This window comes from Anser anser, assembly GCF_964211835.1.
Source record: "Anser anser genome assembly, chromosome: 11".
NCBI classification, from domain to species: domain Eukaryota; kingdom Metazoa; phylum Chordata; class Aves; order Anseriformes; family Anatidae; genus Anser; species Anser anser.
This window is the reverse complement of record NC_139732.1, coordinates 471,793-614,329: the sequence shown is the minus strand read 5'-3', so window position 1 is coordinate 614,329 and position 142,537 is coordinate 471,793. Positions and strand designations below refer to the sequence as shown.

The window sequence follows — 142,537 nt, the reverse complement described above, 5'->3', positions numbered from 1 at the left end:
CTTTTTCCGTTGCACAAATGGACTGTCAGAACAGAGCCAGCAAACCCGCGTTTTCATTTTCTTAAAATTCCTTTTGATTTATCGATAAAAGTCACTTTCATTTAAATACATTCCTACCAAACCTGATTTGACTTTCCTTTTCGATTCAGCTCTAGCTAATCAGAGTTGTCAGCAGTTTTTATTTGCTATTTCCAAGAACACTTGGGGGCAAATAACTCTCTCCAAGAACTATATGAATCGTTCAAAACAGAAAGCATGTTACTGCTTATCTTGGGACTGCATTTAGTCCTGCATGCCTCTGTGTACCAGAAGAACAAAGGATCAGCAAAGTTGATTTTAGATATTTTCAAAGACTGCAGGTTTATACAACATATCCATAGCATGAATGTAGGCATGCTTGGAAAAGAAGATCCACAGATAAATATTAGCCAGGTTTGACTACTACATTTGACTACTAATACTACACTACTTTTGTCATACCCGATAAGGTTCCGTTCTTCGCTGCCTTGATCTTACAGCTGCACCACCATAGGCCGTCTTTCCGGGGTAAAATGGAGAAAACCCAAGCTGGTTTTGCTTAAAAACAGATGTGCTTCCACGTGCCTACGGAAACACAGTACGATAGGTGGATAGAAAAACAGGTACACATTCAAACTGATTAAAAGAAATACTGTGCAGTACTTACAGGACACAGTCCTCCAAAAGCAGATAAACCGAATGCGGGTTTCTTAGAGCTAGCTGCAGAATGCTGCGAGAGGGAATGAGTTCTTTCAGCTCCTGCGGGCAAGAGCAGTGATGATGAAGTATTTTTTAAAACTGCAACATCTGCCAAAATGACGTATGCTAGATGTAAATGCCTCTCGTACGTACAGAACTTTAACAATAAAGATCACACTAATTCAAGTTCTTCAATACAGAAAAATAAGCATGACTTCAGCTTCCTTAAATAGATCAACTTCACGTACAGACTGAAAACCAAGTATCACCTACAAACTTGAAAACTGTTCACAGAGCTGCAAGTAGTTTTCAGCAATCTTACCAAGTTAATACTGTGCTTCCAATGCAGATATTTTTTTCCTTCAGGCTAAGATAAAAGAGGACCGCATAAACATCAGTGCATTTGTACGGACAAAGCTTTTTTCTGTGTTGGTAAAAGGCTGGAGGCCAGCACAGATCATAATCGCACAGGTTTTAAACCTGGAAGATTCCCCAAAGGCTGCTCTAAGAGTTAACGATCTTCTGCCCATGTATGTTTTACGAAGACACACCAGAAAGTTCTAGTGCACTCAGGTTATATTGCTAAAGCCCAGCAACTCTACTCTACTACTCAGCTGTACAAAAGTTCTCTGCAAAACCTGCTGAGCACACGTCAGTCCCTGTCTATATGGGGGACTAGAAAAAGCTGCAAACCTGCTGTTCGCCCTTTCAGCGAGAAGACCTACGTACCAACCTACATCGACACGATGCTTATTTTTTATTTTAAAATGGTGTGCTTTCCTCAATGAATTTGGCAAAAGACATGAAAAGTATTGACAGCTGAAGCCTTCTACCAAGAAAGGTCAAAAAACAGCCTATAGCTTATGACAGAGTAGTTTCTTTATCTTCTCTTGCTGAAACACAGGAAAACATCTCGTGTTCCTATTTGTCACCTGCACTTATTCACATTTAACCAGCTGTCTGTTAGATATTCTGAGTCACTCTTCCTTCTAGACAATCAGCCTAGTTGTCAAGTTACGGCAAGTCAGCCTGATTTCCTACCGTCCCAGTTCAAAATTTACATATAACCTAGCTGAATGTGTATATTTCAGCATTGACTCTTTCTAACATCAGGGTATCATAAACGTATTCCAAAGCACGCTTCTATTAAAAAGGTGATAGGATTATATACTTCTAAAACACTAAAAATTCAATTTAATTCTCGCATCCAAAGTTGACATTCACCTATTTTATTTACTAAGGTGATGTGGAATATTAAAGAACGCAAGGTACTTCACATTAAAAAAAAAGTCAATTAAACAGAGAACACAAAAATCACCTTCATCAGATGCTCTAGAGGAGGAATCACTGGTTGTTGAGATGTTATCATCGTCTTGTTGAGAGGTAGAATCTTCTATTTCTTTTATGAAGGACAGCCTAGGACTGCCAATGCCAAATACAGAAGATGTCGAGGGCTGACAAGGTGGGACAGGAGAATCCAGCGTGGTATAATTCAGACGGCTCCGATGAAGAGAGGGCCTTGTTAACACAACTGGGAAGTTCAGTGCTGATCTACTTGTGGATGGTTCTAGACAAGAACAGGGAGATAATTAGCTTTGCTATAGACAAGCTCACAGAAGCCAAAACCTGTTTCCTATCGACAGCCATGCTATTGCCAAGTTCTAAGCGCAAAAAGAGAGAAGCCAAATTTAACTTCTTCCTCACCCAGATACGGTTGCATCTAACTGTCTGGCTACAACAACAACACTGCTTGCGATACACAGTATTAATGTTGCATCCAGAAGTAGTTAACTATGAGGTTTTACAACACCACATTCTGACCCCGTGCTCAAATGCTCTAACGCTGACTTGGCCGTTCACTAAATCAAACATATATACTCCTTCTCCCATGTACAGCTTGCAATAAGCTTTACAAAATTTGAGATTACACGGTAAATTACAGATAACACTGCAGCTTCCATAATATTGGAACAAAGGTTACATTAATCTGAATACACAACATGAAAATGAACGTTTGCAGTACTTTTTTCCCAAGTTCTTCCATATCAGCTCACGTTAGAGGCAAAACATCATCTCCTACCCATTAACTATTGGGATTTTGACCCAAGGGACAAGGATGTTGACCCAAGTAACCAGATGAGCATTTTTCCCTCTTGAAGCAAAGGGTCTGCAAACAATGCCAGTGGCCTGGAATAGGTGGCCTTGAAGTCTATCTTGCTAAATGAATGGAACTATTCATGGGTATTTTGCCTGATGAAAGCCTACTGTCTCTCCCAGGAATCTGGGCAATTCAAATGACTTTGAGCCACTATCCTCTTGATACTTGAACTGAAGCTTAAACTAGTTAGTTCAATCTTCATAACCACTGCAGTACCACTAATTAGCTCTCCAAACCATGAGCAGATTTTTAGGACAGCACCGTTTGAGATACAGAAAGTTCTTCAGGCGGAAGGCCACCCAATATAGGCTCCAGCACACTGATACCTCAGAACTGAAGAAACACATTGGTTTCAAAATGTAGTAATAATTAAAAAAAATAATCTTATTCTTAAGCATAGTAAGCAACACCCACGGACAGCAACATAAGCTGCAAAAGGTTCCAGGGTGTCCACCTGCTCCTGATCTCCTGGAGTTAGCAAGCTTGCAGTGCAGCTGTTCTTAATGAAAGCTCCTTTCACGCAGTTACATAGGAAAGCCAACATGTGTTCCTCAGTCACGAAGACCTTCTCTATTCTTTTCTCCAAACTCATTCCCAAGCTACAGCTACACAGAAAGCCATCAATCTCCTTGTTTACAATTAGATGAGATTGGAGGCAAAGATATTTCCTCCTTATTTTTTGATTCTGCCAACAACAGAAGCAACTGACTTTCCACATTATCTATGGTTACCTACGCACGCTCAGACAAAACTTCTTTACTTATTAAAAGCTGACTTCCCCAAAACAGCTAATTTAAGAGAAACTCAAATAAGAATAGATGCAAATTTATACAACAGGACTACAGGAACAGTGAGAGGCACTGGATATAAGACAAATTAATCTTTCATGAGGTAAAGGAGTTGCAAACCTCGTTGCCAACGGTCCAAATACCTTTTCAAAGACACCCCCTCCCCCCGCGTAGACCTTAAAGTTATTGAATATTTTAAGGATAATAATCTCATAAACCGCATGCGTGCACAAGTTCCCCAGTTCACCATCAAGTTAACGAGGAACTTTACTAAATTGATCAAAGCCCAAAACAAAAACAAAACAAAACAAAACAAACAAAGTCGGGACACGAGACGGAATTTTCCTCTGCCATTCTAGCATCTAGTCTTTTGTTTCGAAGACTGCAAAACAAATTAATTTTTTTAATTGCCTTAGGCAATTAGACAGATTTTCATTCCATATCTTTTAAAAGATGGAAAATGCAACCCAGCACACTTGCAAATGACTTATTTTCAGCATTTAGCACCTGGCTAATAGAGTACCTAAAGTTAACTGATGCCTTCCAAGAGCATAAGATGTATGCTTCGTAACTGTGTATACAGTTTAAAGCTAAGACGGTTTCACAAACAGTTGTTTTGACTTTTTTTGGGTTTTTTTCATTCTGTCAAAACCCTCATTCCAATTTCCTTTTGAAATTCAGATTCAAAACTAGAAATCTGTGAATAAATACAGATGGCCAGAATTCCAAATGATTTTTCACATACCTCGTCTACTAATTCCTGCTGGTTCAGGCGTGAATCTCTCATCGATTATGGTATCTTCATCTGAATAATCGTGGTGATAGTTTACCGGAGTCTCCTCCTGGTTTGCAGATTCATTTCTGTCTACACACTCCTCCTCACGCTTATTGAAATACTTCTGCAGCCAGGCCGGTACAATATTTTTCACAGTTTCTGTCATTCTGCTAATTAATCCCTGCTTGAAAGAAAAAACACTTGTTTAATTACAGAAACGCAGTCAACAGCATATGCTGGGATACCACCTTCCACGGACCTTGAAGACAGATATTATACAGCAAATATTCAGAAGACGACGACGAGGTTGATCCCTGGCATAGGATCGCTACACTTCTGGTAAACCTAAATTCACCTAAGATTGATTTACAACTACCTATCACTTTCTGCACTTCCAAGTGACCTTGGCAAGGTTCAAAGTTTTGAAACCTCTGCCAAAATTCACCAGCAGGTCGTCAATCTGCAAGGCTATCAGGAAACTCTACGCCTGAACAGCTCCTGACCTACAGACTTGTTCCAGGACTCTTCCTCTTCGCACCCTCCCGTGAAAACCAACTAAACCAGAAGTTCAGCAATTATCTACTGCGACAGTCAGGACCATACTACCCATTAAAATCAGTGAATCTAAATATTTTCAATTTTAGTAATGCTGAATTGCAGTGACTATACGCACAAAAACCAGTTCTGCTCTCAACAGTCAGGCTAACCCAGAAGATGTCCTGGAAGAAACACAGCTATAGCTATAGCACCAGCACCTCCTCTTGCAAGAGCCTTCTAAAGCTGTTGCTGTATTTTGTAGAAGACTGACTCTGCGGCATACATCGGGTACGATCGGAGAATTCCCACCTGACCAAAAGCCCCAGGAACTACGGTTAAATAAAAGATAAATTAATATAAATGAATATAATTAATAATAAAAATTAATAATAAAAATTAATATCCAGAAAGCTGACAATCATGAGCTAGGCATCCTGCTAATCATCCCTCCTGCAGGCAGGGGGAAAAAAAAAAGGTAAATTAGATCCAGGACTAGTTCCCAGGAACTTTGAAGCTGCTAACTATACTGCCTACAGTGCCCAGGCACCTTCAGAGCTTAATGGTAAGAGACAGAGGGTTTGGTGGGCTGTAATTATGATCACAAGCACACAAAACACATCTATTTAAGTATTTCTAAGAATCGACTTATCGACTAAAGTTGTAGGGGGAAGGATGAGAAAAACAGCGGGGTAGGGATCAGAACCAGAGGTATAACCTCACAAAATCGCATCGGTCGCTTTCGTGCCTCCCCAACTGCATCACTGAGAGACAATTAACATTAAGCCACAGAACCTTCTGCAGAGTGGACATGATATTGAAAATAAACTGAAATTAATTGACAAATGCTCTAAGCAAGCTATCTGCTCAAAGCTCGTCCTTTTACGTTATGAACATTTGCACGATTCGTCTGGTTACAAAGCTAACTGCTATAATAAATGCACACATGTAACACCTATCAGTTTGTCTATTTATCAAATCATTAAAACTCTTCCCCGATAAGTTACTGTTAATTTGATCTGCGCTGGATGTGCAGCAGCCATTCTCTGTGCAGAATCCCCCAGATATCCCCACGCACGTGTTTGCTCTGGCACACTCTTTAAATAAACCTACTGGAAAACACGCAGAGATAACAGACAATGGAAAAGTTAGAAAACCATCTCCACTGATTATTTTCAATCCACGTGTAAGGTTTATCAGTTAGCTACACAGTGTCGGCACACGCAAGCTATGGCACTTTCAACATTAATGCACTGTTCAAGCCAGAGGTTTCAACGGTTGCTCTGTAAGCGTGGGGAATGTTTGCATTGCCCTTCCAGGCCAGCTTTAGATGGACAAGATTGATTGTCAATATGTGGTATAAGGGACTTGGCATTTCTGCAAGTGATAAAAACCTAAATGAGCAGCTATCCATGCGTAGCGCTCCCTTGGTTTTGCATATGATAATCAATCCCCTCAGCTACGTTGCTCATTTAATAGCGGAGAGGTTTTGGCTGAACAAACATGTGCAGAGGGCATCTCCAGAGCATCTCTCTGGGCGTCCTGACATTTCTTAGCAAAGAGCTGCTGGGAGGGATCTCGGCGCGTCCCCCCTCCAGCACGGGGATTTTCACACCCCGAATTGACGGACCGCTTTCACCATCAACCTGCTGTACCCTACAGCACAAACGAGAAGCAAAGCCTGGCAGGTAACGTTCAGAGAATTGATGATGGGCTGAGGAGGGGTGCAGGGAGCGGGGAAAGCCCTGGGGGTGGCACTGGGGGTCCTGAGGGCAGCGGGCTGGGGGTGAAGGGGAGGGGGAGGAGGGGGGTAATGGGCTGGGTAGAGGGGTAAGGGGGTAAGTAAGGGGCTGAGGGGGTAACTGAGGGGGTTAGGAAGGGGCTGAGGGGGTAACTGAGGGGGTTAGGAAGGGGCTGAGGGGGTAACTAAGGGGGTAACTAAGCGGTCGAGGGGGTAACTAAGGGGGTAAGGAGGTGGGTAGGGGGTAACTAAGGGGATAAAGGGGCGGGTAAGGTAAGGGGGTAAGTAAGGGGGTAACTGGTGGGCTGAGGGGGAAGGGCCCGCTGTGGGGGGGCCGCTCCTCACCCGCTTGCTCCTGGCACAGGGGGGCTTCGCGGCGCCCAAACGGTGGCGCCGCCTCTTCACCTTGCCGCCGGCCGCTCCTCCTCCTCCTCCTCCTCCTCCTGCTCCTCCTCCTCCTGATCGGGCTCCTGGGCTGCCGCCCGGCGCCCCGCCGCCACCGGCCCTGCCACCGCCGGCCATGCCGCTGCCGGTCGCGCCGCTACCGGTCGCGCCGCCCGAGGCCATACCGCCCCCCCCCCGCGTTCGGTGCCGTCACGGGGCCCCCCCGCCCCCCGCCGCCACGCGCCGCGGGGCCTGCCCTGCCCCTCGTGGGAATAAAAATGTTGTTTTTGCAGAGTTACGTTGTTTAAAGGTAAGGAATGGGGTATCGAGGTGTGCTTGCAGCGATAAGAACGCTTAGCAGGCGACCTTGTAAAATGCAGACAACCAGACTCCGTAGAACAATTCGGGGAAAATCACGGTGTTGAGTCAAGTCAGGTAAGTGAAGAACCATTACCGCTTCAACCAGTAAAAAAGTCGAAAGAAATTCGAAATTTAACAGGCCGGCAACTGAAGGCCATGCATTGTCTGGGAAGCATCAGACAGATTGTGAGCCTGGATCACCCCCTCAGTGGGGAAACAGGGGAGGGTCCCGTCATCAAAAAGTATATAAACTGGGTTTTGGAACCAGCAGGGGCGCTCCTGCTCGTGGGACGCCCGCCACTGCGATCGCGAATAAATTCCTGCTTCGCTGAGCTCCTCGCCTGAGCCCAAGTTATTGGCTACGGAGTGTTTCTCACAATTTGGGGGCTCGTCCGGGAGCCAGTCGCCTACTGGGGAGCCCCACCGCCGCAGCAGCAGGAAGGCATGCCCCGCTGATTTCAGCGGTCCTGTGCATCGACGGCGGCGGTTCTGCGGAGAGCTGACAGAGGGCCCGAGACTGATGAAAGAGGCAGGATCCGTGAAGGAGTGGGGAAGGGAAGAAGGCAGGCACTCCGGCTTTGAGAATTGATCCGGTAACTCTGTGCACAGACCAAGGTAAGAAATAGGAAGTATTGCCTTGGGGGTCGGGTGAGACTCTGTGTGCCGTGTGATTGAGACGTACTTTTGTACGGAGCGAGTGTGGAGTCCTGATCCGCGGTTCCGCAGCTCCGCGAGGGGCGCGGCCGGAGACGGACGAAGCGTGAGATAAGGGAGAGAAAGGAAGAGTCTCGGGAAATGTGGTGTATGGTAAGCCCTTGCACGGGGAAGTGCTTGGCAATACACCAGGGAAATTTGGTGTGCGGTAGTCCTCGCACGGACGGGACGCCCGCCACTGCGATCGCGAATAAATTCCTGCTTCGCCGAGCTCCTCGCCTGAGCCCAAGTTATTGGCTACGGAGTGTTTCTCACACCCTCCCCCTCCCTCCCTCGCGCGCCCCCTCCCCTCACGGGAACGCGCGCCCCCCCCTCCCGCTGCCGCTCCCGTTCCTCGCCCCGCCCCGGTCCCGTCCCGGTCCCGCCGCCCTCCCGCTCCCGCCCTCAGGACCCGGCCGCCATAATGAACCCCGGCCCGGCCACCGTAAGCACGGGGCTAGGAGTCACCTCCAGAGCCTCCCCGCGCCGTGGCGCCGACCGCTGGTGTGCCGCAGCACCGCGCCGGGCGTGGGACGGCGCCCCGAGCCCACAGTGCTCGTCAGAAAAGCCCCGCACCGACAACCGATACCCCCGCACCGACAACCAACAGCCCCCACGCCGACAACCAACGCACAAGCAGTGTTTTAGGCCGGATTCGTGGCCCCGTTGGTCCGGGAGGCAGTCGTCACGCTAAATTCTACCCCACGGCAGGGGAACGATGGGCATCGTGACAGATCGCCGCCCCAGAAAATAAACACATAAATAAAGAATAAAAACGATAACGGGACATGAATCGTGCCCTTAATAACAGACATTGGGCAGTGAAATCACCGACTTCTGCAACAATACGTGCTCAGGGAACTGACTAAAACCCCTCCTGCATCGGCCATGTAATAGCTAGGCAAACATCACATAATACTTCCCTCCCTCATGTACACCAAACCTATTAAGGCAACCATAGTAGTGTGATAACGTGATTTTTCTCCTCCAGATCAGCGTCAAAGGCAGCTACGCTAGGTTTGCTCATAAGTTCAAACGCTGCTTTATTTATTTATTTGAATTCCATTTTTCTTATTTAGAAGGATTTCCATAGGGTGACAGGCCTTTAATGACACTCACGACTCAGAAACATTTGCCGATGCAGTCAAACAGTGTCTATTAACGCGAGGCACTGAAGTTAATTGGTATTAAAAATGAGCCAAAACGAAAGGCAAGTATCTGCGTGTCCAGCAGAATGACAGCGATCATCACCATTTGATCAATCTTCCCCCCACTCTCTGTTGCAGCTAGGTACAACGAAAAGAGTTTATGAAATCATTACGGGACATTCTTGTAGAAAACTTCCTCAAGCTTGGAAGAAAAAAAAACATTTCAGCTAAGTAAAACAGAAAATAACTGGAAGAAGTGAAGTATGGCGGTGTTGGAAAAGTTGCTTCAAAGACTTGTTTAATTAAAAAGAAGGAAGAAAGCAAGTTCCTACTGCAATCCCATCTTTGTCAAACTGATGGCGGGCACCAGTACGATGTGTTCAGCTAACACAGGCTGGAAGTTGTAACTGCAGCTGTGAAGTTTACCCAGTAAAAAGACTCCGCAAAGCATTCTAGCAGTTCCGATGCAATCACTGCTTCCTGAATTTGTGACTCACGGTTAACACGGCAGTACAGGAAGAAGTCTGGCATTCACTGCGCTCTTACGGTAAAGAATCTGCCCTGCGCACACCATCCCAAGCCAGGTATGCGCTCCTAACAGGAAAGGACGATAGGCTGATAAGTCTCAGCAGAGGGAAAAAGACATCAGAGAACTACTTTATAACAGCAGCACGCGGGCTGCAACCAACGTTCTCTTCCTCTCATCATTTTCATTTCTGTGGACTCCAAGAGAATACACTCCCAACATTTTTCAGCTCTGGAGAACAAACAGCCCAACCAATCTCATTCACTGAACTACAAAACTGGTATTTTCGCTATCTAGTCCAGAAAAGGAGGCGCACGTCTCTAACGTACAGTGTAGAGACCTTGTTAATAGGCAAAGTCTGCATAAAATAGGTGGCCACAGCCTGATTTTCTGACGTTCAGGGCCTTGGGTCACACACCACCACAGTATCAGACTTAATGAAGTCACCAATCTATGTGGGCCTCTCGTTACACAGGTCACATGTTATGGACCAACCTCTCAAAGGCCAAAAACCAGCACTGATACTGCCGGGCCAATACATATCTGTAGCATCCCATTTCTGGGTGACAACACAATGAATGTTTCCACAAAGTACTCGATGCAACCTAACTACTGTGTTTGGTGATGCAAAGCAAGCCGTGTCAAAGCAGCGTAGCACCCAGGCACATTCCTGGAAGATGTTTTGCTGCTCACGTTGAAGAAAATAGATAAAAAAATCCTGTGCAGTTTGCACTTCTGAGCTCAAGTACCACAGCTATGCACTGCAATTGAAGTGGCATCAAACCTTGTAAGGTTTTGAAGCTTCAGCACTGCCATCCAAATTCAAGGAGGCTGCATCTATTATCTTGAATTTGCCCCAGCTCAGTCCCCTGAAACAATTCCATAGACACGTACAAGCAACCCTTTTCCCACCCAGATTCTTTGCTTCATCTATTGCACCTCTACCTTGTGTCATATTCTTATTAATCTGCCCCTCAAAAGACTCCCTGGCTCACACAAAGAAGCAACCCAACAAATCCCTGTTCCCAGCCACGTTGCTTTCATGCTTTGGGAAGAGTTAACTGCAACAGCTCTAACTGTGATGCCACCTCACCCCCTCCACCTATGTGAGGTTCTTTGCCTTCTGTCTCCTCCTACGTGTACACCTGCACTAGAACCAGGAAGAATGTGCTTCCTACAATACTCCAAGAGCCTCTTCTGTTTCAGGATGTCATCATTTCAATTCAGGACTGAAAGTATTCCTAGCAAAAACCCAACAGCTAATAGCTAACAGAAGCAGTTGCTGGTGATCAGCTACAAGTAACCTGGAAGTACTGAGGAGTCACAAAAGAGAATTTGCATTACATTTAAGAACAGCATGCAGCTTAGGACCACTGCTTTCGCTGACTACACTAAGCCATAAAAAAGAATTGGATTCTTACCTGCCATCACAGCAATTATGGTTTATGTTGCCCCCAAAACACACACGGCAGTACCAGAACTGTGTCAACTAGCTTTAACAGCTTCCCCAGCTATTAAGTACAGTAATTTCTGCTTCCTTTTTTTTCTTGGAGGAATATTCTTTTGTTTCCAGCCTCACTTACTTATTATACACACTGTTAATTAGCAACTATTTCTCCATACTCATAGGGTTATGGAGTCCCTATGACTGGAAAAGACTCTGTACCCTTCAAGATAAGAACAGCATAAAGGCAGCAACTCGCAAGACTGCTCTAGCTTAAAGCAAAGCTTTCCTCATGGCTCTCATCTCCTTTGACTTGAGTACTGTCATCCTTCTACCAGAGCTTTAAAAACTTCATTACCACGAATGAAGGAAGACCAGAGCAATCAGAGAGGGTAGCAGAGGGTATAACTTAAGGAGCTGTTACTAGGATTTTTTTGTTGTTCCTGGTGGACTATTTTTCTCCTTGCCAGCAAGGAGGGAAAACCAGCAAGTTGTTTTCTCCAAGATTTTTTTTTTTTAGGTTTAAGAACACGGATTATGTTGTAGCAATTTCTTCGCTGTAAAGCGTCAGCTGAGAAGTCTAACAGTAAGAAGGGCAAGGGAAAACTGAATGCTGATGCAGAGAGTGCCAGCAGACATCATCCTCATTCCACGGGATGTTTGTAGCTATGGCAGTTGAAGTCTACACTTCCATATGCTTAACATACCCTATTTATAAGCCAATTTTAGCTGACCTAGCATGTATCAGTAGTACAGTTAGAGCCAGCAGCCTGCAGGAAAAAGTGGGCACAGGTGTTTCCATAGCAAGGCCTGTGAGTGTCTCCCATACATACTTCCAGTCTAAGCAAGCACATGAAAGGCTTGGCTTGTCGCTTACCTAAGGAACCAGGAAAACAAGGGGAAGCTAGATTTTGCTTGTGTCCTAATGCCCATATAAAAATAAAGACAGATGAAATACCCTTACTACCTTGTTAAATTCCATAAGCCGGAAGAGAACGTGCTGCACACAGGTACAAGTAAAATCCCTTGCTGGCAGGTTTGCAGAAACAAATCTTTTATTTACACAGGCAAGTCTATCTTTAGACCCCATTTACCTCTTTACATTTCTCGAATATTTACATGACTTCATGATGCTCCAAGAAGGGAGTGATGAACAAAAAGATTACAGAAACTGTCAAAAGCATAGCAAAAAAAACCCAACCTATCATTGTGCTTTAAAACTTATGAGCTAGAATAATGTAGAAGAAATGTAGTTTTAGCACTTTGGTCCTAACGGTCATGCTCTAGAAGACACTTAAATAGCAGAGGGGATTTCAGAAGTGACCGTATCCAGAGGTTGCCAGTGACAATTCATGAGTGAATCGTAGAGTTCTTCGCTTGTCTCCGTGAATTGTCTGTTCATTTCATCAACATCCAAGTAGAGCTGTGGATCTGAAAATAAAAGCCTGGTAAGTCCAAGTATCAAATCTGAGGCATGCGCACAAAAAAACTTCACGTGAAATGGCTAATAAAATGTATTTTAAGCTAAGTGTAATAAGCTATTAGATCTACTAATTTTAGTGAGGTATTTAGTCCTCTAAAATTTTGAGCCTCACAGCTCCAACTTTTGGGAATTTTTATATTAGAAGGCTGGGACTAGAACTGTCTTTCAAGATAAAGACAAAGACAATGTTTAAGATAGTAAAGATAACGTTTACGGATAATCAGCCATGAAACCCTCCCAAGAGTCATTTAATTCACTTCTACGGCAATACACGTTACATAGGATAGTTTCTAAACACTAACACAAAATGCCTCCACGTGAGGAACTTTGCAAACCTTCCAGGACACAAATATGTTTTGTACTGTATTTGTAAGTGCAAGCTGAATCCTCCTTTTGGAATCTGCAACATAAGCTTTTACCTCAGGGTGGAGAACAAAGCTTTTGCATATTACTGAGTTTCTAATATAAAATCTGTTTAGCGGAACCAATACAAAGAACAAAATTCTGTCTTAGACCATTTTCAAATGGGAATGAAGGCACAGGTACAAGAAACCTGCTGCGAAGCATTGACAGTGTCCCGTTTTACTTGATGCGGTCAGTGTATGCTGTATCAGCTTTAAAACCCCAGCTGATTGCAGATCAACCCCACAGAGGTTTGACCTCAGCTGAATTTTCAAGATGTTCTTCATCCAGTAGAGGTTGGCTTGTATTGTTAAAAGGCACAAGTATGGCTAAACTCAAGTGACAATGACAGAACCCTTATTACCGTCAGTAATTAGGTCATCACCGATTGCAGTCATAACTGAAGATTCCTGAAAGACAGAAAAGGCTAAGTTTAATCATAACTCATTTCAGAAAGCATCACAGATTCAAAGTGCTGCAGTCTCAACCCATTCCTTCTTCCTACAACTACAAGGATAGATGGCATTTTATCTACTTATTTTTAGAAGAAAGCCAATATTACAGTACAGGTTGGAAGGGACCTCCGGAGGTCACAACTAATACATTGACCACGATAAGACCACTTACAACAACTGTTTAATTTGCTTTAAGCAAAGCAAATCAGAAGAACAGGAACAGAAGAAGCGTACGCAATTATGCTGTCAAAACCATTCTTTGGTATGCGTGAACAAATAATGGTGTATAAATCACTAATTCTATGGATTTACTATTTAAGCACTTAAATACAAACACCTCTGAATGGAATCTGCTCTTTTAACTTCACACTAAGCAGAAAGCATGTTTTCAACTTCGGATTCTTTTTGCTGATTCACACAAATCTGTACAACGTATTATCTGTGAAATATTTTCTTTACAGCAAGCGTGCACTATCTTTACCTCAAAAACAGCTGGAGCCATTAAAGAATCTCCTAAAGAGCAGTCTCCAACAGCTTGCATGCTGTCATAGGGAGCATAGGAGCTGTAGTTGTAGTCAGCGTAAGCATCGTAACTCCTCTGCGAGTGGTAGTTCTGGTAATCTTGGCAATAAGCATTATAGTTGTATGACTGGTACCGCTGCAATTCTGCTTTCAGTCTGAAACATGAGAAGTTGCATACAGTCAGAGAACAGAAACTGTAAACCCAGTTCTGAACTTAAACAATTTGTCAGCTTACATACTTCAAAACTTAAAAGGAAGCTTTCCTAAACAGTCACCTAAGTGACAGCTTAAGTCACAGCTCAAAACCTCATTTCTATAGAAGCAAGCATCCTCACCTTTGCCAATACCAGAAGGAATTGTTCTCATGGATTAACTCCAGAGCCTTGACATGGTTACCTGTACACATCAAGTATTTTTAGCGTTGGCATAAGCAAGCTGCTGCTAAGTCTCTGTGCTTTGCTAAAGATTGATTTAAGACCAGAGACATTTATCAAGCACAGCTGCTTTAAAGATGCAGTCTTAACCCTTCTATCTTTTGTTTGGTTAATTACTAGATCTTATTTCCAGAAAGAAGTGAATGGAGTCAGATTATCCATTTCAAAGAAGCATCTGACGCTGCCTGTCAGTTTGCCATGTCTACCTCCACCTGCTCAGTTTTTTTGTTTGTTTAAAGTCCATTAAACATTCAACAGCTGCCAACTATACCGCTCAGGTGAAGTCAGTCTTGCTTAACAACACAATCGCGATTCTCCAGCGTGACGCCTTATTATTAGTGGGAGAATTACAAAATACACTGGTTCTTAAGAAGAAAGGGCCAGCTGATTAGCTTTCACTACTTTCCCTTTCAAGATTTTCTCAGGGGCAGCTTCAGACTAATGACAAGAACCAAGACAAGTGCTATCTGTACTAAAACTGAGGTACACTGCATAAAGAACATTCAGATAACCCAGCTGCATATTCAAAAAAATCCGCTGTTTAGACTTGTCTTCACTGATTCTGTACAGGCAGACCTCCTGTGTTTGCAGTGCCCAGTTTCTCTGACTTGAATTGGGGATGCAGAGAAGTGAGTTCTATGCTTTTGGGGAAGAATACAAGCTGAAGGCATTCTGAAATAGCTTCCAAACTAAGCAAACATGAGGGACAAACTAATCCAATGGCTGGGTATTTCAATGCTAAGAGAGCACGGTACTCAGCCATTCAGAAACGTATTACTGATGTGTATTTTAATACCTACATTTGTTTCAATACTGCAAAGCTACACAAGTTCTAATAAAGAGGTAATCCATTGTCTTGTTACTGTAGTAAACAAACAGAAGATACATCATCTTAGGTCTTCTGCTTCCAACTGCACTCTTCCTACATACAGTTGTGTAGGGAAGGAAAATCTGAAAATACTGTTGACGTTCTTCTGGATAGCCGAAGCAAGAAAACATGTTTGTGGCTTATTCTTGTTTTCAAAATAAAACAATATTAATTTAATCAAAAAATTTTGGCAAAGAAGTTTGGACAGTGCTCTCTTGGAGAAGAGCATTTCCATTCTAAAGCAGAAGGAGGCAACATTTGCAGAATTATGCTAGGTAAACAGAAACAGAAGTGTCATTTTTTACTATTTAACAGAACACACAAGCTAACCTCATGAACATACTGAAATTGTTTATATGAAGTCCTGTTTTGTCAGTATCCTGGATCAAAGTTCATCAAATTTGGTATCAATTCTTTAACCGTTCAGAGACCTGAATTGCCTTAAATAAGTGATAGAACTGAGCCGGTAGAGTAAGAAACCCTCTCAGGAAGTGCTAAGCTTTAAACTCCCCATTGCCCTAAGCTCATGAAAAGCAAAGAATAGCATTCTAAACCTGTTCTAGTAATAACGCCTTTGGCTTTCTCCCTGCGTTCCCATTTTTCCCCCCCACTTCTTTCCTGTCAACCCACTGTAAAACTAGTTATGTGCTTCTCTCAAACTAGAGGGAAAGCTCTAAGAACAAGAACTCCCTAGCACATAAAACCACTTGTTGTCCCTTCTACCTTATGCAGGCCCAAACCTGAAAATATTTACCAATGCATTCAGCTTTGCTACTGTTGAGAAACAAGGCTGGTTACAATGGCAGCTAAGCCCAAGTTGCGCTGTCTGGCTAGACTTAACAGTTGGATTCCCCCAGCCATCCTGAAGCAGGTTGATGAATCCAGGGAGTCAAAACATAGGACTTCTGCATTTCTGGTTTTGTAGACTGCATCCTGTGTGCAGCCACTACAGCAAGGGCCACAGACTTTCCAAAGGCAGAGCTACAAGAATCTGATTATTTAGAATAACTGTATCAATGCACAACTCCTTGGTTACCTTTTAGAAATTCCTATGCTCAGCCGGATTCCTTTTCCCCCCAGACCTGGTGCGTTCTGGCAGTCTTGCAGTGCCCTCATCTGATCACCTTGCTCACCAAATCTGTCATAGGCATACCCTCTACTATTTTCAAAAGGGAGAAAACCAATTCTGGTATGCATAACAGTTACAAAGCTAACGAATTCAGTTTCTGTCTTCTACAAAAAACAGAAGATAGCAGCTACTATAGCTTCTATTACTTAAGCAACCTCTCTGGCATGTGCACGTGCACAGAAAAGGCTTTCACCAAATTAAAAAACTTGGGCCAGAAGCAAAAAGCTTATTCCTTGGTAGCATTAAGATGCAACTCACTGAGAGCCAGCAAAACAATACATTTTAAGTGCTCTCTGCGTAAGTAATCAGATTCCATATTTCTGCATATACAGCAGTTAATCAGTTAGCACTAACCCACTCCTTTTGGAGCCACAAACTTTATTGGTCACAAACACCAAGAGCTGGCTGTAATTATCTGAACCAGTATTAACCGGTACCTCTGAACTCTTCAAACAAAAATATCTTTCAGGTGCTCTTAGAAGAACAACATCAATTGCCTGCAACAATTTGATGGCTTTGCTAAACGGAGCACTGAAAAGCACAGTGGTACAGTTTCTTTTGTAGCCTGTTCAGAAATTATAGCCCCGTGCCTACAGCTTCAAATCAGGCCAAGCTTACCAGCCCAACTCTTACAGCTTAAGTTCACTGCACTCGAATGCCTTCAAGACGTGCTTTTAGGAGCCATGGAGAAGAACCCTCTGGTAAGACCACCATTATAAAGTACTGAGTGTTGTTTTACACTTAAAATAGAACTATCTGTTACAGTCATTCATCAGCTTTCCCTAGGCTGCTGCTCTCTCACTACTGAATGTGATCCTGCTCTCAGTTTCCCACTAACTTTTTCCCCCAGCGTTTATAGCCTCTTTTCATCTATGACACTTTTAAGGGACTACACCGTGTTGAAAAATGCTGGTTAACATTTCCTTTTACACAAGGTGCCTCATCGAATTTTCCTGACTAAACCAAACCCCAGAACCTTAACTAGAAGAGGAAGCACACAAACACACACGCCTCCCTGGCCACCATATCTCCCCAAAACATATCTGTTCAGTAACAGACCAACTGTAAGAATACTGCGATTAAAATCAGTATAGCTCTATACACTGCTTTTGTTCGGGATTACTAGCTAATGTCCTTTCCCTTACCCCTTCTGGAATTAATACTGAATTCTGTACTCCAAAACGTGGTTCTTAAGTCATACAAATGACATTTAACAATCAGAATTTTTCCACACAGTGATCCTCAATAAAAACTTCAATCCTCTACTGCAGTCTTTCAACAAATTAAAGGAATACAAAACTGGCTAATAACTGTTCAGTGATTTTTGGACCTTTGTAGCACTAGAGTAACAGCAGTACACTCTGCAGCATAGTTGCAAGTACGTGGGAATAAGATACTCTCTCTCATCTCTTTTTTTCTCTGAAAAGTGTGAGGCCTCTATTTCACCCTACTAAAGATTTTACCACCAACTGTACTGCTAGCATTGAGACACTGCAACTTCTGTGCTTGTATGAGATGCAGGACAGGTTCCTTAAGGTGTCGCAATTTTTTGTCTAAACCTAGTGTTGAGATCAAAAAAGGGATTGCTACTAATTGCGTACGTATCAATAACCAGGACAGAAGACATGCTGCATATAGGAATTAAACTTTTTCTAAAGCTCTAGTACATGAACATATCAAATCCCGCAGATTTTTTCTAGTATGGTTTCAGAGGTCTTACTTGATGGACATAAGCGCACAAGTGAAGACAAAAGATATTCTGTTTACCTGAAGTACTGGTTTGGACCCCAAATGAAAAAGCTGGCTTTGCTTGCTCAGGTTCCTTCTCTGATGGTTTAACGAAACTGAAGTTGAACATAGGTTTTGCTGTGCTCTCTTCTTTTGTACGCTCGGACTTCCCAACTGAAAAGATAGGCTGTGTCTTTGACTCTTCAGTGTCAGCTTTCTTTCCAAACACTAACGGAGCAGCAGTAGTGACAGAATCCTGCTTCTCTTCTGTCCTTCCCAAAATAAACTGTGAGGCAGCTGCAGACTCTGCACCTGAACACTCTGAGTGAACACCGAATGTAAATGATGGCAAGGCAGCATTTTGTGGACGCAGTCGCAGTACCAAAACCTGCAGAAATAAGTGAATGTCAAGTCCGTAACCCACGGTGTATCTGCAGTACATGAAGGTTTGAACTACATTCTAGTCCTGATCTTTCCAGTCAAAACTGTTTAACAAACAACCCACCAAACAGTAAAACAAACAAGAAAACCCCATGCTTCCTCTCTACATAAAACTTTTCACAATTGTGTTTTCTGCCCACCACCTGGCTTTAAAAAGTATACGAACTTCTTTGAAAGATCATGTTTTTAGTCTGAACTCCAAATGAACAACGTGTAGGGCATGTAAAGAACAAGCACGTCATTAATGAAAGCTTTTCTCTAAAAAGGATAAACTTATTCTTGGGGAAAAGTGTGGAAACAGATGTTATCTAGGCAATATTCCTACAGGAAAAACGAATAATTTTGCCACACCTCAAAGGAAAAAATAATTGTGCTTAACAGGTAAGAAAATAAAAAAAATCAGAGCAAACCAAAAAATAAATCACAGAATATGCATCCTCGTTTTAATCATTAAGGATTACCTTTGAGCTCTGCTTTGGTGCTTGGCTTTGCACTTTCACAGGCTACACACTTCGTGGCCTCTGCTTTGTTTTGAACCAAGCAGGTCTCCCAATCCCAGCTTCCTTCAGGCTTCTTGAATTTGTCTAAATCCAGAAATTCTCCAGAAGGAGCAGAAAATGCAGATGCACTGCTACTGGTCACAGGTGTTGGACCCTCTGTGAGACAAACAAGACAGTTAACCATCCTGTTTGAACATGAACTATAAAATGAGCATTAACTTTTAAATTTGATTTGTCAAATCCCACAGAAATGTTCAAAACTACTCCGCAACTCCCCCCCCCGCCCCTGAAGAAAATAAAAGCCACCAAAAACCCACAAAGAAACAAAGAAACAAACAAAAAAACCAGAGTGGAACTCAAAGCTTCCAAACAACACACAACTCTGTTCAGCACACAAGCTTCTGCTGCTGTTGACCACAGTGTAACCTCCATAAAGAGGCCTGACAGGTGCCTTTTAAAAAAAAGGTGCCTTTTAAGAGAGAAGCAGAAGATAACGCTTCAAATTCAAAACCGGAAAGACAAGAATGGCTCTTCCCTTCCACAGCACACGCAGAAAACTTTTATCCTAGTATTACTTGCATCGCTCTTCCTCCTGACAAGTGCAACGTAACCGTGCAATTCACTGCACCATGGTCACAGTAAACCCCTCATTTCCAAAATTCCTCCTTGCAATGGCAAGAGCCTCAGACAAAGATGCCGACTGACCGCTCAGAGGTTGGAAGTCCAAGAGAATCAACTCTGTCTGAAATCCATTATCTTACCTCATGAAATTTCAGTCTTACCGCACAGGATGATTACAAAAGCCCGGTCTAGTCCATCTTAATTTGTTTCTTCCAGGATATATTTGCACAGGTGTTTTTCGATGTAATGGCATGTTAAATGACATTTAGAGTCAAAGTTAGAATTAGAATCGTATTTTAAAAACAATACAACCACGCTCAAAATCAATTACGGTCACACACAATGGGAAACAACCCAGTACTGCCCTGAAGAAGTTATCCAGCGGGTCACTCGCTTTCTTGAAGCCTACCACTGACCTTCATAGGCATCTCTCTGCTTTAGCTTAAGACTAGTTAAGACTACACTGTCTTGAAATCTGGCTTCACATCTCCCCTCAATTACATACAAACGGTGAGTAGAGGCATTTTGGCCACATTCTGTAATTTTTTTTACTTATTTTTTGAAAGAGAAAAACGCAGTCATTTTTAACTCTTTCTATGGAGTTCTCATTTTCTCCAGTGAAAAATCACTATGTTGTTTTTAAATTAAGTCACCCACTTCAGCCATCTTCCCTCACCAGCTGCAAAGCCGGGGGTATCTGCATTGATCCAGCTCCGTACTAATACATTTCACAATCAGTTCAATTTATGCGACAGGCTGGAACCTGGGCTGAGACCTCTGAAGTGCCTGTAAACCAATCCTGCAGACAGCCGCTAACCCATCAACCGTACCTGGGAATCGTGTTGCTTAAAATATTCCATATATGCAACGTACTTTTATTCTGTACAAGATTCACAGAGGCTAGGATGGAAACAACAGGAAAAAAAGGACCATACCTGGTTTCTCAGACTGACAGGCTACACATTTGTTATCTTCCGTCTTATTTGGTACAAGGCATATTCCACAGTCCCAAGAGCCTTTCGCCTTCTTAAATTTGTCTCCAAAGCCCAGAGTGGCTGTTGTGTCAGTGCTGCTCGAGGAGGATGTCACTGTCACCGAGCTGTCTGTGACCACTGGTCATGTCAGAGCAGGCATTACTCCCGTTCCAGGTTTTGGTGTCTCACATGCTATACATTTTGTAGCTTCCGGTTTGTTTTGGACAAGACATGTATCACAATCCCACGTTCCAGGTACTGTTTTGAATTTGTCTCCAAAGCCCAGCATCCCTGCTGGGGGCGCTGCTGGCTTTGAGGTGTCGCATTGACTTGAACTTACTGTCTGTTTCATACTCTCAACTGTTGAGGCTTTAGTAGCTTGACAAGTTACACATTTGTCCTTTATGTCTTTGTTTTGCAGAAAAGGGTCACATGTATCAGATTGCCAGTACGATGCTTGTTTAGAAGTCTCTTTACCTGCAGAAAAAGTTGTTATTGCAGGCCTAGTATAAACCACTGTGCTTGTTGTAGGTTGTGCAGACGTAGAAGAGCGTGTTTTCAACAATCCAAAGTCTAGGAAGCAAGAAAAAAAAGTCTTCCTGTTAGCGCAGCACCTCACTACATGTAACTAAGTGACTTTACTAGAGGGCAAAAATTTCAACTCAGGTGCCAATGGTTACAACTAGACATTCAGACCGAGCGCAACAGGAAGTCCCCAGAAATCTTATCTAAACGGATGAAATTTCATCTGCTGCACTGGGTCACAACAGAACATTTCGTTAAAGCTTCATTTAACTCTTTGTTTCCAAGCAAGCTTTAAATCAACATTTTCACTGGTCGATACAAGTACAAACAGACAGTAGCTGACTGAAATCTGACAGTCCAACGTGGAATGGAAATAATACAATTTGATTAAGACGCGATGCCCAATCGAATCAAATTTCTAAAGCTCCTCCTTCCGTAGCAGATGACTCAAATCTACTCCAGTAACTGTACAGAAGTTTGTACTCGGAGCAGCAATCCGTACGGTATTTTCCCACAGATGCTGAATATTAATTAAATAATAAAAACTCAAGACAATTGAACAACTGTCTAATTTTCTATAATCTTTTTCAAAATGCATCGGACACAGGACAACTCCTTATTTAAAAGGTGGCAATTTTAACAGAAAAGACAAGCTACTAATACAGAAAGACTAAAGGAAATGCATCTTAAACAGCAGCTCAAGTTGCTTGTAAATCTACCTTGAACATAGTTGTTTTGTGGTTTGTTGGTTTTTTTTTAGTCAAAAATGAAGTCTTTGAACAATGTGGATTTAGATTCTGCTTCTTTTAAACCGATAAAGAAAGTGAATGTCACTTCACTCAGAGGTCTTCCCTTAAACAAAATGCACAATGTATTTTCTCTCACTTAGCTCTTTCCAGTAGAGAAATGTGCTGCCTTCTTAACAAGTATGTAAGTTAGAAGAAGACTTTTGGGAAAAGATCAAACTCAATAAAGCCCTTTTTCTTAAAAGATATCTTTTCCACAGACACACTTTATGAAACTGTTGAAAACAATTGCAATTGCTTAAAAACAAAATTCAGAAAAGGGTTTTTAACGTAAAACACTCCACTTCTGTTTGCAGTTTAAATTTTAATCCACAGGAGCCATTGTAAGCTAAGGCCCAAAGATTCGCAGCTTTCGCCATGTATTTGGAACTGAAGCTCTTTCCTATTCTTTCTTCACCTGGGCTGAAGGTGGGACAGGAGTGTTGAGCTTTACAAACATTTCCTTTTCAATTCCACAAATTGTATTTACTTAAAATGAAACACCGATTATCTGGCTAATTCTCTTAGTACCTCATTTACAATTACATCCTAACACGTAAAGGAGATGCAACCCATCTGCTTTTCATCTTGCAGTTTTACTTCCAGCAACAAACACCACTTAGAATAGAAGGGGGCAGATGCACCCTAACAAACGCAGCGCTTAATGTAATGCTCTCCTACATTCATATTTATAGCAGATACTCTATTAACCATAAGTCGTGTGTTGTTTTTTTTTTAATAAAAAATGCTAGCGTATTTTTTGCAGCATCTTTTTAAAAGGAGTTCATTATCTCACCAGGATTTTTTAGAACGTCTAAGACGCTTCCTTCCTTTAAGACGTGGGCAGTGGTGAAGGGACCACCAGCAAAATCTTTGACCTCCTCTTTCTGTGTGTTGATGTTGGTTGAGGTGGTGGTGTCTTTTGAAACAAAAGAAAACAAAACCAGCTTTCACAATGTGACCTAGTTAGAGCAGATTATACTCACTTTTGTTAGAAACAAGAATTTCCAGCTTCATGCTTCTCACATAAGAATCTTCACAAATTCTACTTACTTTGCAATGCTTTATGATTACAAGCAAAACAAAAAGCAACAAAACAAAACAAAAATTATAAAAGCAGATCTGTCACTGGAAAAATACTGCAGAAGTCCAACACTGCCTGGAATTGCTAGCATGCGCAGACAGGACAGATTGAAGATTTAATAAAGAAAAAAAGGAAAATCAGCACTTCAGATCTGAAGTGCTAAAGTTTCAGTTACCTAGGGTAAGAAAGGGCGTCACTGGAGTACCACTGGGTCCAGAAAGTTCTGCCGATTTTACAACGGGAACACTAAATGTAAACCCAATCTGCTATGAACAAGAGAGGTTTTTCAGATTCTCAAGCCACAGGAACTTCAATCGAATGCACACACAAAACCAAATCTGAAAGCTGCTCTTCACATTTGTAGCACGCATGCTGAATGACAAATTATAAGCCAGAAGCCTACATACTTTTCTCCATCAAGGCAGATTCTGCTTTAGTGTTCTGCAACAGCCTACTAAATGCCTAAGAAAAAAAGTCAAGCTCCTTTATTATTTTACTTACAGAAGACGTAGGTAGCACTTCTGCCTCAGTAGATTTCACAACTGGAGATGAAAACGCGAACTCAGGACTGCTAACAGTACTTGTTGGTTGTATCTGTATTTTCAAAAGAATTAAAGGTTTATATTTAAGAGCAACAACTACTTGAATTCACTACCCAACAGAAGTCCCGCAGTGACGTCGAAAAACCTGATGTTTGAGTTATTTTGCAGATAAAAGTAATAATAAAACACAGGGAAGTTTCCAAGTGGGTATAGGACAATATCTTCAAAACCAAATTCCAGAAACTGAGAGGAAAAGCTGGAGATGCTACTTAGGTCTAAATGCACGGAAAAGCAAGCCAGGAAGCTGAAGAACGGCAAACTCAGCCCAATGATACTCCAAGAACTTCAGCAAACACCTCAACATGTTAAAGCAGCTGTCTACTTCAAACCGTACAAAAAATATTTCAAGTACTCTGGAACAGATTAATGTTTATTTTATTGCAATAATATGCCAATTATTGCACCCTAGGCTCATTCTATGTGAGGCTTATATGACCACGTTACCTCTAATTAAATAACTTAAATAAAGTTGTGGTTTAACCATTGCAGGCAACTAAGCACCACACAGCCACTCGCTCACTCCCTCCAAGTGGAACAGGGAAAAGAACTGGAAATAAAGAAGTAAAGTTGTTAAATTTGAGGTAGCATTAATGACTCATCGCATGTAATGGCTACCTGGAAAGACAAATGCCATAACCCTGTACATACCCCCCACTCCTTCCCCTTCTTTCCCCCAGCATTTATTGCTGAGCACGATGCTAAATGGTGTGGAATATCCCTTCGGTCCTCTGGGCTCCGCTGTCCTGGCTGAGTGCCCTCCCAGCCTCTTGTGCATCCCCGACCTCCTCGCTGGCAGGGCAGCGTGAGACACAGAAAAGGACTTGTCACTGTGTAAGCACTGCTCAGCAACAGCTAAAACACCAGTGCCTTACCAACACTGTTTTGCTCACAAATCTGCAACACAGCATCATCTAGCATCATCTACTACGAAGAAAATTAACTCTACCCCTGCCAAAACCACTATAAATAACGTGGCATAAAGTCCACACCCCCCTTCCCCCGCAGACTTCCACAGCATTTGAAGCAGTTATACAATCACGTTAAATGGGAGTTGGCAGGCTCTAAGACTGAGAGAAGCAGAATCAAAACATTTATGCCTTTTTCCCCAAACTGGCATACAACCCCAATTCATTCAGCTGCGTAGAAACTAATATTTGTTAGTTTCATGAGCACCACAGAAAAAGTCAACTCACAATAAAGCAGTATACTCATTGTAAACATTATTTATAGCATAAAGATTTACCTTGCCCGCTGCCGTCGCTGCTGCATCTGCCATGCCTGCCGCCTCCGTTGAATTTGCCACGCTTGTCGTTGCCGCTGTTGACCTTGATATGTCCTTTCTCATCAGCAGGTATGGCATGCCCGCCGCCATTATTGGATATGTCAAGCCTGAGGGCACTGTTGAACATGTTATGCCCGACGTCGCTGTTGTATATATCATGTCCTCCACCTCCTCCTCTGATAGATCTGTCAAGTCCTCCACCTCCGATGGATCTGTCATGCCCTCCACCTCTGATGGATCTGTCATGCCCTCCGCCTCTGATGGATTTGCCATGCCCGTCGCAGCTGCTGGAGTTGCCGTGCTCATTGCTGCTGTTGAAACAGCGCTCGGTGACGCTGAGACAGCGCTACTACCAATGAAACTAGAATTGAACTGAGGCAGCGATGCAGCACTGATGGGTAGGGGTATTTTCGGTAGCACTGGTTCCTCCACTTCCTAAAGTTGCAAATTTTAATTTTTCTTATACAAGACATACTACTTTCTCACCCCATCCCACCCAATTTATTAACAAAATTAAATAGAACAAAAATCCATACAAATTAAGAGAAAGCAAGTTTCCAGAAGAAATCCCGATCTCCCCACCTCTGTCTACCACGTCATTTTAATTTATGGCAGGCCTGCTTCCACATTATACTCTATTCAACAACTGTACAGCAAGAACACTGAAAGTTAACTCAAAACCTGTGCAGAACAGAGACGCACAGATCACATTTTTTTTCTTTCTTTTCTATACTTTAGTCATCAAAGCTCTAGAGAAGCATCATCCTTTCTAACTACCCTCGCATGGCTTCAATTAAGAGTACACTCTCAAGACAAGTGAGAAAGTGTTCCTCTTGCAAAATTAGGCAGGATAGCTGCCAAAGTTTCTAAAGTCATTACAGCAGTGAACGTGGAAAAAGGTAATGTTTAAAGAAGCAGGTAGGTTCAACAACCAAACTAAACACAAAAAGCACCAAAGAAAGTCAGACTAGCAGCACTGAAGATTGTGTTCTGGTAAATACAGTCTATACCATGTATCAGGATGCAAATATAAAAATCAGAAGAGAGCCTCTTAACAACTTCAATTTTCATCCCTGCCACTTACTTTATTTGATTACTAAGATTGGATGAGTTATGTTTTAAATGGCATAGAAAATCTGACCGAAATTTGTACAGTACTATCATGATCTACTTAGAAATGACTAGGCAGGGATGTAAGTTGGTACTACTGATATTCAGTGCATCCTGTAGCTTACATCTGTTTCACAGTTTTGATTTGAAAAGTTTATGGAACTTTTGATATTTGGACCATTATTTTATTTGCGTTACAGGAATAAACAACAGTGTTTACGATTTCTTTATATTGCATCATCCAGAAGTCCCATTTAATGATTTGAAACTTAAATTAACTTAAATACTTAATATTAACTTAATATTAATTAAATACTTAATGTTAACGTAAATACTTAAATTAACTTACAGGCAGCTTATATAACATCCAATAAAAGAAAAAATAATCTGAATATTCATGGTCATAGTTTTATGGAATAGATTTTTCCTATTAAAATGAGAAAAAAACTCTCTCACAATGAGTTTGGTGAGTATCAAAAACTGAGTCATCGTTAGCAGACATGCAGAATGCTCTCTTCTACTACTCTTTTTCACACTCTTGGCCTGTATCTTTCTGTATGACTTAAATATGAAACCAAAAATTAAGCTTTTTTTTTCTTTTTATACTTGGCACTCGTTTCAAGTATCATTCCTGTAGAAAAACTATACAAACCTTCACCAAAACTTCTCTTCTTAGGACTCATTCATTCAATTGCTAACGAGAAATGTTATAGTTTGAAGAATCTCCAAGGTAAGAGAATTAAAAATTTCAAAATTACATAAGCAAAGTTCAGGTATTCAAACACAGGAAATCAATTGGAGCCTGCTCTGAAACCCACAAGAAAACAAAAACAATGCAAAAATAAAGCGGTATTGTTATAATTTACTATGATGCAATAAAACTGACACACTTAGCTAGTTACTTCAGTAAGCTCAGTGACAGCAATTAATTTAAGAGTCACTTACCTGTTCTTGTACAGCTCCTGATAAATAGTGTATTCCTCTTTCCCTTCTCATTCTGCCGCCTCCGCTACTCACTCCTGAAGACAGACCATTGGACGCAGCAGTACTGAATTTGTAGCTGGTCACATTGCTAGCACACGACAGTACAGAAGTTGGGGGAAAAAAGAGGAAAAGAAATTACCAGCCAAATTTTTTTTTCAAGATATTAGAGCTGTTATTAGTCCTAGAATTGAAACCTGCTGATCAGAAAAAAACTAAAGCTGTCTCACAAGTTGCTAAACGCTGGTAAATACTTGATGTTCTAAATAGGAAAAACTTTATTAACAGCAGCAATGAAAAGGACATACATAAGTGCACCGTTCACATGGGAACAATGACTAAGCCAGAAGACCTGAAATAGAAGAGCTGATTTAGATTGTTATTTTCCAGTGCTTCCTTTAAATAGGACTGGTTCTCTGATTCTGCGATGCACATGTATCTTTTGCAGGGATATAAAAGAACAGCTCACAAAAATACAGAAAGAGTGCACATATGCACACATACACATGGGAAACACTGCCAACAGCTCTGATAGAATAGGGACGCCTCAGACTTGTGTGGCAAGGTAATATGGCCTAAGCTTCAGAAGCAGCTCTGGCTTTCATGTGGCCATCAGCAGGAACAGCAGAGGTGTTTGGGTATGCCAACATTCCAGAAGTCTTTTCAGACATGAATACAGATCCCTTTTGTAAGGCATACAAAGGCATTTTTCTGGTACTTAAAAAAGCCTAGCACATAACCAGAAAGATATCCTAATCCAAGAGGAAATGGGGAAAAAATAACCCAAACCAGAAGTGGAATAGGGAATAACTCTAACAAAAGTACTATGGCAAGAAAATGAAGTATGCCTGGAAAAACCGTGACATCAAAGCTTATCTTGCAGCCAATCAGTCAGTCAGTACAAAAGTGCATTAGATCGCACTGGAAGACACCAGGTCAAACTCCCACAATACTGAGGAGGAGAACTGGTCTAAACTTGTCAAATACTTGACAACAGCCTGCTTAGCACTGTAACTGCATAGAGGAAGACAGATCCCTAAGGCATATGCTCAGACTTTTCTCTAATCCGAACTGTCAATCCATTAGAATTCTGAAAAAAGTCTTACATCAAAATAGATCTTCATTCAGACAACTATCGCTTGCCCATAACAGCCCATATTCCTCTTTCTGTTAACACCTGTGAGCTTCAAGGGGGCAAAGACAGTTGTCAGCCTTCAAGCAAGTCTAATCTACAATTGGACTCAGGATATAAAATATATATATATATACACACACACGCATAGATATATAGCATTGGTGGGCCAGAGATTTACTGAGTATTCCAACTCAACTGTCCAAAGGGACTCTTGCCAGCAGATCAGTGTGGTGCTCCTGCTCCAGAACATGGCACCCAACAGAGACCAGCATCACAAAAAACACTACCACCACTACCTACTCTACAAACAAAAGGTAGGGCACTGCAATAAACTTTGTGAACGAAATCAAAAGCAGTATGAGTTTGCTGTATCTCCTTCCTAAATGGAGAAGTAGAAAGGAGTTCTAACAGAGACAATTTAGAACAGTTTGAAAAAAACATAATTAAAACCCAGCACCTGATTGCACCTGTACCAGAACCTTAAAGCCAGTCGCTTCCACCCCTGAAAAGGTGGTTGTTGTGAAGTCCAACTTTTAGATGCCAAAACAAAGTGTTGAGTTCTTTCTGCAAGCCAAAGAATGCCCATGGTCACATAAGAATTGCTTGGCAGATGAGCATAGAGTCGACAAAATTCCCTGCTACTGTTCTTTGAAAAGAGCAACCCCCTAAAAACCGAGTGCAAAGTCCCTTAACTCAAGCATTATTACCCAAAACACCATTTGCCCAGAAGGAAAAGCCATCAATATTATCTGGAGGATAACTCATTTGACCTAAACCAAGAAAGCAGTATAACACAAAGCAGTCTCCTCAAGAAGAAATTCAATTAATTCTGCTGGATTTTTTTTATTTTAGAGATGAGTTAGCATTTGGCCTCAAATGATTCTAAAGAACACATGGTCTTCATGTGAACTCAAAGCAGACAATTAACTTCATCATGAAAGGAGTATTAAAAAAAAGAATAATAAATCATAAATCTTCCTCCATGTTTTTGCTTAAAAAATAAAGAAAAAAACACATCAATAAACATCCTCCTGAACTGTAACTCACTTCCCCTACTTCACCTTCTAAAGAATGCTTCAGAAAGAATCATCCCATTAGGACAGAGCTTTCAAACTGCAAGCAATTAAATAGCTAAAACTAATAGCTTTTCCCCTAGGGAACATTAGGAGGGACAAATTATTTTGTTATAAGTAAACTGAGTTATAAACCATGAAATATCTGTCAAAGCAAAATTTGTAACGCTACAGATTTAGTTAAACTACAAAATGAGCCATATTTCCTGTAGAAGGAAAAAATTAGGCCTCCAATAGCAAAGATCCTTTCTGTGGATACAGCATTATAACGTGCCTCGTTTCCCATCTTCGTATCCTACTCAGAAGATAAACTTGGGATAAAAAGTGGTGTATCAGTACTTTTATTCTTGCTCATCTTCCTTCCGTTCATAAAAACAACAATTTTCTCAAAGTTATATTGATCTTCAAACACAATCCAGACTTTGCAGCTCCCTCAAAATACAAAATTTTCATTGGATTTCCCATTCCTTTTACTGAGAACTGTCACCACCTTTCAGGTGCAGACCGTACTGAAAAAGGAGATTTCTTTCTTCCTTCAAGTAAGTTTTAAATTAATAGATGTCATACCTTTCAGATGGTTCTGCTCGCTGTTCTGCAGGCAAAGTCTTCTCTCTCATCCCCTGCAAGTTAAGTTTAGTTCAAGACTTAGCTGAATATGTACAGAATACACAAAGTACCAACAACCACTTCATGTGGTTTTTTGTGGTTTTTATTTTATTTATTTATTTTTAATTTTATAGCACTGAATACACCTCACCTACTTAACGTTGTTCCCTAATTCAGCATTGTGGGTACAGTTCAGTTAAATTTTGGGGCTAAAGTAAGCATCACTGCTTCACTCAGCATTGAGGACAAACTGATAGAACACTAAATCAAATTTGTCAAATCCTCTAACAAAGAAAGTAATTACTTTAAACAAAATGACAAAAATTGTGTGTGGGGGGGAGAGTTTTCATCAAAACTTGTGTTTGCCAACCCCGTAAAAGGGACATACTTTTCTGTTTTCTATCATTTATCAACAAACAAGAAAAAAAAAAAAAAACTCTACCCCCACAAAAAACTAAGCAGTTGCTGCTAGAAAGTTGCTGCAAAGCTTTTTGTTTCTGGCCCAAGTTTTTTAATTTGGTGAAAGCCTTTTCTGTGCACGTGCACATGCCAGAGAGGTTGCTTAAGTAATAGAAGCTATAGTAGCTGCTATCTTCTGTTTTTTGTAGAAGACAGAAATTGAATTCGTTAGCTTTGTAACTGTTATGCATACCAGAATTGGTTTTCTCCCTTTTGAAAATAGTAGAGGGTATGCCTATGTCAGATTTGGTGAGCAAGGTGATCAGATGAGGGCACTGCAAGACTGCCAGAACGCACCAGGTCTGGGGGGAAAAGGAATCCGGCTGAGCATAGGAATTTCTAAAAGGTAACCAAGGAGTTGTGCATTGATACAGTTATTCTAAATAATCAGATTCTTGTAGCTCTGCCTTTGGAAAGTCTGTGGCCCTTGCTGTAGTGGCTGCACACAGGATGCAGTCTACAAAACCAGAAATGCAGAAGTCCTATGTTTTGACTCCCTGGATTCATCAACCTGCTTCAGGATGGCTGGGGGAATCCAACTGTTAAGTCTAGCCAGACAGCGCAACTTGGGCTTAGCTGCCATTGTAACCAGCCTTGTTTCTCAACAGTAGCAAACCTGAATGCATTGGTAAATATTTTCAGGTTTGGGCCTGCATAAGGTAGAAGGGACAACAAGTGGTTTTATATGCTAGGGAGTTCTTGTTCTTAGAGCTTTCCCTCTAGTTTGAGAGAAGCACATAACTAGTTTTACAGTGGGTTGACAGGAAAGAAGTGGGGGGGAAAAATGGGAACGCAGGGGGAAAGCCAAAGGCGTTATTACTAGAACAGGTTTAGAATGCTATTCTTTGCTTTTCATGAGCTTAGGGCAATGGGGAGTTTAAAGCTTAGCACTTCCTGAGAGGGTTTCTTACTCTACCGGCTCAGTTCTATCACTTATTTAAGGCAATTCAGGTCTCTGAACGGTTAAAGAATTGATACCAAATTTGATGAACTTTGATCCAGGATACTGACAAAACAGGACTTCATATAAACAATTTCAGTATGTTCATGAGGTTAGCTTGTGTGTTCTGTTAAATAGTAAAAAATGACACTTCTGTTTCTGTTTACCTAGCATAATTCTGCAAATGTTGCCTCCTTCTGCTTTAGAATGGAAATGCTCTTCTCCAAGAGAGCACTGTCCAAACTTCTTTGCCAAAATTTTTTGATTAAATTAATATTGTTTTATTTTGAAAACAAGAATAAGCCACAAACATGTTTTCTTGCTTCGGCTATCCAGAAGAACGTCAACAGTATTTTCAGATTTTCCTTCCCTACACAACTGTATGTAGGAAGAGTGCAGTTGGAAGCAGAAGACCTAAGATGATGTATCTTCTGTTTGTTTACTACAGTAACAAGACAATGGATTACCTCTTTATTAGAACTTGTGTAGCTTTGCAGTATTGAAACAAATGTAGGTATTAAAATACACATCAGTAATACGTTTCTGAATGGCTGAGTACCGTGCTCTCTTAGCATTGAAATACCCAGCCATTGGATTAGTTTGTCCCTCATGTTTGCTGAGTTTGGAAGCTATTTCAGAATGCCTTCAGCTTGTATTCTTCCCCAAAAGCATAGAACTCACTTCTCTGCATCCCCAATTAAAGTCAGAGAAACTGGGCACTGCAGACACAGGAGGTCTGCCTGTACAGAATCAGTGAAGACAAGTCTAAACAGCGGATTTTTTTGAATATGCAGCTGGGTTATCTGAATGTTCTTTATGCAGTGTACCTCAGTTTTAGTACAGATAGCACTTGTCTTGGTTCTTGTCATTAGTCTGAAGCTGCCCCTGAGAAAATCTTGAAAGGGAAAGTAGTGAAAGCTAATCAGCTGGCCCTTTCTTCTTAAGAACCAGCGTATTTTGTAATTCTCCCACTAATAATAAGGCGTCATGCTGGAGAATCGCGATTGTGTTGTTAAGCAAGACTGACTTCACCTGAGCGGTATAGTTGGCAGCTGTTGAATGTTTAATGGACTTTAAACAAACAAAAAAACTGAGCAGGTGGAGGTAGACATGGCAAACTGACAGGCAGCGTCAGATGCTTCTTTGAAATGGATAATCTGACTCCATTCACTTCTTTCTGGAAATAAGATCTAGTAATTAACCAAACAAAAGATAGAAGGGTTAAGACTGCATCTTTAAAGCAGCTGTGCTTGATAAATGTCTCTGGTCTTAAATCAATCTTTAGCAAAGCACAGAGACATAGCAGCAGCTTGCTTATGCCAACGCTAAAAATACTTGATGTGTACAGGTAACCATGTCAAGGCTCTGGAGTTAATCCATGAGAACAATTCCTTCTGGTATTGGCAAAGGTGAGGATGCTTGCTTCTATAGAAATGAGGTTTTGAGCTGTGACTTAAGCTGTCACTTAGGTGACTGTTTAGGAAAGCTTCCTTTTAAGCTTTGAAGTATGTAAGCTGACAAATTGTTTAAGTTCAGAACTGGGTTTACAGTCTCTTGTTCTCTGACTGTATGCAACTTCTCATGTTTCAGACTGAAAGCAGAATTGCAGCGGTACCAGTCATGCAACTATAATGATTATTGCCAAGATTACCAGAACTACCACTCGCAGAGGAGTTACGATGCTTACGCTGACTACAACTACAGCTCCTATGCTCCCTATGACAGCATGCAAGCTGTTGGAGACTGCTCTTTAGGAGATTCTTTAATGGCTCCAGCTGTTTTTGAGGTAAAGATAGTGCACGCTTGCTGTAAAGAAAATATTTCACAGATAATACGTTGTACAGATTTGCTCTGATTCTTCTGATTTGCTTTGCTTAAAGCAAATTAAACAGTTGTTTTAAGTGGTCTTATCGTGGTCAATGTATTAGTTGTGACCTCCGGAAGTCCCTTCCAACCTGTACTGTAATATTGGCTTTCTTCTAAAAATAAATAGATAAAATGCCATCTATCCTTGTAGTTGTAGGAAGAAGGAATGGGTTGAGACTGCAGCACTTTGAATCTGTGATGCTTTCTGAAATGAGTTATGATTAAACTTAGCCTTTTCTGTCTTTCAGGAATCTTCAGTTATGACTGCAATCGGTGATGACCTAATTACTGACGGTAATAAGGGTTCTATCATTGTCACTTGAGTTTAGCCATCCTTGTGCCTTTTAACAATACAAGCCAACCTCTACTGGATGAAGAACATCTTGAAAATTCAGCTGAGGTCAAACCTCTGTGGGGTTGATCTGCAATCAGCTGGGGTTTTAAAGCTGATACAGCATACACTGACCGCATCAAGTAAAACGGGACACTGTCAATGCTTCGCAGCAGGTTTCTTGTACCTGTGCCTTCATTCCCATTTGAAAATGGTCTAAGACAGAATTTTGTTCTTTGTATTGGTTCCGCTAAACAGATTTTATATTAGAAACTCAGTAATATGCAAAAGCTTTGTTCTCCACCCTGAGGTAAAAGCTTATGTTGCAGATTCCAAAAGGAGGATTCAGCTTGCACTTACAAATACGGTACAAAACATATTTGTGTCCTGGAAGGTTTGCAAAGTTCCTCACGTGGAGGCATTTTGTGTTAGTGTTTAGAAACTATCCTATGTAACGTGTATTGCCGTAGAAGTGAATTAAATGACTCTTGGGAGGGTTTCATGGCTGATTATCCGTAAACGTTATCTTTACTATCTTAAACATTGTCTTTGTCTTTATCTTGAAAGACAGTTCTAGTCCCAGCCTTCTAATATACAAATTCCCAAAAGTTGGAGTTGTGAGGCTCAAAATTTTAGAGGACTAAATACCTCACTAAAATTAGTAGATCTAATAGCTTATTACACTTAGCTTAAAATACATTTTATTAGCCATTTCACGTGAAGTTTTTTTGTGCGCATGCCTCAGATTTGATACTTGGACTTACCAGGCTTTTATTTTCAGATCCACAGCTCTACTTGGATGTTGATGAAATGAACAGACAATTCACGGAGACAAGCGAAGAACTCTACGATTCACTCATGAATTGTCACTGGCAACCTCTGGATACGGTCACTTCTGAAATCCCCTCTGCTATTTAAGTGTCTTCTAGAGCATGACCGTTATGGCCAAAGTGCTAAAACTACATTTCTTCTACATTATTCTAGCTCATAAGTTTTAAAGCACAATGATAGGTTGGGTTTTTTTTGCTATGCTTTTGACAGTTTCTGTAATCTTTTTGTTCATCACTCCCTTCTTGGAGCATCATGAAGTCATGTAAATATTCAAGAAATGTAAAGAGGTAAATGGGGTCTAAAGATAGACTTGCCTGTGTAAATAAAAGATTTGTTTCTGCAAACCTGCCAGCAAGGGATTTTACTTGTACCTGTGTGCAGCACGTTCTCTTCCGGCTTATGGAATTTAACAAGGTAGTAAGGGTATTTCATCTGTCTTTATTTTTATATGGGCATTAGGACACAAGCAAAATCTAGCTTCCCCTTGTTTTCCTGGTTCCTTAGGTAAGCGACAAGCCAAGCCTTTCATGTGCTTGCTTAGACTGGAAGTATGTATGGGAGACACTCACAGGCCTTGCTATGGAAACACCTGTGCCCACTTTTTCCTGCAGGCTGCTGGCTCTAACTGTACTACTGATACATGCTAGGTCAGCTAAAATTGGCTTATAAATAGGGTATGTTAAGCATATGGAAGTGTAGACTTCAACTGCCATAGCTACAAACATCCCGTGGAATGAGGATGATGTCTGCTGGCACTCTCTGCATCAGCATTCAGTTTTCCCTTGCCCTTCTTACTGTTAGACTTCTCAGCTGACGCTTTACAGCGAAGAAATTGCTACAACATAATCCGTGTTCTTAAACCTAAAAAAAAAAAATCTTGGAGAAAACAACTTGCTGGTTTTCCCTCCTTGCTGGCAAGGAGAAAAATAGTCCACCAGGAACAACAAAAAAATCCTAGTAACAGCTCCTTAAGTTATACCCTCTGCTACCCTCTCTGATTGCTCTGGTCTTCCTTCATTCGTGGTAATGAAGTTTTTAAAGCTCTGGTAGAAGGATGACAGTACTCAAGTCAAAGGAGATGAGAGCCATGAGGAAAGCTTTGCTTTAAGCTAGAGCAGTCTTGCGAGTTGCTGCCTTTATGCTGTTCTTATCTTGAAGGGTACAGAGTCTTTTCCAGTCATAGGGACTCCATAACCCTATGAGTATGGAGAAATAGTTGCTAATTAACAGTGTGTATAATAAGTAAGTGAGGCTGGAAACAAAAGAATATTCCTCCAAGAAAAAAAAGGAAGCAGAAATTACTGTACTTAATAGCTGGGGAAGCTGTTAAAGCTAGTTGACACAGTTCTGGTACTGCCGTGTGTGTTTTGGGGGCAACATAAACCATAATTGCTGTGATGGCAGGTAAGAATCCAATTCTTTTTTATGGCTTAGTGTAGTCAGCGAAAGCAGTGGTCCTAAGCTGCATGCTGTTCTTAAATGTAATGCAAATTCTCTTTTGTGACTCCTCAGTACTTCCAGGTTACTTGTAGCTGATCACCAGCAACTGCTTCTGTTAGCTATTAGCTGTTGGGTTTTTGCTAGGAATACTTTCAGTCCTGAATTGAAATGATGACATCCTGAAACAGAAGAGGCTCTTGGAGTATTGTAGGAAGCACATTCTTCCTGGTTCTAGTGCAGGTGTACACGTAGGAGGAGACAGAAGGCAAAGAACCTCACATAGGTGGAGGGGGTGAGGTGGCATCACAGTTAGAGCTGTTGCAGTTAACTCTTCCCAAAGCATGAAAGCAACGTGGCTGGGAACAGGGATTTGTTGGGTTGCTTCTTTGTGTGAGCCAGGGAGTCTTTTGAGGGGCAGATTAATAAGAATATGACACAAGGTAGAGGTGCAATAGATGAAGCAAAGAATCTGGGTGGGAAAAGGGTTGCTTGTACGTGTCTATGGAATTGTTTCAGGGGACTGAGCTGGGGCAAATTCAAGATAATAGATGCAGCCTCCTTGAATTTGGATGGCAGTGCTGAAGCTTCAAAACCTTACAAGGTTTGATGCCACTTCAATTGCAGTGCATAGCTGTGGTACTTGAGCTCAGAAGTGCAAACTGCACAGGATTTTTTTATCTATTTTCTTCAACGTGAGCAGCAAAACATCTTCCAGGAATGTGCCTGGGTGCTACGCTGCTTTGACACGGCTTGCTTTGCATCACCAAACACAGTAGTTAGGTTGCATCGAGTACTTTGTGGAAACATTCATTGTGTTGTCACCCAGAAATGGGATGCTACAGATATGTATTGGCCCGGCAGTATCAGTGCTGGTTTTTGGCCTTTGAGAGGTTGGTCCATAACATGTGACCTGTGTAACGAGAGGCCCACATAGATTGGTGACTTCATTAAGTCTGATACTGTGGTGGTGTGTGACCCAAGGCCCTGAACGTCAGAAAATCAGGCTGTGGCCACCTATTTTATGCAGACTTTGCCTATTAACAAGGTCTCTACACTGTACGTTAGAGACGTGCGCCTCCTTTTCTGGACTAGATAGCGAAAATACCAGTTTTGTAGTTCAGTGAATGAGATTGGTTGGGCTGTTTGTTCTCCAGAGCTGAAAAATGTTGGGAGTGTATTCTCTTGGAGTCCACAGAAATGAAAATGATGAGAGGAAGAGAACGTTGGTTGCAGCCCGCGTGCTGCTGTTATAAAGTAGTTCTCTGATGTCTTTTTCCCTCTGCTGAGACTTATCAGCCTATCGTCCTTTCCTGTTAGGAGCGCATACCTGGCTTGGGATGGTGTGCGCAGGGCAGATTCTTTACCGTAAGAGCGCAGTGAATGCCAGACTTCTTCCTGTACTGCCGTGTTAACCGTGAGTCACAAATTCAGGAAGCAGTGATTGCATCGGAACTGCTAGAATGCTTTGCGGAGTCTTTTTACTGGGTAAACTTCACAGCTGCAGTTACAACTTCCAGCCTGTGTTAGCTGAACACATCGTACTGGTGCCCGCCATCAGTTTGACAAAGATGGGATTGCAGTAGGAACTTGCTTTCTTCCTTCTTTTTAATTAAACAAGTCTTTGAAGCAACTTTTCCAACACCGCCATACTTCACTTCTTCCAGTTATTTTCTGTTTTACTTAGCTGAAATGTTTTTTTTTCTTCCAAGCTTGAGGAAGTTTTCTACAAGAATGTCCCGTAATGATTTCATAAACTCTTTTCGTTGTACCTAGCTGCAACAGAGAGTGGGGGGAAGATTGATCAAATGGTGATGATCGCTGTCATTCTGCTGGACACGCAGATACTTGCCTTTCGTTTTGGCTCATTTTTAATACCAATTAACTTCAGTGCCTCGCGTTAATAGACACTGTTTGACTGCATCGGCAAATGTTTCTGAGTCGTGAGTGTCATTAAAGGCCTGTCACCCTATGGAAATCCTTCTAAATAAGAAAAATGGAATTCAAATAAATAAATAAAGCAGCGTTTGAACTTATGAGCAAACCTAGCGTAGCTGCCTTTGACGCTGATCTGGAGGAGAAAAATCACGTTATCACACTACTATGGTTGCCTTAATAGGTTTGGTGTACATGAGGGAGGGAAGTATTATGTGATGTTTGCCTAGCTATTACATGGCCGATGCAGGAGGGGTTTTAGTCAGTTCCCTGAGCACGTATTGTTGCAGAAGTCGGTGATTTCACTGCCCAATGTCTGTTATTAAGGGCACGATTCATGTCCCGTTATCGTTTTTATTCTTTATTTATGTGTTTATTTTCTGGGGCGGCGATCTGTCACGATGCCCATCGTTCCCCTGCCGTGGGGTAGAATTTAGCGTGACGACTGCCTCCCGGACCAACGGGGCCACGAATCCGGCCTAAAACACTGCTTGTGCGTTGGTTGTCGGCGTGGGGGCTGTTGGTTGTCGGTGCGGGGGTATCGGTTGTCGGTGCGGGGCTTTTCTGACGAGCACTGTGGGCTCGGGGCGCCGTCCCACGCCCGGCGCGGTGCTGCGGCACACCAGCGGTCGGCGCCACGGCGCGGGGAGGCTCTGGAGGTGACTCCTAGCCCCGTGCTTACGGTGGCCGGGCCGGGGTTCATTATGGCGGCCGGGTCCTGAGGGCGGGAGCGGGAGGGCGGCGGGACCGGGACGGGACCGGGGCGGGGCGAGGAACGGGAGCGGCAGCGGGAGGGGGGGGCGCGCGTTCCCGTGAGGGGAGGGGGCGCGCGAGGGAGGGAGGGGGAGGGTGTGAGAAACACTCCGTAGCCAATAACTTGGGCTCAGGCGAGGAGCTCGGCGAAGCAGGAATTTATTCGCGATCGCAGTGGCGGGCGTCCCGTCCGTGCGAGGACTACCGCACACCAAATTTCCCTGGTGTATTGCCAAGCACTTCCCCGTGCAAGGGCTTACCATACACCACATTTCCCGAGACTCTTCCTTTCTCTCCCTTATCTCACGCTTCGTCCGTCTCCGGCCGCGCCCCTCGCGGAGCTGCGGAACCGCGGATCAGGACTCCACACTCGCTCCGTACAAAAGTACGTCTCAATCACACGGCACACAGAGTCTCACCCGACCCCCAAGGCAATACTTCCTATTTCTTACCTTGGTCTGTGCACAGAGTTACCGGATCAATTCTCAAAGCCGGAGTGCCTGCCTTCTTCCCTTCCCCACTCCTTCACGGATCCTGCCTCTTTCATCAGTCTCGGGCCCTCTGTCAGCTCTCCGCAGAACCGCCGCCGTCGATGCACAGGACCGCTGAAATCAGCGGGGCATGCCTTCCTGCTGCTGCGGCGGTGGGGCTCCCCAGTAGGCGACTGGCTCCCGGACGAGCCCCCAAATTGTGAGAAACACTCCGTAGCCAATAACTTGGGCTCAGGCGAGGAGCTCAGCGAAGCAGGAATTTATTCGCGATCGCAGTGGCGGGCGTCCCACGAGCAGGAGCGCCCCTGCTGGTTCCAAAACCCAGTTTATATACTTTTTGATGACGGGACCCTCCCCTGTTTCCCCACTGAGGGGGTGATCCAGGCTCACAATCTGTCTGATGCTTCCCAGACAATGCATGGCCTTCAGTTGCCGGCCTGTTAAATTTCGAATTTCTTTCGACTTTTTTACTGGTTGAAGCGGTAATGGTTCTTCACTTACCTGACTTGACTCAACACCGTGATTTTCCCCGAATTGTTCTACGGAGTCTGGTTGTCTGCATTTTACAAGGTCGCCTGCTAAGCGTTCTTATCGCTGCAAGCACACCTCGATACCCCATTCCTTACCTTTAAACAACGTAACTCTGCAAAAACAACATTTTTATTCCCACGAGGGGCAGGGCAGGCCCCGCGGCGCGTGGCGGCGGGGGGCGGGGGGGCCCCGTGACGGCACCGAACGCGGGGGGGGGGCGGTATGGCCTCGGGCGGCGCGACCGGTAGCGGCGCGACCGGCAGCGGCATGGCCGGCGGTGGCAGGGCCGGTGGCGGCGGGGCGCCGGGCGGCAGCCCAGGAGCCCGATCAGGAGGAGGAGGAGCAGGAGGAGGAGGAGGAGGAGGAGGAGCGGCCGGCGGCAAGGTGAAGAGGCGGCGCCACCGTTTGGGCGCCGCGAAGCCCCCCTGTGCCAGGAGCAAGCGGGTGAGGAGCGGCCCCCCCACAGCGGGCCCTTCCCCCTCAGCCCACCAGTTACCCCCTTACTTACCCCCTTACCTTACCCGCCCCTTTATCCCCTTAGTTACCCCCTACCCACCTCCTTACCCCCTTAGTTACCCCCTCGACCGCTTAGTTACCCCCTTAGTTACCCCCTCAGCCCCTTCCTAACCCCCTCAGTTACCCCCTCAGCCCCTTCCTAACCCCCTCAGTTACCCCCTCAGCCCCTTACTTACCCCCTTACCCCTCTACCCAGCCCATTACCCCCCTCCTCCCCCTCCCCTTCACCCCCAGCCCGCTGCCCTCAGGACCCCCAGTGCCACCCCCAGGGCTTTCCCCGCTCCCTGCACCCCTCCTCAGCCCATCATCAATTCTCTGAACGTTACCTGCCAGGCTTTGCTTCTCGTTTGTGCTGTAGGGTACAGCAGGTTGATGGTGAAAGCGGTCCGTCAATTCGGGGTGTGAAAATCCCCGTGCTGGAGGGGGGACGCGCCGAGATCCCTCCCAGCAGCTCTTTGCTAAGAAATGTCAGGACGCCCAGAGAGATGCTCTGGAGATGCCCTCTGCACATGTTTGTTCAGCCAAAACCTCTCCGCTATTAAATGAGCAACGTAGCTGAGGGGATTGATTATCATATGCAAAACCAAGGGAGCGCTACGCATGGATAGCTGCTCATTTAGGTTTTTATCACTTGCAGAAATGCCAAGTCCCTTATACCACATATTGACAATCAATCTTGTCCATCTAAAGCTGGCCTGGAAGGGCAATGCAAACATTCCCCACGCTTACAGAGCAACCGTTGAAACCTCTGGCTTGAACAGTGCATTAATGTTGAAAGTGCCATAGCTTGCGTGTGCCGACACTGTGTAGCTAACTGATAAACCTTACACGTGGATTGAAAATAATCAGTGGAGATGGTTTTCTAACTTTTCCATTGTCTGTTATCTCTGCGTGTTTTCCAGTAGGTTTATTTAAAGAGTGTGCCAGAGCAAACACGTGCGTGGGGATATCTGGGGGATTCTGCACAGAGAATGGCTGCTGCACATCCAGCGCAGATCAAATTAACAGTAACTTATCGGGGAAGAGTTTTAATGATTTGATAAATAGACAAACTGATAGGTGTTACATGTGTGCATTTATTATAGCAGTTAGCTTTGTAACCAGACGAATCGTGCAAATGTTCATAACGTAAAAGGACGAGCTTTGAGCAGATAGCTTGCTTAGAGCATTTGTCAATTAATTTCAGTTTATTTTCAATATCATGTCCACTCTGCAGAAGGTTCTGTGGCTTAATGTTAATTGTCTCTCAGTGATGCAGTTGGGGAGGCACGAAAGCGACCGATGCGATTTTGTGAGGTTATACCTCTGGTTCTGATCCCTACCCCGCTGTTTTTCTCATCCTTCCCCCTACAACTTTAGTCGATAAGTCGATTCTTAGAAATACTTAAATAGATGTGTTTTGTGTGCTTGTGATCATAATTACAGCCCACCAAACCCTCTGTCTCTTACCATTAAGCTCTGAAGGTGCCTGGGCACTGTAGGCAGTATAGTTAGCAGCTTCAAAGTTCCTGGGAACTAGTCCTGGATCTAATTTACCTTTTTTTTTTCCCCCTGCCTGCAGGAGGGATGATTAGCAGGATGCCTAGCTCATGATTGTCAGCTTTCTGGATATTAATTTTTATTATTAATTTTTATTATTAATTATATTCATTTATATTAATTTATCTTTTATTTAACCGTAGTTCCTGGGGCTTTTGGTCAGGTGGGAATTCTCCGATCGTACCCGATGTATGCCGCAGAGTCAGTCTTCTACAAAATACAGCAACAGCTTTAGAAGGCTCTTGCAAGAGGAGGTGCTGGTGCTATAGCTATAGCTGTGTTTCTTCCAGGACATCTTCTGGGTTAGCCTGACTGTTGAGAGCAGAACTGGTTTTTGTGCGTATAGTCACTGCAATTCAGCATTACTAAAATTGAAAATATTTAGATTCACTGATTTTAATGGGTAGTATGGTCCTGACTGTCGCAGTAGATAATTGCTGAACTTCTGGTTTAGTTGGTTTTCACGGGAGGGTGCGAAGAGGAAGAGTCCTGGAACAAGTCTGTAGGTCAGGAGCTGTTCAGGCGTAGAGTTTCCTGATAGCCTTGCAGATTGACGACCTGCTGGTGAATTTTGGCAGAGGTTTCAAAACTTTGAACCTTGCCAAGGTCACTTGGAAGTGCAGAAAGTGATAGGTAGTTGTAAATCAATCTTAGGTGAATTTAGGTTTACCAGAAGTGTAGCGATCCTATGCCAGGGATCAACCTCGTCGTCGTCTTCTGAATATTTGCTGTATAATATCTGTCTTCAAGGTCCGTGGAAGGTGGTATCGCAGCATATGCTGTTGACTGCGTTTCTGTAATTAAACAAGTGTTTTTTCTTTCAAGCAGGGAATAATTAGCAGAATGACAGAAACGGTGAAAAATATTGTACCGGCCTGGCTGCAGAAGTATTTCAATAAGCGTGAGGAGGAGTGTGTAGACAGAAATGAATCTGCAAACCAGGAGGAGACTCCGGTAAACTATCATCACGATTATTCAGATGAAGATACCAAAATCGATGAGAGATTCACGCCTGAACCAGCAGGAATTAGTAGACGAGGTATGTGAAAAATCATTTGGAATTCTGGCCATCTGTATTTATTCACAGATTTCTAGTTTTGAATCTGAATTTCAAAAGGAAATTGGAATGAGGGTTTTGACAGAATGAAAAACAAAAACAAACAATCAAAAAAGTCGAAACAACTGTTTGTGAAACCGTCTTAGCTTTAAACTGTATACACAGTTACGAAGCATACATCTTATGCTCTTGGAAGGCATCAGTTAACTTTAGGTACTCTATTAGCCAGGTGCTAAATGCTGAAAATAAGTCATTTGCAAGTGTGCTGGGTTGCATTTTCCATCTTTTAAAAGATATGGAATGAAAATCTGTCTAATTGCCTAAGGCAATTAAAAAAATTAATTTGTTTTGCAGTCTTCGAAACAAAAGACTAGATGCTAGAATGGCAGAGGAAAATTCCGTCTCGTGTCCTGAGTTTGTTTGTTTTGTTTTGTTTTTTTTTGTTCTGGGCTTTGATCAATTTAGTAAAGTTCCTTGTTAACTTGATGGTGAACTGGGGAACTTGTGCACGGATGTGGTTTATGAGATTATTATCCTTAAAATATTCAATAATTTTAAGGTCTACGCGGGGGGAGGGGGTGTCTTTGAAAAGGTATTTGACCGTTGGCAACGAGGTTTGCAACTCCTTTACCTCATGAAAGATTAATTTGTCTTATATCCAGTGCCTCTCACTGTTCCTGTAGTCCTGTTGTATAAATTTGCATCTATTCTTATTTGAGTTTCTCTTAAATTAGCTGTTTTGGGGAAGTCAGCTTTTAATAAGTAAAGAAGTTTTGTCTGAGCGTGCGTAGGTAACCATAGATAATGTGGAAAGTCAGTTGCTTCTGTTGTTGGCAGAATCAAAAAATAAGGAGGAAATATCTTTGCCTCCAATCTCATCTAATTGTAAACGAGGAGATTGATGGCTTTCTGTGTAGCTGTAGCTTGGGAATGAGTTTGGAGAAAAGAATAGAGAAGGTCTTCGTGACTGAGGAACACATGTTGGCTTTCCTATGTAACTGCGTGAAAGGAGCTTTCATTAAGAACAGCTGCACTGCAAGCTTGCTAACTCCAGGAGATCAGGAGCAGGTGGACACCCTGGAACCTTTTGCAGCTTATGTTGCTGTCCGTGGGTGTCGAATACTATGCTTAAGAATAAGATTTTTTTTAGCAAGATAGACTTCAAGGCCACCTATTCCAGGCCACTGGCATTGTTTGCAGACCCTTTGCTTCAAGAGGGAAAAATGCTCATCTGGTTACTTGGGTCAACATCCTTGTCCCTTGGGTCAAATTCCCAATAGTTAATGGGTAGGAGATGATGTTTTGCCTCTAACGTGAGCTGATATGGAAGAACTTGGGAAAAAAGTACTGCAAACGTTCATTTTCATGTTGTGTATTCAGATTAATATAACCTTTGTTCCAATATTATGGAAGCTGCAGTGTTATCTGTAATTTACCGTGTAATCTCAAATTTTGTAAAGCTTATTGCAAGCTGTACATGGGAGAAGGAGTATATATGTTTGATTTAGTGAACGGCCAAGTCAGCGTTAGAGCATTTGAGCACGGGGTCAGAATGTGGTGTTGTAAAACCTCATAGTTAACTACTTCTGGATGCAACATTAATACTGTGTATCGCAAGCAGTGTTGTTGTTGTAGCCAGACAGTTAGATGCAACCGTATCTGGGTGAGGAAGAAGTTAAATTTGGCTTCTCTCTTTTTGCGCTTAGAACTTGGCAATAGCATGGCTGTCGATAGGAAACAGGTTTTGGCTTCTGTGAGCTTGTCTATAGCAAAGCTAATTATCTCCCTGTTCTTGTCTAGAACCATCCACAAGTAGATCAGCACTGAACTTCCCAGTTGTGTTAACAAGGCCCTCTCTTCATCGGAGCCGTCTGAATTATACCATGCTGGATTCTCCTGTCCCACCTTGTCAGCCCTCGACATCTTCTATATTTGGCATTGGCAGTCCTAGGCTGTCCTTGATAAAAGAAATAGAAGATTCTACCTCTCAACAAGACGATGATAACATCTCAACAACCAGTGATTCCTCCTCTAGAGCATCTGATGAAGGTGATTTTTGTGTTCTCTGTTTAATTGACTTTTTTTTTAATGTGAAGTACCTTGCGTTCTTTAATATTCCACATCACCTTAGTAAATAAAATAGGTGAATGTCAACTTTGGATGCGAGAATTAAATTGAATTTTTAGTGTTTTAGAAGTATATAATCCTATCACCTTTTTAATAGAAGCGTGCTTTGGAATACGTTTATGATACCCTGATGTTAGAAAGAGTCAATGCTGAAATATACACATTCAGCTAGGTTATATGTAAATTTTGAACTGGGACGGTAGGAAATCAGGCTGACTTGCCGTAACTTGACAACTAGGCTGATTGTCTAGAAGGAAGAGTGACTCAGAATATCTAACAGACAGCTGGTTAAATGTGAATAAGTGCAGGTGACAAATAGGAACACGAGATGTTTTCCTGTGTTTCAGCAAGAGAAGATAAAGAAACTACTCTGACATAAGCTATAGGCTGTTTTTTGACCTTTCTTGGTAGAAGGCTTCAGCTGTCAATACTTTCATGTCTTTTGCCAAATTCATTGAGGAAAGCACACCATTTTAAAATAAAAAATAAGCATCGTGTCGATGTAGGTTGGTACGTAGGTCTTCTCGCTGAAAGGGCGAACAGCAGGTTTGCAGCTTTTTCTAGTCCCCCATATAGACAGGGACTGACGTGTGCTCAGCAGGTTTTGCAGAGAACTTTTGTACAGCTGAGAGTAGAGTTGCTGGGCTTTAGCAATATAACCTGAGTGCACTAGAACTTTCTGGTGTGTCTTCGTAAAACATACATGGGCAGAAGATCGTTAACTCTTAGAGCAGCCTTTGGGGAATCTTCCAGGTTTAAAACCTGTGCGATTATGATCTGTGCTGGCCTCCAGCCTTTTACCAACACAGAAAAAAGCTTTGTCCGTACAAATGCACTGATGTTTATGCGGTCCTCTTTTATCTTAGCCTGAAGGAAAAAAATACCTGCATTGGAAGCACAGTATTAACTTGGTAAGATTGGTGAAAACTACTTGCAGCTCTGTGAACAGTTTTCAAGTTTGTAGGTGATACTTGGTTTTCAGTCTGTACGTGAAGTTGATCTATTTAAAGAAGCTGAAGTCATGCTTATTTTTCTGTATTGAAGAACTTGAATTAGTGTGATCTTTATTGTTAAAGTTCTGTACGTACGAGAGGCATTTACATCTAGCATACGTCATTTTGGCAGATGTTGCAGTTTTAAAAAATACTTCATCGTCACTGCTCTGGCCCACAGAAGCTGAAAGAACTCATTCCCTCTCGCAGCATTCTGCAGCTAGCTCTAAGAAACCTGCATTCAGTTTATTTGTTTTTGGAGGACTGTGTCCTGTAAGTACTGCACAGTATTTCTTTTAATCAGTTTGAATGTGTACCTGTTTTTCTATCCACTTCTCATACTGTGTTTCCGTAGGTACGTGGAAGCACGTCTGTTTTTAAGCAAAACCAGCTTGGGTTTTCTCCATTTTACCCCGGAAAGACGGCCTATGCCGGTGGTGCAGCTGTAAGATCAAGGCAGCCAAAGACGGAACCTTATCAGGTATGAGAAAAGTAGTGTAGTGGGAAATAGTGATGGAAATAAAAAAAGCAGCACTGCCAAAGGAGCTTTGAGCAGGGAGCTGAATATGTGGTAACAGTTGCTCTTCTGCCCTCTTGGTCTACAAAAATAGACGAGATTGATTTCTGTTTAAATTCTTTAATGACAGTTTTTACCACAGGTAATACTTGTCAGAAAGAACAAGAATGACAGTTTGGGCTAGTTGTTGGTAGTTGGGGTTTCCTCTGTTGTTAGGTCTTTCAAAAAATTCCATTCAAGTGCCATTGTCTGCCTCTGACTACATTACGTTAAAATAACTTGATGCAAAAAAACCAATGACAGCATAACTTTGAAAACTTGTGTTTATGATAGCAAAAGCTACAGTAGTCAAACCTGGCTAATATTTATCTGTGGATCTTCTTTTCCAAGCATGCCTACATTCATGCTATGGATATGTTGTATAAACCTGCAGTCTTTGAAAATATCTAAAATCAACTTTGCTGATCCTTTGTTCTTCTGTTACACAGAGGCATGCAGGACTAAATGCAGTCCCAAGATAAGCAGTAACATGCTTTCTGTTTTGAACGATTCATATAGTTCTTGGAGAGAGTTATTTGCCCCCAAGAGTTCTTGGAAATAGCAAATAAAAACTGCTGACAACTCTGATTAGCTAGAGCTGAATCGAAAAGGAAAGTCAAATCAGGTTTGGTAGGAATGTATTTAAATGAAAGTGACTTTTATCGATAAATCAAAAGGAATTTGAAGAAAATGAAAACGCGGGTTTGCTGGCTCTGTTCTGACAGTCCATTTGTGCAACGGAAAAAGGGCAGTACAAGTACCTCACTTACGGGAAACCTTGAAACCTTGTGGTGCAAAGCTGGGAACCCTCTTTGGTCGGCTATTTTTGTTTTTTACAATATTACTGCATTATGGTAAAAAGAGGAACCAAAATACTAGGCTTTTAAAGGAGAGAGTAGCTTGCTTCTTGCTGCTTGCTGTGAATGACAGCAAGGTACTAGAGAGTCCAGCGAAGGGCCACCAAGAAGATCAAGGGACTGGGAGCACCTCTCCTCTGAGGAGAGGCAGGGACTGCTGGGCCTGTTTAGTATGGAGGAGATGAGGTTCAGGGGGGATCTTATTGGTGTATATAAATACCTGAATGGATGGTGCAAAGAGCATAGAGAGCCATTGTGTTTTCAGCGGTGCCCAGTGCCAGGTCAAGAGGCAACAGGCACAAACTGAAACGTGAGGCTCTGTCTGAGCATCAGGAAATGCTTTTGCACTGTGCGGCTGATGGAGCCCTGGCACGGGTTGCCCGGAGAGGCTGTGGAGTCTCCCTCTTTGGAGGTCTTCAAGAGCTGACTTGACATGGTCCTGGGCAACCTGCTCGGGGTGGCCCTGCTTGAGCGGGGGGGTAGACCAGGCGATCTCTAGAGGTCACTTCCAACCTTAACCATTCTGTGGTTCTGTGAGTCTCACTTGTGTTTTTACATGCTGCGTGGTCTGCTTCCTGTCTTCACATCGTGTGATAAGCACAGTGTGGTTATATGAGGGGTTTAACCTGGGAAGAAAAAAAGTCACACCAAAGGAAGTTTTTGACTGATATTTGAAGTTGGGTGGTGCAAATAAACAGTTTACTTTTTCAGTGTAATGTTTAGATCTGTTACAGTTTAAATCAGATCTTTATCTTTTAAGACAAAGATTTGCAGCCAACTTTAATCTTGGGGGAAGGGAGGAAGCAAGAGAGAAGTAAAACTAGTTCCTGGTTATGATTGTATACACTGATTTTAAGATGGTACACTTAGACCATCGTGAAACTCTGAGGTCTGTGTTGTTACTGAAAATGCTTTCTGTACCACAAGCCTTTTCTTGAGTTCTGTTTCCCTGATTACTGCTTCGGAGGCCTTAGCAGTCCTGGCATCATCCGTCTTGACCTTTTACAAGTACGGAGTTCTTTTATTGCTCGTGCAACAAGCACGTGCAAGATGCACTGAGGCCCAAGGTAAACTTCATTAAACTCCGAATGTATTCTCTTCTTTATGGCTTGAACTCCCAGTGACTGCATGTTTCTCTGTCATCAGAATATATTGATTGTATCATCAGTGTAGCCTTGGGACATAAAATACATGCCTCCTTAGCTGAGAATTGACCATTGTAACACTTAAAATGCTAATTTTTCAGGCACAAAAGAGAGCGAAAGCTAGACAAGAAACTGTGTGGTCCCACGCTACCTTGAGTACCTCAGCGTGGTGCATCTTGGAGGCAGTGGAGAAGCTGTCAACTGCTTTGTTGGTAAATAGCACTTCTTTTAATCTGTTTTTGCTTCATGTGTTTATAAAACTTAGTAAATGTGCCATCAAAGGATAAAGATAAAACTATTCTTCCTTACGCTGTGGCCGGTTTAATTTATTGCGCTGTTTTTTCAACAGGATGCTAAAAGAATGACATCTCTTTTGCCGCTGTGTTGTGTAAGTTGACCATGAACCCCCACATTTTTGTTGCAGGGAACCCTCTCTCTCAGGAAAAAAAAATTGCCCTCTAATAGTTATGCTTTGTTTTTTCCCTTAGCCTCCGGACATAGATAAACCGGATATTACTGACTTCCAGTCCAAACGAAGAAAGGTAAGAACCAATAATGTCTTAAGCTGAGGTAGATAACTTTTTCAATGCTTTATCACTATTAGAAAAATTTTCTCAAACCTCAGTGACGACATAGACATCAAATCAAGTTAATATTGGCATGTATCCACAATAGATGATGGGCTGTGAAGATTACTCAGGTTAAGAATTATGTTATCTTTGTAAGTTGAGAGCAACAACTCTAGAACACACCAAGTCGTTTTATCTTGTCCCCCAACTTGGGGTGAAGCTGCATATTAAAATTCCTGTTGAGGCAAGTTTGCTCTTGAAGAAATGATCACAAATAGAAAAATACTGATTGAGTGGTCATATAGACTTTGTACAGACTTCCGTGTTCATTCGGGCACAGAAAACTAGTTTTTGTGCTTTTTATCACCATTCAAAGTAAAGAGGAGGAAAATTGTTAATTTCCGACGCTATAAATCTTACGCTCCTAAATTCCTATTTGGAGGTAGCACAGAACTGGTGATAATGCTGTGGTAAAGCATGATTTCCTTTCATTTTGTTTAAAAAATGAAAACTAGTCATCTTTTTTTGATGACTTTAGTTAGGGGTATCATTAAATTGCAAAACTGTACCAGGCAGAATAGCTCTTGGTGTATTAAATGCCTAACTGGGGGAATTAATATTTTTCATTTTTACCTTTAAAACCAGCGATGAACCATCGTTGGAGTCTGATAAATTTTCCATAAAATTAAATGGGCATCTCTTTCTGCGAAAACATCTGTGTTTCCAGTATCAGTCTGAGTGTACAAATGACCACTTGTTAAGTGTATGGGCTTCTTAGGCTGGAAATCAAAGTGGACAGTAATACTGGTTGCTTATTGCTTTTAACTCTTTCAATCTCTGTATTGTTTAGCCAGCACAATCTCCATTTGGTAAAGTTCTAAAATGAATGTAGCAGCAACTGCTTAGTTTTTAGGGGGGTAGAGGTTTTTTTTTTTCTTTTTCTTTTCTGACGCTATAAATCTTAACGCTCCTAAATTCCTATTTGGAGGTAGCACAGAACTGGTGATAATGCTGTGGTAAAGCATGATTTCCTTTCATTTTCTTTAAAAAATGAAAACTAGTCATCTTTTTTTGACGACTTTAGTTAGGGGTATCCTTGGGCTTATTAAATTGCAAAACCCTTAAATGACCACTTGAAGATCAGGTGACTGAAGGAAATAACAAGATGTGCAAACTTTTCATCTTCTGTTCTAATGAGAAAAGGGACAGTGTCTCAAGAAGTTTCTGTGCCAATTCCTTGATTGGATGGATGTATAATTAAGTTTACAATCACTTCAGAGTTTACAAACATCTCAGATTTCCTGGACCATCTTTTCACCATCTGCCAAATTACAAGGGCATGGAGAAGTGAAGTATATCATAAATATTATCCAAATAACTAAAACCAAATCTGGTGTGAATTCTCAGTTATATTATAGCAATACACCTGTGATAAGGCATTAAGAAAGATCTGCCAGATTTGCAACAGAGAGCCTGAAATTGTCAGCCACTAAATGAATGTTGCACGCAGCTGTCAGTGGGTGAAAGGAGATAGATTGTCTATTCATAATACTAGAATTCATAATGGTGGCGGGAGAAGGGTAGCCCGTGATGAGAAGCAATTATTTGCTGAGGAGACGATCGTGTGTTTTCCTGCTAAAGTGAACATGCGGTTGACGGAACACTTGTGCACTCAGGCTAAACTTCTGCAGTGGGTAGCAGTGATGTGGTATTTTTCTTATTTCAAGGAACTGTACCAGGCAGAATAGCTCTTGGTGTATTGAATGCCTAACTGGGGGAATTAATATTTTTCTTTTTTACCTTTAAAACCAGCAATGAACCGTCGTTCACTCGAAGTAGATTTGTGAACTTACATAAAACATGTCTTATTCAAGGTTTCAAACTGAATGTAATATTTTTTAGAAAGATGTATTTTTATATACTTTAGAGAGAGTGTGAATCCTATTACTAAGAGCTGGGAGATACTGTGAAATTAAAGCTGCAGCGTAAACAAAAATTTCCTGTTGGTATTGATTTGAACAATAGCATGCTTCCTAAGACTGTATTTTCTGATCCTTAAGACCGCAGGCGGAGCCATCGGTAAATCTTGTAGCCTTTAGGGTTTGTTTTCTGTCTGACAGTTCAGTTAAGTCAGTTTTGCAGAACACGCAGTGGTCTGTGTTAAAAATTAACTCTGGTCTGTGAAAATGCTTTGAAAAGGGAAGTCAAACCCACTACTTGAAGTGCATCTAATGCACATGTAAAGCATTGGATCATATTTTAATGAATGAGATTATTGTAAGACTGACAAGTTGGTTTTTTTGAGTGTGTTCTATTGTTTGTGTAACTTTGAAGAGGGAAAATGTAGGGGATGTGAAGCCCAGAAGCCTGTATAATTAGTTGCTTAACACTTCGAATGTTAAATTAATGAATTAAGCTACTGAAAAAAAAAAATCACAGTGTGGGCAGAGGAAAAGATAGGAGCATATTCTAGGAACATGGGTTATTTTAATTATGGTAGCATGAATTATTTTGTCTATGAAGCTAACTGCCAAATTTTGAAATGGAATTCAGTCAGACTTTGGCTACTTATATATAGCTTTATGGATTTCGTTACTGGTTTTCTGGTGATTTCCCTCTACAAGTTGAACGGTCTTCAGAATTTTCAAATCGTATTCACTGAGTGCCAAGACCGATGGGGGGAGGTTTATAGTTCTGTAATTTGTTTTCATCAATAAATATTGGAATTAATTTGGGTGGACGTAAGGATAAATTGATTGCTGTTTCCCTTTCAAAGCTGGAATCCCAGAATGCATTCCAGCCTCCACCTGTTAAGAGACTTGTGACACCAATGGTAAACCGTCAACCGATGCGTTATACGCGGTATTCTGAACCATCACCGACTTCAACTACTCAGTCCAGCAAAATTTGCCAGAGAGTAGACACAAAGTACCAAGTGAGTACATTTTTGAGTCCTTATGTGCCTGTTTTTTTTTTCCAGTCTTGGAATGTTTCTCAAACCAATTGTTATCCTATCTTTGCAAAAAGTACTGATAGTATGTTTGAGGCGAGCTTTAAGGCAGTGGGAACCATTGTGAAATAGATTGAGCTTTTATGGATTTAATTCTGTTTTTGGAACACTCAGTGTCTTGTGGTTGTTTTCACGATGTCATGATGTGCTATTGAGTCATCCTGTTCTCAGTGAAAGAATATTAAAAGACAGAAATGTTTTCCTTTTATATTCTCATGTACACAAAGCTGTCACTGATGAAACATGCTCGTGTTCTGTGTAAACTATTCCAGGTGAGCTATGTGCTCCAAGTGAGAGTTCTGACAATGTGCTGAGTTATCGGTTTTGATTGCTTTGGAGTAGATGGAGTCTGATAAATTTTCCATAAAATTAAATGGGCATCTCTTTCTGCGAAAACATCTGTGTTTCCAGTATCAGTCTGAGTGTACAAATGACCACGTGTTAAGTGTATGGGCTTTTTAGGCTGGAAATCAAAGTGGACAGTAATACTGGTTGCTTATTGCTTTTAACTCTTTCAATCTCTGTGTTGTTTAGCCAGCACAATCTCCATTTGGTAAAGTTCTAAAATGAATGTAGCAGCAACTGCTTAGTTTTTAGGGGGGTAGAGTTTTTTTTTTTCTTGTTTGTTGATAAATGATAGAAAACAGAAAAGTATGTCCCTTTTACGGGGTTGGCAAACACAAGTTTTGATGAAAACTCTCCCCCCCACACACACAATTTTTGTCATTTTGTTTAAAATAATTACTTTCTTTGTTAGAGGATTTGACAAATTTGATTTAGTGTTCTATCAGTTTGTCCTCAATGCTGAGTGAAGCAGTGATGCTTACTTTAGCCCCAAAATTTAACTGAACTGTACCCACAATGCTGAATTAGGGAACAACGTTAAGTAGGTGAGGTGTATTCAGGGCTATAAAATTAAAAATAAATAAATAAAATAAAAACCACAAAAAAACACATGAAGTGGTTGTTGGTACTTTGTGTATTCTGTACATATTCAGCTAAGTCTTGAACTAAACTTAACTTGCAGGGGATGAGAGAGAAGACTTTGCCTGCAGAACAGCGAGCAGAACCATCTGAAAGGTATGACATCTATTAATTTAAAACTTACTTGAAGAAAGAAAGAAATCTCCTTTTTCAGTACGGTCTGCACCTGAAAGGTGGTGACAGTTCTCAGTAAAAGGAATGGGAAATCCAATGAAAATTTTGTATTTTGAGGCAGCTGCAAAGTCTGGATTGTGTTTGAAGATCAATATAACTTTGAGAAAATTGTTGTTTTTATGAAAGGAAGGAAGATGAGCAAGAATAAAAGTACTGATACACCGCTTTTTATCCCAAGTTTATCTTCTGAGAAGGATACGAAGATGGGAAACGAAGCACGTTATAATGCTGTATCCACAGAAAGGATCTTTGCTATTGGAGGCCTTATTTTTTCCTTCTACAGGAAATATGGCTCATTTTGTAGTTTAACTAAATCTGTAGCGTTACAAATTTTGCTTTGACAGATATTTCATGGTTTATAACTCAGTTTACTTATAACAAAATAATTTGTCCCTCTTAATGTTCCCTAGGGGAAAAGCTATTAGTTTTAGCTATTTAATTGCTTGCAGTTTGAAAGCTCTGTCCTAATGGGATGATTCTTTCTGAAGCATTCTTTAGAAGGTGAAGTAGGCGAAGTGAGTTACAGTTCAGGAGGATGTTTATTGATGTGTTTTTTTCTTTATTTTTTAAGCAAAAACATGGAGGAAGATTTATGATTTATTATTCTTTTTTTTAATACTCCTTTCATGATGAAGTTAATTGTCTGCTTTGAGTTCACATGAAGACCATGTGTTCTTTAGAATCATTTGAGGCCAAATGCTAACTCATCTCTAAAATAAAAAAAATCCAGCAGAATTAATTGAATTTCTTCTTGAGGAGACTGCTTTGTGTTATACTGCTTTCTTGGTTTAGGTCAAATGAGTTATCCTCCAGATAATATTGATGGCTTTTCCTTCTGGGCAAATGGTGTTTTGGGTAATAATGCTTGAGTTAAGGGACTTTGCACTCGGTTTTTAGGGAGTCGCTCTTTTCAAAGAACAGTAGCAGGGAATTTTGTTGACTCTATGCTCATCTGCCAAGCAATTCTTAGGTGACCATGGGCATTCTTTGGCTTGCAGAAAGAACTCAACACTTTGTTTTGGCATCTAAAAGTTGGACTTCACAACAACCACCTTTTTAGGGGTGGAAGCGACTGGCTTTAAGGTTCTGGTACAGGTGCAATCAGGTGCTGGGTTTTAATTATGTTTTTTTCAAACTGTTCTAAATTGTCTTTGTTAGAACTCCTTTCTACTTCTCCATTTAGGAAGGAGATACAGAAAACTCACACTGCTTTTGATTTCGTTCACAAAGTTTATTGCAGTGCCCTACCTTTTGTTTGTAGAGTAGGTAGTGGTGGTAGTGTTTTTTGTGATGCTGGTCTCTGTTGGGTGCCATGTTCTGGAGCAGGAGCACCACACTGATCTGCTGGCAAGAGTCCCTTTGGACAGTTGAGTTGGAATACTCAGTAAATCTCTGGCCCACCAATGCTATATATCTATGCGTGTGTGTGTATATATATATATTTTATATCCTGAGTCCAATTGTAGATTAGACTTGCTTGAAGGCTGACAACTGTCTTTGCCCCCTTGAAGCTCACAGGTGTTAACAGAAAGAGGAATATGGGCTGTTATGGGCAAGCGATAGTTGTCTGAATGAAGATCTATTTTGATGTAAGACTTTTTTCAGAATTCTAATGGATTGACAGTTTGGATTAGAGAAAAGTCTGAGCATCTGCCTTAGGGATCTGTCTTCCTCTATGCAGTTACAGTGCTAAGCAGGCTGTTGTCAAGTATTTGACAAGTTTAGACCAGTTCTCCTCCTCAGTATTGTGGGAGTTTGACCTGGTGTCTTCCAGTGCGATCTAATGCACTTTTGTACTGACTGACTGATTGGCTGCAAGATAAGCTTTGAGGTCACAGTTTTTCCAGGCATACTTCATTTTCTTGCCATAGTACTTTTGTTAGAGTTATTCCCTATTCCACTTCTGGTTTGGGTTATTTTTTCCCCATTTCCTCTTGGATTAGGATATCTTTCTGGTTTTGAGCTAGGCTTTTTTAAGTACCAGAAAAACGCCTTTGTATGCCTTACAAAAGGGATCTGTATTCATGTCTGAAAAGACTTCTGGAATGTTGGCATACCCAAACACCTCTGCTGTTCCTGCTGATGGCCACATGAAAGCCAGAGCTGCTTCTGAAGCTTAGGCCATATTACCTTGCCACACAAGTCTAAGGCGTCCCTATTCTATCAGAGCTGTTGGCAGTGTTTCCCATGTGTATGTGTGCATATGTGCACTCTTTCTGTATTTTTGTGAGCTGTTCTTTTATATCCCTGCAAAAGATACACGTGCATCGCAGAATCAGAGAACCAGTCCTATTTAAAGGAAGCACTGGAAAATAACAATCTAAATCAGCTCTTCTATTTCAGGTCTTCTGGCTTAGTCATTGTTCCCATGTGAACGGTGCACTTATGTATGTCCTTTTCATTGCTGCTGTTAATAAAGTTTTTCCTATTTAGAACATCAAGTATTTACCAGCGTTTAGCAACTTGTGAGACAGCTTTAGTTTTTTTCTGATCAGCGGGTTTCAATTCTAGGACTAATAACAGCTCTAATATCTTGAAAAAAAATTTGGCTGGTGATTTTTTTTTCTCTTGTTTCCCCCAACTTCTGTACTGTCGTGTGCTAGCAATGTGACCAGCTACAAATTCAGTACTGCTGCGTCCAATGGTCTGTCTTCAGGAGTGAGTAGCGGAGGCGGCAAAATGAGAAGGGAAAGAGGAATACACTATTTATCAAGAGCTGTACAAGAACAGGTAAGTGACTCTTAAATTAATTGCTGTCACTGAGCTTACTGAAGTAACTAGCTAAGTGTGTCAGTTTTATTGCATCATAGTAAATTATAACAATACCGCTTTATTTTTGCATTGTTTTTGTTTTCTTGTGGGTTTCAGAGCAGGCTCCAATTGATTTCCTGTGTTTGAATACCTGAACTTTGCTTATGTAATTTTGAAATTTTTAATTCTCTTACCTTGGAGATTCTTCAAACTATAACATTTCTCGTTAGCAATTGAATGAATGAGTCCTAAGAAGAGAAGTAATGTTTTGGTGAAGGTTTGTATAGTTTTTCTACAGGAATGATACTTGAAACGAGTGCCAAGTATAAAAAGAAAAAAAAAAGCTTAATTTTTGGTTTCATATTTAAGTCATACAGAAAGATACAGGCCAAGAGTGTGAAAAAGAGTAGTAGAAGAGAGCATTCTGCATGTCTGCTAACGATGACTCAGTTTTTGATACTCACCAAACTCATTGTGAGAGAGTTTTTTTCTCATTTTAATAGGAAAAATCTATTCCATAAAACTATGACCATGAATATTCAGATTAATTTTTCTTTTATTGGATGTTATATAAGCTGCCTGTAAGTTAATTTAAGTATTTACGTTAATATTAAGTATTTAATTAATATTAAGTTAATATTAAGTATTTAAGTTAATTTAAGTTTCAAATCATTAAATGGGACTTCTGGATGATGCAATATAAAGAAATCGTAAACACTGTTGTTTATTCCTGTAACACAAATAAAATAATGGTCCAAATATCAAAAGTTCCATAAACTTTTCAAATCAAAACTGTGAAACAGATGTAAGCTACAGGATGCACTGAATATCAGTAGTACCAACTTACATCCCTGCCTAGTCATTTCTAAGTAGATCATGATAGTACTGTACAAATTTCGGTCAGATTTCCTATGCCATTTAAAACATAACTCATCCAATCTTAGTAATCAAATAAAGTAAGTGGCAGGGATGAAAATTGAAGTTGTTAAGAGGCTGTTTTCTGATTTTTATATTTGCATCCTGATACATGGTATAGACTGTATTTACCAGAACACAATCTTCAGTGCTGCTAGTCTGACTTTCTTTGGTGCTTTTTGTGTTTAGTTTGGTTTTTGAACCTACCTGCTTCTTTAAACATTACCTTTTTCCACGTTCACTGCTGTAGTGACTTTAGAAACTTTGGCAGCTATCCTGCCTAATTTTGCAAGAGGAACACTTTCTCACTTGTCTTGAGAGTGTACTCTTAATTGAAGCCATGCGAGGGTAGTTAGAAAGGATGATGCTTCTCTAGAGCTTTGATGACTAAAGTACAGAGAAGAAAGAAAAAAAATGTGATCTGTGCATCTCTGTTCCGCACAGGTTTTGAGTTAACTTTCAGTGTTCTTGCTGTACAGTTGTTGAATAGAGTATAATGTGGAAGCAGGCCTGCCATAAATTAAAATGACGTGGTAGACAGAGGTGGGGAGATCGGGATTTCTTCTGGAAACTTGCTTTCTCTTAATTTGTATGGATTTTTGTTCTATTTAATTTTGTTAATAAATTGGGTGGGATGGGGTGAGAAAGTAGTATGTCTTGTATAAGAAAAATTAAAATTTGCAACTTTAGGAAGTGGAGGAACCAGTGCTACCGAAAATACCCCTACCCATCAGTGCTGCATCGCTGCCTCAGTTCAATTCCAGTTTCGTTGGTAGTAGCGCTGTCTCAGCGTCACCGAGCGCTGTTTCAACAGCAGCAATGAGCACGGCAACTCCAGCAGCTGCGACGGGCATGGCAAATCCATCAGAGGTGGAGGGCATGACAGATCCATCGGAGGTGGAGGACTTGACAGATCTATCAGAGGAGGAGGTGGAGGACATGATATATACAACGGCGACGTCAGGCATAACGTGTTCAACAGTGCCCTCAGGCTTGACATATCCAATAATGGCGGCGGGCATGCCATACCTGCTGATGAGAAAGGACATATCAAGGTCAACAGCGGCAACGACAAGCGTGGCAAATTCAACGGAGGCGGCAGGCATGGCAGATGCAGCAGCGACGGCGGCGGGCAAGGTAAATCTTTATGCTATAAATAATGTTTACAATGAGTATACTGCTTTATTGCGAGTTGACTTTTTCTGTGGTGCTCATGAAACTAACAAATATTAGTTTCTACGCAGCTGAATGAATTGGGGTTGTATGCCAGTTTGGGGAAAAAGGCATAAATGTTTTGATTCTGCTTCTCTCAGTCTTAGAGCCTGCCAACTCCCATTTAACGTGATTGTATAACTGCTTCAAATGCTGTGGAAGTCTGCGGGGGAAGGGGGGTGTGGACTTTATGCCAAGTTATTTATAGTGGTTTTGGCAGGGGTAGAGTTAATTTTCTTCGTAGTAGATGATGCTGTGTTGCAGATTTGTGAGCAAAACAGTGTTGGTAAGGCACTGGTGTTTTAGCTGTTGCTGAGCAGTGCTTACACAGTGACAAGTCCTTTTCTGTTTCTCACGCTGCCCTGCCAGCGAGGAGGTCGGGGATGCACAAGAGGCTGGGAGGGCACTCAGCCAGGACAGCGGAGCCCAGAGGACCGAAGGGATATTCCACACCATTTAGCATCGTGCTCAGCAATAAATGCTGGGGGAAAGAAGGGGAAGGAGTGGGGAGTATGTACAGGGTTATGGCATTTGTCTTTCCAGGTAGCCATTACATGCGATGAGTCATTAATGCTACCTCAAATTTAACAACTTTACTTCTTTACTTCCGGTTCTTTTCCCTGTTCCACTTGGAGGGAGTGAGCGAGTGGCTGTGTGGTGCTTAGTTGCCTGCAATGGTTAAACCACAACTTTATTTAAGTTATTAAATTAGAGGTAACGTGGTCATATGAGCCTCACATAGAATGAGCCTAGGGTGCAATAATTGGCATATTATTGCAATAAAATAAACATTAATCTGTTCCAGAGTACTTGAAATATTTTTTGTACGGTTTGAAGTAGACAGCTGCTTTAACATGTTGAGGTGTTTGCTGAAGTTCTTGGAGTATCATTGGGCTGAGTTTGCCGTTCTTCAGCTTCCTGGCTTGCTTTTCCGTGCATTTAGACCTAAGTAGCATCTCCAGCTTTTCCTCTCAGTTTCTGGAATTTGGTTTTGAAGATATTGTCCTATACCCACTTGGAAACTTCCCTGTGTTTTATTATTACTTTTATCTGCAAAATAACTCAAACATCAGGTTTTTCGACGTCACTGCGGGACTTCTGTTGGATAGTGAATTCAGGTAGTTGTTGCTCTTAAATATAAACCTTTAATTCTTTTGAAAATACAGATACAACCAACAAGTACTGTTAGCAGTCCTGAGTTTGCGTTTTCATCTCCAGTTGTGAAATCTACTGAGGCAGAAGTGCTACCTACGTCTTCTGTAAGTAAAATAATAAAGGAGCTTGACTTTTTTTCTTAGGCATTTAGTAGGCTGTTGCAGAACACTAAAGCAGAATCTGCCTTGATGGAGAAAAGTATGTAGGCTTCTGGCTTATAATTTGTCATTCAGCATGCGTGCTACAAATGTGAAGAGCAGCTTTCAGATTTGGTTTTGTGTGTGCATTCGATTGGAGTTCCTGTGGCTTGAGAATCTGAAAAACCTCTCTTGTTCATAGCAGATTGGGTTTACATTTAGTGTTCCCGTTGTAAAATCGGCAGAACTTTCTGGACCCAGTGGTACTCCAGTGACGCCCTTTCTTACCCTAGGTAACTGAAACTTTAGCACTTCAGATCTGAAGTGCTGATTTTCCTTTTTTTCTTTATTAAATCTTCAATCTGTCCTGTCTGCGCATGCTAGCAATTCCAGGCAGTGTTGGACTTCTGCAGTATTTTTCCAGTGACAGATCTGCTTTTATAATTTTTGTTTTGTTTTGTTGCTTTTTGTTTTGCTTGTAATCATAAAGCATTGCAAAGTAAGTAGAATTTGTGAAGATTCTTATGTGAGAAGCATGAAGCTGGAAATTCTTGTTTCTAACAAAAGTGAGTATAATCTGCTCTAACTAGGTCACATTGTGAAAGCTGTTTTTGTTTTCTTTTGTTTCAAAAGACACCACCACCTCAACCAACATCAACACACAGAAAGAGGAGGTCAAAGATTTTGCTGGTGGTCCCTTCACCACTGCCCACGTATTAAAGGAAGGAAGCGTCTTAGACGTTCTAAAAAATCCTGGTGAGATAATGAACTCCTTTTAAAAAGATGCTGCAAAAAATACGCTAGCATTTTTTATTAAAAAAAAAACAACACACGACTTATGGTTAATAGAGTATCTGCTATAAATATGAATGTAGGAGAGCATTACATTAAGCGCTGCGTTTGTTAGGGTGCATCTGCCCCCTTCTATTCTAAGTGGTGTTTGTTGCTGGAAGTAAAACTGCAAGATGAAAAGCAGATGGGTTGCATCTCCTTTACGTGTTAGGATGTAATTGTAAATGAGGTACTAAGAGAATTAGCCAGATAATCGGTGTTTCATTTTAAGTAAATACAATTTGTGGAATTGAAAAGGAAATGTTTGTAAAGCTCAACACTCCTGTCCCACCTTCAGCCCAGGTGAAGAAAGAATAGGAAAGAGCTTCAGTTCCAAATACATGGCGAAAGCTGCGAATCTTTGGGCCTTAGCTTACAATGGCTCCTGTGGATTAAAATTTAAACTGCAAACAGAAGTGGAGTGTTTTACGTTAAAAACCCTTTTCTGAATTTTGTTTTTAAGCAATTGCAATTGTTTTCAACAGTTTCATAAAGTGTGTCTGTGGAAAAGATATCTTTTAAGAAAAAGGGCTTTATTGAATTTGATCTTTTTCCAAAAGTCTTCTTCTAACTTACATACTTGTTAAGAAGGCAGCACATTTCTCTGTTGGAAAGAGCTAAGTGAGAGAAAATACATTGTGCATTTTGTTTAAGGAAAGACCTCTGAGTGAAGTGACATTCACTTTCTTTATCGGTTTAAAAGAAGCAGAATCTAAATCCACATTGTTCAAAGACTTTATTTTTGATTAAAAAAAACCAACAAACAAACCACAAAACAACTATGTTCAAGGTAGATTTACAAGCAACTTGAGCTGCTGTTTAAGATGCATTTCCTTTAGTCTTTCTGTATTAGTAGCTTGTCTTTTCTGTTAAAATTGCCACCTTTTAAATAAGGAGTTGTCCTAATTATAGAAAATTAGACAGTTGTTCAATTGTCTTGAGTTTTTATTATTTAATTAATATTCAGCATCTGTGGGAAAATACCGTATGGATTGCTGCTCCGAGTACAAACTTCTGTACAGTTACTGGAGTAGATTTGAGTCATCTGCTACGGAAGGAGGAGCTTTAGAAATCTGATTCGATTGGGCATCGCGTCTTAATCAAATTGTATTATTTCCATTCCACGTTGGACTGTCAGATTTCAGTCAGCTACTGTCTGTTTGTACTTGTATCGACCAGTGAAAATGTTGATTTAAATCTTGCTTGGAAACAAAGAGTTAAATGAAGCTTTAACGAAATGTTCTGTTGTGACCCAGTGCAGCAGATGAAATTTCATCCGTTTAGATAAGATTTCTGGGGACTTCCTGTTGCGCTCGGTCTGAATGTCTAGTTGTAACCATTGGCACCTGGGTTGAAATTTTTGCCCTCTAGTAAAGTCACTTAGTTACATGTAGTGAGGTGCTGCGCTAACAGGAAGACTTTTTTTTCTTGCTTCCTAGACTTTGGATTGTTGAAAACACGCTCTTCTACATCTGCGCAACCTACAACAAGCACAGTGGTTTATACTAGGCCTGCAATAACAACTTTTTCTGCAGGTAAAGAGACTTCTAAACAAGCATCGTACTGGCAATCTGATACATGTGACCCTTTTCTGCAAAACAAAGACATGAAGGACAAATGTGTAACTTGTCAAGCTACTAAAGCGTCAACAGTTGAGAGTATGAAACAGACAGTAAGTTCAAGTCAATGCGACACCTCAAAGCCAGCAGCGCCCCCAGCAGGGATGCTGGGCTTTGGAGACAAATTCAAAACAGTACCTGGAACGTGGGATTGTGATACATGTCTTGTCCAAAACAAACCGGAAGCTACAAAATGTATAGCATGTGAGACACCAAAACCTGGAACGGGAGTAATGCCTGCTCTGACATGACCAGTGGTCACAGACAGCTCGGTGACAGTGACATCCTCCTCGAGCAGCACTGACACAACAGCCACTCTGGGCTTTGAAGACAAATTTAAGAAGGCGAAAGGCTCTTGGGACTGTGGAATATGCCTTGTACCAAATAAGACGGAAGATAACAAATGTGTAGCCTGTCAGTCTGAGAAACCAGGTATGGTCCTTTTTTTCCTGTTGTTTCCATCCTAGCCTCTGTGAATCTTGTACAGAATAAAAGTACGTTGCATATATGGAATATTTTAAGCAACACGATTCCCAGGTACGGTTGATGGGTTAGCGGCTGTCTGCAGGATTGGTTTACAGGCACTTCAGAGGTCTCAGCCCAGGTTCCAGCCTGTCGCATAAATTGAACTGATTGTGAAATGTATTAGTACGGAGCTGGATCAATGCAGATACCCCCAGCTTTGCAGCTGGTGAGGGAAGATGGCTGAAGTGGGTGACTTAATTTAAAAACAACATAGTGATTTTTCACTGGCGAAAATGAGAACTCCATAGAAAGAGTTAAAAATTAGTGTTTTTCTCTTTCAAAAAATAAGTAAAAAAAATTACAGAATGTGTCCAAAATGCCTCTACTCACCGTTTGTATGTAATTGAGGGGAGATGTGAAGCCAGATTTCAAGACAGTGTAGTCTTAACTAGTCTTAAGCTAAAGCAGAGAGATGCCTATGAAGGTCAGTGGTAGGCTTCAAGAAAGCGAGTGACCCGCTGGGTAACTTCTTCAGGGCAGTACTGGGTTGTTTCCCATTGTGTGTGACCGTAATTGATTTTGAGCGTGGTTGTATTGTTTTTAAAATACGATTCTAATTCTAACTTTGACTCTAAATGTCATTTAACATGCCATTACATCGAAAAACACCTGTGCAAATATATCCTGGAAGAAACAAATTAAGATGGACTAGACCGGGCTTTTGTAATCATCCTGTGCGGTAAGACTGAAATTTCATGAGGTAAGATAATGGATTTCAGACAGAGTTGATTCTCTTGGACTTCCAACCTCTGAGCGGTCAGTCGGCATCTTTGTCTGAGGCTCTTGCCATTGCAAGGAGGAATTTTGGAAATGAGGGGTTTACTGTGACCATGGTGCAGTGAATTGCACGGTTACGTTGCACTTGTCAAGAGGAAGAGCGATGCAAGTAATACTAGGATAAAAGTTTTCTGCGTGTGCTGTGGAAGGGAAGAGCCATTCTTGTCTTTCCGGTTTTGAATTTGAAGCGTTATCTTCTGCTTCTCTCTTAAAAGGCACCTTTTTTTTAAAAGGCACCTGTCAGGCCTCTTTATGGAGGTTACACTGTGGTCAACAGCAGCAGAAGCTTGTGTGCTGAACAGAGTTGTGTGTTGTTTGGAAGCTTTGAGTTCCACTCTGTTTTTTTTGTTTGTTTGTTTGTTTCTTTGTGGGTTTTTGGTGGCTTTTATTTTTTTCAGGGGCGGGGGGGGGGGGAGTTGCGGAGTAGTTTTGAACATTTCTGTGGGATTTGACAAATCAAATTTAAAAGTTAATGTTCATTTTATAGTTCATGTTCAAACAGGATGGTTAACTGTCTTGTTTGTCTCACAGAGGGTCCAACACCTGTGACCAGTAGCAGTGCATCTGCATTTTCTGCTCCTTCTGGAGAATTTCTGGATTTAGACAAATTCAAGAAGCCTGAAGGAAGCTGGGATTGGGAGACCTGCTTGGTTCAAAACAAAGCAGAGGCCACGAAGTGTGTAGCCTGTGAAAGTGCAAAGCCAAGCACCAAAGCAGAGCTCAAAGGTAATCCTTAATGATTAAAACGAGGATGCATATTCTGTGATTTATTTTTTGGTTTGCTCTGATTTTTTTTATTTTCTTACCTGTTAAGCACAATTATTTTTTCCTTTGAGGTGTGGCAAAATTATTCGTTTTTCCTGTAGGAATATTGCCTAGATAACATCTGTTTCCACACTTTTCCCCAAGAATAAGTTTATCCTTTTTAGAGAAAAGCTTTCATTAATGACGTGCTTGTTCTTTACATGCCCTACACGTTGTTCATTTGGAGTTCAGACTAAAAACATGATCTTTCAAAGAAGTTCGTATACTTTTTAAAGCCAGGTGGTGGGCAGAAAACACAATTGTGAAAAGTTTTATGTAGAGAGGAAGCATGGGGTTTTCTTGTTTGTTTTACTGTTTGGTGGGTTGTTTTTTAAACAGTTTTGACTGGAAAGATCAGGACTAGAATGTAGTTCAAACCTTCATGTACTTCAGGTAAACAGAATATCTTTTGTCTTCACTTGTGCGCTTATGTCCATCAAGTAAGACCTCTGAAACCATACTAGAAAAAATCTGCGGGATTTGATATGTTCATGTACTAGAGCTTTAGAAAAAGTTTAATTCCTATATGCAGCATGTCTTCTGTCCTGGTTATTGATACGTACGCAATTAGTAGCAATCCCTTTTTTGATCTCAACACTAGGTTTAGACAAAAAATTGCGACACCTTAAGGAACCTGTCCTGCATCTCATACAAGCACAGAAGTTGCAGTGTCTCAATGCTAGCAGTACAGTTGGTGGTAAAATCTTTAGTAGGGTGAAATAGTCAGGAAAATTCGATGAGGCACCTTGTGTAAAAGGAAATGTTAACCAGCATTTTTCAACACGGTGTAGTCCCTTAAAAGTGTCATAGATGAAAAGAGGCCATAAACGCTGGGGGAAAAAGTTAGTGGGAAACTGAGAGCAGGATCACATTCAGTAGTGAGAGAGCAGCAGCCTAGGGAAAGCTGATGAATGACTGTAACAGATAGTTCTATTTTAAGTGTAAAACAACACTCAGTACTTTATAATGGTGGTCTTACCAGAGGGTTCTTCTCCATGGCTCCTAAAAGCACGTCTTGAAGGCATTCGAGTGCAGTGAACTTAAGCTGTAAGAGTTGGGCTGGTAAGCTTGGCCTGATTTGAAGCTGTAGGCACGGGGCTATAATTTCTGAACAGGCTACAAAAGAAACTGTACCACTGTGCTTTTCAGTGCTCCGTTTAGCAAAGCCATCAAATTGTTGCAGGCAATTGATGTTGTTCTTCTAAGAGCACCTGAAAGATATTTTTGTTTGAAGAGTTCAGAGGTACCGGTTAATACTGGTTCAGATAATTACAGCCAGCTCTTGGTGTTTGTGACCAATAAAGTTTGTGGCTCCAAAAGGAGTGGGTTAGTGCTAACTGATTAACTGCTGTATATGCAGAAATATGGAATCTGATTACTTACGCAGAGAGCACTTAAAATGTATTGTTTTGCTGGCTCTCAGTGAGTTGCATCTTAATGCTACCAAGGAATAAGCTTTTTGCTTCTGGCCCAAGTTTTTTAATTTGGTGAAAGCCTTTTCTGTGCACGTGCACATGCCAGAGAGGTTGCTTAAGTAATAGAAGCTATAGTAGCTGCTATCTTCTGTTTTTTGTAGAAGACAGAAATTGAATTCGTTAGCTTTGTAACTGTTATGCATACCAGAATTGGTTTTCTCCCTTTTGAAAATAGTAGAGGGTATGCCTATGTCAGATTTGGTGAGCAAGGTGATCAGATGAGGGCACTGCAAGACTGCCAGAACGCACCAGGTCTGGGGGGAAAAGGAATCCGGCTGAGCATAGGAATTTCTAAAAGGTAACCAAGGAGTTGTGCATTGATACAGTTATTCTAAATAATCAGATTCTTGTAGCTCTGCCTTTGGAAAGTCTGTGGCCCTTGCTGTAGTGGCTGTACACACGATGCAGTCTACAAAACCAGAAATGCAGAAGTCCTATGTTTTGACTCCCTGGATTCATCAACCTGCTTCAGGATGGCTGGGGGAATCCAACTGTTAAGTCTAGCCAGACAGCGCAACTTGGGCTTAGCTGCCATTGTAACCAGCCTTGTTTCTCAACAGTAGCAAAGCTGAATGCATTGGTAAATATTTTCAGGTTTGGGCCTGCATAAGGTAGAAGGGACAACAAGTGGTTTTATATGCTAGGGAGTTCTTGTTCTTAGAGCTTTCCCTCTAGTTTGAGAGAAGCACATAACTAGTTTTACAGTGGGTTGACAGGAAAGAAGTGGGGGGGAAAAATGGGAACGCAGGGAGATAGCCAAAGGCGTTATTACTAGAACAGGTTTAGAATGCTATTCTTTGCTTTTCATGAGCTTAGGGCAATGGGGAGTTTAAAGCTTAGCACTTCCTGAGAGGGTTTCTTACTCTACCGGCTCAGTTCTATCACTTATTTAAGGCAATTCAGGTCTCTGAACGGTTAAAGAATTGATACCAAATTTGATGAACTCTGATCCAGGATACTGACAAAACAGGACTTCATATAAACAATTTCAGTATGTTCATGAGGTTAGCTTGTGTGTTCTGTTAAATAGTAAAAAATGACACTTCTGTTTCTGTTTACCTAGCATAATTCTGCAAATGTTGCCTCCTTCTGCTTTAGAATGGAAATGCTCTTCTCCAAGAGAGCACTGTCCAAACTTCTTTGCCAAAATTTTTTGATTAAATTAATATTGTTTTATTTTGAAAACAAGAATAAGCCACAAACATGTTTTCTTGCTTCGGCTATCCAGAAGAACGTCAACAGTATTTTCAGATTTTCCTTCCCTACACAACTGTATGTAGGAAGAGTGCAGTTGGAAGCAGAAGACCTAAGATGATGTATCTTCTGTTTGTTTACTACAGTAACAAGACAATGGATTACCTCTTTATTAGAACTTGTGTAGCTTTGCAGTATTGAAACAAATGTAGGTATTAAAATACACATCAGTAATACGTTTCTGAATGGCTGAGTACCGTGCTCTCTTAGCATTGAAATACCCAGCCATTGGAGTAGTTTGTCCCTCATGTTTGCTTAGTTTGGAAGCTATTTCAGAATGCCTTCAGCTTGTATTCTTCCCCAAAAGCATAGAACTCACTTCTCTGCATCCCCAATTCAAGTGAGAGAAACTGGGCACTGCAACCACAGGAGGTCTGCCTGTACAGAATCAGTGAAGACAAGTCTAAACAGCGGATTTTTTTGAATATGCAGCTGGGTTATCTGAATGTTCTTTATGCAGTGTACCTCAGTTTTAGTACAGATAGCACTTGTCTTGGTTCTTGTCATTAGTCTGAAGCTGCCCCTGAGAAAATCTTGAAAGGGAAAGTAGTGAAAGCTAATCAGCTGGCCCTTTCTTCTTAAGAACCAGTGTATTTTGTAATTCTCCCACTAATAATAAGGCGTCACGCTGGAGAATCGCGATTGTGTTGTTAAGCAAGACTGACTTCACCTGAGCGGTATAGTTGGCAGCTGTTGAATGTTTAATGGACTTTAAACAAACAAAAAAACTGAGCAGGTGGAGGTAGACATGGCAAACTGACAGGCAGCGTCAGATGCTTCTTTGAAATGGATAATCTGACTCCATTCACTTCTTTCTGGAAATAAGATCTAGTAATTAACCAAACAAAAGATAGAAGGGTTAAGACTGCATCTTTAAAGCAGCTGTGCTTGATAAATGTCTCTGGTCTTAAATCAATCTTTAGCAAAGCACAGAGACATAGCAGCAGCTTGCTTATGCCAACGCTAAAAATACTTGATGTGTACAGGTAACCATGTCAAGGCTCTGGAGTTAATCCATGAGAACAATTCCTTCTGGTATTGGCAAAGGTGAGGATGCTTGCTTCTATAGAAATGAGGTTTTGAGCTGTGACTTAAGCTGTCACTTAGGTGACTGTTTAGGAAAGCTTCCTTTTAAGTTTTGAAGTATGTAAGCTGACAAATTGTTTAAGTTCAGAACTGGGTTTACAGTCTCTTGTTCTCTGACTGTATGCAACTTCTCATGTTTCAGACTGAAAGCAGAATTGCAGCGGTACCAGTCATACAACTATAATGATTATTGCCAAGATTACCAGAACTACCACTCGCAGAGGAGTTAAGATGCTCACGCTGACTACAACTACAGCTCCTATGCTCCCTATGACAGCATGCAAGCTGTTGGAGACTGCTCTTTAGGAGATTCTTTAATGGCTCCAGCTGTTTTTGAGGTAAAGATAGTGCACGCTTGCTGTAAAGAAAATATTTCACAGATAATACGTTGTACAGATTTGTGTGAATCAGCAAAAAGAATCCGAAGTTGAAAACATGCTTTCTGCTTAGTGTGAAGTTAAAAGAGCAGATTCCATTCAGAGGTGTTTGTATTTAAGTGCTTAAATAGTAAATCCATAGAATTAGTGATTTATACACCATTATTTGTTCACGCATACCAAAGAATGGTTTTGACAGCATAATTGCGTACGCTTCTTCTGTTCCTGTTCTTCTGATTTGCTTTGCTTAAAGCAAATTAAACAGTTGTTGTAAGTGGTCTTATCGTGGTCAATGTATTAGTTGTGACCTCCGGAAGTCCCTTCCAACCTGTACTGTAATATTGGCTTTCTTCTAAAAATAAGTAGATAAAATGCCATCTATCCTTGTAGTTGTAGGAAGAAGGAATGGGTTGAGACTGCAGCACTTTGAATCTGTGATGCTTTCTGAAATGAGTTATGATTAAACTTAGCCTTTTCTGTCTTTCAGGAATCTTCAGTTATGACTGCAATCGGTGATGACCTAATTACTGACGGTAATAAGGGTTCTATCATTGTCACTTGAGTTTAGCCATCCTTGTGCCTTTTAACAATACAAGCCAACCTCTACTGGATGAAGAACATCTTGAAAATTCAGCTGAGGTCAAACCTCTGTGGGGTTGATCTGCAATCAGCTGGGGTTTTAAAGCTGATACAGCATACACTGACCGCATCAAGTAAAACGGGACACTGTCAATGCTTCGCAGCAGGTTTCTTGTACCTGTGCCTTCATTCCCATTTGAAAATGGTCTAAGACAGAATTTTGTTCTTTGTATTGGTTCCGCTAAACAGATTTTATATTAGAAACTCAGTAATATGCAAAAGCTTTGTTCTCCACCCTGAGGTAAAAGCTTATGTTGCAGATTCCAAAAGGAGGATTCAGCTTGCACTTACAAATACGGTACAAAACATATTTGTGTCCTGGAAGGTTTGCAAAGGTCCTCACGTGGAGGCATTTTGTGTTAGTGTTTAGAAACTATCCTATGTAACGTGTATTGCCATAGAAGTGAATTAAATGACTCTTGGGAGGGTTTCATGGCTGATTATCCTTAAACGTTATCTTTACTATCTTAAACATTGTCTTTGTCTTTATCTTGAAAGACAGTTCTAGTCCCAGCCTTCTAATATAAAAATTCCCAAAAGTTGGAGCTGTGAGGCTCAAAATTTTAGAGGACTAAATACCTCACTAAAATTAGTAGATCTAATAGCTTATTACACTTAGCTTAAAATACATTTTATTAGCCATTTCACGTGAAGTTTTTTTGTGCGCATGCCTCAGATTTGATACTTGGACTTACCAGGCTTTTATTTTCAGATCCACAGCTCTACTTGGATGTTGATGAAATGAACAGACAATTCACGGAGACAAGCGAAGAACTCTACGATTCACTCATGAATTGTCACTGGCAACCTCTGGATACGGTCACTTCTGAAATCCCCTCTGCTATTTAAGCGTCTTCTAGAGCATGACCGTTAGGACCAAAGTGCTAAAACTACATTTCTTCTACATTATTCTAGCTCATAAGTTTTAAAGCACAGTGATAGGTTGGGTTTTTTTTGCTATGCTTTTGACAGTTTCTGTAATCTTTTTGTTCATCACTCTCTTCTTGGAGCATCATGAAGTCATGTAAATATTCGAGAAATGTAAAGAGGTAAATGGGGTCTTATCTTAAAGATAAGACTTGCCTGTGTAAATAAAAAATTTGTATCTGCAAACCTGCCAGCAAGGGATTTTACTTGTACCTGTGTGCAGCACGTTCTCTTCCGGCTTATGGAATTTAACAAGGTAGTAAGGGTATTTCATCTGTCTTTATTTTTATATGGGCATTAGGACACAGGCAAAATCTAGCTTTCCCTTGTTTTCCTGGTTCCTTAGGTAAGCGACAAGCCAAGCCTTTCATGTGCTTGCTTAGACTGGAAGTATGTATGGGAGACACTCACAGGCCTTGCTATGGAAACACCTGTGCCCACTTTTTCCTGCAGGCTGCTGGCTCTAACTGTACTACTGATATATGCTAGGTCAGCTAAAATTGGCTTATAAATAGGGTATGTTAAGCATATGGAAGTGTAGACTTCAACTGCCATAGCTACAAACATCCCGTGGAATGAGGATGATGTCTGCTGGCACTCTCTGCATCAGCATTCAGTTTTCCCTTGCCCTTCTTACTGTTAGACTTCTCAGCTGACGCTTTACAGCGAAGAAATTGCTACAACATAATCCGTGTTCTTAAACCTAAAAAAAAAAAATCTTGGAGAAAACAACTTGCTGGTTTTCCCTCCTTGCTGGCAAGGAGAAAAATAGTCCACCAGGAACAACAAAAAAATCCTAGTAACAGCTCCTTAAGTTATACCCTCTGCTACCCTCTCTGATTGCTCTGGTCTTCCTTCATTCGTGGTAATGAAGTTTTTAAAGCTCTGGTAGAAGGATGACAGTACTCAAGTCAAAGGAGATGAGAGCCATGAGGAAAGCTTTGCTTTAAGCTAGAGCAGTCTTGCGAGTTGCTGCCTTTATGCTGTTCTTATCTTGAAGGGTACAGAGTCTTTTCCAGTCATAGGGACTCCATAACCCTATGAGTATGGAGAAATAGTTGCTAATTAACAGTGTGTATAATAAGTAAGTGAGGCTGGAAACAAAAGAATATTCCTCCAAGAAAAAAAAGGAAACAGAAATTACTGTACTTAATAGCTGGGGAAGCTGTTAAAGCTAGTTGACACAGTTCTGGTACTGCCGTGTGTGTTTTGGGGGCAACATAAACCATAATTGCTGTGATGGCAGGTAAGAATCCAATTCTTTTTTATGGCTTAGTGTAGTCAGTGAAAGCAGTGGTCCTAAGCTGCATGCTGTTCTTAAATGTAATGCAAATTCTCTTTTGTGACTCCTCAGTACTTCCAGGTTACTTGTAGCTGATCACCAGCAACTGCTTCTGTTAGCTATTAGCTGTTGGGTTTTTGCTAGGAATACTTTCAGTCCTGAATTGAAATGATGACATCCTGAAACAGAAGAGGCTCTTGGAGTATTGTAGGAAGCACATTCTTCCTGGTTCTAGTGCAGGTGTACACGTAGGAGGAGACAGAAGGCAAAGAACCTCACATAGGTGGAGGGGGTGAGGTGGCATCACAGTTAGAGCTGTTGCAGTTAACTCTTCCCAAAGCATGAAAGCAACGTGGCTGGGAACAGGGATTTGTTGGGTTGCTTCTTTGTGTGAGCCAGGGAGTCTTTTGAGGGGCAGATTAATAAGAATATGACACAAGGTAGAGGTGCAATAGATGAAGCAAAGAATCTGGGTGGGAAAAGGGTTGCTTGTACGTGTCTATGGAATTGTTTCAGGGGACTGAGCTGGGGCAAATTCAAGATAATAGATGCAGCCTCCTTGAATTTGGATGGCAGTGCTGAAGCTTCAAAACCTTACAAGGTTTGATGCCACTGCAATTGTAGTGCATAGCTGTGGTACTTGAGCTCAGAAGTGCAAACTGCACAGGATTTTTTTATCTATTTTCTTCAACGTGAGCAGCAAAACATCTTCCAGGAATGTGCCTGGGTGCTACGCTGCTTTGACACGGCTTGCTTTGCATCACCAAACACAGTAGTTAGGTTGCATCGAGTACTTTGTGGAAACATTCATTGTGTTGTCACCCAGAAATGGGATGCTACAGATATGTGTTGGCCCGGCAGTATCAGTGCTGGTTTTTGGCCTTTGAGAGGTTGGTCCATAACATGTGACCTGTGTAACGAGAGGCCCACATAGATTGGTGACTTCATTAAGTCTGATGCTGTGGTGGTGTGTGACCCAAGGCCCTGAACTTCAGAAAATCAGGCTGTGGCCACCTATTTTATGCAGACTTTGCCTATTAACAAGGTCTCTACACTGTACGTTAGAGACGTGCGCCTCCTTTTCCGGACTAGATAGCGAAAATACCGGTTTTGTAGTTCAGTGAATGAGATTGGTTGGGCTGTTTGTTCTCCAGAGCTGAAAAATGTTGGGAGTGTATTCTCTTGGAGTCCACAGAAATGAAAATGATGAGAGGAAGAGAACGTTGGTTGCAGCCCGCGTGCTGCTGTTATAAAGTAGTTCTCTGATGTCTTTTTCCCTCTGCTGAGACTTATCAGCCTATCGTCCTTTCCTGTTAGGAGCGCATACCTGGCTTGGGATGGTGTGCGCAGGGCAGATTCTTTACCGTAAGAGCACAGTGAATGCCAGACTTCTTCCTGTACTGCCGTGTTAACCATGAGTCACAAATTCAGGAAGCAGTGATTGCATCGGAACTGCTAGAATGCTTTGCGGAGTCTTTTTACTGGGTAAACTTCACAGCTGCAGTTACAACTTCCAGCCTGTGTTAGCTGAACACATCGTACTGGTGCCCGCCATCAGTTTGACAAAGATGGGATTGCAGTAGGAACTTGCTTTTTTCCTTCTTTTTAATTAAAAAAGTCTTTGAAGCAACTTTTCCAACACCGCCATACTTCACTTCTTCCAGTTATTTTCTGTTTTACTTAGCTGAAATGTTTTTTTTTCTTCCAAGCTTGAGGAAGTTTTCTACAAGAATGTCCCGTAATGATTTCATAAACTCTTTTCGTTGTACCTAGCTGCAACAGAGAGTGCTTTTATTCAAAAACCTGCTGGTTTTCTCTTCCAAGAAGTAGTGGGGTTTTTCCTATCTCTTCACTGATGGGAAAGGCTGTAGGACAGTAGCTTGAGGGGCTACTAATGCTGTCATCAGTGAGCCGGGAAAAGGCAGGAGTCCGAAACGGGTAAAAAGTACTTAAAAGGATACCAAAAGAGTAAATGGTACTTAAGCCGTGGATGTTTCTTTTTGCAGGGATGCTCTGGACCAACCGCTTCTTTCTAGCACTACCTCAAAGTAACTTGCAGATAGAACTCACAGGGAAGGTTGATCAAATGGTGATGATCGCTGTCATTCTGCTGGACACGCAGATACTTGCCTTTCGTTTTGGCTCATTTTTAATACCAATTAACTTCAGTGCCTCGCGTTAATAGACACCGTTTGACTGCATCGGCAAATGTTTCTGAGTCGTGAGTGTCATTAAAGGCCTGTCACCCTATGGAAATCCTTCTAAATAAGAAAAATGGCATTCAAATAAATAAATAAAGCAGCGTTTGAACTTATGAGCAAACCTAGCGTAGCTGCCTTTGACGCTGATCTGGAGGAGAAAAATCACGTTATCACACTACTATGGTTGCCTTAATAGGTTTGGTGTACATGAGGGAGGGAAGTATTATGTGATGTTTGCCTAGCTATTACATGGCCGATGCAGGAGGGGTTTTAGTCAGTTCCCTGAGCACGTATTGTTGCAGAAGTCGGTGATTTCACTGCCCAATGTCTGTTATTAAGGGCACGATTCATGTCCCGTTATCGTTTTTATTCTTTATTTATGTGTTTATTTTCTGGGGCGGCGATCTGTCACGATGCCCATCGTTCCCCTGCCGTGGGGTAGAATTTAGCGTGACGACTGCTTCCCGGACCAACGGGGCCACGAATCCGGCCTAAAACACTGCTTGTGCGTTGGTTGTCGGCGTGGGGGCTGTTGGTTGTCGGTGCGGGGGTATCGGTTGTCGGTGCGGGGCTTTTCTGACGAGCACTGTGGGCTCGGGGCGCCGTCCCACGCCCGGCGCGGTGCTGCGGCACACCAGCGGTCGGCGCCACGGCGCGGGGAGGCTCTGGAGGTGACTCCTAGCCCCGTGCTTACGGTGGCCGGGCCGGGGTTCATTATGGCGGCCGGGTCCTGAGGGCGGGAGCGGGAGGGCGGCGGGACCGGGACGGGACCGGGGCGGGGCGAGGAACGGGAGCGGCAGCGGGAGGGGGGGGCGCGCGTTCCCGTGAGGGGAGGGGGCGCGCGAGGGAGGGAGGGGGAGGGTGTGAGAAACACTCCGTAGCCAATAACTTGGGCTCAGGCGAGGAGCTCGGCGAAGCAGGAATTTATTCGCGATCGCAGTGGCGGGCGTCCCGTCCGTGCGAGGACTACCGCACACCAAATTTCCCTGGTGTATTGCCAAGCACTTCCCCGTGCAAGGGCTTACCATACACCACATTTCCCGAGACTCTTCCTTTCTCTCCCTTATCTCACGCTTCGTCCGTCTCCGGCCGCGCCCCTCGCGGAGCTGCGGAACCGCGGATCAGGACTCCACACTCGCTCCGTACAAAAGTACGTCTCAATCACACGGCACACAGAGTCTCACCCGACCCCCAAGGCAATACTTCCTATTTCTTACCTTGGTCTGTGCACAGAGTTACCGGATCAATTCTCAAAGCCGGAGTGCCTGCCTTCTTCCCTTCCCCACTCCTTCACGGATCCTGCCTCTTTCATCAGTCTCGGGCCCTCTGTCAGCTCTCCGCAGAACCGCCGCCGTCGATGCACAGGACCGCTGAAATCAGCGGGGCATGCCTTCCTGCTGCTGCGGCGGTGGGGCTCCCCAGTAGGCGACTGGCTCCCGGACGAGCCCCCAGATTGTGAGAAACACTCCGTAGCCAATAACTTGGGCTCAGGCGAGGAGCTCAGCGAAGCAGGAATTTATTCGCGATCGCAGTGGCGGGCGTCCCACGAGCAGGAGCGCCCCTGCTGGTTCCAAAACCCAGTTTATATACTTTTTGATGACGGGACCCTCCCCTGTTTCCCCACTGAGGGGGTGATCCAGGCTCACAATCTGTCTGATGCTTCCCAGACAATGCATGGCCTTCAGTTGCCGGCCTGTTAAATTTCGAATTTCTTTCGACTTTTTTACTGGTTGAAGCGGTAATGGTTCTTCACTTACCTGACTTGACTCAACACCGTGATTTTCCCCGAATTGTTCTACGGAGTCTGGTTGTCTGCATTTTACAAGGTCGCCTGCTAAGCGTTCTTATCGCTGCAAGCACACCTCGATACCCCATTCCTTACCTTTAAACAACGTAACTCTGCAAAAACAACATTTTTATTCCCACGAGGGGCAGGGCAGGCCCCGCGGCGCGTGGCGGCGGGGGGCGGGGGGGCCCCGTGACGGCACCGAACGCGGGGGGGGGGCGGTATGGCCTCGGGCGGCGCGACCGGTAGCGGCGCGACCGGCAGCGGCATGGCCGGCGGTGGCAGGGCCGGTGGCGGCGGGGCGCCGGGCGGCAGCCCAGGAGCCCGATCAGGAGGAGGAGGAGCAGGAGGAGGAGGAGGAGGAGGAGGAGGAGGAGGAGGAGCGGCCGGCGGCAAGGTGAAGAGGCGGCGCCACCGTTTGGGCGCCGCGAAGCCCCCCTGTGCCAGGAGCAAGCGGGTGAGGAGCGGCCCCCCCACAGCGGGCCCTTCCCCCTCAGCCCACCAGTTACCCCCTTACTTACCCCCTTACCTTACCCGCCCCTTTATCCCCTTAGTTACCCCCTACCCACCTCCTTACCCCCTTAGTTACCCCCTCGACCGCTTAGTTACCCCCTTAGTTACCCCCTCAACGGCTTAGTTACCCCCTTAGTTACCCCCTCAACCGTTTAGTTGCCCCCTTAGTTACCCCCTCAGCCCCTTACTAACCCCCTCAGTTACCCCCTCAGCCCCTTACTTACCCCCTTACCTTACCCGCCCCTTTATCCCCTTAGTTACCCCCTACCCACCTCCTTACCCCCTTAGTTACCCCCTCAACGGCTTAGTTACCCCCTTAGTTACCCCCTCAGCCCCTTCCTAACCCCCTCAGTTATCCCCTCAGCCCCTTACTTACCCCCTTACCCCTCTACCCAGCCCATTACCCCCCTCCTCCCCCTCCCCTTCACCCCCAGCCCGCTGCCCTCAGGACCCCCAGTGCCACCCCCAGGGCTTTCCCCGCTCCCTGCACCCCTCCTCAGCCCATCATCAATTCTCTGAACGTTACCTGCCAGGCTTTGCTTCTCGTTTGTGCTGTAGGGTACAGCAGGTTGACGGTGAAAGCGGTCCGTCAATTCGGGGTGTGAAAATCCCCGTGCTGGAGGGGGGACGCGCCGAGATCCCTCCCAGCAGCTCTTTGCTAAGAAATGTCAGGACGCCCAGAGAGATGCTCTGGAGATGCCCTCTGCACATGTTTGTTCAGCCAAAACCTCTCCGCTATTAAATGAGCAACGTAGCTGAGGGGATTGATTATCATATGCAAAACCAAGGGAGCGCTACGCATGGATAGCTGCTCAATTAGGTTTTTATCACTTGCAGAAATGCCAAGTCCCTTATACCACATATTGACAATCAATCTTGTCCATCTAAAGCTGGCCTGGAAGGGCAATGCAAACATTCCCCACGCTTACAGAGCAACCGTTGAAACCTCTGGCTTGAACAGTGCATTAATGTTGAAAGTGCCATAGCTTGCGTGTGCCGACACTGTGTAGCTAACTGATAAACCTTACACGTGGATTAAAAATAATCAGTGGAGATGGTTTTCTAACTTTTCCATTGTCTGTTATCTCTGCGTGTTTTCCAGTAGGTTTATTTAAAGAGTGTGCCAGAGCAAACACGTGCGTGGGGATATCTGGGGGATTCTGCACAGAGAATGGCTGCTGCACATCCAGCGCAGATCAAATTAACAGTAACTTATCGGGGAAGAATTTTAATGATTTGATAAATAGACAAACTGATAGGTGTTACATGTGTGCATTTATTATAGCAGTTAGCTTTGTAACCAGACGAATCGTGCAAATGTTCATAACGTAAAAGGACGAGCTTTGAGCAGATAGCTTGCTTAGAGCATTTGTCAATTAATTTCAGTTTATCTTCAATATCATGTCCACTCTGCAGAAGGTTCTGTGGCTTAATGTTAATTGTCTCTCAGTGATGCAGTTGGGGAGGCACGAAAGCGACCGATGCGATTTTGTGAGGTTATACCTCTGGTTCTGATCCCTACCCCGCTGTTTTTCTCATCCTTCCCCCTACAACTTTAGTCGATAAGTCGATTCTTAGAAATACTTAAATAGATGTGTTTTGTGTGCTTGTGATCCTAATTACAGCCCACCAAACCCTCTGTCTCTTACCATTAAGCTCTGAAGGTGCCTGGGCACTGTAGACAGTATAGTTAGCAGCTTCAAAGTTCCTGGGAACTAGTCCTGGATCTAATTTACTTTTTTTTTTCCCCCTGCCTGCAGGAGGGATGATTAGCAGGATGCCTAGCTCATGATTGTCAGCTTTCTGGATATTAATTTTTATTATTAATTTTTATTATTAATTATATTCATTTATATTAATTTATCTTTTATTTAACCGTAGTTCCTGGGGCTTTTGGTCAGGTGGGAATTCTCCGATCGTACCCGATGTATGCCGCAGAGTCAGTCTTCTACAAAATACAGCAACAGCTTTAGAAGGCTCTTGCAAGAGGAGGTGCTGGTGCTATAGCTATAGCTGTGTTTCTTCCAGGACATCTTCTGGGTTAGCCTGACTGTTGAGAGCAGAACTGTTTTTTGTGCGTATAGTCACTGCAATTCAGCATTACTAAAATTGAAAATATTTAGATTCACTGATTTTAATGGGTAGTATGGTCCTGACTGTCGCAGTAGATAATTGCTGAACTTCTGGTTTAGTTGGTTTTCACGGGAGGGTGCGAAGAGGAAGAGTCCTGGAACAAGTCTGTAGGTCAGGAGCTGTTCAGGCGTAGAGTTTCCTGATAGCCTTGCAGATTGACGACCTGCTGGTGAATTTTGGCAGAGGTTTCAAAACTTTGAACCTTGCCAAGGTCACTTGGAAGTGCAGAAAGTGATAGGTAGTTGTAAATCAATCTTAGGTGAATTTTAGGTTTACCAGAAGTGTAGCGATCCTATGCCAGGGATCAACCTTGTCGTCGTCTTCTGAATATTTGCTGTATAATATCTGTCTTCAAGGTCCGTGGAAGGTGGTATCGCAGCATATGCTGTTGACTGCGTTTCTGTAATTAAACAAGTGTTTTTTCTTTCAAGCAGGGAATAATTAGCAGAATGACAGAAACGGTGAAAAATATTGTACCGGCCTGGCTGCAGAAGTATTTCAATAAGCGTGAGGAGGAGTGTGTAGACAGAAATGAATCTGCAAACCAGGAGGAGACTCCGGTAAACTATCACCACGATTATTCAGATGAAGATACCATAATCGATGAGAGATTCACGCCTGAACCAGCAGGAATTAGTAGACGAGGTATGTGAAAAATCATTTGGAATTCTGGCCATCTGTATTTATTCACTGATTTCTAGTTTTGAATCTGAATTTCAAAAGGAAATTGGAATGAGGGTTTTGACAGAATGAAAAAAACCCAAAAAAAGTCAAAACAACTGTTTGTGAAACCGTCTTAGCTTTAAACTGTATACACAGTTACGAAGCATACATCTTATGCTCTTGGAAGGCATCAGTTAACTTTAGGTACTCTATTAGCCAGGTGCTAAATGCTGAAAATAAGTCATTTGCAAGTGTGCTGGGTTGCATTTTCCATCTTTTAAAAGATATGGAATGAAAATCTGTCTAATTGCCTAAGGCAATTAAAAAAATTAATTTGTTTTGCAGTCTTCGAAACAAAAGACTAGATGCTAGAATGGCAGAGGAAAATTCCGTCTCGTGTCCCGACTTTGTTTGTTTTGTTTTGTTTTTTTTTTGTTTTGGGCTTTGATCAATTTAGTAAAGTTCCTCGTTAACTTGATGGTGAACTGGGGAACTTGTGCACGGATGTGGTTTATGAGATTATTATCCTTAAAATATTCAATAACTTTAAGGTCTACGCGGGGGGAGGGGGTGTCTTTGAAAAGGTATTTGGACCGTTGGCAACGAGGTTTGCAACTCCTTTACCTCATGAAAGATTAATTTGTCTTATATCCAGTGCCTCTCACTGTTCCTGTAGTCCTGTTGTATAAATTTGCATCTATTCTTATTTGAGTTTCTCTTAAATTAGCTGTTTTGGGGAAGTCAGCTTTTAATAAGTAAAGAAGTTTTGTCTGAGCGTGCGTAGGTAACCATAGATAATGTGGAAAGTCAGTTGCTTCTGTTGTTGGCAGAATCAAAAAATAAGGAGGAAATATCTTTGCCTCCAATCTCATCTAATTGTAAACAAGGAGATTGATGGCTTTCTGTGTAGCTGTAGCTTGGGAATGAGTTTGGAGAAAAGAATAGAGAAGGTCTTCGTGACTGAGGAACACATGTTGGCTTTCCTATGTAACTGCGTGAAAGGAGCTTTCAGTAAGAACAGCTGCACTGCAAGCTTGCTAACTCCAGGAGATCAGGAGCAGGTGGACACCCTGGAACCTTTTGCAGCTTATCTTGCTGTCCGTGGGTGTTGCTTACTATGCTTAAGAATAAGATTTTTTTTTTTAATTATTACTACATTTTGAAACCAATGTGTTTCTTCAGTTCTGAGGTATCAGTGTGCTGGAGCCTATATTGGGTGGCCTTCCGCCTGAAGAACTTTCTGTATCTCAAATGGTGCTGTCCTAAAAATCTGCTCATGGTTTGGAGAGCTAATTAGTGGTACTGCAGTGGTTATGAAGATTGAACTAACTAGTTTAAGCTTCAGTTCAAGTATCAAGAGGATAGTGGCTCAAAGTCATTTGAATTGCCCAGATTCCTGGGAGAGACAGTAGGCTTTCATCAGGCAAAATACCCATGAATAGTTCCATTCATTTAGCAAGATAGACTTCAAGGCCACCTATTCCAGGCCACTGGCATTGTTTGCAGACCCTTTGCTTCAAGAGGGAAAAATGCTCATCTGGTTACTTGGGTCAACATCCTTGTCCCTTGGGTCAAAATCCCAATAGTTAATGGGTAGGAGATGATGTTTTGCCTCTAACGTGAGCTGATATGGAAGAACTTGGGAAAAAAGTACTGCAAACGTTCATTTTCATGTTGTGTATTCAGATTAATGTAACCTTTGTTCCAATATTATGGAAGCTGCAGTGTTATCTGTAATTTACCGTGTAATCTCAAATTTTGTAAAGCTTATTGCAAGCTGTACATGGGAGAAGGAGTATATATGTTTGATTTAGTGAACGGCCAAGTCAGCGTTAGAGCATTTGAGCACGGGGTCAGAATGTGGTGTTGTAAAACCTCATAGTTAACTACTTCTGGATGCAACATTAATACTGTGTATCGCAAGCAGTGTTGTTGTTGTAGCCAGACAGTTAGATGCAACCGTATCTGGGTGAGGAAGAAGTTAAATTTGGCTTCTCTCTTTTTGCGCTTAGAACTTGGCAATAGCATGGCTGTCGATAGGAAACAGGTTTTGGCTTCTGTGAGCTTGTCTATAGCAAAGCTAATTATCTCCCTGTTCTTGTCTAGAACCATCCACAAGTAGATCAGCACTGAACTTCCCAGTTGTGTTAACAAGGCCCTCTCTTCATCGGAGCCGTCTGAATTATACCACGCTGGATTCTCCTGTCCCACCTTGTCAGCCCTCGACATCTTCTGTATTTGGCATTGGCAGTCCTAGGCTGTCCTTGATAAAAGAAATAGAAGATTCTACCTCTCAACAAGACGATGATAACATCTCAACAACCAGTGATTCCTCCTCTAGAGCATCTGATGAAGGTGATTTTTGTGTTCTCTGTTTAATTGACTTTTTTTTTAATGTGAAGTACCTTGCGTTCTTTAATATTCCACATCACCTTAGTAAATAAAATAGGTGAATGTCAACTTTGGATGCGAGAATTAAATTGAATTTTTAGTGTTTTAGAAGTATATAATCCTATCACCTTTTTAATAGAAGCGTGCTTTGGAATACGTTTATGATACCCTGATGTTAGAAAGAGTCAATGCTGAAATATACACATTCAGCTAGGTTATATGTAAATTTTGAACTGGGACGGTAGGAAATCAGGCTGACTTGCCGTAGCTTGACAACTAGGCTGATTGTCTAGAAGGAAGAGTGACTCAGAATATCTAACAGACAGCTGGTTAAATGTGAATAAGTGCAGGTGACAAATAGGAACACGAGATGTTTTCCTGTGTTTCAGCAAGAGAAGATAAAGAAACTACTCTGTCATAAGCTATAGGCTGTTTTTTGACCTTTCTTGGTAGAAGGCTTCAGCTGTCAATACTTTCATGTCTTTTGCCAAATTCATTGAGGAAAGCACACCATTTTAAAATAAAAAATAAGCATCGTGTCGATGTAGGTTGGTACGTAGGTCTTCTCGCTGAAAGGGCGAACAGCAGGTTTGCAGCTTTTTCTAGTCCCCCATATAGACAGGGACTGACGTGTGCTCAGCAGGTTTTGCAGAGAACTTTTGTACAGCTGAGTAGTAGAGTAGAGTTGCTGGGCTTTAGCAATATAACCTGAGTGCACTAGAACTTTCTGGTGTGTCTTCGTAAAACATACATGGGCAGAAGATCGTTAACTCTTAGAGCAGCCTTTGGGGAATCTTCCAGGTTTAAAACCTGTGCGATTATGATCTGTGCTGGCCTCCAGCCTTTTACCAACATAGAAAAAAGCTTTGTCCGTACAAATGCACTGATGTTTATGCGGTCCTCTTTTATCTTAGCCTGAAGGAAAAAAATATCTGCATTGGAAGCACAGTATTAACTTGGTAAGATTGCTGAAAACTACTTGCAGCTCTGTGAACAGTTTTCAAGTTTGTAGGTGATACTTGGTTTTCAGTCTGTACGTGAAGTTGATCTATTTAAAGAAGCTGAAGTCATGCTTATTTTTCTGTATTGAAGAACTTGAATTAGTGTGATCTTTATTGTTAAAGTTCTGTACGTACGAGAGGCATTTACATCTAGCATACGTCATTTTGGCAGATGTTGCAGTTTTAAAAAATACTTCATCGTCACTGCTCTGGCCCACAGAAGCTGAAAGAACTCATTCCCTCTCGCAGCATTCTGCAGCTAGCTCTAAGAAACCTGCATTCAGTTTATTTGTTTTTGGAGGACTGTGTCCTGTAAGTACTGCACAGTATTTCTTTTAATCAGTTTGAATGTGTACCTGTTTTTCTATCCACTTCTCATACTGTGTTTCCGTAGGTACGTGGAAGCACGTCTGTTTTTAAGCAAAACCAGCTTGGGTTTTCTCCATTTTACCCCGGAAAGACGGCCTATGCCGGTGGTGCAGCTGTAAGATCAAGGCAGCCAAAGACGGAACCTTATCAGGTATGAGAAAAGTAGTGTAGTGGGAAATAGTGATGGAAATAAAAAAAGCAGCACTGCCAAAGGAGCTTTGAGCAGGGAGCTGAATATGTGGTAACAGTTGCTCTTCTGCCCTCTTGGTCTACAAAAATAGACGTCTGAGATTGATTTCTGTTTAAATTCTTTAATGACAGTTTTTACCACAGGTAACACTTGTCAGAAAGAACAAGAATGACAGTTTGGGCTAGTTGTTGGTAGTTGGGGTTTCCTCTGTTGTTAGGTCTTTCAAAAAATTCCATTCAAGTGCCATTGTCTGCCTCTGACTACATTACGTTAAAATAACTTGATGCAAAAAAACCAATGACAGCATAACTTTGAAAACTTGTGTTTATGGTAGCAAAAGCTACAGTAGTCAAACCTGGCTAATATTTATCTGTGGATCTTCTTTTCCAAGCATGCCTACATTCATGCTATGGATATGTTGTATAAACCTGCAGTCTTTAAAAATATCTAAAATCAACTTTGCTGATCCTTTGTTCTTCTGGTACACAGAGGCATGCAGGACTAAATGCAGTCCCAAGATAAGCAGTAACATGCTTTCTGTTTTGAACGATTCATATAGTTCTTGGAGAGAGTTATTTGCCCCCAAGAGTTCTTGGAAATAGCAAATAAAAACTGCTGACAACTCTGATTAGCTAGAGCTGAATCGAAAAGGAAAGTCAAATCAGGTTTGGTAGGAATGTATTTAAATGAAAGTGACTTTTATCGATAAATCAAAAGGAATTTGAAGAAAATGAAAACGCGGGTTTGCTGGCTCTGTTCTGACAGTCCATTTGTGCAACGGAAAAAGGGCAGTACAAGTACCTCACTTACGGGAAACCTTGAAACCTTGTGGTGCAAAGCTGGGAACCCTCTTTGGTCGGCTATTTTTGTTTTTTACAATATTACTGCATTATGGTAAAAAGAGGAACCAAAATACTAGGCTTTTAAAGGAGAGAGTAGCTTGCTTCTTGCTGCTTGCTGTGAATGACAGCAAGGTACTAGAGAGTCCAGCGAAGGGCCACCAAGAAGATCAAGGGACTGGGAGCACCTCTCCTCTGAGGAGAGGCAGGGACTGCTGGGCCTGTTTAGCATGGAGGAGAGGAGGTTTGGGGGGATCTTATTGGTGTATATAAATACCTGAATGGATGGTGCAAAGAGCATAGAGAGCCATTGTGTTTTCAGCGGTGCCCAGTGCCAGGTCAAGAGGCAACAGGCACAAACTGAAACGTGAGGCTCTGTCTGAGCATCAGGAAATGCTTTTGCACTGTGCGGGTGATGGAGCCCTGGCACAGGTTGCCCGGAGAGGCTGTGGAGTCTCCCTCTTTGGAGGTCTTCAAGAGCTGACTTGACATGGTCCTGGGCAACCTGCTCGGGGTGGCCCTGCTTGAGCGGGGGGGTAGACCAGGCGATCTCTAGAGGTCACTTCCAACCTTAACCATTCTGTGGTTCTGTGAGTCTCACTTGTGTTTTTACATGCTGCGTGGTCTGCTTCCTGTCTTCACATCGTGTGATAAGCACAGTGTGGTTATTTGAGGGGTTTAACCTGGGAAGAAAAAAAGTCACACCAAAGGAAGTTTTTGACTGATATTTGAAGTTGGGTGGTGCAAATAAACAGTTTACTTTTTCAGTGTAATGTTTAGATCTGTTACAGTTTAAATCAGATCTTTATCTTTTAAGACAAAGATTTGCAGCCAACTTTAATCTTGGGGGAAGGGAGGAAGCAAGAGAGAAGTAAAACTAGTTCCTGGTTATGATTGTATACACTGATTTTAAGATGGTACACTTAGACCATCGTGAAACTCTGAGGTCTGTGTTGTTACTGAAAATGCTTTCTGTACCACAAGCCTTTTCTTGAGTTCTGTTTCCCTGATTACTGCTTCGGAGGCCTTAGCAGTCCTAGCATCATCCGTCTTGACCTTTTACAAGTACGGAGTTCTTTTATTGCTCGTGCAACAAGCACGTGCAAGATGCACTGAGGCCCAAGGTAAACTTCATTAAACTCCGAATGTATTCTCTTCTTTATGGCTTGAACTCCCAGTGACTGCATGTTTCTCTGTCATCAGAATATATTGATTGTATCATCAGTGTAGCCTTGGGACGTAAAAAACATGCCTCCTTAGCTGAGAATTGACCATTGTAACACTTAAAATGCTAATTTTTCAGGCACAAAAGAGAGCGAAAGCTAGAGAAGAAACTGTGTGGTCCCACGCTACCTTGAGTACCTCAGCGTGGTGCATCTTGGAGGCAGTGGAGAAGCTGTCAAGCCCTTTGTTGGTAAATAGCACTTCTTTTAATCTGTTTTTGCTTCATGTGTTTATAAAACTTAGTAAATGTGCCATCAAAGGATAAAGATAAAACTATTCTTCCTTACGTTGTGGCCGGTTTAATTTATTGCGCTGTTTTTTCAACAGGATGCTAAAAGAATGACATCTCTTTTGCCGCTGTGTTGTGTAAGTTGACCATGAACCCCCACATTTTTGTTGCAGGGAACCCTCTCTCTCAGGAGAAAAAAATTGCCCTCTAATATTTATGCTTTGTTTTTTCCCTCAGCCTCCGGACATAGATAAACCGGATATTACTGACTTCCAGTCCAAACGAAGAAAGGTAAGAACCAATAATGTCTTAAGCTGAGGTAGATAACTTTTTCAATGCTTTATCACTATTAGAAAAATTTTCTCAAACCTCAGTGACAACATAGACATCAAATCAAGTTAATATTGGCATGTATCCACAATAGATGATGGGCTGTGAAGATTACTCAGGTTAAGAATTATGTTATCTTTGTAAGTTGAGAGCAACAGCTCTAGAACACACCAAGTCGTTTTATCTTGTCCCCCAACTTGGGGTGAAGCTGCATATTAAAATTCCTCTTGAGGCAAGTTTTCTCTTGAAGAAATGATCACAAATAGAAAAATACTGCTTGAGTGGTCATATAGACTTTGTACAGACTTCCGTGTTCATTCGGGCACAGAAAACTAATTTTTCTGCTTTTTATCACCATTCAAAGTAAAGAGGAGGAAAATTGTTAATTTCCGACGCTATAAATCTTACGCTCCTAAATTCCTATTTGGAGGTAGCACAGAACTGGTGATAATGCTGTGGTAAAGCATGATTTCCTTTCATTTTGTTTAAAAAATGAAAACTAGTCATCTTTTTTTGATGACTTTAGTTAGGGGTATCATTAAATTGCAAAACTGTACCAGGCACAATAGCTCTTGGTGTATTAAATGCCTAACTGGGGGAATTAATATTTTTCATTTTTACCTTTAAAACCAGCGATGAACCATCGTTGGAGTCTGATAAATTTTCCATAAAATTAAATGGGCATCTCTTTCTGCGAAAACATCTGTGTTTCCAGTATCAGTCTGAGTGTACAAATGACCACTTGTTAAGTGTATGGGCTTCTTAGGCTGGAAATCAAAGTGGACAGTAATACTGGTTGCTTATTGCTTTTAACTCTTTCAATCTCTGTATTGTTTAGCCAGCACAATCTCCATTTGGTAAAGTTCTAAAATGAATGTAGCAGCAACTGCTTAGTTTTTAGGGGGGTAGAGGTTTTTTTTTTTCTTTTTCTTTTCTGACGCTATAAATCTTAACGCTCCTAAATTCCTATTTGGAGGTAGCACAGAACTGGTGATAATGCTGTGGTAAAGCATGATTTCCTTTCATTTTCTTTAAAAAATGAAAACTAGTCATCTTTTTTTGATGACTTTAGTTAGGGGTATTCTTGGGCTTATTAAATTGCAAAACCCTTAAATGACCACTTGAAGATCAGGTGACTGAAGGAAATAACAAGATGTGCAAACTTTTCATCTTCTGTTCTAATGAGAAAAGGGACAGTGTCTCAAGAAGTTTCTGTGCTAATTCCTTGACTGGATGGATGTATAATTAAGTTTACAATCACTTCAGAGTTTACAAACATCTCAGATTTCCTGGACCATCTTTTCACCATCTGCCAAATTACAAGGGCATGGAGAAGTGAAGTATATCATAAATATTATCCAAATAACTAAAACCAAATCTGGTGTGAATTCTCAGTTATATTATAGCAATACACCTGTGATAAGGCATTAAGAAAGATCTGCCAGATTTGCAACAGAGAGCCTGAAATTGTCAGCCACTAAATGAATGTTGCACGCAGCTGTCAGTGGGTGAAAGGAGATAGATTGTCTATTCATAATACTAGAATTCATAATGGTGGCGGGAGAAGGGTAGCCCGTGATGAGAAGCAATTATTTGCTGAGGAGACGATCGTGTGTTTTCCTGCTAAAGTGAACATGCGGTTGACGGAACACTTGTGCACTCAGGCTAAACTTCTGCAGTGGGTAGCAGTGATGTGGTATTTTTCTTATTTCAAGGAGCTGTACCAGGCAGAATAGCTCTTGGTGTATTGAATGCCTAACTGGGGGAATTAATATTTTTCTTTTTTACCTTTAAAACCAGCAATGAACCGTCGTTCACTCGAAGTAGATTTGTGAACTTACATAAAACATGTCTTATTCAAGGTTTCAAACTGAATGTAATATTTTTTAGAAAGATGTATTTTTGTATACTTTAGAGAGAGTGTGAATCCTATTACTAAGAGCTGGGAGATACTGTGAAATTAAAGCTGCGGTGTAAACGATTTCCTGTTGGTATTGATTTGAACAATAGCATGCTTCCTAAGACTGTATTTTCTGATCCTTAAGACCGCAGGCGGAGCCATCGGTAAATCTTGTAGCCTTTAGGGTTTGTTTTCTGTCTGACAGTTCAGTTAAGTCAGTTTTGCAGAACACGCAGTGGTCTGTGTTAAAAATTAACTCTGGTCTGTGAAAATGCTTTGAAAAGGGAAGTCAAACCCACTACTTGAAGTGCATCTAATGCACATGTAAAGCATTGGATCATATTTTAATGAATGAGATTATTGTAAGATTGACAAGTTGTTTTTTTTTTGAGTGTGTTCTATTGTTTGTGTAACTTTGAAGGGGGAAAATGTAGGGGATGTGAAGCCCAGAAGCCTGTATAATTAGTTGCTTATCACTTCAAATGTTAAATTAATGAATTAAGCTACTAAAAAAAAAAAATCACAGTGTGGGCAGAGGAAAAGATAGGAGCATATTCTAGGAACATGGATTATTTTAATTATGGTAGCATGAATTATTTTGTCTATGAAGCTAACTGCCAAATTTTGAAACGGAATTCAGTCAGACTTTGGCTACTTATATATAGCTTTATGGATTTCGTTACTGGTTTTCTGGTGATTTCCCTCTACAAGTTGAACGGTCTTCAGAATTTTCAAATTGTATTCACTGAGTGCCAAGACCGATGGGGGGAGGTTTATAGTTCTGTAATTTGTTTTCATCAATAAATATTGGAATTAATTTGGGTGGACATAAGGATAAATTGATTGCTGTTTCCCTTTCAAAGCTGGAATCCCAGAATGCATTCCAGCCTCCACCTGTTAAGAGACTTGTGACACCAACAGTAAACCGTCAGCCGATGCGTTATACGCGGTATTCTGAACCATCACCGACTTCAACTACTCAGTCCAGCAAAATTTGCCAGAGAGGAGACACAAAGTTCCAAGTGAGTACATTTTTGAGTCCTTATGTGCCTGTTTTTTTTTTCCAGTCTTGGAATGTTTCTCAAACCAATTGTTATCCTATCTTTGCAAAAAGTACTGATAGTATGTTTGAGGCGAGCTTTAAGGCAGTGGGAACCATTGTGAAATAGATTGAGCTTTTATGGATTTAATTCTGTTTTTGGAACACTCAGTGTCTTGTGGTTGTTTTCACGATGTCATGATGTGCTATTGAGTCATCCTGTTGTCAGTGAAAGAATATTAAAAGACAGAAATGTTTTCCTTTTATATTCTCATGTACACAAAGCTGTCACTGATGAAACATGCTCGTGCTCTGTGTAAACTATTCCAGGTGAGCTATGTGCTCCAAGTGAGAGTTCTGACAATGTGCTGAGTTATCGGTTTTGATTGCTTTGGAGTAGATGGAGTCTGATAAATTTTCCATAAAATTAAATGGGCATCTCTTTCTGCGAAAACATCTGTGTTTCCAGTATCAGTCTGAGTGTACAAATGACCACTTGTTAAGTGTATGGGCTTCTTAGGCTGGAAATCAAAGTGGACAGTAATACTGGTTGCTTATTGCTTTTAACTCTTTCAATCTCTGTATTGTTTAGCCAGCACAATCTCCATTTGGTAAAGTTCTAAAATGAATGTAGCAGCAACTGCTTAGTTTTTAGGGGGGTAGAGGTTTTTTTTTTCTTGTTTGTTGATAAATGACAGAAAACAGAAAAGTATGTCCCTTTTACGGGGTTGGCAAACACAAGTTTTGATGAAAACTCTCCCCCCCACACACACAATTTTTGTCATTTTGTTTAAAATAATTACTTTCTTTGTTAGAGGATTTGACAAATTTGATTTAGTGTTCTATCAGTTTGTCCTCAATGCTGAGTGAAGCAGTGATGCTTACTTTAGCCCCAAAATTTAACTGAACTGTACCCACAATGCTGAATTAGGGAACAACGTTAAGTAGGTGAGGTGTATTCAGGGCTATAAAATTAAAAATAAATAAATAAAATAAAAACCACAAAAAACCACATGAAGTGGTTGTTGGTACTTTGTGTATTCTGTACATATTCAGCTAAGTCTTGAACTAAACTTAACTTGCAGGGGATGAGAGAGAAGACTTTGCCTGCAGAACAGCGAGCAGAACCATCTGAAAGGTATGACATCTATTAATTTAAAACTTACTTGAAGAAAGAAAGAAATCTCCTTTTTCAGTACGGTCTGCACCTGAAAGGTGGTGACAGTTCTCAGTAAAAGGAATGGGAAATCCAATGAAAATTTTGTATTTTGAGGGAGCTGCAAAGTCTGGATTGTGTTTGAAGATCAATATAACTTTGAGAAAATTGTTGTTTTTGTGAAAGGAAGGAAGATGAGCAAGAATAAAAGTACTGATACACCACTTTTTATCCCAAGTTTATCTTCTGAGAAGGATACGAAGATGGGAAACAAGGCACGTTATAATGCTGTATCCACAGAAAGGATCTTTGCTATTGGAGGCCTTATTTTTTCCTTCTACAGGAAATATGGCTCATTTTGTAGTTTAACTAAAATCTAACTAAATTAACTAAATTAACTAAATTAACTAATTAACTAAATCTGTAGCGTTACAAATTTTGCTTTGACAGATATTTCATGGTTTATAACTCAGTTTACTTATAACAAAATAATTTGTCCCTCTTAATGTTCCCTAGGGGAAAAGCTATTAGTTTTAGCTATTTAATTGCTTGCAGTTTGAAAGCTCTGTCCTAATGGGATGATTCTTTCTGAAGCATTCTTTAGAAGGTGAAGTAGGGGAAGTGAGTTACAGTTCAGGAGGATGTTTATTGATGTGTTTTTTTCTTTATTTTTTAAGCAAAAACATGGAGGAAGATTTATGATTTATTATTCTTTTTTTTAATACTCCTTTCATGATGAAGTTAATTGTCTGCTTTGAGTTCACATGAAGACCATGTGTTCTTTAGGATCATTTGAGGCCAAATGCTAACTCATCTCTAAAATAAAAAAAATCCAGCAGAATTAATTGAATTTCTTCTTGAGGAGACTGCTTTGTGTTATACTGCTTTCTTGGTTTAGGTCAAATGAGTTATCCTCCAGATAATATTGATGGCTTTTCCTTCTGGGCAAATGGTGTTTTGGGTAATAATGCTTGAGTTAAGGGACTTTGCACTCGGTTTTTAGGGGGTTGCTCTTTTCAAAGAACAGTAGCAGGGAATTTTGTCGACTCTATGCTCATCTGCCAAGCAATTCTTATGTGACCATGGGCATTCTTTGGCTTGCAGAAAGAACTCAACACTTTGTTTTGGCATCTAAAAGTTGGACTTCACAACAACCACCTTTTTAGGGGTGGAAGCGACTGGCTTTAAGGTTCTGGTACAGGTGCAATCAGGTGCTGGGTTTTAATTATGTTTTTTTCAAACTGTTCTAAATTGTCTCTGTTAGAACTCCTTTCTACTTCTCCATTTAGGAAGGAGATACAGCAAACTCATACTGCTTTTGATTTCGTTCACAAAGTTTATTGCAGTGCCCTACCTTTTGTTTGTAGAGTAGGTAGTGGTGGTAGTGTTTTTTGTGATGCTGGTCTCTGTTGGGTGCCATGTTCTGGAGCAGGAGCACCACACTGATCTGCTGGCAAGAGTCCCTTTGGACAGTTGAGTTGGAATACTCAGTAAATCTCTGGCCCACCAATGCTATATATCTATGCGTGTGTGTGTATATATATATATATTTTATATCCTGAGTCCAATTGTAGATTAGACTTGCTTGAAGGCTGACAACTGTCTTTGCCCCCTTGAAGCTCACAGGTGTTAACAGAAAGAGGAATATGGGCTGTTATGGGCAAGCGATAGTTGTCTGAATGAAGATCTATTTTGATGTAAGACTTTTTTCAGAATTCTAATGGATTGACAGTTCGGATTAGAGAAAAGTCTGAGCATATGCCTTAGGGATCTGTCTTCCTCTATGCAGTTACAGTGCTAAGCAGGTTGTTGTCAAGTATTTGACAAGTTTAGACCAGTTCTCCTCCTCAGTATTGTGGGAGTTTGACCTGGTGTCTTCCAGTGCGATCTAATGCACTTTTGTACTGACTGACTGATTGGCTGCAAGATAAGCTTTGATGTCACGGTTTTTCCAGGCATACTTCATTTTCTTGCCATAGTACTTTTGTTAGAGTTATTCCCTATTCCACTTCTGGTTTGGGTTATTTTTTCCCCATTTCCTCTTGGATTAGGATATCTTTCTGGTTATGTGCTAGGCTTTTTTAAGTACCAGAAAAACGCCTTTGTATGCCTTACAAAAGGGATCTGTATTCATGTCTGAAAAGACTTCTGGAATGTTGGCATACCCAAACACCTCTGCTGTTCCTGCTGATGGCCACATGAAAGCCAGAGCTGCTTCTGAAGCTTAGGCCATATTACCTTGCCACACAAGTCTGAGGCGTCCCTATTCTATCAGAGCTGTTGGCAGTGTTTCCCATGTGTATGTGTGCATATGTGCACTCTTTCTGTATTTTTGTGAGCTGTTCTTTTATATCCCTGCAAAAGATACATGTGCATCGCAGAATCAGAGAACCAGTCCTATTTAAAGGAAGCACTGGAAAATAACAATCTAAATCAGCTCTTCTATTTCAGGTCTTCTGGCTTAGTCATTGTTCCCATGTGAACGGTGCACTTATGTATGTCCTTTTCATTGCTGCTGTTAATAAAGTTTTTCCTATTTAGAACATCAAGTATTTACCAGCGTTTAGCAACTTGTGAGACAGCTTTAGTTTTTTTCTGATCAGCAGGTTTCAATTCTAGGACTAATAACAGCTCTAATATCTTGAAAAAAAAATTTGGCTGGTAATTTCTTTTTCTCTTGTTTCCCCCAACTTCTGTACTGTCGTGTGCTAGCAATGTGACCAGCTACAAATTCAGTACTGCTGCGTCCAATGGTCTGTCTTCAGGAGTGAGTAGCGGAGGCGGCAGAATGAGAAGGGAAAGAGGAATACACTATTTATCAGGAGCTGTACAAGAACAGGTAAGTGACTCTTAAATTAATTGCTGTCACTGAGCTTACTGAAGTAACTAGCTAAGTGTGTCAGTTTTATTGCATCATAGTAAATTATAACAATACCGCTTTATTTTTGCATTGTTTTTGTTTTCTTGTGGGTTTCAGAGCAGGCTCCAATTGATTTCCTGTGTTTGAATACCTGAACTTTGCTTATGTAATTTTGAAATTTTTAATTCTCTTACCTTCTCTTCAGATTCTTCAAACTATAACATTTCTCGTTAGCAATTGAATGAATGAGTCCTAAGAAGAGAAGTTTTGGTGAAGGTTTGTATAGTTTTTCTACAGGAATGATACTTGAAACGAGTGCCAAGTATAAAAAGAAAAAAAAAGCTTAATTTTTGGTTTCATATTTAAGTCATACAGAAAGATACAGGCCAAGAGTGTGAAAAAGAGTAGTAGAAGACAGCATTCTGCATGTCTGCTAACGATGACTCAGTTTTTGATACTCACCAAACTCATTGTGAGAGAGTTTTTTTCTCATTTTAATAGGAAAAATCTATTCCATAAAACTATGACCATGAATATTCAGATTATTTTTTCTTTTATTGGATGTTATATAAGCTGCCTGTAAGTTAATTTAAGTATTTATGTTAACATTAAGTATTTAATTAATATTAAGTTAATATTAAGTATTTAAGTTAATTTAAGTTTCAAATCATTAAATGGGACTTCTGGATGATGCAATATAAAGAAATCGTAAACACTGTTGTTTATTCCTGTAACGCAAATAAAATAATGGTCCAAATATCAAAAGTTCCATAAACTTTTCAAATCAAAACTGTGAAACAGATGTAAGCTACAGGATGCACTGAATATCAGTAGTACCAACTTACATCCCTGCCTAGTCATTTCTAAGTAGATCATGATAGTACTGTACAAATTTCGGTCAGATTTTCTATGCCATTTAAAACATAACTCATCCAATCTTAGTAATCAAATAAAGTAAGTGGCAGGGATGAAAATTGAAGTTGTTAAGAGGCTCTCTTCTGATTTTTATATTTGCATCCTGATACATGGTATAGACTGTATTTACCAGAACACAATCTTCAGTGCTGCTAGTCTGACTTTCTTTGGTGCTTTTTGTGTTTAGTTTGGTTGTTGAACCTACCTGCTTCTTTAAACATTACCTTTTTCCACGTTCACTGCTGTAATGACTTTAGAAACTTTGGCAGCTATCCTGCCTAATTTTGCAAGAGGAACACTTTCTCACTTGTCTTGAGAGTGTACTCTTAATTGAAGCCATGCGAGGGTAGTTAGAAAGGATGATGCTTCTCTAGAGCTTTGATGACTAAAGTATAGAAAAGAAAGAAAAAAAATGTGATCTGTGCGTCTCTGTTCTGCACAGGTTTTGAGTTAACTTTCAGTGTTCTTGCTGTACAGTTGTTGAATAGAGTATAATGTGGAAGCAGGCCTGCCATAAATTAAAATGACGTGGTAGACAGAGGTGGGGAGATCGGGATTTCTTCTGGAAACTTGCTTTCTCTTAATTTGTATGGATTTTTGTTCTATTTAATTTTGTTAATAAATTGGGTGGGATGGGGTGAGAAAGTAGTATGTCTTGTATAAGAAAAATTAAAATTTGCAACTTTAGGAAGTGGAGGAACCAGTGCTACCGAAAATACCCCTACCCATCAGTGCTGCATCGCTGCCTCAGTTCAATTCTAGTTTCATTGGTAGTAGCGCTGTCTCAGCGTCACCGAGCGCTGTTTCAACAGCAGCAATGAGCACGGCAACTCCAGCAGCTGCGACGGGCATGGCAAATCCATCAGAGGTGGAGGGCATGACAGATCCATCAGAGGTGGAGGGCATGACAGATCCATCGGAGGTGGAGGACTTGACAGATCTATCAGAGGAGGAGGTGGAGGACATGATATATACAACAGCGACGTCGGGCATAACATGTTCAACAGTGCCCTCAGGCTTGACATATCCAATAATGGCGGCGGGCATGCCATACCTGCTGATGAGAAAGGACATATCAAGGTCAACAGCGGCAACGACAAGCGTGGCAAATTCAACGGAGGCGGCAGGCATGGCAGATGCAGCAGCGACGGCAGCGGGCAAGGTAAATCTTTATGCTATAAATAATGTTTACAATGAGTATACTGCTTTATTGCGAGTTGACTTTTTCTGTGGTGCTCATGAAACTAACAAATATTAGTTTCTACGCAGCTGAATGAATTGGGGTTGTATGCCAGTTTGGGGAAAAAGGCATAAATGTTTTGATTCTGCTTCTCTCAGTCTTAGAGCCTGCCAACTCCCATTTAACGTGATTGTATAACTGCTTCAAATGCTGTGGAAGTCTGCGGGGGAAGGGGGGTGTGGACTTTATGCCACGTTATTTATAGTGGTTTTGGCAGGGGTAGAGTTAATTTTCTTCGTAGTAGATGATGCTAGATGATGCTGTGTTGCAGATTTGTGAGCAAAACAGTGTTGGTAAGGCACTGGTGTTTTAGCTGTTGCTGAGCAGTGCTTACACAGTGACAAGTCCTTTTCTGTGTCTCACGCTGCCCTGCCAGCGAGGAGGTCGGGGATGCACAAGAGGCTGGGAGGGCACTCAGCCAGGACAGCGGAGCCCAGAGGACCGAAGGGATATTCCACACCATTTAGCATCGTGCTCAGCAATAAATGCTGGGGGAAAGAAGGGGAAGGAGTGGGGGGTATGTACAGGGTTATGGCATTTGTCTTTCCAGGTAGCCATTACATGCGATGAGTCATTAATGCTACCTCAAATTTAACAACTTTACTTCTTTATTTCCAGTTCTTTTCCCTGTTCCACTTGGAGGGAGTGAGCGAGTGGCTGTGTGGTGCTTAGTTGCCTGCAATGGTTAAACCACAACTTTATTTAAGTTATTTAATTAGAGGTAACGTGGTCATATAAGCCTCACATAGAATGAGCCTAGGGTGCAATAATTGGCATATTATTGCAATAAAATAAACATTAATCTGTTCCAGAGTACTTGAAATATTTTTTGTACGGTTTGAAGTAGACAGCTGCTTTAACATGTTGAGGTGTTTGCTGAAGTTCTTGGAGTATCATTGGGCTGAGTTTGCCGTTCTTCAGCTTCCTGGCTTGCTTTTCCGTGCATTTAGACCTAAGTAGCATCTCCAGCTTTTCCTCTCAGTTTCTGGAATTTGGTTTTGAAGATATTGTCCTATACCCACTTGGAAACTTCCCTGTGTTTTATTATTACTTTTATCTGCAAAATAACTCAAACATCAGGTTTTTCGACGTCACTGCGGGACTTCTGTTGGGTAGTGAATTCAAGTAGTTGTTGCTCTTAAATATAAACCTTTAATTCTTTTGAAAATACAGATACAACCAACAAGTACTGTTAGCAGTCCTGAGTTCGCGTTTTCATCTCCAGTTGTGAAATCTACTGAGGCAGAAGTGCTACCTACGTCTTCTGTAAGTAAAATAATAAAGGAGCTTGACTTTTTTTCTTAGGCATTTAGTAGGCTGTTGCAGAACACTAAAGCAGAATCTGCCTTGATGGAGAAAAGTATGTAGGCTTCTGGCTTATAATTTGTCATTCAGCATGCGTGCTACAAATGTGAAGAGCAGCTTTCAGATTTGGTTTTGTGTGTGCATTCGATTGAAGTTCCTGTGGCTTGAGAATCTGAAAAACCTCTCTTGTTCATAGCAGATTGGGTTTACATTTAGTGTTCCCGTTGTAAAATCGGCAGAACTTTCTGGACCCAGTGGTACTCCAGTGACGCCCTTTCTTACCCTAGGTAACTGAAACTTTAGCACTTCAGATCTGAAGTGCTGATTTTCCTTTTTTTCTTTATTAAATCTTCAATCTGTCCTGTCTGCGCATGCTAGCAATTCCAGGCAGTGTTGGACTTCTGCAGTATTTTTCCAGTGACAGATCTGCTTTTATAATTTTTGTTTTGTTTTGTTGCTTTTTGTTTTGCTTGTAATCATAAAGCATTGCAAAGTAAGTAGAATTTGTGAAGATTCTTATGTGAGAAGCATGAAGCTGGAAATTCTTGTTTCTAACAAAAGTGAGTATAATCTGCTCTAACTAGGTCACATTGTGAAAGCTGGTTTTGTTTTCTTTTGTTTCAAAAGACACCACCACCTCAACCAACATCAACACACAGAAAGAGGAGGTCAAAGATTTTGCTGGTGGTCCCTTCACCACTGCCCACGTCTTAAAGGAAGGAAGCGTCTTAGACGTTCTAAAAAATCCTGGTGAGATAATGAACTCCTTTTAAAAAGATGCTGCAAAAAATACGCTAGCATTTTTTATTAAAAAAAAACCAACACACGACTTATGGTTAATAGAGTATCTGCTATAAATATGAATGTAGGAGAGCATTACATTAAGCGCTGCGTTTGTTAGGGTGCATCTGCCCCCTTCTATTCTAAGTGGTGTTTGTTGCTGGAAGTAAAACTGCAAGATGAAAAGCAGATGGGTTGCATCTCCTTTACGTGTTAGGATGTAATTGTAAATGAGGTACTAAGAGAATTAGCCAGATAATCGGTGTTTCATTTTAAGTAAATACAATTTGTGGAATTGAAAAGGAAATGTTTGTAAAGCTCAACACTCCTGTCCCACCTTCAGCCCAGGTGAAGAAAGAATAGGAAAGAGCTTCAGTTCCAAATACATGGCGAAAGCTGCGAATCTTTGGGCCTTAGCTTACAATGGCTCCTGTGGATTAAAATTTAAACTGCAAACAGAAGTGGAGTGTTTTACGTTAAAAACCCTTTTCTGAATTTTGTTTTTAAGCAATTGCAATTGTTTTCAACAGTTTCATAAAGTGTGTCTGTGGAAAAGATATCTTTTAAGAAAAAGGGCTTTATTGAGTTTGATCTTTTCCCAAAAGTCTTCTTCTAACTTACATACTTGTTAAGAAGGCAGCACATTTCTCTACTGGAAAGAGCTAAGTGAGAGAAAATACATTGTGCATTTTGTTTAAGGGAAGACCTCTGAGTGAAGTGACATTCACTTTCTTTATCGGTTTAAAAGAAGCAGAATCTAAATCCACATTGTTCAAAGACTTCATTTTTGACTAAAAAAAAACCAACAAACCACAAAACAACTATGTTCAAGGTAGATTTACAAGCAACTTGAGCTGCTGTTTAAGATGCATTTCCTTTAGTCTTTCTGTATTAGTAGCTTGTCTTTTCTGTTAAAATTGCCACCTTTTAAATAAGGAGTTGTCCTGTGTCCGATGCATTTTGAAAAAGATTATAGAAAATTAGACAGTTGTTCAATTGTCTTGAGTTTTTATTATTTAATTAATATTCAGCATCTGTGGGAAAATACCGTACGGATTGCTGCTCCGAGTACAAACTTCTGTACAGTTACTGGAGTAGATTTGAGTCATCTGCTACGGAAGGAGGAGCTTTAGAAATTTGATTCGATTGGGCATCGCGTCTTAATCAAATTGTATTATTTCCATTCCACGTTGGACTGTCAGATTTCAGTCAGCTACTGTCTGTTTGTACTTGTATCGACCAGTGAAAATGTTGATTTAAAGCTTGCTTGGAAACAAAGAGTTAAATGAAGCTTTAACGAAATGTTCTGTTGTGACCCAGTGCAGCAGATGAAATTTCATCCGTTTAGATAAGATTTCTGGGGACTTCCTGTTGCGCTCGGTCTGAATGTCTAGTTGTAACCATTGGCACCTGAGTTGAAATTTTTGCCCTCTAGTAAAGTCACTTAGTTACATGTAGTGAGGTGCTGCGCTAACAGGAAGACTTTTTTTTCTTGCTTCCTAGACTTTGGATTGTTGAAAACACGCTCTTCTACGTCTGCACAACCTACAACAAGCACAGTGGTTTATACTAGGCCTGCAATAACAACTTTTTCTGCAGGTAAAGAGACTTCTAAACAAGCATCGTACTGGCAATCTGATACATGTGACCCTTTTCTGCAAAACAAAGACATAAAGGACAAATGTGTAACTTGTCAAGCTACTAAAGCCTCAACAGTTGAGAGTATGAAACAGACAGTAAGTTCAAGTCAATGCGACACCTCAAAGCCAGCAGCGCCCCCAGCAGGGATGCTGGGCTTTGGAGACAAATTCAAAACAGTACCTGGAACGTGGGATTGTGATACATGTCTTATCCAAAACAAACCGGAAGCTACAAAATGTATAGCATGTGAGACACCAAAACCTGGAACGGGAGTAATGCCTGCTCTGACATGACCAGTGGTCACAGACAGCTCGGTGACAGTGACATCCTCCTCGAGCAGCACTGACACAACAGCCACTCTGGGCTTTGGAGACAAATTTAAGAAGGCGAAAGGCTCTTGGGACTGTGGAATATGCCTTGTACCAAATAAGACGGAAGATAACAAATGTGTAGCCTGTCAGTCTGAGAAACCAGGTATGGTCCTTTTTTTCCTGTTGTTTCCATCCTAGCCTCTGTGAATCTTGTACAGAATAAAAGTACGTTGCATATATGGAATATTTTAAGCAACACGATTCCCAGGTACGGTTGATGGGTTAGCGGCTGTCTGCAGGATTGGTTTACAGGCACTTCAGAGGTCTCAGCCCAGGTTCCAGCCTGTCGCATAAATTGAACTGATTGTGAAATGTATTAGTACGGAGCTGGATCAATGCAGATACCCCCGGCTTTGCAGCTGGTGAGGGAAGATGGCTGAAGTGAGTGACTTAATTTAAAAACAACATAGTGATTTTTCACTGGCGAAAATGAGAACTCCATAGAAAGAGTTAAAAATGACTGCGTTTTTCTCTTTCAAAAAATAAGTAAAAAAAATTACAGAATGTGGCCAAAATGCCTCTACTCACCGTTTGTATGTAATTGAGGGGAGATGTGAAGCCAGATTTCAAGACAGTGTAGTCTTAACTAGTCTTAAGCTAAAGCAGAGAGATGCCTATGAAGGTCAGTGGTAGGCTTCAAGAAAGCGAGTGACCCGCTGGATAACTTCTTCAGGGCAGTACTGGGTTGTTTCCCATTGTGTGTGACCGTAATTGATTTTGAGCGTGGTTGTATTGTTTTTAAAATACGATTCTAATTCTAACTTTGACTCTAAATGTCATTTAACATGCCATTACATCGAAAAACACCTGTGCAAATATATCCTGGAAGAAACAAATTAAGATGGACTAGACCGGGCTTTTGTAATCATCCTGTGCGGTAAGACTGAAATTTCATGAGGTAAGATAATGGATTTCAGACAGAGTTGATTCTCTTGGACTTCCAACCTCTGAGCGGTCAGTCGGCATCTTTGTCTGAGGCTCTTGCCATTGCAAGGAGGAATTTTGGAAATGAGGGGTTTACTGTGACCATGGTGCAGTGAATTGCACGGTTACGTTGCACTTGTCAGGAGGAAGAGCGATGCAAGTAATACTAGGATAAAAGTTTTCTGCGTGTGCCGTGGAAGGGAAGAGCCATTCTTGTCTTTCCGGTTTTGAATTTGAAGCGTTATCTTCTGCTTCTCTCTTAAAAGGCACCTTTTTTTTTAAAAGGCACCTGTCAGGCCTCTTTATGGAGGTTACACTGTCGTCAACAGCAGCAGAAGCTTGTGTGCTGAACAGAGTTGTGTGTTGTTTGGAAGCTTTGAGTTCCACTCTGGTTTTTTTGTTTGTTTCTTTGTTTCTTTGTGGGTTTTTGGTGGCTTTTATTTTCTTCAGGGGCGGGGGGGGGAGTTGCGGAGTAGTTTTGAACATTTCTGTGGGATTTGACAAATCAAATTTAAAAGTTAATGCTCATTTTATAGTTCATGTTCAAACAGGATGGTTAACTGTCTTGTTTGTCTCACAGAGGGTCCAACACCTGTGACCAGTAGCAGTGCATCTGCATTTTCTGCTCCTTCTGGAGAATTTCTGGATTTAGACAAATTCAAGAAGCCTGAAGGAAGCTGGGATTGGGAGACCTGCTTGGTTCAAAACAAAGCAGAGGCCACGAAGTGTGTAGCCTGTGAAAGTGCAAAGCCAAGCACCAAAGCAGAGCTCAAAGGTAATACTTAATGATTAAAACGAGGATGCATATTCTGTGATTTATTTTTTGGTTTGCTCTGATTTTTTTTATTTTCTTACCTGTTAAGCACAATTATTTTTTCCTTTGAGGTGTGGCAAAATTATTCGTTTTTCCTGTAGGAATATTGCCTAGATAACATCTGTTTCCACACTTTTCCCCAAGAATAAGTTTATCCTTTTTAGAGAAAAGCTTTCATTAATGACGTGCTTGTTCTTTACATGCCCTACACGTTGTTCATTTGGAGTTCAGACTAAAAACATGATCTTTCAAAGAAGTTCGTATACTTTTTAAAGCCAGGTGGTGGGCAGAAAACACAATTGTGAAAAGTTTTATGTAGAGAGGAAGCATGGGGTTTTCTTGTTTGTTTTACTGTTTGGTTGGTTGTTTGTTAAACAGTTTTGACTGGAAAGATCAGGACTAGAATGTAGTTCAAACCTTCATGTACTGCAGATACACCGTGGGTTACGGACTTGACATTCACTTATTTCTGCAGGTTTTGGTACTGCGACTGCGTCCACAAAATGCTGCCTTGCCATCATTTACATTCGGTGTTCACTCAGAGTGTTCAGGTGCAGAGTCTGCAGCTGCCTCACAGTTTATTTTGGGAAGGACAGAAGAGAAGCAGGATTCTGTCACTACTGCTGCTCCGTTAGTGTTTGGAAAGAAAGCTGACACTGAAGAGTCAAAGACACAGCCTAGCTTTTCAGTTGGGAAGTCCGAGCGTACAAAAGAAGAGAGCACAGCAAAACCTATGTTCAACTTCAGTTTCGTTAAACCATCAGAGAAGGAACCTGAGCAAGCAAAGCCAGCTTTTTCATTTGGGGTCCAAACCAGTACTTCAGGTAAACAGAGTATCTTTTGTCTTCACTTGTGCGCTTATGTCCATCAAGTAAGACCTCTGAAACCATACTAGAAAAAATCTGCGGGATTTGATATGTTCATGTACTAGAGCTTTAGAAAAAGTTTAATTCCTATATGCAGCATGTCTTCTGTCCTGGTTATTGATACGTACGCAATTAGTAGCAATCCCTTTTTTGATCTCAACACTAGGTTTAGACAAAAAATTGCGACACCTTAAGGAACCTGTCCTGCATCTCATACAAGCACAGAAGTTGCAGTGTCTCAATGCTAGCAGTACAGTTGGTGGTAAAATCTTTAGTAGGGTGAAATAGAGGCCTCACACTTTTCAGAGAAAAAAAGAGATGAGAGAGAGTATCTTATTCCCACGTACTTGCAACTATGCTGCAGAGTGTACTGCTGTTACTCTAGTGCTACAAAGGTCCAAAAATCACTGAACAGTTATTAGCCAGTTTTGTATTCCTTTAATTTGTTGAAAGACTGCAGTAGAGGATTGAAGTTTTTATTGAGGATCACTGTGTGGAAAAATTCTGATTGTTAAATGTCATTTGTATGACTTAAGAACCACGTTTTGGAGTACAGAATTCAGTATTAATTCCAGAAGGGGTAAGGGAAAGGACATTAGCTAGTAATCCCGAACAAAAGCAGTGTATAGAGCTATACTGATTTTAATCGCAGTATTCTTACAGTTGGTCTGTTACTGAACAGATATGTTTTGGGGAGATATGGTGGCCAGGGAGGCGTGTGTGTTTGTGTGCTTCCTCTTCTAGTTAAGGTTCTGGGGTTTGGTTTAGTCAGGAAAATTCGATGAGGCACCTTGTGTAAAAGGAAATGTTAACCAGCATTTTTCAACACGGTGTAGTCCCTTAAAAGTGTCATAGATGAAAAGAGGCCATAAACGCTGGGGGAAAAAGTTAGTGGGAAACTGAGAGCAGGATCACATTCAGTAGTGAGAGAGCGGCAGCCTAGGGAAAGCTGATGAATGACTGTAACAGATAGTTCTATTTTAAGTGTAAAACAACACTCAGTACTTTATAATGGTGGTCTTACCAGAGGGTTCTTCTCCATGGCTCCTAAAAGCACGTCTTGAAGGCATTCGAGTGCAGTGAACTTAAGCTGTAAGAGTTGGGCTGGTAAGCTTGGCCTGATTTGAAGCTGTAGGCACGGGGCTATAATTTCTGAACAGGCTACAAAAGAAACTGTACCACTGTGCTTTTCAGTGCTCCGTTTAGCAAAGCCATCAAATTGTTGCAGGCAATTGATGTTGTTCTTCTAAGAGCACCTGAAAGATATTTTTGTTTGAAGAGTTCAGAGGTACCGGTTAATACTGGTTCAGATAATTACAGCCAGCTCTTGGTGTTTGTGACCAATAAAGTTTGTGGCTCCAAAAGGAGTGGATTAGTGCTAACTGATTAACTGCTGTATATGCAGAAATATGGAATCTGATTACTTACGCAGAGAGCACTTAAAATGTATTGTTTTGCTGGCTCTCAGTGAGTTGCATCTTAATGCTACCAAGGAATAAGCTTTTTGCTTCTGGCCCAAGTTTTTTAATTTGGTGAAAGCCTTTTCTGTGCACGTGCACATGCCAGAGAGGTTGCTTAAGTAATAGAAGCTATAGTAGCTGCTATCTTCTGTTTTTTGTAGAAGACAGAAACTGAATTCGTTAGCTTTGTAACTGTTATGCATACCAGAATTGGTTTTCTCCCTTTTGAAAATAGTAGAGGGTATGCCTATGACAGATTTGGTGAGCAAGGTGATCAGATGAGGGCACTGCAAGACTGCCAGAACGCACCAGGTCTGGGGGGAAAAGGAATCCGGCTAAGCATAGGAATTTCTAAAAGGTAACCAAGGAGTTGTGCATTGATACAGTTATTCTAAATAATCAGATTCTTGTAGCTCTGCCTTTGGAAAGTCTGTGGCCCTTGCTGTAGTGGCTGCACACAGGATGCAGTCTACAAAACCAGAAATGCAGAAGTCCTATGTTTTGACTCCCTGGATTCATCAACCTGCTTCAGGATGGCTGGGGGAATCCAACTGTTAAGTCTAGCCGGACAGCGCAACTTGGGCTTAGCTGCCATTGTAACCAGCCTTGTTTCTCAACAGTAGCAAAGCTGAATGCATTGGTAAATATTTTCAGGTTTGGGCCTGCATAAGGTAGAAGGGACAACAAGTGGTTTTATGTGCTAGGGAGTTCTTGTTCTTAGAGCTTTCCCTCTAGTTTGAGAGAAGCACATAACTAGTTTTACAGTGGGTTGACAGGAAAGAAGTGGGGGGGAAAAATGGGAACGCAGGGAGAAAGCCAAAGGCGTTATTACTAGAACAGGTTTAGAATGCTATTCTTTGCTTTTCATGAGCTTAGGGCAATGGGGAGTTTAAAGCTTAGCACTTCCTGAGAGGGTTTCTTACTCTACCGGCTCAGTTCTATCACTTATTTAAGGCAATTCAGGTCTCTGAACGGTTAAAGAATTGATACCAAATTTGATGAACTTTGATTCAGGATACTGACAAAACAGGACTTCATATAAACAATTTCAGTATGTTCATGAGGTTAGCTTGTGTGTTCTGTTAAATAGTAAAAAATGACACTTCTGTTTCTGTTTACCTAGCATAATTCTGCAAATGTTGCCTCCTTCTGCTTTAGAATGGAAATGCTCTTCTCCAAGAGAGCACTGTCCAAACTTCTTTGCCAAAATTTTTTGATTAAATTAATATTGTTTTATTTTGAAAACAAGAATAAGCCACAAACATGTTTTCTTGCTTCGGCTATCCAGAAGAACGTCAACAGTATTTTCAGATTTTCCTTCCCTACACAACTGTATGTAGGAAGAGTGCAGTTGGAAGCAGAAGACCTAAGATGATGTATCTTCTGTTTGTTTACTACAGTAACAAGACAATGGATTACCTCTTTATTAGAACTTGTGTAGCTTTGCAGTATTGAAACAAATGTAGGTATTAAAATACACATCAGTAATACGTTTCTGAATGGCTGAGTACCGTGCTCTCTTAGCATTGAAATACCCAGCCATTGGATTAGTTTGTCCCTCATGTTTGCTGAGTTTGGAAGCTATTTCAGAATGCCTTCAGCTTGTATTCTTCCCCAAAAGCATAGAACTCACTTCTCTGCATCCCCAATTCAAGTCAGAGAAACTGGGCACTGCAGACACAGGAGGTCTGCCTGTACAGAATCAGTGAAGACAAGTCTAAACAGCGGATTTTTTTGAATATGCAGCTGGGTTATCTGAATGTTCTTTATGCAGTGTACCTCAGTTTTAGTACAGATAGCACTTGTCTTGGTTCTTGTCATTAGTCTGAAGCTGCCCCTGAGAAAATCTTGAAAGGGAAAGTAGTGAAAGCTAATCAGCTGGCCCTTTCTTCTTAAGAACCAGCGTATTTTGTAATTCTCCCACTAATAATAAGGCATCATGCTGGAGAATCGCGATTGTGTTGTTAAGCAAGACTGACTTCACCTGAGCGGTATAGTTGGCAGCTGTTGAATGTTTAATGGACTTTAAACAAACAAAAAAACTGAGCAGGTGGAGGTAGACATGGCAAACTGACAGGCGGTGTCAGATGCTTCTTTGAAATGGATAATCTGACTCCATTCACTTCTTTCTGGAAATAAGATCTAGTAATTAACCAAACAAAAGATAGAAGGGTTAAGACTGCATCTTTAAAGCAGCTGTGCTTGATAAATGTCTCTGGTCTTAAATCAATCTTTAGCAAAGCACAGAGACATAGCAGCAGCTTGCTTATGCCAACGCTAAAAATACTTGATGTGTACAGGTAACCATGTCAAGGCTCTGGAGTTAATCCATGAGAACAAATCCTTCTGGTATTGGCAAAGGTGAGGATGCTTGCTTCTATAGAAATGAGGTTTTGAGCTGTGACTTAAGCTGTCACTTAGGTGACTGTTTAGGAAAGCTTCCTTTTAAGCTTTGAAGTATGTAAGCTGACAAATTGTTTAAGTTCAGAACTGGGTTTACAGTCTCTTGTTCTCTGACTGTATGCAACTTCTCATGTTTCAGACTGAAAGCAGAATTGCAGCGGTACCAGTCATGCAACTATAATGATTATTGCCAAGATTACCAGAACTACTACTCGCAGAGGAGTTACGATGCTTACGCTGACTACAACTACAGCTCCTATGCTCCCTGTGACAGCATGCAAGCTGTTGGAGACTGCTCTTTAGGAGATTCTTTAATGGCTCCAGCTGTTTTTGAGGTAAAGATAGTGCACGCTTGCTGTAAAGAAAATATTTCACAGATAATACGTTGTACAGATTTGTGTGAATCAGCAAAAAGAATCCGAAGTTGAAAACATGCTTTCTGCTTAGTGTGAAGTTAAAAGAGCAGATTCCATTCAGAGGTGTTTGTATTTAAGTGCTTAAATAGTAAATCCATAGAATTAGTGATTTATACACCATTATTTGTTCACGCATACCAAAGAATGGTTTTGACAGCATAATTGCGTACGCTTCTTCTGTTCCTGTTCTTCTGATTTGCTTTGCTTAAAGCAAATTAAACAGTTGTTTTAAGTGGTCTTATGTAAGTGGTCAATTTATTAGTTGTGACCTCCGGAGGTCCCTTCCAACCTGTACTGTAATATTGGCTTTCTTCTAAAAATAAATAGATAAAATGCCATCTATCCTTGTAGTTGTAGGAAGAAGGAATGGGTTGAGACTGCAGCACTTTGAATCTGTGATGCTTTCTGAAATGAGTTATGATTAAACTTAGCCTTTTCTGTCTTTCAGGAATCTTCAGTTATGACTGCAATCGGTGATGACCTAATTACTGACGGTAATAAGGGTTCTATCATTGTCACTTGAGTTTAGCCATCCTTGTGCCTTTTAACAATACAAGCCAACCTCTACTGGATGAAGAACATCTTGAAAATTCAGCTGAGGTCAAACCTCTGTGGGGTTGATCTGCAATCAGCTGGGGTTTTAAAGCTGATACAGCATACACTGACCGCATCAAGTAAAACGGGACACTGTCAATGCTTCGCAGCAGGTTTCTTGTACCTGTGCCTTCATTCCCATTTGAAAATGGTCTAAGACAGAATTTTGTTCTTTGTATTGGTTCCGCTAAACAGATTTTATATTAGAAGCTCAGTAATATGCAAAAGCTTTGTTCTCCACCCTGAGGTAAAAGCTTATGTTGCAGATTCCAAAAGGAGGATTCAGCTTGCACTTACAAATACGGTACAAAACATATTTGTGTCCTGGAAGGTTTGCAAAGTTCCTCACGTGGAGGCATTTTGTGTTAGTGTTTAGAAACTATCCTATGTAACGTGTATTGCCGTAGAAGTGAATTAAATGACTCTTGGGAGGGTTTCATGGCTGATTATCCGTAAACGTTATCTTTACTATCTTAAACATTGTCTTTGTCTTTATCTTGAAAGACAGTTCTAGTCCCAGCCTTCTAATATACAAATTCCCAAAAGTTGGAGTTGTGAGGCTCAAAATTTTAGAGGACTAAATACCTCACTAAAATTAGTAGATCTAATAGCTTATTACACTTAGCTTAAAATACATTTTATTAGCCATTTCACGTGAAGTTTTTTTGTGCGCATGCCTCAGATTTGATACTTGGACTTACCAGGCTTTTATTTTCAGATCCACAGCTCTACTTGGATGTTGATGAAATGAACAGACAATTCACGGAGACAAGCGAAGAACTCTGCGATTCACTCATGAATTGTCACTGGCAACCTCTGGATACGGTCACTTCTGAAATCCCCTCTGCTATTTAAGTGTCTTCTAGAGCATGACCGTTAGGACCAAAGTGCTAAAACTACATTTCTTCTACATTATTCTAGCTCATAAGTTTTAAAGCACAATGATAGGTTGGGTTTTTTTTGCTATGCTTTTGACAGTTTCTGTAATCTTTTTGTTCATCACTCCCTTCTTGGAGCATCATGAAGTCATGTAAATATTCGAGAAATGTAAAGAGGTAAATGGGGTCTAAAGATAGACTTGCCTGTGTAAATAAAAAATTTGTTTCTGCTAACCTGCCAGCAAGGGATTTTACTTGTACCTGTGTGCAGCACGTTCTCTTCCGGCTTATGGAATTTAACAAGGTAGTAAGGGTATTTCATCTGTCTTTATTTTTATATGGGCATTAGGACACAAGCAAAATCTAGCTTCCCCTTGTTTTCCTGGTTCCTTAGGTAAGCGACAAGCCAAGCCTTTCATGTGCTTGCTTAGACTGGAAGTATGTATGGGAGACACTCACAGGCCTTGCTATGGAAACACCTGTGCCCACTTTTTCCTGCAGGCTGCTGGCTCTAACTGTACTACTGATACATGCTAGGTCAGCTAAAATTGGCTTATAAATAGGGTATGTTAAGCATATGGAAGTGTAGACTTCAACTGCCATAGCTACAAACATCCCGTGGAATGAGGATGATGTCTGCTGGCACTCTCTGCATCAGCATTCAGTTTTCCCTTGCCCTTCTTACTGTTAGACTTCTCAGCTGACGCTTTACAGCGAAGAAATTGCTACAACATAATCCGTGTTCTTAAACCTAAAAAAAAAAATCTTGGAGAAAACAACTTGCTGGTTTTCCCTCCTTGCTGGCAAGGAGAAAAATAGTCCACCAGGAACAACAAAAAAATCCTAGTAACAGCTCCTTAAGTTATACCCTCTGCTACCCTCTCTGATTGCTCTGGTCTTCCTTCATTCGTGGTAATGAAGTTTTTAAAGCTCTGGTAGAAGGATGACAGCACTCAAGTCAAAGGAGATGAGAGCAATGAGGAAAGCTTTGCTTTAAGCTAGAGCAGTCTTGCGAGTTGCTGCCTTTATGCTGTTCTTATCTTGAAGGGTACAGAGTCTTTTCCAGTCATAGGGACTCCATAACCCTATGAGTATGGAGAAATAGTTGCTAATTAACAGTGTGTATAATAAGTAAGTGAGGCTGGAAACAAAAGAATATTCCTCCAAGAAAAAAAAGGAAGCAGAAATTACTGTACTTAATAGCTGGGGAAGCTGTTAAAGCTAGTTGACACAGTTCTGGTACTGCCGTGTGTGTTTTGGGGGCAACATAAACCATAATTGCTGTGATGGCAGGTAAGAATCCAATTCTTTTTTATGGCTTAGTGTAGTCAGTGAAAGCAGTGGTCCTAAGCTGCATGCTGTTCTTAAATGTAATGCAAATTCTCTTTTGTGACTCCTCAGTACTTCCAGGTTACTTGTAGCTGATCACCAGCAACTGCTTCTGTTAGCTATTAGCTGTTGGGTTTTTGCTAGGAATACTTTCAGTCCTGAATTGAAATGATGACATCCTGAAACAGAAGAGGCTCTTGGAGTATTGTAGGAAGCACATTCTTCCTGGTTCTAGTGCAGGTGTAGACGTAGGAGGAGACAGAAGGCAAAGAACCTCACATAGGTGGAGGGGGTGAGGTGGCATCACAGTTAGAGCTGTTGCAGTTAACTCTTCCCAAAGCATGAAAGCAACGTGGCTGGGAACAGGGATTTGTTGGGTTGCTTCTTTGTGTGAGCCAGGGAGTCTTTTGAGGGGCAGATTAATAAGAATATGACACAAGGTAGAGGTGGAATAGATGAAGCAAAGAATTTGGGTGGGAAAAGGGTTGCTTGTACGTGTCTATGGAATTGTTTCAGGGGACTGAGCTGGGGCAAATTCAAGATAATAGATGCAGCCTCCTTGAATTTGGATGGCAGTGCTGAAGCTTCAAAACCTTACAAGGTTTGATGCCACTGCAATTGTAGTGCATAGCTGTGGTACTTGAGCTCAGAAGTGCAAACTGCACAGGATTTTTTTATCTATTTTCTTCAACGTGAGCAGCAAAACATCTTCCAGGAATGTGCCTGGGTGCTACGCTGCTTTGACACGGCTTGCTTTGCATCACCAAACACAGTAGTTAGGTTGCATCGAGTACTTTGTGGAAACATTCATTGTGTTGTCACCCAGAAATGGGATGCTACAGATGTGTGTTGGCCCGGCAGTATCAGTGCTGGTTTTTGGCCTTTGAGAGGTTGGTCCATAACATGTGACCTGTGTAACGAGAGGCCCACATAGATTGGTGACTTCATTAAGTCTGATGCTGTGGTGGTGTGTGACCCAAGGCCCTGAACGTCAGAAAATCAGGCTGTGGCCACCTATTTTATGCAGACTTTGCCTATTAACAAGGTCTCTACACTGTACGTTAGAGACGTGCGCCTCCTTTTCCGGACTAGATAGCGAAAATACCAGTTTTGTAGTTCAGTGAATGAGATTGGTTGGGCTGTTTGTTCTCCAGAGCTGAAAAATGTTGGGAGTGTATTCTCTTGGAGTCCACAGAAATGAAAATGATGAGAGGAAGAGAACGTTGGTTGCAGCCCGCGTGCTGCTGTTATAAAGTAGTTCTCTGATGTCTTTTTCCCTCTGCTGAGACTAATCAGCCTATCGTCCTTTCCTGTTAGGAGCGCATACCTGGCTTGGGATGGTGTGCGCAGGGCAGATTCTTTACCGTAAGAGCACAGTGAATGCCAGACTTCTTCCTGTACTGCCGTGTTAACCATGAGTCACAAATTCAGGAAGCAGTGATTGCATCGGAACTGCTAGAATGCTTTGCGGAGTCTTTTTACTGGGTAAACTTCACAGCTGCAGTTACAACTTCCAGCCTGTGTTAGCTGAACACATCGTACTGGTGCCCGCCATCAGTTTGACAAAGATGGGATTGCAGTAGGAACTTGCTTTTTTCCTTCTTTTTAATTAAAAAAGTCTTTGAAGCAACTTTTCCAACACCGCCATACTTCACTTCTTCCAGTTATTTTCTGTTTTACTTAGCTGAAATGTTTTTTTTTCTTCCAAGCTTGAGGAAGTTTTCTACAAGAATGTCCCGTAATGATTTCATAAACTCTTTTCGTTGTACCTAGCTGCAACAGAGAGTGCTTTTATTCAAAAACCTGCTGGTTTTCTCTTCCAAGAAGTAGTGGGGTTTTTCCTATCTCTTCACTGATGGGAAAGGCTGTAGGACAGTAGCTTGAGGGGCTACTAATGCTGTCATCAGTGAGCCGGGAAAAGGCAGGAGTCCGAAACGGGTAAAAAGTACTTAAAAGGATACCAAAAGAGTAAATGGTACTTAAGCCGTGGATGTTTCTTTTTGCAGGGATGCTCTGGACTAACCGCTTCTTTCTAGCACTACCTCAAAGTAACTTGCAGATAGAACTCACAGGGAAGGTTGATCAAATGGTGATGATCGCTGTCATTCTGCTGGACACACAGATACTTGCCTTTCGTTTTGGCTCATTTTTAATACCAATTAACTTCAGTGCCTCGCGTTAATAGACACCGTTTGACTGCATCGGCAAATGTTTCTGAGTCGTGAGTGTCATTAAAGGCCTGTCACCCTATGGAAATCCTTCTAAATAAGAAAAATGGCATTCAAATAAATAAATAAAGCAGCGTTTGAACTTATGAGCAAACCTAGCGTAGCTGCCTTTGACGCTGATCTGGAGGAGAAAAATCACGTTATCACACTACTATGGTTGCCTTAATAGGTTTGGTGTACATGAGGGAGGGAAGTATTATGTGATGTTTGCCTAGCTATTACATGGCCGATGCAGGAGGGGTTTTAGTCAGTTCCCTGAGCACGTATTGTTGCAGAAGTCGGTGATTTCACTGCCCAATGTCTGTTATTAAGGGCACGATTCATGTCCCGTTATCGTTTTTATTCTTTATTTATGTGTTTATTTTCTGGGGCGGCGATCTGTCACGATGCCCATCGTTCCCCTGCCGTGGGGTAGAATTTAGCGTGACGACTGCCTCCCGGACCAACGGGGCCACGAATCCGGCCTAAAACACTGCTTGTGCGTTGGTTGTCGGCGTGGGGGCTGTTGGTTGTCGGTGCGGGGGTATCGGTTGTCGGTGCGGGGCTTTTCTGACGAGCACTGTGGGCTCGGGGCGCCGTCCCACGCCCGGCGCGGTGCTGCGGCACACCAGCGGTCGGCGCCACGGCGCGGGGAGGCTCTGGAGGTGACTCCTAGCCCCGTGCTTACGGTGGCCGGGCCGGGGTTCATTATGGCGGCCGGGTCCTGAGGGCGGGAGCGGGAGGGCGGCGGGACCGGGACGGGACCGGGGCGGGGCGAGGAACGGGAGCGGCAGCGGGAGGGGGGGGCGCGCGTTCCCGTGAGGGGAGGGGGCGCGCGAGGGAGGGAGGGGGAGGGTGTGAGAAACACTCCGTAGCCAATAACTTGGGCTCAGGCGAGGAGCTCGGCGAAGCAGGAATTTATTCGCGATCGCAGTGGCGGGCGTCCCGTCCGTGCGAGGACTACCGCACACCAAATTTCCCTGGTGTATTGCCAAGCACTTCCCCGTGCAAGGGCTTACCATACACCACATTTCCCGAGACTCTTCCTTTCTCTCCCTTATCTCACGCTTCGTCCGTCTCCGGCCGCGCCCCTCGCGGAGCTGCGGAACCGCGGATCAGGACTCCACACTCGCTCCGTACAAAAGTACGTCTCAATCACACGGCACACAGAGTCTCACCCGACCCCCAAGGCAATACTTCCTATTTCTTACCTTGGTCTGTGCACAGAGTTACCGGATCAATTCTCAAAGCCGGAGTGCCTGCCTTCTTCCCTTCCCCACTCCTTCACGGATCCTGCCTCTTTCATCAGTCTCGGGCCCTCTGTCAGCTCTCCGCAGAACCGCCGCCGTCGATGCACAGGACCGCTGAAATCAGCGGGGCATGCCTTCCTGCTGCTGCGGCGGTGGGGCTCCCCAGTAGGCGACTGGCTCCCGGACGAGCCCCCAAATTGTGAGAAACACTCCGTAGCCAATAACTTGGGCTCAGGCGAGGAGCTCAGCGAAGCAGGAATTTATTCGCGATCGCAGTGGCGGGCGTCCCACGAGCAGGAGCGCCCCTGCTGGTTCCAAAACCCAGTTTATATACTTTTTGATGACGGGACCCTCCCCTGTTTCCCCACTGAGGGGGTGATCCAGGCTCACAATCTGTCTGATGCTTCCCAGACAATGCATGGCCTTCAGTTGCCGGCCTGTTAAATTTCGAATTTCTTTCGACTTTTTTACTGGTTGAAGCGGTAATGGTTCTTCACTTACCTGACTTGACTCAACACCGTGATTTTCCCCGAATTGTTCTACGGAGTCTGGTTGTCTGCATTTTACAAGGTCGCCTGCTAAGCGTTCTTATCGCTGCAAGCACACCTCGATACCCCATTCCTTACCTTTAAACAACGTAACTCTGCAAAAACAACATTTTTATTCCCACGAGGGGCAGGGCAGGCCCCGCGGCGCGTGGCGGCGGGGGGCGGGGGGGCCCCGTGACGGCACCGAACGCGGGGGGGGGGCGGTATGGCCTCGGGCGGCGCGACCGGTAGCGGCGCGACCGGCAGCGGCATGGCCGGCGGTGGCAGGGCCGGTGGCGGCGGGGCGCCGGGCGGCAGCCCAGGAGCCCGATCAGGAGGAGGAGGAGCAGGAGGAGGAGGAGGAGGAGGAGGAGCGGCCGGCGGCAAGGTGAAGAGGCGGCGCCACCGTTTGGGCGCCGCGAAGCCCCCCTGTGCCAGGAGCAAGCGGGTGAGGAGCGGCCCCCCCACAGCGGGCCCTTCCCCCTCAGCCCACCAGTTACCCCCTTACTTACCCCCTTACCTTACCCGCCCCTTTATCCCCTTAGTTACCCCCTACCCACCTCCTTACCCCCTTAGTTACCCCCTCGACCGCTTAGTTACCCCCTTAGTTACCCCCTCAACGGCTTAGTTACCCCCTTAGTTACCCCCTCAACCGTTTAGTTGCCCCCTTAGTTACCCCCTCAGCCCCTTACTAACCCCCTCAGTTACCCCCTCAGCCCCTTACTTACCCCCTTACCTTACCCGCCCCTTTATCCCCTTAGTTACCCCCTACCCACCTCCTTACCCCCTTAGTTACCCCCTCAACGGCTTAGTTACCCCCTTAGTTACCCCCTCAGCCCCTTCCTAACCCCCTCAGTTATCCCCTCAGCCCCTTACTTACCCCCTTACCCCTCTACCCAGCCCATTACCCCCCTCCTCCCCCTCCCCTTCACCCCCAGCCCGCTGCCCTCAGGACCCCCAGTGCCACCCCCAGGGCTTTCCCCGCTCCCTGCACCCCTCCTCAGCCCATCATCAATTCTCTGAACGTTACCTGCCAGGCTTTGCTTCTCGTTTGTGCTGTAGGGTACAGCAGGTTGACGGTGAAAGCGGTCCGTCAATTCGGGGTGTGAAAATCCCCGTGCTGGAGGGGGGACGCGCCGAGATCCCTCCCAGCAGCTCTTTGCTAAGAAATGTCAGGACGCCCAGAGAGATGCTCTGGAGATGCCCTCTGCACATGTTTGTTCAGCCAAAACCTCTCCGCTATTAAATGAGCAACGTAGCTGAGGGGATTGATTATCATATGCAAAACCAAGGGAGCGCTACGCATGGATAGCTGCTCAATTAGGTTTTTATCACTTGCAGAAATGCCAAGTCCCTTATACCACATATTGACAATCAATCTTGTCCATCTAAAGCTGGCCTGGAAGGGCAATGCAAACATTCCCCACGCTTACAGAGCAACCGTTGAAACCTCTGGCTTGAACAGTGCATTAATGTTGAAAGTGCCATAGCTTGCGTGTGCCGACACTGTGTAGCTAACTGATAAACCTTACACGTGGATTGAAAATAATCAGTGGAGATGGTTTTCTAACTTTTCCATTGTCTGTTATCTCTGCGTGTTTTCCAGTAGGTTTATTTAAAGAGTGTGCCAGAGCAAACACGTGCGTGGGGATATCTGGGGGATTCTGCACAGAGAATGGCTGCTGCACATCCAGCGCAGATCAAATTAACAGTAACTTATCGGGGAAGAATTTTAATGATTTGATAAATAGACAAACTGATAGGTGTTACATGTGTGCATTTATTACAGCAGTTAGCTTTGTAACCAGACGAATCGTGCAAATGTTCATAACGTAAAAGGACGAGCTTTGAGCAGATAGCTTGCTTAGAGCATTTGTCAATTAATTTCAGTTTATTTTCAATATCATGTCCACTCTGCAGAAGGTTCTGTGGCTTAATGTTAATTGTCTCTCAGTGATGCAGCTGGGGAGGCACGAAAGCGACCGATGCGATTTTGTGAGGTTATACCTCTGGTTCTGATCCCTACCCCGCTGTTTTTCTCATCCTTCCCCCTACAACTTTAGTCGATAAGTCGATTCTTAGAAATACTTAAATAGATGTGTTTTGTGTGCTTGTGATCCTAATTACAGCCCACCAAACCCTCTGTCTCTTACCATTAAGCTCTGAAGGTGCCTGGGCACTGTAGGCAGTATAGTTAGCAGCTTCAAAGTTCCTGGGAACTAGTCCTGGATCTAATTTACCTTTTTTTTTTCCCCCTGCCTGCAGGAGGGATGATTAGCAGGATGCCTAGCTCATGATTGTCAGCTTTCTGGATATTAATTTTTATTATTAATTTTTATTATTAATTATATTCATTTATATTAATTTATCTTTTATTTAACCGTAGTTCCTGGGGCTTTCGGTCAGGTGGGAATTCTCCGATCGTACCCGATGTATGCCGCAGAGTCAGTCTTCTACAAAATACAGCAACAGCTTTAGAAGGCTCTTGCAAGAGGAGGTGCTGGTGCTATAGCTATAGCTGTGTTTCTTGCAGGACATCTTCTGGGTTAGCCTGACTGTTGAGAGCAGAACTGGTTTTTGTGCGTATAGTCACTGCAATTCAGCATTACTAAAATTGAAAATATTTAGATTCACTGATTTTAATGGGTAGTATGGTCCTGACTGTCGCAGTAGATAATTGCTGAACTTCTGGTTTAGTTGGTTTTCACGGGAGGGTGCGAAGAGGAAGAGTCCTGGAACAAGTCTGTAGGTCAGGAGCTGTTCAGGCGTAGAGTTTCCTGATAGCCTTGCAGATTGACGACCTGCTGGTGAATTTTGGCAGAGGTTTCAAAACTTTGAACCTTGCCAAGGTCACTTGGAAGTGCAGACAGTGATAGGTAGTTGTAAATCAATCTTAGGTGAATTTAGGTTTACCAGAAGTGTAGCGATCCTATGCCAGGGATCAACCTCGTCGTTGTCTTCTGAATATTTGCTGTATAATATCTGTCTTCAAGGTCCGTGGAAGGTGGTATCCCAGCATATGCTGTTGACTGCGTTTCTGTAATTAAACAAGTGTTTTTTCTTTCAAGCAGGGATTAATTAGCAGAATGACAGAAACTGTGAAAAATATTGTACCGGCCTGGCTGCAGAAGTATTTCAATAAGCGTGAGGAGGAGTGTGTAGACAGAAATGAATCTGCAAACCAGGAGGAGACTCCAGTAAACTATCACCACGATTATTCAGATGAAGATACCATAATCGATGAGAGATTCACGCCTGAACCAGCAGGAATTAGTAGACGAGGTATGTGAAAAATCATTTGGAATTCTGGCCATCTGTATTTATTCACAGATTTCTAGTTTTGAATCTGAATTTCAAAAGGAAATTGGAATGAGGGTTTTGACAGAATGAAAAAAAAACAAAAAAAGTCAAAACAACTGTTTGTGAAACCGTCTTAGCTTTAAACTGTATACACAGTTACGAAGCATACATCTTATGCTCTTGGAAGGCATCAGTTAACTTTAGGTACTCTATTAGCCAGGTGCTAAATGCTGAAAATAAGTCATTTGCAAGTGTGCTGGGTTGCATTTTCCATCTTTTAAAAGATATGGAATGAAAATCTGTCTAATTGCCTAAGGCAATTAAAAAAATTAATTTGTTTTGCAGTCTTCGAAACAAAAGACTAGATGCTAGAATGGCAGAGGAAAATTCCGTCTCGTGTCCCGACTTTGTTTGTTTTGTTTTGTTTTGTTTTTGTTTTGGGCTTTGATCAATTTAGTAAAGTTCCTTGTTAACTTGATGGTGAACTGGGGAACTTGTGCACGGATGTGGTTTATGAGATTATTATCCTTAAAATATTCAATAACTTTAAGGTCTACGCGGGGGGAGGGGGTGTCTTTGAAAAGGTATTTGGACCGTTGGCAACGAGGTTTGCAACTCCTTTACCTCATGAAAGATTAATTTGTCTTATATCCAGTGCCTCTCACTGTTCCTGTAGTCCTGTTGTATAAATTTGCATCTATTCTTATTTGAGTTTCTCTTAAATTAGCTGTTTTGGGGAAGTCAGCTTTTAATAAGTGAAGAAGTTTTGTCTGAGCGTGCGTAGGTAACCATAGATAATGTGGAAAGTCAGTTGCTTCTGTTGTTGGCAGAATCAAAAAATAAGGAGGAAATATCTTTGCCTCCAATCTCATCTAATTGTAAACAAGGAGATTGATGGCTTTCTGTGTAGCTGTAGCTTGGGAATGAGTTTGGAGAAAAGAATAGAGAAGGTCTTCGTGACTGAGGAACACATGTTGGCTTTCCTATGTAACTGCGTGAAAGGAGCTTTCAGTAAGAACAGCTGCACTGCAAGCTTGCTAACTCCAGGAGATCAGGAGCAGGTGGACACCCTGGAACCTTTTGCAGCTTATGTTGCTGTCCGTGGGTGTTGCTTACTATGCTTAAGAATAAGATTTTTTTTTTTTAATTATTACTACATTTTGAAACCAATGTGTTTCTTCAGTTCTGAGGTATCAGTGTGCTGGAGCCTATATTGGGTGGCCTTCCGCCTGAAGAACTTTCTGTATCTCAAACGGTGCTGTCCTAAAAATCTGCTCATGGTTTGGAGAGCTAATTAGTGGTACTGCAGTGGTTATGAAGATTGAACTAACTAGTTTAAGCTTCAGTTCAAGTATCAAGAGGATAGTGGCTCAAAGTCATTTGAATTGCCCAGATTCCTGGGAGAGACAGTAGGCTTTCATCAGGCAAAATACCCATGAATAGTTCCATTCATTTAGCAAGATAGACTTCAAGGCCACCTATTCCAGGCCACTGGCATTGTTTGCAGACCCTTTGCTTCAAGAGGGAAAAATGCTCATCTGGTTACTTGGGTCAACATCCTTGTCCCTTGGGTCAAAATCCCAATAGTTAATGGGTAGGAGATGATGTTTTGCCTCTAACGTGAGCTGATATGGAAGAACTTGGGAAAAAAGTACTGCAAACGTTCATTTTCATGTTGTGTATTCAGATTAATGTAACCTTTGTTCCAATATTATGGAAGCTGCAGTGTTATCTGTAATTTACCGTGTAATCTCAAATTTTGTAAAGCTTATTGCAAGCTGTACATGGGAGAAGGAGTATATATGTTTGATTTAGTGAACGGCCAAGTCAGCGTTAGAGCATTTGAGCACGGGGTCAGAATGTGGTGTTGTAAATCCTCATAGTTAACTACTTCTGGATGCAACATTAATACTGTGTATCGCAAGCAGTGTTGTTGTTGTAGCCAGACAGTTAGATGCAACCGTATCTGGGTGAGGAAGAAGTTAAATTTGGCTTCTCTCTTTTTGCGCTTAGAACTTGGCAATAGCATGGCTGTCGATAGGAAACAGGTTTTGGCTTCTGTGAGCTTGTCTATAGCAAAGCTAATTATCTCCCTGTTCTTGTCTAGAACCATCCACAAGTAGATCAGCACTGAACTTCCCAGTTGTGTTAACAAGGCCCTCTCTTCATCGGAGCCGTCTGAATTATACCATGCTGGATTCTCCTGTCCCACCTTGTCAGCCCTCGACATCTTCTATATTTGGCATTGGCAGTCCTAGGCTGTCCTTGATAAAAGAAATAGAAGATTCTACCTCTCAACAAGACGATGATAACATCTCAACAACCAGTGATTCCTCCTCTAGAGCATCTGATGAAGGTGATTTTTGTGTTCTCTGTTTAATTGACTTTTTTTTTAATGTGAAGTACCTTGCGTTCTTTAATATTCCACATCACCTTAGTAAATAAAATAGGTGAATGTCAACTTTGGATGCGAGAATTAAATTGAATTTTTAGTGTTTTAGAAGTATATAATCCTATCACCTTTTTAATAGAAGCGTGCTTTGGAATACGTTTATGATACCCTGATGTTAGAAAGAGTCAATGCTGAAATATACACATTCAGCTAGGTTATATGTAAATTTTGAACTGGGACGGTAGGAAATCAGGCTGACTTGCCGTAACTTGACAACTAGGCTGATTGTCTAGAAGGAAGAGTGACTCAGAATATCTAACAGACAGCTGGTTAAATGTGAATAAGTGCAGGTGACAAATAGGAACACGAGATGTTTTCCTGTGTTTCAGCAAGAGAAGATAAAGAAACTACTCTGACATAAGCTATAGGCTGTTTTTTGACCTTTCTTGGTAGAAGGCTTCAGCTGTCAATACTTTCATGTCTTTTGCCAAATTCATTGAGGAAAGCACACCATTTTAAAATAAAAAATAAGCATCGTGTCGATGTAGGTTGGTACGTAGGTCTTCTCGCTGAAAGGGCGAACAGCAGGTTTGCAGCTTTTTCTAGTCCCCCATATAGACAGGGACTGACGTGTGCTCAGCAGGTTTTCCAGAGAACTTTTGTACAGCTGAGAGTAGAGTTGCTGGGCTTTAGCAATATAACCTGAGTGCACTAGAACTTTCTGGTGTGTCTTCGTAAAACATACATGGGCAGAAGATCGTTAACTCTTAGAGCAGCCTTTGGGGAATCTTCCAGGTTTAAAACCTGTGCGATTATGATCTGTGCTGGCCTCCAGCCTTTTACCAACACAGAAAAAAGCTTTGTCCGTACAAATGCACTGATGTTTATGCGGTCCTCTTTTATCTTAGCCTGAAGGAAAAAAAAATCTGCATTGGAAGCACAGTATTAACTTGGTAAGATTGGTGAAAACTACTTGCAGCTCTGTGAACAGTTTTCAAGTTTGTAGGTGATACTTGGTTTTCAGTCTGTACGTGAAGTTGATCTATTTAAAGAAGCTGAAGTCATGCTTATTTTTCTGTATTGAAGAACTTGAATTAGTGTGATCTTTATTGTTAAAGTTCTGTACGTACGAGAGGCATTTACATCTAGCATACGTCATTTTGGCAGATGTTGCAGTTTTAAAAAATACTTCATCGTCACTGCTCTGGCCCACAGAAGCTGAAAGAACTCATTCCCTCTCGCAGCATTCTGCAGCTAGCTCTAAGAAACCTGCATTCAGTTTATTTGTTTTTGGAGGACTGTGTCCTGTAAGTACTGCACAGTATTTCTTTTAATCAGTTTGAATGTGTACCTGTTTTTCTATCCACTTCTCATACTGTGTTTCCGTAGGTACGTGGAAGCACGTCTGTTTTTAAGCAAAACCAGCTTGGGTTTTCTCCATTTTACCCCGGAAAGACGGCCTATGCCGGTGGTGCAGCTGTAAGATCAAGGCAGCCAAAGACGGAACCTTATCAGGTATGAGAAAAGTAGTGTAGTGGGAAATAGTGATGGAAATAAAAAAAGCAGCACTGCCAAAGGAGCTTTGAGCAGGGAGCTGAATATGTGGTAACAGTTGCTCTTCTGCCCTCTTGGTCTACAAAAATAGACGTCTGAGATTGATTTCTGTTTAAATTCTTTAATGACAGTTTTTACCACAGGTAATACTTGTCAGAAAGAACAAGAATGACAGTTTGGGCTAGTTGTTGGTAGTTGGGGTTTCCTCTGTTGTTAGGTCTTTCAAAAAATTCCATTTAAGTGCCATTGTCTGCCTCTGACTACATTACGTTAAAATAACTTGATGCAAAAAAGCCAATGACAGCATAACTTTGAAAACTTGTGTTTATGGTAGCAAAAGCTACAGTAGTCAAACCTGGCTAATATTTATCTGTGGATCTTCTTTTCCAAGCATGCCTACATTCATGCTATGGATATGTTGTATAAACCTGCAGTCTTTGAAAATATCTAAAATCAACTTTGCTGATCCTTTGTTCTTCTGGTACACAGAGGCATGCAGGACTAAATGCAGTCTCAAGATAAGCAGTAACATGCTTTCTGTTTTGAACGATTCATATAGTTCTTGGAGAGAGTTATTTGCCCCCAAGAGTTCTTGGAAATAGCAAATAAAAACTGCTGACAACTCTGATTAGCTAGAGCTGAATCGAAAAGGAAAGTCAAATCAGGTTTGGTAGGAATGTATTTAAATGAAAGTGACTTTTATCGATAAATCAAAAGGAATTTGAAGAAAATGAAAACGCGGGTTTGCTGGCTCTGTTCTGACAGTCCATTTGTGCAACGGAAAAAGGGCAGTACAAGTACCTCACTTACGGGAAACCTTGAAACCTTGTGGTGCAAAGCTGGGAACCCTCTTTGGTCGGCTATTTTTGTTTTTTACAATATTACTGCATTATGGTAAAAAGAGGAACCAAAATACTAGGCTTTTAAAGGAGAGAGTAGCTTGCTTCTTGCTGCTTGCTGTGAATGACAGCAAGGTACTAGAGAGTCCAGCGAAGGGCCACCAAGAAGATCAAGGGACTGGGAGCACCTCTCCTCTGAGGAGAGGCAGGGACTGCTGGGCCTGTTTAGCATGGAGGAGATGAGGTTCAGGGGGGATCTTATTGGTGTATATAAATACCTGAATGGATGGTGCAAAGAGCATAGAGAGCCATTGTGTTTTCAGCGGTGCCCAGTGCCAGGTCAAGAGGCAACAGGCACAAACTGAAACGTGAGGCTCTGTCTGAGCATCAGGAAATGCTTTTGCACTGTGCGGCTGATGGAGCCCTGGCACGGGTTGCCCGGAGAGGCTGTGGAGTCTCCCTCTTTGGAGGTCTTCAAGAGCTGACTTGACATGGTCCTGGGCAACCTGCTCGGGGTGGCCCTGCTTGAGCGGGGGGGTAGACCAGGCGATCTCTAGAGGTCACTTCCAACCTTAACCATTCTGTGGTTCTGTGAGTCTCACTTGTGTTTTTACATGCTGCGTGGTCTGCTTCCTGTCTTCACATCGTGTGATAAGCACAGTGTGGTTATATGAGGGGTTTAACCTGGGAAGAAAAAAAGTCACACCAAAGGAAGTTTTCGACTGATATTTGAAGTTGGGTGGTGCAAATAAACAGTTTACTTTTTCAGTGTAATGTTTAGATCTGTTACAGTTTAAATCAGATCTTTATCTTTTAAGACAAAGATTTGCAGCCAACTTTAATCTTGGGGGAAGGGAGGAAGCAAGAGAGAAGTAAAACTAGTTCCTGGTTATGACTGTATACACTGATTTTAAGATGGTACACTTAGACCATCGTGAAACTCTGAGGTCTGTGTTGTTACTGAAAATGCTTTCTGTACCACAAGCCTTTTCTTGAGTTCTGTTTCCCTGATTACTGCTTCGGAGGCCTTAGCAGTCCTAGCATCATCCGTCTTGACCTTTTACAAGTACGGAGTTCTTTTATTGCTCGTGCAACAAGCACGTGCAAGATGCACTGAGGCCCAAGGTAAACTTCATTAAACTCCGAATGTATTCTCTTCTTTATGGCTTAAAATCCCAGTGACTGCATTTTTCTCTGTCATCAGAATATATTGATTGTATCATCAGTGTAGCCTTGGGACGTAAAAAACATGCCTCCTTAGCTGAGAATTGACCATTGTAACACTTAAAATGCTAATTTTTCAGGCACAAAAGAGAGCGAAAGCTGGACAAGAAACTGTGTGGTCCCACGCTACCTTAAGTACCTCAGCACGGCGCATCTTGGAGGCAATGGAGAAGCTGTCAAGCCCTTTGTTGGTAAATAGCACTTCTTTTAATCTGTTTTTGCTTCATGTGTTTATAAAACTTAGTAAATGTGCCATCAAAGCATAAAGATAAAATTATTCTTCCTTACGTTGTGGCCGGTTTAATTTATTGCGCTGTTTTTTCAACAGGATGCTAAAAGAATGGCATCTGTTTTGCTGCTGTGTTGTGTAAGTTGACCATGAACCCCCACATTTTTGTTGCAGGGAACCCTCTCTCTCAGGAGAAAAAAATTGCCCTCTAATAGTTATGCTTTGTTTTTTCCTCAGCCTCCGGACATAGATAAACTGGATATTACTGACTTCCAGTCCAAACGAAGAAAGGTAAGAACCAATAATGTCTTAAGCTGAGGTAGATAACTTTTTCAATGCTTTATCACTATTAGAAAAATTTTCTCAAACCTCAGTGACAACATAGACATCAAATCAAGTTAATATTGGCATGTATCCACAGTAGATGATGGGCTGTGAAGATTACTCAGGTTAAGAATTATGTTATCTTTGTAAGTTGAGAGCAACAACTCTAGAACACACCAAGTCGTTTTATCTTGTCCCCCAACTTGGGGTGAAGCTGCATATTAAAATTCCTCTTGAGGCAAGTTTTCTCTTGAAGAAATGATCACAAATAGAAAAATACTGATTGAGTGGTCATATAGACTTTGTACAGACTTCCGTGTTCATTCGGGCACAGAAAACTAGTTTTTGTGCTTTTTATCACCATTCAAAGTAAAGAGGAGGAAAATTGTTAATTTCCGACGCTATAAATCTTACGCTCCTAATTTCCTATTTGGAGGTAGCACAGAACTGGTGAGAATGCTGTGGTAAAGCATGATTTCCTTTCATTTTGTTTAAAAAATGAAAACTAGTCATCTTTTTTTGATGACTTTAGTTAGGGGTATCATTAAATTGCAAAACTGTACCAGGCAGAATAGCTCTTGGTGTATTAAATGCCTAAATGGGGGAATTAATATTTTTCATTTTTACCTTTAAAACCAGCGATGAACCATCGTTGGAGTCTGATAAATTTTCCATAAAATTAAATGGGCATCTCTTTCTGCGAAAACATCTGTGTTTCCAGTATCAGTCTGAGTGTACAAATGACCACTTGTTAAGTGTATGGGCTTCTTAGGCTGGAAATCAAAGTGGACAGTAATACTGGTTGCTTATTGCTTTTAACTCTTTCAATCTCTGTATTGTTTAGCCAGCACAATCTCCATTTGGTAAAGTTCTAAAATGAATGTAGCAGCAACTGCTTAGTTTTTAGGGGGGTAGAGGTTTTTTTTTTTCTTTTTCTTTTCCGACGCTATAAATCTTACGCTCCTAAATTCCTATTTGGAGGTAGCACAGAACTGGTGATAATGCTGTGGTAAAGCATGATTTCCTTTCATTTTCTTTAAAAAATGAAAACTAGTCATCTTTTTTTGACGACTTTAGTTAGGGGTATCCTTGGGCTTATTAAATTACAAAACCCTTAAATGACCACTTGAAGATCAGGTGACTGAAGGAAATAACAAGATGTGCAAACTTTTCATCTTCTGTTCTAATGAGAAAAGGGACAGTGTCTCAAGAAGTTTCTGTGCTAATTCCTTGATTGGATGGATGTATAATTAAGTTTACAATCACTTCAGAGTTTACAAACATCTCAGATTTCCTGGACCATCTTTTCACCATCTGCCAAATTACAAGGGCATGGAGAAGTGAAGTATATCATAAATATTATCCAAATAACTAAAACCAAATCTGGTGTGAATTCTCAGTTATATTATAGCAATACACCTGTGATAAGGCATTAAGAAAGATCTGCCAGATTTGCAACAGAGAGCCTGAAATTGTCAGCCACTAAATGAATGTTGCACGCAGCTGTCAGTGGGTGAAAGGAGATAGATTGTCTATTCATAATACTAGAATTCATAATGGTGGCGGGAGAAGGGTAGCCCGTGATGAGAAGCAATTATTTGCTGAGGAGACGATCGTGTGTTTTCCTGCTAAAGTGAACATGCGGTTGACGGAACACTTGTGCACTCAGGCTAAACTTCTGCAGTGGGTAGCAGTGATGTGGTATTTTTCTTATTTCAAGGAGCTGTACCAGGCAGAATAGCTCTTGGTGTATTGAATGCCTAACTGGGGGAATTAATATTTTTCTTTTTTACCTTTAAAACCAGCAATGAACCATCGTTCACTCGAAGTAGATTTGTGAACTTACATAAAACATGTCTTATTCAAGGTTTCAAACTGAATGTAATATTTTTTAGAAAGATGTATTTTTATATACTTTAGAGAGAGTGTGAATTCTATTACTAAGAGCTGGGAGATACTGTGAAATTAAAGCTGCAGTGTAAACAAAAATTTCCTGTTGGTATTGATTTGAACAATAGCATGCTTCCTAAGACTGTATTTTCTGATCCTTAAGACCGCAGGCGGAGCCATCGGTAAATCTTGTAGCCTTTAGGGTTTGTTTTCTGTCTGACAGTTCAGTTAAGTCAGTTTTGCAGAACACGCAGTGGTCTGTGTTAAAAATTAACTCTGGTCTGTGAAAATGCTTTGAAAAGGGAAGTCAAACCCACTACGTGAAGTGCATCTAATGCACATGTAAAGCATTGGATCATATTTTAATGAATGAGATTATTGTAAGACTGACAAGTTGGTTTTTTTGAGTGTGTTCTATTGTTTGTGTAACTTTGAAGAGGGAAAATGTAGGGGATGTGAAGCCCAGAAGCCTGTATAATTAGTTGCTTAACACTTCGAATGTTAAATTAATGAATTAAGCTACTGAAAAAAAAAAATCACAGTGTGGGCAGAGGAAAAGATAGGAGCATATTCTAGGAACATGGATTATTTTAATTATGGTAGCATGAATTATTTTGTCTATGAAGCTAACTGCCAAATTTTGAAATGGAATTCAGTCAGACTTTGGCTACTTATATATAGCTTTATGGATTTCGTTACTGGTTTTCTGGTGATTTCCCTCTACAAGTTGAACGGTCTTCAGAATTTTCAAATCGTATTCACTGAGTGCCAAGACCGATGGGGGGAGGTTTATAGTTCTGTAATTTGTTTTCATCAATAAATATTGGAATTAATTTGGGTGGACGTAAGGATAAATTGATTGCTGTTTCCCTTTCAAAGCTGGAATCCCAGAATGCATTCCAGCCTCCACCTGTTAAGAGACTTGTGACACCAACGGTAAACCGTCAACCGATGCGTTATACGCGGTATTCTGAACCATCACCGACTTCAACTACTCAGTCCAGCAAAATTTGCCAGAGAGTAGACACAAAGTTCCAAGTGAGTACATTTTTGAGTCCTTATGTGCCTGTTTTTTTTTTCCAGTCTTGGAATGTTTCTCAAACCAATTGTTATCCTATCTTTGCAAAAAGTACTGATAGTATGTTTGAGGCGAGCTTTAAGGCAGTGGGAACCATTGTGAAATAGATTGAGCTTTTATGGATTTAATTCTGTTTTTGGAACACTCAGTGTCTTGTGGTTGTTTTCACGATGTCATGATGTGCTATTGAGTCATCCTGTTGTCAGTGAAAGAATATTAAAAGACAGAAATGTTTTCCTTTTATATTCTCATGTACACAAAGCTGTCACTGATGAAACATGCTCGTGTTCTGTGTAAACTATTCCAGGTGAGCTATGTGCTCCAAGTGAGAGTTCTGACAATGTGCTGAGTTATCGGTTTTGATTGCTTTGGAGTAGATGGAGTCTAATAAATTTTCCATAAAATTAAATGGGCATCTCTTTCTGCGAAAACATCTGTGTTTCCAGTATCAGTCTGAGTGTACAAATGACCACGTGTTAAGTGTATGGGCTTCTTAGGCTGGAAATCAAAGTGGACAGTAATACTGGTTGCTTATTGCTTTTAACTCTTTCAATCTCTGTATTGTTTAGCCAGCACAATCTCCATTTGGTAAAGTTCTAAAATGAATGTAGCAGCAACTGCTTAGTTTTTAGGGGGGTAGAGGTTTTTTTTTTCCTTGTTTGTTCATAAATGACAGAAAACAGAAAAGTATGTCCCTTTTACGGGGTTGGTAAACACAAGTTTTGATGAAAACTCTCCCCCCCACACACACAATTTTTGTCATTTTGTTTAAAATAATTACTTTCTTTGTTAGAGGATTTGACAAATTTGATTTAGTGTTCTATCAGTTTGTCCTCAATGCTGAGTGAAGCAGTGTGCTTACTTTAGCCCCAAAATTTAACTGAACTGTACCCACAATGCTGAATTAGGGAACAACGTTAAGTAGGTGAGGTGTATTCAGTGCTATAAAATTAAAAATAAATAAATAAAATAAAAACCACAAAAAACCACATGAAGTGGTTGTTGGTACTTTGTGTATTCTGTACATATTCAGCTAAGTCTTGAACTAAACTTAACTTGCAGGGGATGAGAGAGAAGACTTTGCCTGCAGAACAGCGAGCAGAACCATCTGAAAGGTATGACATCTATTAATTTAAAACTTACTTGAAGGAAGAAAGACATCTCCTTTTTCAGTACAGTCTGCACCTGAAAGGTGGTGACAGTTCTCAGTAAAAGGAATGGGAAATCCAATGAAAATTTTGTATTTTGAGGGAGCTGCAAAGTCTGGATTGTGTTTGAAGATCAATAGAACTTTGAGAAAATTGTTGTTTTTATGAACGGAAGGAAGATGAGCAAGAATAAAAGTACTGATACACCACTTTTTATCCCAAGTTTATCTTCTGAGTAGGATACGAAGATGGGAAATGAGGCACGTTTTCTGTATCCACAGAAAGGATCTTTGCTATTGGAGGCCTAATTTTTTCCTTCTACAGGAAATATGGCTCATTTTGTAGTTTAACTAAATCTGTAGCGTTACAAATTTTGCTTTGACAGATATTTCATGGTTTATAACTCAGTTTACTTATAACAAAATAATTTGTCCCTCCTAATGTTCCCTAGGGGAAAAGCTATTAGTTTTAGCTATTTAATTGCTTGCAGTTTGAAAGCTCTGTCCTAATGGGATGATTCTTTCTGAAGTATTCTTTAGAAGGTGAAGTAGGGGAAGTGAGTTACAGTTCAGGAGGATGTTTATTGATGTGTTTTTTTCTTTATTTTTTAAGCAAAAACATGGAGGAAGATTTATGATTTATTATTCTTTTTTTTAATACTCCTTTCATGATGAAGTTAATTGTCTGCTTTGAGTTCACATGAAGACCATGTGTTCTTTAGAATCATTTGAGGCCAAATGCTAACTCATCTCTAAAATAAAAAAAATCCAGCAGAATTAATTGAATTTCTTCTTGAGGAGACTGCTTTGTGTTATACTGCTTTCTTGGTTTAGGTCAAATGAGTTATCCTCCAGATAATATTGATGGCTCTTCCTTCTGGGCAAATGGTGTTTTGGGTAATAATGCTTGAGTTAAGAGACTTTGCACTCGGTTTTTAGGGGGTCGCTCTTTTCAAAGAACAGTAGCAGGGAATTTTGTTGACTCTATGCTCATCTGCCAAGCAATTCTTATGTGACCATGGGCATTCTTTGGCTTGCAGAAAGAACTCAACACTTTGTTTTGGCATCTAAAAGTTGGACTTCACAACAACCACCTTTTTAGGGGTGGAAGCGACTGGCTTTAAGGTTCTGGTACAGGTGCAATCAGGTGCTGGGTTGTAATTATGTTTTTTTCAAACTGTTCTAAATTGTCTCTGTTAGAACTCCTTTCTACTTCTCCATTTAGGAAGGAGATAGAGCAAACTCATACTGCTTTTGATTTCGTTCACAAAGTTTATTGCAGTGCCCTACCTTTTGTTTGTAGAGTAGGTAGTGGTGGTAGTGTTTTTTGTGATGCTGGTCTCTGTTGGGTGCCATGTTCTGGAGCAGGAGCACCACACTGATCTGCTGGCAAGAGTCCCTTTGGACAGTTGAGTTGGAATACTCAGTAAATCTCTGGCCCACCAATGCTATATATCTATGTGTGTGTGTGTGTGTGTATATATTTTAAACCTGAGTCCAATTGTAGATTAGACTTGCTTGAAGGCTGACAATTGTCTTTGCCCCCTTGAAGCTCACAGGTGTTAACAGAAAGAGGAATATGGGCTGTTATGGGCAAGCGATAGTTGTCTGAATGAAGATCTATTTTGATGTAAGACTTTTTTCAGAATTCTAATGGATTGACAGTTTGGATTAGAGAAAAGTCTGAGCATCTGCCTTAGGGATCTGTCTTCCTCTATGCAGTTACAGTGCTAAGCAGGCTGTTGTCAAGTATTTGACAAGTTTAGACCAGTTCTCCTCCTCAGTATTGTGGGAGTTTGACCTGGTGTCTTCCAGTGCGATCTAATGCACTTCTGTACTGACTGACTGATTGGCTGCAAGATAAGCTTTGATGTCACGGTTTTTCCAGGCATACTTCATTTTCTTGCCATAGTACTTTTGTTAGAGTTATTCCCTATTCCACTTCTGGTTTGGGTTATTTTTTCCCCATTTGCTCTTGGATTAGGATATCTTTCTGGTTTTGAGCTAGGCTTTTTTAAGTACCAGAAAAACGCCTTTGTATGCCTTACAAAAGGGATCTGTATTCATGTCTGAAAAGACTTCTGGAATGTTGGCATACCCAAACACCTCTGCTGTTCCTGCTGATGGCCACATGAAAGCCAGAGCTGCTTCTGAAGCTTAGGCCATATTACCTTGCCACACAAGTCTAAGGCGTCCCTATTCTATCAGAGCTGTTGGCAGTGTTTCCCATGTGTATGTGTGCATATGTGCACTCTTTCTGTATTTTTGTGAGCTGTTCTTTTATATCCCTGCAAAAGATACACGTGCATCGCAGAATCAGAGAACCAGTCCTATTTAAAGGAAGCACTGGAAAATAACAATCTAAATCAGCTCTTCTATTTCAGGTCTTCTGGCTTAGTCATTGTTCCCGTGTGAACGGTGCACTTATGTATGTCCTTTTCATTGCTGCTGTTAATAAAGTTTTTCCTATTTAGAACATCAAGTATTTACCAGCGTTTAGCAACTTGTGAGACAGCTTTAGTTTTTTTCTGATCAGCAGGTTTCAATTCTAGGACTAATAACAGCTCTAATATCTTGAAAAAAAAATTTGGCTGGTAATTTTTTTTTCTCTTGTTTCCCCCAACTTCTGTACTGTCGTGTGCTAGCAATGTGACCAGCTACAAATTCAGTACTGCTGCGTCCAATGGTCTGTCTTCAGGAGTGAGTAGCGGAGGTGGCAAAATGAGAAGGGAAAGAGGAATACACTATTTATCAAGAGCTGTACAAGAACAGGTAAGTGACTCTTAAATTAATTGCTGTCACTGAGCTTACTGAAGTAACTAGCTAAGTGTGTCAGTTTTATTGCATCATAGTAAATTATAACAATACCGCTTTATTTTTGCATTGTTTTTGTTTTCTTGTGGGTTTCAGAGCAGGCTCCAATTGATTTCCTGTGTTTGAATACCTGAACTTTGCTTATGTAATTTTGAAATTTTTAATTCTCTTACCTTGGAGATTCTTCAAACTATAACATTTCTCGTTAGCAATTGAATGAATGAGTCCTAAGAAGAGAAGTTTTGGTGAAGGTTTGTATAGTTTTTCTACAGGAATGATACTTGAAACGAGTGCCAAGTATAAAAAGAAAAAAAAAGCTTAATTTTTGGTTTCATATTTAAGTCATACAGAAAGATACAGGCCAAGAGTGTGAAAAAGAGTAGTAGAAGAGAGCATTCTGCATGTCTGCTAACGATGACTCAGTTTTTGATACTCACCAAACTCATTGTGAGAGAGTTTTTTTCTCATTTTAATAGGAAAAATCTATTCCATAAAACTATGACCATGAATATTCAGATTATTTTTTCTTTTATTGGATGTTATATAAGCTGCCTGTAAGTTAATTTAAGTATTTACGTTAACATTAAGTATTTAATTAATATTAAGTTAATATTAAGTATTTAAGTTAATTTAAGTTTCAAATCATTAAATGGGACTTCCAGATGATGCAATATAAAGAAATCATAAACACTGTTGTTTATTCCTGTAACGCAAATAAAATAATGGTCCAAATATCAAAAGTTCCATAAACTTTTCAAATCAAAACTGTGAAACAGATGTAAGCTACAGGATGCACTGAATATCAGTAGTACCAACTTACATCCCTTCCTAGTCATTTCTAAGTAGATCATGATAGTACTGTACAAATTTCGGTCAGATTTCCTATGCCATTTAAAACATAACTCATCCAATCTTAGTAATCAAATAAAGTAAGTGGCAGGGATGAAAATTGAAGTTGTTAAGAGGCTCTCTTCTGATTTTTATATTTGCATCCTGATACATGGTATAGACTGTATTTACCAGAACACAATCTTCAGTGCTGCTAGTCTGACTTTCTTTGGTGCTTTTTGTGTTTAGTTTGGTTGTTGAACCTACCTGCTTCTTTAAACATTACCTTTTTCCACGTTCACTGCTGTAGTGACTTTAGAAACTTTGGCAGCTATCCCGCCTAATTTTGCAAGAGGAACACTTTCTCACTTGTCTTGAGAGTGTACTCTTAATTGAAGCCATGCGAGGGTAGTTAGAAAGGATGATGCTTCTCTAGAGCTTTGATGACTAAAGTATAGAAAAGAAAGAAAAAAAATGTGATCTGTGCGTCTCTGTTCTGCACAGGTTTTGAGTTAACTTTCAGTGTTCTTGCTGTACAGTTGTTGAATAGAGTATAATGTGGAAGCAGGCCTGCCATAAATTAAAATGACGTGGTAGACAGAGGTGGGGAGATCGGGATTTCTTCTGGAAACTTGCTTTCTCTTAATTTGTATGGATTTTTGTTCTATTTAATTTTGTTAATAAATTGGGTGGGATGGGGTGAGAAAGTAGTATGTCTTGTATAAGAAAAATTAAAATTTGCAACTTTAGGAAGTGGAGGAACCAGTGCTACCGAACATACCCCTACCCATCAGTGCTGCATCGCTGCCTCAGTTCAATTCTAGTTTCATTGGTAGTAGCGCTGTCTCAGCGTCACCGAGCGCTGTTTCAACAGCAGCAATGAGCACGGCAACTCCAGCAGCTGCGACGGGCATGGCAAATCCATCAGAGGTGGAGGGCATGACAGATCCATCAGAGGTGGAGGGCATGACAGATCCATCGGAGGTGGAGGACTTGACAGATCTATCAGAGGAGGAGGTGGAGGACATGATTTATACAACGGCGACGTCAGGCATAACGTGTTCAACAGTGCCCTCAGGCTTGACATGTCCAATAATGGCGGCGGGCATGCCATACCTGCTGATGACAAAGGACATATCAAGGTCAACAGCGGCAACGACAAGCGTGGCAAATTCAACGGAGGCGGCAGGCATGGCAGATGCAGCAGCGATGGCGGCGGGCAAGGTAAATCTTTATGCTATAAATAATGTTTACAATGAGTATACTGCTTTATTGCGAGTTGACTTTTTCTGTGGTGCTCATGAAACTAACAAATATTAGTTTCTACGCAGCTGAATGAATTGGGGTTGTATGCCAGTTTGGGGAAAAAGGCATAAATGTTTTGATTCTGCTTCTCTCAGTCTTAGAGCCTGCCAACTCCCATTTAACGTGATTGTATAACTGCTTCAAATGCTGTGGAAGTCTGCGGGGGAAGGGGGGTGTGGACTTTATGCCAAGTTATTTATAGTGGTTTTGGCAGGGGTAGAGTTAATTTTCTTCGTAGTAGATGATGCTGTGTTGCAGATTTGTGAGCAAAACAGTGTTGGTAAGGCACTGGTGTTTTAGCTGTTGCTGAGCAGTGCTTACACAGTGACAAGTCCTTTTCTGTGTCTCACGCTGCCCTGCCAGCGAGGAGGTCGGGGATGCACAAGAGGCTGGGAGGGCACTCAGCCAGGACAGCGGAGCCCAGAGGACCGAAGGGATATTCCACACCATTTAGCATCGTGCTCAGCAATAAATGCTGGGGGAAAGAAGGGGAAGGAGTGGGGAGTATGTACAGGGTTATGGCATTTGTCTTTCCAGGTAGCCATTACATGCGATGAGTCATTAATGCTACCTCAAATTTAACAACTTTACTTCTTTACTTCCAGTTCTTTTCCCTGTTCCATTTGGAGGGAGTGAGCGAGTGGCTGTGTGGTGCTTAGTTGCCTGCAATGGTTAAACCACAACTTTATTTAAGTTATTAAATTAGAGGTAACGTGGTCATATAAGCCTCACATAGAATGAGCCTAGGGTGCAATAATTGGCATATTATTGCAATAAAATAAACATTAATCTGTTCCAGAGTACTTGAAATATTTTTTGTACGGTTTGAAGTAGACAGCTGCTTTAACATGTTGAGGTGTTTGCTGAAGTTCTTGGAGTATCATTGGGCTGAGTTTGCCGTTCTTCAGCTTCCTGGCTTGCTTTTCCGTGCATTTAGACCTAAGTAGCATCTCCAGCTTTTCCTCTCAGTTTCTGGAATTTGGTTTTGAAGATATTGTCCTATACCCACTTGGAAACTTCCCTGTGTTTTATTATTACTTTTATCTACAAAATAACTCAAACATCAGGTTTTTCGACGTCACTGCGGGACTTCTGTTGGGTAGTGAATTCAGGTAGTTGTTGCTCTTAAATATAAACCTTTAATTCTTTTGAAAATACAGATACAACCAACAAGTACTGTTAGCAGTCCTGAGTTCGCGTTTTCATCTCCAGTTGTGAAATCTACTGAGGCAGAAGTGCTACCTACGTCTTCTGTAAGTAAAATAATAAAGGAGCTTGACTTTTTTTCTTAGGCATTTAGTAGGCTGTTGCAGAACACTAAAGCAGAATCTGCCTTGATGGAGAAAAGTATGTAGGCTTCTGGCTTATAATTTGTCATTCAGCATGCGTGCTACAAATGTGAAGAGCAGCTTTCAGATTTGGTTTTGTGTGTGCATTCGATTGAAGTTCCTGTGGCTTGAGAATCTGAAAAACCTCTCTTGTTCATAGCAGATTGGGTTTACATTTAGTGTTCCCGTTGTAAAATCGGCAGAACTTTCTGGACCCAGTGGTACTCCAGTGACGCCCTTTCTTACCCTAGGTAACTGAAACTTTAGCACTTCAGATCTGAAGTGCTGATTTTCCTTTTTTTCTTTATTAAATCTTCAATCTGTCCTGTCTGCGCATGCTAGCAATTCCAGGCAGTGTTGGACTTCTGCAGTATTTTTCCAGTGACAGATCTGCTTTTATATTTTTTTTTTTGTTTTGTTGCTTTTTGTTTTGCTTGTAATCATAAAGCATTGCAAAGTAAGTAGAATTTGTGAAGATTCTTATGTGAGAAGCATGAAAGCTGGAAATTCTTGTTTCTAACAAAAGTGAGTATAATCTGCTCTAACTAGGTCACATTGTGAAAGCTGTTTTTGTTTTCTTTTGTTTCAAAAGACACCACCACCTCAACCAACATCAACACACAGAAAGAGGAGGTCAAAGATTTTGCTGGTGGTCCCTTCACCACTGCCCACGTCTTAAAGGAAGGAAGCGTCTTAGACGTTCTAAAAAATCCTGGAGAGATAATGAACTCCTTTTAAAAAGATGCTGCAAAAAATACGCTAGCATTTTTTATTAAAAAAAAAACCAACACACGACTTATGGTTAATAGAGTATCTGCTATAAATATGAATGTAGGAGAGCATTACATTAAGCGCTGCGTTTGTTAGGGTGCATCTGCCCCCTTCTATTCTAAGTGGTGTTTGTTGCTGGAAGTAAAACTGCAAGATGAAAAGCAGATGGGTTGCATCTCCTTTACGTGTTAGGATGTAATTGTAAATGAGGTACTAAGAGAATTAGCCAGATAATCGGTGTTTCATTTTAAGTAAATACAATTTGTGGAATTGAAAAGGAAATGTTTGTAAAGCTCAACACTCCTGTCCCACCTTCAGCCCAGGTGAAGAAAGAATAGGAAAGAGCTTCAGTTCCAAATACATGGCGAAAGCTGCGAATCTTTGGGCCTTAGCTTACAATGGCTCCTGTGGATTAAAATTTAAACTGCAAACAGAAGTGGAGTGTTTTACGTTAAAAACCCTTTTCTGAATTTTGTTTTTAAGCAATTGCAATTGTTTTCAACAGTTTCATAAAGTGTGTCTGTGGAAGAGATATCTTTTAAGAAAAAGGGCTTTATTGAATTTGATCTTTTCCCAAAAGTCTTCTTCTAACTTACATACTTGTGAAGAAGGCAGCACATTTCTCTACTGGAAAGAGCTAAGTGAGAGAAAATACATTGTGCATTTTGTTTAAGGAAAGACCTCTGAGTGAAGTGACATTCACTTTCTTTATCGGTTTAAAAGAAGCAGAATCTAAATCCACATTGTTCAAAGACTTCATTTTTGACTAAAAAAAAACCAACAAACAAACCACAAAACAACTATGTTCAAGGTAGATTTACAAGCAACTTGAGCTGCTGTTTAAGATGCATTTCCTTTAGTCTTTCTGTATTAGTAGCTTGTCTTTCCTGTTAAAATTGCCACCTTTTAAATAAGGAGTTGTCCTGTGTCCGATGCATTTTGAAAAAGATTATAGAAAATTAGACAGTTGTTCAATTGTCTTGAGTTTTTATTATTTAATTAATATTCAGCATCTGTGGGAAAATACCGCATGGATTGCTGCTCCGAGTACAAACTTCTGTACAGTTACTGGAGTAGATTTGAGTCATCTGCTACGGAAGGAGGAGCTTTAGAAATTTGATTCGATTGGGCATCGCGTCTTAATCAAATTGTATTATTTCCATTCCACGTTGGACTGTCAGATTTCAGTCAGCTACTGTCTGTTTGTACTTGTATCGACCAGTGAAAATGTTGATTTAAAGCTTGCTTGGAAACAAAGAGTTAAATGAAGCTTTAACGAAATGTTCTGTTGTGACCCAGTGCAGCAGATGAAATTTCATCCGTTTAGATAAGATTTCTGGGGACTTCCTGTTGCGCTCGATCTGAATGTCTAGTTGTAACCATTGGCACCTGAGTTGAAATTTTTGCCCTCTAGTAAAGTCACTTAGTTACATGTAGTGAGGTGCTGCGCTAACAGGAAGACTTTTTTTTCTTGCTTCCTAGACTTTGGATTGTTGAAAACACGCTCTTCTACGTCTGCACAACCTACAACAAGCACAGTGGTTTATACTAGGCCTGCAATAACAACTTTTTCTGCAGGTAAAGAGACTTCTAAACAAGCATCGTACTGGCAATCTGATACATGTGACCCTTTTCTGCAAAACAAAGACATAAAGGACAAATGTGTAACTTGTCAAGCTACTAAAGCCTCAACAGTTGAGAGTATGAAACAGACAGTAAGTTCAAGTCAATGCGACACCTCAAAGCCAGCAGCGCCCCCAGCAGGGATGCTGGGCTTTGGAGACAAATTCAAAACAGTACCTGGAACGTGGGATTGTGATACATGTCTTGTCCAAAACAAACCGGAAGCTACAAAATGTATAGCATGTGAGACACCAAAACCTGGAACGGGAGTAATGCCTGCTCTGACATGACCAGTGGTCACAGACAGCTCGGTGACAGTGACATCCTCCTCGAGCAGCACTGACACAACAGCCACTCTGGGCTTTGGAGACAAATTTAAGAAGGCGAAAGGCTCTTGGGACTGTGGAATATGCCTTGTACCAAATAAGACGGAAGATAACAAATGTGTAGCCTGTCAGTCTGAGAAACCAGGTATGGTCCTTTTTTTCCTGTTGTTTCCATCCTAGCCTCTGTGAATCTTGTACAGAATAAAAGTACGTTGCATATATGGAATATTTTAAGCAACACGATTCCCAGGTACGGTTGATGGATTAGCGGCTGTCTGCAGGATTGGTTTACAGGCACTTCAGAGGTCTCAGCCCAGGTTCCAGCCTGTCGCATAAATTGAACTGATTGTGAAATGTATTAGTACGGAGCTGGATCAATGCAGATACCCCCGGCTTTGCAGCTGGTGAGGGAAGATGGCTGAAGTGGGTGACTTAATTTAAAAACAACATAGTGATTTTTCACTGGCGAAAATGAGAACTCCATAGAAAGAGTTAAAAATGACTGCGTTTTTCTCTTTCAAAAAATAAGTAAAAAAAATTACAGAATGTGTCCAAAATGCCTCTACTCACCGTTTGTATGTAATTGAGGGGAGATGTGAAGCCAGATTTCAAGACAGTGTAGTCTTAACTAGTCTTAAGCTAAAGCAGAGAGATGCCTATGAAGGTCAGTGGTAGGCTTCAAGAAAGCGAGTGACCCGCTGGGTAACTTCTTCAGGGCAGTACTGGGTTGTTTCCCATTGTGTGTGACCGTAATTGATTTTGAGCGTGGTTGTATTGTTTTTAAAATACGATTCTAATTCTAACTTTGACTCTAAATGTCATTTAACATGCCATTACATCGAAAAACACCTGTGCAAATATATCGTGGAAGAAACAAATTAAGATGGACTAGACCGGGCTTTTGTAATCATCCTGTGCGGTAAGACTGAAATTTCATGAGGTAAGATAATGGATTTCAGACAGAGTTGATTCTCTTGGACTTCCAACCTCTGAGCGGTCAGTCGGCATCTTTGTCTGAGGCTCTTGCCATTGCAAGGAGGAATTTTGGAAATGAGGGGTTTACTGTGACCATGGTGCAGTGAATTGCACGGTTACGTTGCACTTGTCAGGAGGAAGAGCGATGCAAGTAATACTAGGATAAAAGTTTTCTGCGTGTGCCGTGGAAGGGAAGAGCCATTCTTGTCTTTCCGGTTTTGAATTTGAAGCGTTATCTTCTGCTTCTCTCTTAAAAGGCACCTTTTTTTTAAAAGGCACCTGTCAGGCCTCTTTATGGAGGTTACACTGTCGTCAACAGCAGCAGAAGCTTGTGTGCTGAACAGAGTTGTGTGTTGTTTGGAAGCTTTGAGTTCCACTCTGGTTTTTTTGTTTGTTTGTTTGTTTCTTTGTGGGTTTTTGGTGGCTTTTATTTTTTTCAGGGGCGGGGGGGGGGGAATTGCGGAGTAGTTTTGAACATTTCTGTGGGATTTGACAAATCAAATTTAAAAGTTAATGTTCATTTTATAGTTCATGTTCAAACAGGATGGTTAACTGTCTTGTTTCTCTCACAGAGGGTCCAACACCTGTGACCAGTAGCAGTGCATCTGCATTTTCTGCTCCTTCTGGAGAATTTCTGGATTTAGACAAATTTAAGAAGCCTGAAGGAAGCTGGGATTGGGAGACCTGCTTGGTTCAAAACAAAGCAGAGGCCACGAAGTGTGTAGCCTGTGAAAGTGCAAAGCCAAGCACCAAAGCAGAGCTCAGAGGTAATACTTAATGATTAAAACGAGGATGCATATTCTGTGATTTATTTTTTGGTTTGCTCTGATTTTTTTTATTTTCTTACCTGTTAAGCACAATTATTTTTTCCTTTGAGGTGTGGCAAAATTATTCGTTTTTCCTGTAGGAATATTGCCTAGATAACTTCTGTTTCCACACTTTTCCCCAAGAATAAGTTTATCCTTTTTAGAGAAAAGCTTTCATTAATGACGTGCTTGTTCTTTACATGCCCTACACGTTGTTCATTTGGAGTTCAGACTAAAAACATGATCTTTCAAAGAAGTTCGTATACTTTTTAAAGCCAGGTGGTGTGCAGAAAACACAGTTGTGAAAAGTTTTATGTAGAGAGGAAGCATGGGGTTTTCTTGTTTGTTTTACTGTTTGGTGGGTTGTTTGTTAAACAGTTTTGACTGGAAAGATCAGGACTAGAATGTAGTTCAAACCTTCACGTACTGCAGATACACCGTGGGTTACGGACTTGACATTCACTTATTTCTGCAGGTTTTGGTGCTGCGGCTGCGTCCACAAAATGCTGCCTTGCCATCATTTACATTCGGTGTTCACTCAGAGTGTTCAGGTGCAGAGTCTGCAGCTGCCTCACAGTTTATTTTGGGAAGGACAGAAGAGAAGCAGGATTCTGTCACTACTGCTGCTCCGTTAGTGTTTGGAAAGAAAGCTGACACTGAAGAGTCAAAGACACAGCCTATCTTTTCAGTTGGGAAGTCCGAGCGTACAAAAGAAGAGAGCACAGCAAAACCTATGTTCAACTTCAGTTTCGTTAAACCATCAGAGAAGGAACCTGAGCAAGCAAAGCCAGCTTTTTCATTTGGGGTCCAAACCAGTACTTCAGGTAAACAGAGTATCTTTTGTCTTCACTTGTGCGCTTATGTCCATCAAGTAAGACCTCTGAAACCATACTAGAAAAAATCTGCGGGATTTGATATGTTCATGTACTAGAGCTTTAGAAAAAGTTTAATTCCTATATGCAGCATGTCTTCTGTCCTGGTTATTGATACGTACGAAATTAGTAGCAATCCCTTTTTTGATCTCAACACTAGGTTTAGACAAAAAATTGCGACACCTTAAGGAACCTGTCCTGCATCTCATACAAGCACAGAAGTTGCAGTGTCTCAATGCTAGCAGTACAGTTGGTGGTAAAATCTTTAGTAGGGTGAAATAGAGGCCTCACACTTTTCAGAGAAAAAAAGAGATTATTCCCACATACTTGCAACTATGCTGCAGAGTGTACTGCTGTTACTCTAGTGCTACAAAGGTCCAAAAATCACTGAACAGTTATTAGCCAGTTTTGTATTCCTTTAATTTGTTGAAAGACTGCAGTAGAGGATTGAAGTTTTTATTGAGGATCACTGTGTGGAAAAATTCTGATTGTTAAATGTCATTTGTATGACTTAAGAACCGCGTTTTGGAGTACAGAATTCAGTATTAATTCCAGAAGGGGTAAGGGGAAGGACATTAGCTAGTAATCCCGAACAAAAGCAGTGTATAGAGCTATACTGATTTTAATCGCAGTATTCTTACAGTTGGTCTGTTACTGAACAGATATGTTTTGGGGAGATATGGTGGCCAGGGAGGCGTGTGTGTTTGTGTGCTTCCTCTTCTAGTTAAGGTTCTGGGGTCTGGTTTAGTCAGGAAAATTCGATGAGGCACCTTGTGTAAAAGGAAATGTTAACCAGCATTTTTCAACACGGTGTAGTCCCTTAAAAGTGTCATAGATGAAAAGAGGCCATAACCGCTGGGGGAAAAAGTTAGTGGGAAACTGAGAGCAGGATCACATTCAGTAGTGAGAGAGCAGCAGCCTAGGGAAAGCTGATGAATGACTGTAACAGATAGTTCTATTTTAAGTGTAAAACAACACTCAGTACTTTATAATGGTGGTCTTACCAGAGGGTTCTTCTCCATGGCTCCTAAAAGCACGTCTTGAAGGCATTCGAGTGCAGTGAACTTAAGCTGTAAGAGTTGGGCTGGTAAGCTTGGCCTGATTTGAAGCTGTAGGCATGGGGCTATAATTTCTGAACAGGCTACAAAAGAAACTGTACCACTGTGCTTTTCAGTGCTCCGTTTAGCAAAGCCATCAAATTGTTGCAGGCAATTGATGTTGTTCTTCTAAGAGCACCTGAAAGATATTTTTGTTTGAAGAGTTCAGAGGTACCGGTTAATACTGGTTCAGATAATTACAGCCAGCTCTTGGTGTTTGTGACCAATAAAGTTTGTGGCTCCAAAAGGAGTGGGTTAGTGCTAACTGATTAACTGCTGTATATGCAGAAATATGGAATCTGATTACTTATGCAGAGAGCACTTAAAATGTATTGTTTTGCTGGCTCTCAGTGAGTTGCATCTTAATGCTACCAAGGAATAAGCTTTTTGCTTCTGGCCCAAGTTTTTTAATTTGGTGAAAGCCTTTTCTGTGCACGTGCACATGCCAGAGAGGTTGCTTAAGTAATAGAAGCTATAGTAGCTGCTATCTTCTGTTTTTTGTAGAAGACAGAAACTGAATTCGTTAGCTTTGTAACTGTTATGCATACTAGAATTGGTTTTCTCCCTTTTGAAAATAGTAGAGGGTATGCCTATGACAGATTTGGTGAGCAAGGTGATCAGATGAGGGCACTGCAAGACTGCCAGAACGCACCAGGTCTGGGGGGAAAAGGAATCTGGCTGAGCATAGGAATTTCTAAAAGGTAACCAAGGAGTTGTGCATTGATACAGTTATTCTAAATAATCAGATTCTTGTAGCTCTGCCTTTGGAAAGTCTGTGGCCCTTGCTGTAGTGGCTGTACACAGGATGCAGTCTACAAAACCAGAAATGCAGAAGTCCTATGTTTTGACTCCCTGGATTCATCAACCTGCTTCAGGATGGCTGGGGGAATCCAACTGTTAAGTCTAGCCAGACAGCGCAACTTGGGCTTAGCTGCCATTGCAACCAGCCTTGTTTCTCAACAGCAGCAAAGCTGAATGCATTGGTAAATATTTTCAGGTTTGGGCCTGTATAAGGTAGAAGGGACAACAAGTGGTTTTATATGCTAGGGAGTTCTTGTTCTTAGAGCTTTCCCTCTAGTTTGAGAGAAGCACATAACTAGTTTTACAGTGGGTTGACAGGAAAGAAGTGGGAAGAAAAAATGGGAACGCAGGGAGAAAGCCAAAGGCGTTATTACTAGAACAGGTTTAGAATGCTATTTTTTGCTTTTCATGAGCTTAGGGCAATGGGGAGTTTAAAGCTTAGCACTTCCTGAGAGGGTTTCTTACTCTACCGGCTCAGTTCTATCACTTATTTAAGGCAATTCAGGTCTCTGAACGGTTAAAGAATTGATACCAAATTTGATGAACTTTGATCCAGGATACTGACAAAACAGGACTTCATATAAACAATTTCAGTATGTTCATGAGGTTAGCTTGTGTGTTCTGTTAAATAGTAAAAAATGACACTTCTGTTTCTGTTTACCTAGCATAATTCTGCAAATGTTGCCTCCTTCTGCTTTAGAATGGAAATGCTCTTCTCCAAGAGAGCACTGTCCAAACTTCTTTGCCAAAATTTTTTGATTAAATTAATATTGTTTTATTTTGAAAACAAGAATAAGCCACAAACATGTTTTCTTGCTTCGGCTATCCAGAAGAACGTCAACAGTATTTTCAGATTTTCCTTCCCTACACAACTGTATGTAGGAAGAGTGCAGTTGGAAGCAGAAGACCTAAGATGATGTATCTTCTGTTTGTTTACTACAGTAACAAGACAATGGATTACCTCTTTATTAGAACTTGTGTAGCTTTGCAGTATTGAAACAAATGTAGGTATTAAAATACACATCAGTAATACGTTTCTGAATGGCTGAGTACCGTGCTCTCTTAGCATTGAAATACCCAGCCATTGGATTAGTTTGTCCCTCATGTTTGCTTAGTTTGGAAGCTATTTCAGAATGCCTTCAGCTTGTATTCTTCCCCAAAAGCATAGAACTCACTTCTCTGCATCCCCAATTCAAGTGAGAGAAACTGGGCACTGCAACCACAGGAGGTCTGCCTGTACAGAATCAGTGAAGACAAGTCTAAACAGCGGATTTTTTTGAATATGCAGCTGGGTTATCTGAATGTTCTTTATGCAGTGTACCTCAGTTTTAGTACAGATAGCACTTGTCTTGGTTCTTGTCATTAGTCTGAAGCTGCCCCTGAGAAAATCTTGAAAGGGAAAGTAGTGAAAGCTAATCAGCTGGCCCTTTCTTCTTAAGAACCAGTGTATTTTGTAATTCTCCCACTAATAATAAGGCGTCATGCTGAAGAATCGCGATTGTGTTGTTAAGCAAGACTGACTTCACCTGAGCGGTATAGTTGGCAGCTGTTGAATGTTTAATGGACTTTAAACAAACAAAAAAACTGAGCAGGTGGAGGTAGACATGGCAAACTGACAGGCAGCGTCAGATGCTTCTTTGAAATGGATAATCTGACTCCATTCACTTCTTTCTGGAAATAAGATCTAGTAATTAACCAAACAAAAGATAGAAGGGTTAAGACTGCATCTTTAAAGCAGCTGTGCTTGATAAATGTCTCTGGTCTTAAATCAATCTTTAGCAAAGCACAGAGACATAGCAGCAGCTTGCTTATGCCAACGCTAAAAATACTTGATGTGTACAGGTAACCATGTCAAGGCTCTGGAGTTAATCCATGAGAACAATTCCTTCTGGTATTGGCAAAGGTGAGGATGCTTGCTTCTATAGAAATGAGGTTTTGAGCTGTGACTTAAGCTGTCACTTAGGTGACTGTTTAGGAAAGCTTCCTTTTAAGCTTTGAAGTATGTAAGCTGACAAATTGTTTAAGTTCAGAACTGGGTTTACAGTCTCTTGTTCTCTGACTGTATGCAACTTCTCATGTTTCAGACTGAAAGCAGAATTGCAGCGGTACCAGTCATACAACCATAATGATTATTGCCAAGATTACCAGAACTACTACTCGCAGAGGAGTTACGATGCTTACGCTGACTACAACTACAGCTCCTATGCTCCCTGTGACAGCATGCAAGCTGTTGGAGACTGCTCTTTAGGAGATTCTTTAATGGCTCCAGCTGTTTTTGAGGTAAAGATAGTGCACGCTTGCTGTAAAGAAAATATTTCACAGATAATACGTTGTACAGATTTGTGTGAATCAGCAAAAAGAATCCGAAGTTGAAAACATGCTTTCTGCTTAGTGTGAAGTTAAAAGAGCAGATTCCATTCAGAGGTGTTTGTATTTAAGTGCTTAAATAGTAAATCCATAGAATTAGTGATTTATACACCATTATTTGTTCACGCATACCAAAGAATGGTTTTGACAGCATAATTGCGTACGCTTCTTCTGTTCCTGTTCTTCTGATTTGCTTTGCTTAAAGCAAATTAAACAGTTGTTGTAAGTGGTCTTATGTAAGTGGTCAATTTATTAGTTGTGACCTCCGGAGGTCCCTTCCAACCTGTACTGTAATATTGGCTTTCTTCTAAAAATAAATAGATAAAATGCCATCTATCCTTGTAGTTGTAGGAAGAAGGAATGGGTTGAGACTGCAGCACTTTGAATCTGTGATGCTTTCTGAAATGAGTTATGATTAAACTTAGCCTTTTCTGTCTTTCAGGAATCTTCAGTTATGACTGCAATCGGTGATGACCTAATTACTGACGGTAATAAGGGTTCTATCATTGTCACTTGAGTTTAGCCATCCTTGTGCCTTTTAACAATACAAGCCAACCTCTACTGGATGAAGAACATCTTGAAAATTCAGCTGAGGTCAAACCTCTGTGGGGTTGATCTGCAATCAGCTGGGGTTTTAAAGCTGATACAGCATACACTGACCGCATCAAGTAAAACGGGACACTGTCAATGCTTCGCAGCAGGTTTCTTGTACCTGTGCCTTCATTCCCATTTGAAAATGGTCTAAGACAGAATTTTGTTCTTTGTATTGGTTCCGCTAAACAGATTTTATATTAGAAGCTCAGTAATATGCAAAAGCTTTGTTCTCCACCCTGAGGTAAAAGCTTATGTTGCAGATTCCAAAAGGAGGATTCAGCTTGCACTTACAAATACGGTACAAAACATATTTGTGTCCTGGAAGGTTTGCAAAGTTCCTCACGTGGAGGCATTTTGTGTTAGTGTTTAGAAACTATCCTATGTAACGTGTATTGCCGTAGAAGTGAATTAAATGACTCTTGGGAGGGTTTCATG

General features: G+C 41.4%; 6 protein-coding genes and 2 pseudogenes across 8 annotated transcripts in view; 5 read left to right on the top strand and 3 right to left on the bottom strand.

Annotated features, from left to right (window-relative positions):
- LOC310905330 (nuclear pore complex protein Nup153-like) overlaps window positions 1–4,617 on the bottom strand; it is a gene marked incomplete at its 3' end in the record, with an annotated part of 6,442 nt that extends 1,825 nt beyond the window's left edge. The window contains exons 1-4 of the mRNA XM_083851504.1: window positions 4,409–4,617; window positions 2,036–2,284; window positions 686–777; window positions 481–603 (exon numbers count right to left, since the gene is read on the bottom strand). Coding sequence (XP_083707630.1) covers window positions 481–603; window positions 686–777; window positions 2,036–2,284; window positions 4,409–4,604 — 660 coding nt within the window. The 5' untranslated portion in view covers window positions 4,605–4,617. The remainder of the gene's footprint in view (window positions 1–480; window positions 604–685; window positions 778–2,035; window positions 2,285–4,408) is intronic.
- A 7,822-nt stretch (window positions 4,618–12,439) lies between these two features.
- On the bottom strand, window positions 12,440–14,243 carry LOC310905258 (uncharacterized protein C6orf52). The gene is made up of 3 exons (XM_083851305.1): window positions 14,090–14,243; window positions 13,518–13,563; window positions 12,440–12,699 (listed from the first exon to the last, which is right to left on the bottom strand). The coding sequence occupies exons 1-3, from the start codon at window positions 14,147–14,149 to the stop codon at window positions 12,563–12,565; spliced, it is 243 nt and encodes an 80-aa protein (XP_083707431.1). The 5' UTR covers window positions 14,150–14,243; the 3' UTR covers window positions 12,440–12,562.
- A 10,767-nt stretch (window positions 14,244–25,010) lies between these two features.
- LOC310905329 (uncharacterized protein) lies at window positions 25,011–27,246 on the bottom strand (the record flags this gene model as incomplete). The annotated part of the gene is made up of 2 exons (XM_083851503.1): window positions 27,159–27,246; window positions 25,011–25,538 (listed from the first exon to the last, which is right to left on the bottom strand). Exons 1-2 carry the CDS (start codon window positions 27,207–27,209, stop codon window positions 25,011–25,013), a joined length of 579 nt encoding a protein of 192 aa, XP_083707629.1. The 5' UTR covers window positions 27,210–27,246.
- Window positions 27,247–48,457: 21,211 nt separating this feature from the next.
- Window positions 48,458–56,253, top strand: LOC310905328 (nuclear pore complex protein Nup153-like; the record flags this gene model as incomplete). The annotated part of the gene is made up of 5 exons (XM_083851502.1): window positions 48,458–48,583; window positions 48,860–48,913; window positions 51,717–51,875; window positions 52,978–53,030; window positions 55,712–56,253. The coding sequence occupies 5 exons, from the start codon at window positions 48,458–48,460 to the stop codon at window positions 55,851–55,853; spliced, it is 534 nt and encodes a 177-aa protein (XP_083707628.1). The 3' UTR covers window positions 55,854–56,253.
- A 1,076-nt stretch (window positions 56,254–57,329) lies between these two features.
- Window positions 57,330–70,059, top strand: LOC310905257 (nuclear pore complex protein Nup153-like). Its single transcript, XM_083851304.1, has 11 exons — window positions 57,330–57,911; window positions 59,153–59,245; window positions 59,481–59,571; window positions 59,912–60,034; window positions 61,549–62,160; window positions 62,885–62,932; window positions 63,562–63,756; window positions 66,650–66,711; window positions 67,792–67,987; window positions 68,514–68,559; window positions 69,378–70,059. Exons 1-5 carry the CDS (start codon window positions 57,594–57,596, stop codon window positions 61,977–61,979), a joined length of 1,056 nt encoding a protein of 351 aa, XP_083707430.1. The 5' UTR covers window positions 57,330–57,593; the 3' UTR covers window positions 61,980–62,160; window positions 62,885–62,932; window positions 63,562–63,756; window positions 66,650–66,711; window positions 67,792–67,987; window positions 68,514–68,559; window positions 69,378–70,059.
- Window positions 70,060–77,932: 7,873 nt separating this feature from the next.
- Window positions 77,933–100,516, top strand: LOC310905327 (nuclear pore complex protein Nup153-like; annotated as a pseudogene). The gene is made up of 14 exons: window positions 77,933–78,152; window positions 80,277–80,525; window positions 81,735–81,874; window positions 81,957–82,082; window positions 84,264–84,374; window positions 84,512–84,550; window positions 84,651–84,704; window positions 87,507–87,788; window positions 95,033–95,119; window positions 95,358–95,445; window positions 95,786–95,908; window positions 97,442–98,053; window positions 99,455–99,649; window positions 100,164–100,516. The product of its transcript is annotated as a nuclear pore complex protein Nup153-like (transcript).
- A 4,167-nt stretch (window positions 100,517–104,683) lies between these two features.
- Window positions 104,684–106,771, top strand: LOC310905260 (uncharacterized protein C6orf52). Its single transcript, XM_083851307.1, has 3 exons — window positions 104,684–104,752; window positions 105,282–105,327; window positions 106,146–106,771. The coding sequence occupies exons 1-3, from the start codon at window positions 104,693–104,695 to the stop codon at window positions 106,280–106,282; spliced, it is 243 nt and encodes an 80-aa protein (XP_083707433.1). The 5' UTR covers window positions 104,684–104,692; the 3' UTR covers window positions 106,283–106,771.
- A 5,118-nt stretch (window positions 106,772–111,889) lies between these two features.
- Window positions 111,890–134,975, top strand: LOC310905326 (nuclear pore complex protein Nup153-like; annotated as a pseudogene). The gene is made up of 6 exons: window positions 111,890–112,066; window positions 114,687–114,900; window positions 117,026–117,237; window positions 131,709–131,795; window positions 132,034–132,121; window positions 134,124–134,975. The product of its transcript is annotated as a nuclear pore complex protein Nup153-like (transcript).
- The last annotated feature ends 7,562 nt before the right edge of the window (window positions 134,976–142,537 follow it).

Coding starts and splice junctions, on each gene's coding strand:
- LOC310905258 (XM_083851305.1), bottom strand. CDS start 14,149: ATGCAAGCTGTTGGAGACTGCTCTTTAGGAGATTCTTTAATGGCTCCA. Junction 13,564..14,089: donor TGGCTCCAGCTGTTTTTGAG/GTAAAGATAGTG, acceptor TCTGTCTTTCAG/GAATCTTCAGTTATGACTGC. Junction 12,700..13,517: donor TGATGACCTAATTACTGACG/GTAATAAGGGTT, acceptor TTTTATTTTCAG/ATCCACAGCTCTACTTGGAT.
- LOC310905257 (XM_083851304.1), top strand. CDS start 57,594: ATGAGCACGGCAACTCCAGCAGCTGCGACGGGCATGGCAAATCCATCA. Junction 59,246..59,480: donor AAGTGCTACCTACGTCTTCT/GTAAGTAAAATA, acceptor TCTTGTTCATAG/CAGATTGGGTTTACATTTAG. Junction 59,572..59,911: donor GACGCCCTTTCTTACCCTAG/GTAACTGAAACT, acceptor TTGTTTCAAAAG/ACACCACCACCTCAACCAAC.
- LOC310905260 (XM_083851307.1), top strand. CDS start 104,693: ATGCAAGCTGTTGGAGACTGCTCTTTAGGAGATTCTTTAATGGCTCCA. Junction 104,753..105,281: donor TGGCTCCAGCTGTTTTTGAG/GTAAAGATAGTG, acceptor TCTGTCTTTCAG/GAATCTTCAGTTATGACTGC. Junction 105,328..106,145: donor TGATGACCTAATTACTGACG/GTAATAAGGGTT, acceptor TTTTATTTTCAG/ATCCACAGCTCTACTTGGAT.